At 36.1% G+C, this 144,179-nt stretch overlaps 1 protein-coding gene across 6 annotated transcripts; it reads left to right on the top strand.

Annotated features, from left to right (window-relative positions):
* Nucleotides 1-47,722: 47,722 nt before the first annotated feature.
* Nucleotides 47,723-123,458, top strand: RB1CC1 (RB1 inducible coiled-coil 1). Of its 6 annotated transcripts, none has more exons than XM_041412513.1 (24): nt 47,723-47,785; nt 60,416-60,521; nt 62,597-62,724; nt 65,107-65,233; nt 65,489-65,659; nt 75,811-76,013; nt 77,132-77,567; nt 80,954-81,124; nt 82,917-83,101; nt 84,069-84,255; nt 84,338-84,419; nt 85,249-85,310; nt 86,314-86,417; nt 88,824-88,950; nt 94,057-95,972; nt 99,785-99,944; nt 102,242-102,350; nt 102,470-102,710; nt 104,262-104,313; nt 105,389-105,436; nt 108,415-108,473; nt 110,218-110,345; nt 111,913-111,983; nt 112,323-113,944. In XM_041412513.1, exons 3-24 carry the CDS (start codon nt 62,654-62,656, stop codon nt 112,398-112,400), a joined length of 4,788 nt encoding a protein of 1,595 aa, XP_041268447.1. In that variant the 5' UTR covers nt 47,723-47,785; nt 60,416-60,521; nt 62,597-62,653; the 3' UTR covers nt 112,401-113,944. The 6 variants fall into 6 exon arrangements, 5 of the variants coding, with proteins under 5 accessions (XP_041268447.1, XP_041268446.1, XP_041268445.1 ...); XM_041412512.1 differs by having other exon boundaries at nt 110,218-110,354; XM_041412511.1 differs by having other exon boundaries at nt 104,262-104,337.
* Nucleotides 123,459-144,179: the final 20,721 nt, after the last annotated feature.

Below are 144,179 nucleotides of genomic sequence, written 5' to 3'. Positions count from 1 at the left end.
ATGGAGGGATCAGCTTGTGAGTGTATGGAGTGGCTACTAAAAAAAGCAGTCAAATGTAACACTAATATTTGCTAGAGGTGAAATTCTATCTGAGAGTCATCTGCTTGAACTCAGGGAATGACATTCTGGTAGTGTAGATCCTCAGGTTAAGACCCTCAAAAACAAAAAACAGGCAAAAAACCCCAAACAAACAACAACAAAAACAACAACAATCCCCACAACCAAAACCAAAACCAACCCAAACCAAACCAACCAACCAACCAAAAAAAAACCCAACAAACAAAGAACTCCCCCCCAAAAAACAAAACCAAAAGGAAAAACAACAACAACAACAAAAAAGAAATTTCAGCTGGCATTAACAGAGAGAAAAATTTCCTGTTCCCATGAGCACCAAGACCTCACAAGTCAAGCTGTTCAGATACCAGAAAAAGAGAAACATTAATTGAACAGAGTCAAATGTTCTGTTACCATCAATGTTTCAGACTTGCTTTCTCACTTTAGGTACAGCAGCTTCAAACACAGAGCCACTGCAACAGAGAGATATCACTGGAGTGTAATCAGATCGCCTGGTAATGTCACAGGCTTTTACTAGGAAGTCACCCGGGTTATGCTGAGATTTTGCGAATCACACTGCAAGAATGTATTTTTAGTAAACACCTGCAAACTAATAGGAATGATAACTTCAGCTAATGGAAATTTTTAATCTCAAAAAAAGTCAAATGATTGAAAAACCTTGAATTTCTACCCACCCACCCCATGCATTTGAGAGTTTTGCCACTCAGCATGTTGTGAAAAATAATTTATTCTTGGTTTCTTGAGGCTTAGGGAGATGTAAAAATTTTGGGTTTTTTTCCCCCAAAGAACAGTATCTTATCAGATAACTTACACTTTTTCCTCAAACTAAGTATCGTAAAAGTACCTGTATTATGAAAGGAGCAGGTATACATGGTGATCAGCAATTTACCATCTTTTGTTCTCAGTTATCACTTCAAACAAAGTCAAATAGTGACTCACTATTTGGCCTAATGGCTAATTTTTTCATAAGAGAATATAAAATGTAAAGTGTTGGAGCAGGGATATAAATTACTTGCTAAATTACCTAAACTCATCTCTTTCAAACATATATCTTCAATAAAATCATGCTATCAATAATATATTTTCATTCTATATGAAAGCAAGAATTTTTTTGTTTAAGTGAAGAAATGAAAAATTAAAAATTAAGAGGTCTGCCAACACTGAATTTCACAACCTGCACTGGATTAAGGAATAGCCACATGAATATCTATAGTTTCCTCCTTTTAGCTTCAGAGTGGTTGCAAATTCTGAATTTGACAGAGTTGAATCCTTCTTTCAAGTCCACATTAATGTTGTTGCCCTACCAGAATTATATTACTGAAAATATTATTTTAAACATTTTTTTTTCCTTGAATGAGGACCACAAGATCTCATTTTCCTACTATAACTTTTATTTATCATCTTAACTCTCACACACAGTATTAAAAGACAGAGAAGATGTTCAGCAGCTAAAACCTTGATGGCTTTCCTCCATGTCGCATTAGAACGTACAGAGAACTTTTTAGGCTTGATTAGTGAAATAAAGGGGGGAAAAGGGAAAACCCTTTTTGCTGTAGTGAATTGTGTGGGGCTGAAAGAGCTGTGCCACTTGGCACAAACAATGAAGCCTACTGAGTTAGATGGTTAGATTGAGGTGGATTGAGGAGGGTGAGTTTACCTGAACTGTGAGGAGAGGGTAAACTCAACAGGATGTGCTGAATGGACTTGAGGGAGTTGTTCACTTGTCTGCCTCTCCTGCTAAAGAGGTTAGCCCTCTAATTTCTAGCTAGGAACTACAGCTAGACCTCATGCCTGTGGCCGTGGCTGACACAGGCTGAATGGGTCTCTGGCCACACCCAAACCTAGCTGCTTTTACCCCTCCTTGTTTCTTAAATATTCAGATATGCAAATTAACATATCTTCAGCAAAGCAACGGACATGAGGTATGCTTCAGAATTATATAACCCTATTCATGTTTTATTCATTCATCATAGATTGATGTTTAGCTATGGGTTAGTAGCATGAAGATCTAAAAAAGATGATGCTGGTTCTGAAGTTTATGTATTTACAAGGAAAGCAAAACTTCTATCTTTTCCATTCTCTCACTCTTTATTACGCAATCAAAAATAAGATGGACATTAGATAGAAAATAAGATAGAGATTAGAATTTGAGTAGAAGAAAGTATTTCATGTTGAAATGTTGAAGAATTCTAAAACGGGGAATTTAGAATAGATCACACTGTTATTATTATTATTATTATTATTATTATTATTATTATTATTATTATTATTACCAAAAAGAGATCAGTACTGATACCACTTAATGAGAAATTGTCAGTTTTATATCAGTGGATATAGAGAAGATAAAGATATGGCTATACTTTTTTGCTATTTTATTCTCCCAAAACTACAGAAGATGTTGCAAGTGAAACAGTGCAGATTTCTATAGCAATTTAAAATGTACTTTTATTTGATTTATTAATCCAGAATTTAAAGAAATTTTTCTGTAAACTGAAAATGTGAAGAAAAAATACTGCTCCCCTTGATGAAGCCTAGACATAAGACTGTGTTTTTGAGTCCTATTAGTCTTGCAGTCTTGCAGTCTGACCACTCCAAATTAGTCAGCCTCCTAAGTACAAAGGTAGATTGCTGGCAAGCAAAGGCTATTAAGTCTGTACTGTCTGGCTTGCAACTCTAAATTCAATATCTGCTTTTAGATAAATGGGGCTATCAGAACTTGACAAATTTGTTACCACCCAGAGACATATGTTTCTATCAAAACATATTGTTAAATAAAGCCTTTTCAAATTGCTTCTCAAATCAAATTAATACTTTTCTATCTCTAAAACAAAGATAAAAAGAGAAAGATTGGTAAAAGTTCAGACACCAGCCTTTTAGTGTACAGTCTCTCTGTCTGCACTTAGATTACTTTTTTTCCCAGCCTTTTGTTAGAGGATATTTTAGTGTGGTTTTGATTAAAAGTAATTTGCTTCCTTGCTCATTCTATCTGTGCAGCAAATGAATGGTCTTCTGAATCTTTTCATATGCTTTACAGCACAGTATTTTGCAGATATTCTCATATTCCTACAATAGCTCTCAAACAAGCTTTTCATGGAGAAGTTGTGATGCTGGAGATGCCCAAAAAGGCAGCTGAGTAACAACGATTCTTCAGACTTTCAACTTTTTTCTCTCAAAGTGATATTCTCCAGTACAACTACAAATTATTTTCCAAAACATCATTTGTCACAGTTGTGTTTCCTGGCATTACTTATAGCTGGATTTTACTCATGGCATATGAAAAATGAGGAAAGCAAAGCCTTGCTTGGATGTTCTTTTTAATGCCAATAGGGGTTCCACTGATGTCAACACCACTGTGGAGCCACAGGGGAAACCAAACCCCTCTCACCCATAAGCCACAGAGAACAACTGCCCAGCAATAAACTGTGGATAGTAAATATTTAAAATTGAAACCTTGTAAGTAAAAGGGAGTCTGCTCTATGGTTAAAAATAAAGGCTGCCTTTTCCTTTCAGGCTATTATGCTGTGATACAACTTAAACCAAGAGCACTTTATACAAGGTGTCATCATCTCAGTTTGGTTTTCTCTTTTCCAGACATGCAAAATGTCCTGAATCCAACAGCAGGGGTTGCTGGAGGAAGCTTTTCTTCCACATCCTTACCTGCACTCTGATGCAATGTCTAGGAATTTAAGTGATGCTGGAGCCCACTCTAGACTGCTTGCCCAAAACTTTAAACAGTGTACTCATCCTTCCTTTCCCTCTTCATGGTCTCAGAGGGAAATAAATAAATAAAATAAAATAAAAAAAACCAAAAGAGTGTTAATGAAATCACTAAAAGACTTTTTTCCCAAAGTATATTGACAAAGAAAATAAGTCTTTTATTTGGTTTGATGCTTCAGGGAAGACTGTTGGGATGTCTATAGGGAATGAATGGCATATTTTTTGTCCTTAGGCTTCAGAACCAAAATAATAAAACAGTGACTAATTTTTAGAATAACAACTTGTCAGATCTAGCCTTCCTATTGTTGAAACAAAATACTGTTTTTTTATATAATGAAAAATTGAGACCCAGAAAAGAATATTAGTTTATCATACTAAATATCAGAGCTTTAGAATAAGAAATTGTTCTGAGCCCAGTGCTGCTGGTTTTAAGCTGGGATAGTTCATTGACATCTTCCTGGATGTCCTGAATTCTCAGCCAGTATCCATCACCAAAGCAGGGGTTCCTCTGAATGTTAAAACTACTTTTCTCAAGGGATCACCAGAGCTTTTCAGGATAAAATACCTGCAGTATTTTTGGCTGTGGCAAGAATATAACATCATAATTTACTCAGATACATATTGGTATAGTACTACATTTGTGTGTCTATCTATTCTATTTATGGTTCATCTATATACCTTTGTATTTACACTTTGTATAAAAAATTAAATTTAAAGGGACTTCCTGTGAAACAGAACACCTCACTGTAGGTGGGGTTTTCACAGACATTCTGCTCTTGCTGTGGAACAATTCCTATAAACAGATTTTTCAATATGACTTGCAGGAACAGGTTGGACTATATTGTTTCAGGAAAACATAAATTCTCTAATTAGAAACCAAAGTACTTCATGGGATTAATTTAAAGGTTCTGGTGAAAAGCATCATTGGGTGCTGTGCTGAGATCTATTGCACTCAGCTAACCTGGAAGATATTGTGAAATGCTCATCTCAGCTCTCAGAGCTCAGGCACCAAACCACAATTTGGTTTTATTTCACCAGAGCCCCTATCCATCACAGCCCATGGTAAGGATGCACAGCACAGCCACACCATCTCTATAGGTCAATAAAGTTACTGCCTCCAGGCAGTGATGTACCACGTTGTTATCCTTCAGTAATTTAAAAGATTCAGTCATGTTTTCAAAGGCAAACAGAATTATTACCAGAGTTTGATATTGTTTTCTAAACCCTGTGCCCTTGCAAAGTATAAACTCAGCTCAACTTTAAATATTTACGCTTCAAGCTTTTCTCCCTTCTGGGACTGGAGTGACACTGGGGAGAGACTTGCACAGTTTTGAAATGGCAGCATGATATAAATTGGCATAAATTGAGCTGGTGACTTGAAAGAAGTGTTTGTGAATAATGCAGCATATTTTTCTCAGTATTTTGAAAGTTCTGGAGTGTTTCTTATTCTGAAACAAGAAATAGAAGTAGATACATAATTTTCATGAGCCTCATGAAGCTTAGGGAGCATTGTTGTGGGCGTAGTGGCATTAGAAAAACACATTGAGAAATAACTTGTTCATTATATGTCAATATTAAAATGAAAGAATAAGAATTACAAGGAATATAATGGGACAAATGTTTGAATAGCTTTCTTATTATTTCTAATATTTTTTTCCAATTTAGTCAAAATTAAAATACAATAAATCTGTAGAACCCACGCTAATATAATTTTCATTTTCTTACAGTATTATGCCTATCTTGTAGTCATACATAACACAATAAACACTTTGAGACTGTATATTACAGGTGATCTTTTGATATAAGCTGTAGATACAAAATAGCTTTATTGTCCATTTCCTTAAAATCTGAAATTTTGAATGTCTGTTAACTTGCATATTTGCTAGGCATATATCCCAAATTTCTTGGCACTTGATTTCTATGTCTGGACATCAGGAGCCAAGAACTACTTCTCACTAATCTATGCTGCATCATTTGTTGTACTCTAGTCTGTGAAATCAGTGTCACAGCAAAAAACTCTTTTACTAAAAGATTTACTTCACCGTGTTAAAACTTAGGGAGGTTAGAGGGGCATCTCAGGACCTTGTCTACTTCTAGCTCCACAGTCTGCTGAAGTTGACAAAATGCCATGGTAAATAGATAACATAATCTCCCTGGAGTCAAACAGTGAACAATTGAAAAGCCTATTTCAACTCACATCTCTCTTGCTGGTAGCTACCCAATTGTGTTTGTATGATCCCACCAGGGAGCAGAAGAGGAAACGTGCATTTATCATCTGTGCCCTCTAACCAGTTCTCTGGCTCTTTTCTCTCAGTTTTTGTTAAAACCTTTCTCAGCTGTTATGAAAGGTTTAGCAGCAGTAGAGCAGAGTGCCCTGAAGGATTTTTGAAGCTGGGCCATCAGGAATTTCAGTGTCTTCAGTCACCATTTTCAGCCACGAAAATTTCTGATGTGTGCAAGAAAAATATTTTGGCAATGAGAGAGGTAAATCACTGGAACAGGTAACCAGACAGGCTGTACAACCTTCATCCATTGGGATGCTCAAATTTGGTTGGACATGGCCCTGAGCAACTTGATACAAATTGGAGGTTTGATTTTGTTATCACTGTTTCAAATGGGGAGTTCTAGTGAAATCCTCATTTTTCTTTAAAGAGGTGGTCAACTTCTGCAGTTCTCTCACAGTTCTGCAGCAAGTTTAGAAGAAAAAAATAAGTTATTGAGAAGCTTTGTAGAAAATGGCATGCTCCTTTAGGTGTCTTTATGTATTTATATGGTATGTTTAGAAACATTTTAAGTTTTTGGTGCATCCCAGTTCCCACATAGAGGAGTAAACAGTGGTAAATTTTCCTGTTATCCTTTTCAAGAAAACCACAATATAAGGTTCAACTTTTTCATGAATGCAGTGTCTGGAAAATTCTGGGTGTCCACAAGGACAAAGTTAATTCCTGTACCTAATAACTGGGTCAGAGTTCTGTGAGATATCAGATGATTATGTCTGCCTGCTCTGAAATTCACAAGGTCTGGTTTGCTTTCTGTTTTCCTCTGGGTTGATTTAATCACAGTGAAAATTCACTTACATGTATGGCAGCCCAAAACCAAAACCAGAATTTAAAAAACAGACCTTAAATACTGATTCTTACTCCCACAACACTATTCAAGCATATAACTCACCCTTCTTTCAGTAACAGTTGAGAATCTTCACTGCATTTTGTTTGTGGAAAAATTATAGTGTGAAGACAGAATCAGCAACATAACTGAAAATGGAAAATATGCATTAAGCATATACATATATATATATATATATATAGTATACTCTATATATGTACGAAGTATGCTAGAAAAGACAGGGTTCTCACAAGTTCTCACAAGATCTCACAAGTTTTTTTGGTCAGTTTTGTGTGTTTTTTTTTTCTTTTTTTTTTTAATAATAATAAATATAATACTTGATAAATGCAATGCACTAATCTGGAGACTGTGAGAACTGCAGACACACTCAGACAAAATGATAATGGCAAATAGACTTGGCCATCTCTTGTGGCTCAAGCTGGAATATGTAAAGACCTAATAGATAGCAAGAAGTTGCTAATTAGTTTTCTTTAGTTTTGACTGTAACTTTGCAGCAAAGTATATCCCTGGAGTCTTTACAAAGTTCTTTAGCTTCCAAAAAGGCCACTGGAGAGCCCACAGGAAGAATATTGTATCTACATTATAACAAGCATTGATGAAAGCCTTGAATTAAGATAATTGACAGCAAAACCAGCATAATTGGCTTTGAATAATCTTTTTTTCTGATAGAGGGTAATAACTTTTATGCAGTTTCCTTACAGATTGAAACTCCATAAACTAGAGAAGACTCCATGGTAAAAACAAGCAGGACTGCAGCTCATCTACTATTTGGGGAACCACTGTAGAATAGAAAAAATAATTCATTTCAGTGCTTTGGCCCAGGGATAATTAGCATAAACAAATTTTAAAAATGAAAAATATAAGAATGTATTGAGGAAAAAAGTACAGATCCTATGACCTGTCATGTTATTAAATAGCTGGCCTTATAATTCAGCTTCGTAAGCTGCAGGTGCCACAGCAACAATGCCAGTATACCAATAGCATTGAATTCATAGAGGCAGATTAATGAGGCCAAGCTTTATTATGTTGATTATAAAATGGCTTCTGAGTTCTGTTCCTGGTCCTGGGAGAGCAATTTTCTGCATCTGAACAAACTGCAAAACTATTCATTATTGATTTTGCCCCTCTCTTTTTTTCTTCCCCCACGTAAGAGGAAGGTACACAGTGCAGAATAAAATGTGAGCCTTTCATTTTCCTCTTGTGTAATCCAGCTGTTCAGGCAATCATCGTGGTCTGAGCCTCAGAGCAGGACCATATCCAGGGAGAAGGATTATTCCCAGGAGAAGTAGGGATAATGGTACTTTAGAAGGCTAATCAAACACAATTTGAATGGACAGAGTTTGGAAGGAGAAATGGTAAGAAAAATCTGGAATACACAAAATATTGTCCAGTCTGTATGAAGTGAGGTTTTGAGAGCTTCTCCTAGGAGTGTGAGAAGAAGAACTGGTTAAAAAAGAGACTCAGTGTAAAAGGAACCATTGAATTTTGTGACTGCCACCCCACCACCCTACCAATAAATAAAAAAATCCCTCAGAAAAATCCAGCTTTAATTTGCTTGTGATTCTATTTTCTTTTCCAGCTTAATCCTACTCAGTGGTGGCTGAACTGGAATTTTTTCCTCAGAAGTGTTTCCAAAGTTTTTCTGGGAGTATGTATTACAAATAGTATTTTTAATATATTAGTTCCTCACTCTGCATTTGACATTTTTATTTCTCATCATTTGGCCACAAAAATTATGAGAGTTTTTGTGGCTTTTAATAGGTGTCATTGTATTTTAAAATTTCAATTAATTCAATAATTTGAATGTATGTGATCTCACTGTATATGACAATTTGAATGCACATAACATGTTGAACTTCATGAGTCTCTGATTCTTCAAAAGAAACTGGGAACAACATCTGTCTTTTTTCACAGCTTGATCATAATACTGACTCGTGGTTGGAAATTACCTGCCATATCCAGGTCATTCTCAGTTACCTCAAACTTGTGTCCATTTATAGTAGTAACAAAAATCTAATTAAGTATCCAGTGCCCTTAATTTTTCCTACAGAATATTTATATTTCTACTGACAGTGCTCCTAGCATAGGTTTATCAGCAAATTTAACTGATATCAAAATAACATGGTGCATTCCCTATAAAAAAAAACCCAAAAAACCAAAAAAAAAAAAAAAAAACCCCAAAACAAACAAACAAACAAAAACTAAAAAACAAAGACATTAAAATAGTCAGATCCATTTCACAATTCCCACTCTTCAGGAATTCTGGTAGGGAAGTCTCTATGGGCAAATATTTTTCTTTCCAGTGTTCTCCTTCATCCCATCAAATAACTAATTTTTAGTTACCAGCCATTACCAATACATATTTTGCTGGTTTCCTACAAATTTTATTTTTCTTCCACATTTTATTATCTTTCTGTTTCTTTAGGAAATCCATCTTAACCCTTTGAATCCAGCTTAAATGAGAGAAGTCTTACATTCATTTTGAGTCCAAAGATAAATATTACTCTTTCATTTTTTTAGCATATGTTTATTTTGGTTAGTAAACTATGTCAAAGATTTTGAGCTAGTAAACATTCTGTCTCTGTTTCCAGAAAAATTAAGTAAATACTGGTGTAAATACTGGAAAGCTTGAATGGTATCACAGGTAAATATTGACAAAATAAAATAAGTTACTTAGTGAAAAGTGGCATAATTCTGTAATCTGAAAATGGAGAGGTGGTTAAGAGGCCTGCTTGATGGAAAACAAATGTTCAGAAATTCTAATGGGAAGACTCATCTGCTTATAGATGAACTTCCCTCTCAATATCTGAATACATTTAATATCTGAAGGACAACATTTGTTTTATACTTTGAAGCACAGAATCAAGTTAAAAGGTTTGAGTTTAAGAAATGTGTAGTGTAGTCAGCTTCATCTTGAAGGAAATAATTTTCAGATACAACTGTGTGGGAGATATAGATGTCTACAGGACAGATGGAGAGATATTGCAGTTTGTCATTCTTAGATGAAGGAATGTGTTCAAATATTTTATTCTAATTGTATTTTTATACTTGCTACAGTAGATCACTTATAAAGGCACTATCTTTAATTTGTCAGTCTAGCACAGCTTGCTTTTACTGAGAAGACTAGAGAAGGCACGAAGAAAGCTGTGATATCCTTTAATATTTGTTGAATAAAGTGCCAGAAGGAAGATTTAACATTTTTCCATGTGTCTGTTTAAAAATACGAAATCATTTTGCTAGACATTGATTTCCAGAGGAATTAAGAAGCTTGATTAAAGAATAGGAGGTTATTTACTGAAAGTAGAATGAGATGTGAAAGTAAGAATGCAATAGGATAAAGATACACATGATTTGAAGTTTTGACTGGAATGTCTGTGCCAGGCTGTCTCTGACTATGTGATAATAAAATTCTGGCTTACAGGCAAAAAAACCAGATCTATTTTTTACTTCAATCACCTCTTTTCTGACCTCTCAGTTGCATATCTAATTTTTTTTTCTTCTAAGATTGTTGTGAAGTTGTCAAATGACTATTGCAGCTGTGGCACACCAGAGTGATTCCATATTGATCACAAACTTTGAGGTGGATCAAGATTTTGGATACACTTGGTTCCAAATATGGATCACTTGGCTTTCTTTTTTTTTAAGAGGTGGTGAGATGACATCTACTACAACTGCTGTCAATGTGAGAACGGAATTTCAGGACTGCGTTTTGAAGGAAACTTAGAGAAATCTTTTTCTTTTATTTGCAGGATTTTTGTAAAATTTTATCTAGAACAGAATTCTCTTAGCAGCTCCTAAGACCTCCAGCTTCTCTGGATTTTAAAGGCAAGTAAAGAATTCTTAAGCTTCATTCCCTAAAATCTACAAGATGGATGGGATTTCTTCATCAGAGGAGTGTCTTTCAAATGGAAAACTGTGTTGTGTGTACACATTTCAGGTCATACTCATCTAATTTTTCACTTCATTGAATAATGAGTGAGCATTATTGGGACCCTTTCTTGTGAGGGATAATTACCCTCTATTACTAAAATTACTATTTTACTCCACTGCCTTGATAGTATGGTTGCTCCTTAGATGCTGACTTGCTAGAAATGGCTCGTCTGGAAATCCAATTTGATTTTGGCTACAGCTCAGAAAAAAATTTCAGCACTCATTAAAGTGACTAATGATGAAGTTTTGATTTTATAAATTTCTCAATACTCTCTTATTGGATGGAAGTGCCATTTTTCTGGCATAAAATACTTCATATCATCTTGTAGGTGATTTCAGCCTATAGGCTCACTGCTTTCTGGATAGATGAGATTTATTACCCTCTGAGGCTCTTAGGAAACAGACAAAAAATAATTTATTGAGTTGCCTATTAATGATGCTTTTTTAATGTGTTCTTAAGTTTCTGCTTTCTCTTTGTCTTGCAAATCCTAGTATAGTTTTTTCATAATTCTATCTGTGGTGTATAAAGGGAGCCTGTTAAAAATATTTTTTTTCTTTTTATTCTTTTTAAGTGATTTAACATTCTGCGATGTTTGAGGGATTTCCTTTATCATTCTCAATGTGAATATTTCAACAAATAAAATGGTTATTGTTGTCTTTTATAACACTTCATACTATAGTGTTTTGCTTCAGTTAAGCATATCAACTCCAAAGATTTCATGAGTTTTAAGTAGCACCTAATATTAAAAACTATCCATTAAATTCAGAATATAATTACAGATATGCACAATGCAGGTCTGAGGCCTGATTAAATTGATGTTGAATCTTTAATTGTTTAGGCTTAAAGCATTTGGACTGTCAATTAAATTACACTAATTATATTGCCTAAAGTAGTTTTTCCCCAGCTATTGTGAGTGTTAAAGTCATAAAACCTAACTGTTGGATAGCAATCATTATTTTCAGACCAGGCTAATGGAGTATCAGTAGCAGCATTAGATACAAAACTTAAATCTGCTTCAGGACTCCAAGATGGAAAACTGCTGTAAGCAGCAGCAGTTCATCAGGGACTTCCAAACCTGATAAATGGGATAGAAGCTGATAAATGTGGCACTTCAGCCCTCTCTTCTGCATGGTGTCCACCTTATTCTCCTCATCTTCCCTGCTTGGTTCACCTTCATACAACTACAAGATAAAACTCCTGCAGACTTGATCCCAAAATGAGCCACTATGAATTAGCTCCCATGATTTAAAAGCAGTTCCTGAACATTTTCGTATTGAGAATGAATATTATGATGGAAGATTTGGTTCAATAATTACAGCCTTTTGAAGTCAGTGGGATTACTGATGGAGCAAAATCTTACTGAGCATTATGCAAATGAGCCCAAATCATTATACAGTTATTAAATGATTGCGTGCACCAGGAAGGAAGAAAAACAGTTGGTGGCTATAAATGCTTATAATTAAAACTGATGGAAAGTAATGGAGCAAAGGGAAATCTAGGCTGAATGCTAGAAAAAACATGTAATGGTAAGGTCTATCAAACTCTATAAAAGTTCACTGACTAATGGAAGCAATTTTCAGTTATTACACTGAACTGGACAAAGAACTGAAATGTATTCTAGGAACGTTTTCTGACGTAGTGAGCTGAATAGTGACTTTTCAGAATATGTGAATAATTATTTTCTCTAAAACTCTTGTTAGTCAGGCTGTAGGTTTGATCAGTAACTTCCTTTCTGCTTAAAGGTTTTGTATTTTGAGTTGCAGGTGTAGGGATACACATAACTTTCAAAATATAATTCTGGTTGTGTGACAGGTACAAATTTCCCAGTTGCTTTTAGCAAACAAAACCAAGGGGAGTTCAGGACTTTGAGGAGAAATGCTTTGTGCAGAATTGAGAAATGGGAGAATGACCACAGGCTAGACAAAATTGTATTTAATTCTTTAATGCTTCCCACAGTCACAGAATGGTTGAGATTGGAAGGGACCTGTAGAGAGCATCTGGTCCAATCTTTGACTCAAGCAGGGTGACCTAGAAGTAGGACTGTGTCCAGTCAGCTTTTGATTCTCTCCAGGGATGGACTCTCCAAAACCTCCCTGAACAACCTGTGATTCTCCTTGGTCATCCTCACAGTCAAAAATTGGTTTTTGTTGCTCAGAAGGAACCTTCCAAGTTTCAGTTTGTGTCCATTGCCTCTAGACCCACCACTAGGAAAGCAAATTACCTGGTAATAGCCAGTGTAAGTTTTTGGCTTTTGGATGCTATTTACTAAAATGGCCAAAACCTACCCCCGCTATTTTTTTCTCTTTATTTAAGTCCAATTCCATTTTACAGCAGAGAACTCATTAAAAAGAGACTTAACTCTGTAGCAGTGTTTTCAAACTGTAATTAATCGTCTGATTTGTCAGAAATTAAAAAATGTAAATTGTGCATGGATTTCATATCATCCCTGTGAGGTGATGCAGTGAAGCTCGAGAAGGATTCTGAAAAAGCTGAATTTGTAGGCCTGGAGTCTAGATTGTTCAACCACGTGTTGTTCAGTCCTTAAGAAGCTGCAAAATACAATTCACCCCACCTTAAAAAATAGACTGGTAATACCTGTACCTTCTGCTTTTATGATTAATACTTAAATTGGAAGCATCCAACATTCCTCTTTTAGATGGTGACAAAAAAAACAAGAGGTTCGGATAAGAAATCTGCCACTACCCTAAGAAAATGAATCTTAGAAGAAGGTTTTACATGACACTGTTGTTAGTATAGACCTGGCAACAGCTTATCTTAAGTTTTTACATCTACATAGACATGTTTGTGTGCAAGAGGCTTTACATATACACTTTATCTTTACCATAATTATCAAGAGAAAAATTGCTACAGAAATACCCTGAGAAATTCAGTAAGCAATAATTTCATAGCAAGCATTTTATATTTATTCACACTTATTTGTGAATTAATATACAGAAACAATTCCGTACAAGCTGATTTTTTATTCATAACAGATAAAACGACTTGACAGTAATTCAAACACAGATAAATACAGAATAACTTTTTTTCAATATCAGTGACAGATTATTTTCATCTTTAGATGATATAAAATATTGGAACATGACTTTGGTACCCAGCATATAGCTGCTAAGATTTAGTGTTGCTGAACAGCTTGCTTGGATGCCTTTCCAATGATTTGCAAAGTTCTGATGATTTCACAGTGATTAACTCTACCATATGTTTTTTTTCAAAGGCCAATTTTGCCAGGCCATCAGTTTACATGCAGATTAAACTAGCAAGTGAGACCAAGCTTTTAGAATCAAGTAAAGTAAATGTTAATTGCTTGTAACTACTTTTAGTTTTCTTATTGCAATTAGAAATTTACAAAATAAAGAAGATATAATAATAAATAATAGTAATAAATGAAATTCCCGTTTGGAATGACAGCTGGAGTAGCAGAAAATTCTCCTGTAGTCATGGGCTATAGCAATCAGTTACTTTACATATAAATCATTTTACTCACCTCTGGTTGGCACCAGGATTTCTTGGCACCACCAATATTTACAGTGGCTGATCCTCTTAGAGAAGGCTGAGAAATATTTTCCTTCCTCGCTGCTTATGTATGACTTGTATTTGGTATCAGAAAGAAGGCAGATTTCTAAGTCCACAGAGGTTTTAGGCCCTGGAAATGGACAGAAACAGGCAGGCATGAATAAGTACACCATGAGATTAACTCAGTTGGTTAGATCACAGAAATAACACCAGGATCATGGGTTTCATCCCTGTATGGGCCTATCACTTAGGAATAGGACATAATGATCCTTGCAGATCCCTTCCATCTTGAATATTCTGTGATTTAACTAGCAAGGAATGTTAGAGAAATCCTCCTTCTGCAGCACTCCATTGTACAATGAGAGGATAATAAGTGTTTCTTCTCTGGCCATAGACAATAAAGTGAAACAGAATGGATACTGGTTTGTAAGAAAATGTGAGGCATCTGCCATAGTAGGCTTAAAACCAGGGTCAGGAATTCAGTAATCAAAAAATGCACTTTATTACTATTAAAAAGTGTACACATAACCTCTCTCTATCTCTCTTTCTATATATATGTGTGTGTGTGTGTGTGTGTGTGTGTGTGCATGTAACATAGACTTACAATTTATAAATAGGTTGGTGGATAATCTCCTGCTTTTGTCTTGAGACCTCAATCTCTTTCTGCCAGGAGGAAAAGATTTTGCTCTTAGAAAACTGATGAACTGCTTATATCTGGTTATGGATGGCTTCACTTAGACAATAATGTTTTCTTACTTTATAAGTATGTGAGGAAGTTTTCCCGAGGAAAAAGCTAAATTCAAAGTCTTGACTGGTTTCTCCTCTCAGAATTCTTGACGCTATGAAAAGGGACATGTCTGGAAAAAAAAATGCAAGGAGAGATTTAGGTTTAGAATTTACCTGTGTCCTTGGATTGCAGAACACTTCTAGTGGGCCAGTCCTAAGGTTTATGTAAGAGCAAACACACAGCTGAGCTTGTGGTTAGATGACAAGGGAGATAACTGCTGGGTGACAAGAAAGGGGAGATCTGACACTGATACTCATGAAAGCCTGCAGCTTATTTTATTTCTGTGAACATATTCATTAAACCTTTGTAACTTCATTGTCTAATTCTAGACATGGAAATTAATTACTAATATTCGCTTATCCTATGTTCTTTGCAAACGCTAAAGCATGTAGATAATTACTTAATAAAACTTCTAAGGGTCATAAGGGAGAACAGGGGCATGTTCTTGTTTAGAGGAGCTAAAATATCCTGTATTTGTAATACAGCTTCTCTGTGGTGGGACTACTTTCATGTGAAAAGACTCTACAGAGATGATGAGAGAAGCCACCAGGAATCCAAGGGTTTACAGTACGTTTGTAGATAGATTCCTGCTCCTTTAGACTGGAGACACCTGGAAGAGGTACTGAAAGCAAGATACTGAAAGCATGATTTACATTAGTAGATCCTGGCACTAACTTTTATGTTCTAGGAAAAGGTTTCTATGCTCAACAGGTAATGAACATGCAAAATTAGGGGAATAATAATTTTATGGCCCTCAACAATATTAGTAAATACCATGGTGAAAAAAGTTAGCAGGTACAACAGGTATTCAGAAGGTGAAGTTTTTTCTGCAGGGGAGAGGTGGCAAGATCAAAGACTAAAATAGATATCATAGCTTAGAGGGGTCAAAAATTTAAATTAGGGGAGCAAATGAACACAGAATAAGAAAGAGGAAATGAAGACCACAATTTAGTGGATTGCAAGGAAATGGAAATATTAGCTATAATTAAACACTTGTCAGGGGAGACAGAAAATTAAGAAAGGAAAAGGTGAGGAAATAATTTATTTACTAATCAAATCGTCTAGGAGAAATCAATAAATGCATCAAGGTGGCACATCCTTGAAAGAAGAAACTGCACCACCATGAATATAAATGACTCAATAAAAAAGAAGAGTATGCATAAATATTGAGAGTCTAAATAAACAGGAGGTAAATTATATCTCATTAAAGGGCAGGTGTAGGAGTACTTGGAAATATTGATCATTTGAGACAATATACACTTCCCATGACACTGGTAAACAAAATCCATTAAGGAATGAAATTGGACATAGGGATGAACATTTCTCAAATTTTAAACCAGGTTAAATAATAAAATTAGAATAAGTTAGATGTCCGGCCACATCTAGAGGTACATGTCTTAAAGAGGTAATTAATTTAGTTAAAAGCTGTAAACTTTGTTTTGTCTTAAGAAAATATACTGTATATTGTAAGAATTTGCCACACCTCAAGAACCTTTAAAGGACTGCCATTTTTATTTTTAAAGGTATTTTTTTTGAGACCAATTCTAGGAAAAAAAAATAGGTTTAGTAGACCAAAATAGATTATTAATAAATAATAAGAATAGAATTAAAGGAATAAAATATGTCAGCAATTATTTATTTGTTGGACCACAGAAGCTTTCTTGGGGTGACCAGAAGGTGGAGGGGGAAGATCACTAACTCTGAAGAAACCTTTATTGTATGAAGGAATTGACCAACAGAGAAGGAAAGTTTCCCAAAGTTCTTTTGTGGAGACAATCTAGAAGATAACATGAGGGAAGTGGGAAACTGAATTGCTGACCTCAAGATTTCCATTTTACTTGTGATATCTGTCAAGGAAAACGGAAAAGTTTGAAATCCTTTAGAAAGTTTTTTCCTTCCCACTATGTGTACACCTGTACACAAAGAGAAGATGTGACACTTGGAAAGACAGCAGCAAGGAAAAAAAGGAGGAAATAGAAATAAAATGGCAATAAAGAAGAAAAACATATGTAACAAAATGCCAAGGCTCATGGACATACTTAAGGAAATTGAATTGTATTTCATCAGTACCATAATGTTAGCCCTTGTGTTAGAAAAATCTGTTTCAATGAGTGTACTGAATGATACTGCCTTTATTTTTGGCTGCCATCTTCAGAATAAGAGTTGCAAAAGTCTCTTTTTTCCCCCTCTCTCTCTGCCCCGCACATGAAAGGCAACATGAAAGCACAAGTTAATGCTTACTGTGTCCTTGTAAGGGGATACACAGGAGAAAATCTTCCATTCACACTGACACCCACTTTGTTGGAAAATGAGTCATGAATATAGAGCCTAGTGTAGCCCACACTAAATTTATCCTCTGCATGGTGTTGCAAATTAATCTTAAACTAATCAGTTGGCATCTTGAAAAAGTGAATGTATCTGACATAAAATTAATGTAACACCTTGATTGTAGACTAAATAACAGGAAGTCATTTACAGAGCCAAACACAAATGGTTAGATGAAAGGTATCTATTTTCAGGCTAACCCTATGAAGACAAGACAGGTGAGATTGCTACAAAAAAAGAAAAAAAGAAAAAAAGAAAGATTTTGATGTACTTTAACCTTGACCCTGAAGAGTTTAGTGATCTGGAGGTATATATATGAACAAGCCTCCTCACGATTTTTGATACCATGGCATGGCAGGTGAGTCTTGATGTAGAAGCTAAAATCATATCCTCCTACTGCAAAACATGGAGATAATCTTCAAACCAGAAGCATGAATCTAGGTCTCCTCTCTTTTGCAAGCCCCAAATGGCTGAGGTTGGAAGGCAGTTCTGAAAACAGTCCAGCCCCCAGTTCAAAGCCAGGCCAGCCAGGGTAGGATGCTCAGTGCTACAGGTGGATGGATCCCTAAACCCAGAAGTTATAAAGAATGTTCAATTTCTTTCTTCAAAGCTTCACAGCTGGAGAAAGAGTAGTGATATTTTTAGTTGTTTTTAGAGAAACAACATATCATGTAACCACTTTGTTTGTGTGAGTGCTGGGAATCCAGGAGGCATAACAGTGATCAAGCAGAGGAGATAAATAGATATTTTTTGGATTAGTGCTCCAACAAATCTGTTACAGCTTGAGGGAGGCTATTCTAAACAGAACCCTTCTGGGAGAGAAAAGATCCCTTTGTGGCTCTCCAACTTGTTTAAATATGCTAGTTATTTCTTCAGCAATGTTATTGGTGGGTAATTCTGCACATATAGCAGAGAGGTATTTGCTGAACTTAGAAGGCAGATCCCCTCCCCCACTTCCAGCTTATTTTTATGGAATCAGAGATTCCCCAGGGTGAGAGAGCAGCTGGATGGAGGTTTCTGGGGTTGTTTTGGATTCAGGGAGAATGTTAAGTCACTCCCTCTCACTTCTAGTGCATTTTTAGTTTGAGCTGGTTGCTGAAATACAGTCAGGTAGATGGCAACATAATAATCTGTAAAGTTGTTCTTTTCTGTCCTTTATGAGGAAATTGAAAATAGCAGATAAAATGAATTAATAAGTAATTAGAATGAGCTGTTAATTGCCACAGTGCAGCTTGCCACTCCCGCTGATTTGCACAGGATTTGCTCAGAGACTATCTTCTGAGGTTTTCTAGGGGCCCTGGGGAATGTGTGGCTGAGCACCCAGCTGACCTCCCTGCTGCCCTGGGTAAACTGCAGGTTGCCTGAGCGATTTGTGATCCCACCTCTCATGGCACCATTTAAACACCTGCTCAATTAGACTGGCCACTGGTGAGGGTGAATGAAATGAAACTGCTGAGCCATCAACAGAGACGCAAGGTAGAAGCATATGTTCCCACTTCTTGTCTCACTATAAGGGTATTTCCTCAGGGATAGGACAGAGAGAATTATTGTCACTTTTGAGTTGCTGAAGGATATCTTGAATCACATATATGTGTGCAGAGTAAGAACAAGAATCAACTAGTAAAAATTTTACCTGTCTCTCTTAGAAGTAAAGGGACTGAAATACTGAAAGAAGGAATGGAGTCTTCCTGTTACTGTATCAGGTCTGAAACAGAAAGATTCAGAAGCGTGAGTCCTTTCCTGCTGTTTTCTACACAGGGTTAGGAGCCTGTGTTAGGGAAGAGGATGTGACCACCTGCAGATTCCTGCAGACCAAAGTGATAGGTGACAATCACACAGAGGTCAAAGAAAGTGAAGGATCAGGGTGAGATCTGTTCACAGCCTGGGTGCGGACTGTGATAGCTCAGTAACAGTGAGTGGTGCCTTTTGTTATGCACTATCCTATCAGGGAATGGGCTGGAGGTGAGCTGATTGATATGATCGTCCTGAAATCTCAGTGTGTGGGGGAGGAAATACATAAAATATTCCTCTTGTCAAGTATTCTTCTTTACTCAAAGTAGAAGAGTAGATAATATAAATGGAATATATATTTTCTTCTACTTTACCACTGTTATAGGATGAAAAGGATGGAAGCTGTTGAGCAGCAGTCAAGTAGAAAGTATGGAAATAGTGCAAGGATGGAATAATTTTAACTGCAAAGAGGAGAGATTTAGATTAGATGTTAGGAAGAAATTCTTTACTGTGAGGGTGGTGAAACACTGGCACAGGTTGCTCAGGGAAGTTGTGGATGCCCCAGCCCTGGAAGTGTTCAAGGCCAGTTTGGATGGGGCTTTAGGCAACCTGGTCTAGTGGCATCATTGCCCATAGCAGGGGAGGTGGAACTGGATGATCATTCATGTCCCTTCCAACACAAACCAATCATTACAACGATTTTATGAAATATTTTGATTCAGTCTGAAAAGAAGTTTCAAAATAATTTGGGAGGAGGGAGGAAGGAAAAGAAAATCATTGATTTTGGATAAATTTTGGTTTGGTTTAGATATATTTGATAGAATTTGCTGTCTTTTTAACTTGATAATTTGAAAATTAATTTTGAAAAGATTTTCCAATTTGGAAAACAACTTCCAAACCCACTTTCAAACAGCATTTTCAGAAAAGCAGATTTCCAGTTTAATGAAAAAGTGATGTTCCAACTCTTGGTTTTCTTCCACAAGAAGAAAAGTAAAATCAAGAACAAACTTTATTCAAAAGCAGCCAAAAGCCTGTTATTTAGACATAGGTTAAGATCCCAAGCCTCTCTTGCTCTCAAATACTGCATTCTGAACCACAGAAAACTTCTTTCACTGCTGTTATTATTTCAATGATAGACTTCCACGATAAGTCTTTTTAGAAATTTGATTCTTTCAATTACTCACACATACATCAAATAAGTGCCTCTGCAATACAGCATATGTTTTACTGGAAATCCTGCTTATACCAGATATTTATGGAAACTAAATTTCCTGTTTTATTAGTCTATTTCTTACACACATACATAACATATTTCAGAGCACAGCAGGACTGCATAAAAGGATGGGTACTGGTTAATATGAAAGGGTATCATTAGTGAAAATTAAATTAATTGTATTATGCCTTATGTGCTATTGGTTTTTAATGAAAATACTAGAACAAAACAGCAGGATTTCTTGAGAAGGGAGAAATTCTGTAAACAAAACATCAAATACCTCACCAGGAAGCATTCAATTTCTGGAAACTATTAAGAAATCAACCATAATTTCTAACCTATTGGAGAAGTTAGAAACACAGTCTCTAAAATATTGCCTGCACTTTCAATTCACATCAACGATTTTGCTTAGTCTTTTTAACCCATTGCTGGTAAATTCAGGTAGTCTTCAGAGTAACTTGTTTCATGCCACAGAAAGATTCTTCAAACTCTGGTCAACTAGATAGGACTGGATCATATTTAAACTATGTCCATATTTGTCATCTACTTCATTCTGCTTGAGAAATTCTTGAAATAAACTTTTAAAATTTTCCTTTTTGTCTCTGTGTGTGTAATTTTGTATCGATCACAGATATATCAAATTGATCCATGGACTTTTAGCAAGATAATTGCTGCAATATCTAGACTGTCCATTAAATAAACAGAGGTTAGTAAAACTTGATGTTATCCACAAAAATATCCACAGACCCTGAATCATATCCCACTTGGGTTTTTCAGTGCAAGGGCATAGATTTTGTGGATTAAATTTGTGCTGTGCCAAAGTGGACCTATTAAAAGTCTTTTAAATTCCTCACAAGACCTGTTCTAATCTGGAGCTGAAAGCTGCATACACCATCAATCTCTCCTGAGTATTTACAAAAAAGTCACCAGGAGGAAAATTACCCCATCTGAACACTTTTCCAAATACAAGAGAGCCTGAAGCATCTCTTAAAATTTATAATTTTTTGGTGAAATATTAAATCCAATATTGATACTTAATATTCACTAAAATGTGAAAGTGTAAATACCTAGGCTGTAAACAATGAGGTGTTAAAATAAAATGAAATCAAATAAAAGAAAATTATAGTACTGCATTACTGTAGTAATCTGTAACTGTTGTTTGCTTGCTTAGCTAATTTCCTTTTTCTTTACAGGTGAAAATTTACATAAACCATAAATTTTATTTTTGCAATTTTTTCTCAGGTATTTCATTTTGTGCTTCACTATATTAGCTCTTCAACTGCAAATTGCACTGATCAGTATGACAGGAAACAATATATTTTAATGGAATAAGAAGATGATCAAGAGTTGTTTAAATGGAAAACCAAGAAATTACCTGGAGCAGAAACAGAGAAGGACTCTGAGGTGTGATGCAGACAGAAAACAGGAATCTGTAAAACAAACCTTTGGACTTGCATCTGTGGAGTGAACTTGCAGTAAGAGTGCTATCCAAGACACACCGCCTACCATGATGAAAAGTAGGACAGCTGGCCAAGAGCTTAGCTTCATGTGGGAACTGGTATTTCAAAGAAAATTAAAATAAAAGAGAAAAAGAGCCTTTTATAAAAACAGCCAAATCAATGACAAAGTGAAGTTAGAAAGCTTTAAATCCTACAGAATTTGATGAAATGGTTTGATTTCTTCTTTTTTCTTCTTTTTTCCTTTTTTTTTCTTTTTTTTTTTTTTTTTTTCCTCCCAAGTGGCTAAACTGGAATGACAAAAAGTAAAATGAAAAATATTTCTTTTCTGGAATTGATGATCAGCAAAAAAGGTGTAACATAAAATATTTTTTAAAGTTTTTTAAGACTATTAGGTCTCTGGTGTTTGTGGGAATGCTATTAAAACTGTTCTGAGGCTGTTCTATCAGTGACTAACACAGAAAAGTGGAGATGGGATGCTGTGTCACATGGTTTTTAGAGATATCACATTTGAATATAGGAAAAAATACAAAATCTGACAAATCTTATATATTTTTTCTGGGTCTTTCTAGGGGAAAAAAATTATTCAAACTAAATAATTCAATTCCTGCAATATCTGTTTCCTTTTTTTTCCTTGGATTTTTTTGCTTAGGATAAAGATTTTTTTTTTTTCTTTTAGGCCACTGTTAATAAAAACTTAAGAGGTGATTTGAGATATGTAGGTTTAAATCAGACTTCAAAAGCTGCATTTATGCATTTGCTATTATTTCCAATACAGTGCATCATATGGTAACAAACCTTTAAAAATGTGGTAGGCAGTGCTATGCACAGCTTAGCAGGACTGGCTTAAAGAGTATCCAAAGCATCAGACTTACCTGAAGATAAGCCAGAACTTTGACTTTTTCTTTTACTTCAGTAGGTGTTAAAGAAGGATTAGTTAGGAGAGTCCTCATATAATGACCCTTAATTTTAAAGTTAAAGCAATGCTGTAATGTCTCAGGTCTATAAATGTGCATTTAAGTGGTGGCTCTGACTTTCTCATTGGCAGGGAACACAGGAAGTGTTGTGCCTAAATGCTCTCTGTAAACCGCCAGCCAACCTGCCTAGAGATGGCATCTGAGTGAAGCAGATGAGTAACAAATATCCTCTTCAAGGCTCAGAATTAAAACTGGTCTGCGAGAAGGGAACTGCTGGGGCATTTTCAACATTTTCATAGGAACAGTTGGATAGAGTAACACCACTTCAGTAATATTAGTTCACACCCAGTGGGACCATTCCTTGTGGCAGATGGTAGGACTCTCTTGTGTGCAGAAGCATGGACCCCTCAGACTTTAGTAATTTTCACTCCATTTCTTACTATTGTAACTCTGATATTTTTTCAGTATCTCTTAGCCTATGTTGAATTTCATTAAGTTTTTGCCTTCACTGTCATTTGTGACAGTTAATGACAGCATACAGGACATTTGCTTACTCTGTGAAAATTACTGCTTCTGCTGTGAAATATAGATTTGGTGCTTCTGGATTCATGCACTGGCTAGGGACTCTCTCCTTGGCATTTCAGGCTTATCTAGCTTTCTTTAGCTGTGTTCAAAACCTCAATGTATATGGTTTTATAACTACCCCACATACAAGCAAAGTTTGTTTATCTATACTGCCTTTGACAACTAACTTGATGGGCATCCCTAATTTGCTCCCTCTAGAGGGATTTAGTTCACAATGCCTTTGCAAGAAAGAGATAAGTTTCATTGAAACACTGCATGTGCTTAGGTATATTGGATCCATGCCTAACTCAAATAATAAAAAGCAGTGGCACTGTCTTGGAAAATGCTAATGGACAAGGATTGTTAAAGAAGGCAACAGTCACACAAAGGTAATTGTCACAGTACTCGTCTATTGCATTTCCATGCCTACAGAAAGGTAATTTTATGAAAAAAATTAGTCACATTGAAGTATAATTTCATTTTGAAATTACATCTTCATTTGATTTTAATTCATGAAAATACAAATGCATGTACAGTCAGTATCCTTTATTATTTTTTGTGTAGATCAGAAAAGCTGACTTGCCATTCCTTGCTTTTTGAGGCTGACTCTCTCCTCATGCTCATGGTGACAGCACTGCACTTTTTCACAGATATAATAATACTTAAGCAGATGGATGAAAACAGATGGGCTGGTTTTATTTCTTCTTTTTTTTCCCCCTCCCTTTTAGTCTCTAAATAAGGCTAAATTTCTTGCACCTAGTAAATTGCCCCTACTTTTGTATGGGAAAAAATAATTGTGTCTTTCATAAAGTAATTATTTAGCCATAATTAGCAATTCATACCTGAAAATGTAAAAAAAGGATGTTCATTAAAAATTATGAAAAATCCACAAGACAATACAATTCCTCCACTGAACTGTAAGAAATTATTCAAATGCAAATTCTTTTATTATTAACCTTTTATTTAAACTTATGGCTTATAGTATCACTGATGCATTTAAGAAATTCAATGAGTATTCAATTTTATTAATTCCTCTTAACAATTCCCTTTTATTTAAACTTATGGCTTATAGTATCACTGATGCATTTAAGAAATTCAAATGAGTACTCAATTTTATTAATTCCGCTTAACAATTTTGTTTAAAAAGTAGGTTGTACAAAACTCTGTGAAACCTAGCACTTTTGTTGTCTTTAAATCAGGTTTGTGCCTATGAAATTCTTCCTTGGTCCACATTTTATTCCTCCGGGAGAAAATAAAATCAATAACTCCTTCATCAAAGACATTTCATGCACTAATGAAGAGCTAACCGGGTATGTATAGTTTCAGACATTTTTGCTGTCTGCTTCACAAGAAGCAGCATGTTCTAAAGAGAAATAGGACCAGTTGTCTGCTCCAGCCAGCCCTGACAACTGATGTGATGTGCTTGGTACAGGGAAGATGTGGGCAGAGCTGCAAGGAAAGCAGCCACCGCCACAGGCTGCCTCTGCCGTGGTCTCCCCGTGTGAAAATACAATTCAGCTTCTTGTGGAACAAGACAGCTGAGCCTGAAAGAGCTGTGACCTCGGATAAGATCTGCCTAAGGAAACAACTACACACGCAAAAAGGAGCTTTTAATAAGGAGATTGAAGGTAAACACAAATTGGTTCTACAGGATTCTTTATTGGTGTCCCCCATGTCTCATCTAATTTCCTTGCTCCAACACACAGACACCCACCACTGAAGTTAATGGCGTCTATATTATTTTACAGAGCTATTCTAACAAAGTTAAATTAACAGGAACATTTTATTCAGTGTTTGCAGTGGATAGTCCCTTGCCAGTCCCAGGGACATTAAAGCTTGGTTCACACAGAGTGGTTGAACCCATCCACGCACTGATATGTGCTTGACTCACCTCATGAACACAGACAATCTGGCTGAATTGTATCACATGATCAGAGATCCAAGAAGCTTGAGTTAATGGCAACATTATCTTTCTTGCTAATCTCAGTCTGCAGAACGAAATAACAACTGGAGTATTTGGAAAAACATGTATATTATTAACCTTTGGAAACTTTGGAATTGACCACTGGTAAAGCTAAGGTTGAAATCATGATGGTTTCTTTAGGGTCTAGAAAGCAACCCTTATGAGCAACAGCTCAGGGAACTGGGGTTCTTTAGTCTGGAGAAGCAAAAGCTCAGGAGTGACCTCATTACTCTCTACAATCACCTGAAAGGAGATTGCAGTGAGGTGGGGGTCAGTCTACTTTACCATGTCTCAAATGAAAGGATGACAGGAAATGGCCTCAAATTGTCCCAGGGGAGGTTCAGATTGCATATTAGAGAAAAAAATAAAAATCACTGAAATAGTCATCAGGCATTGGAATAAATTGCCCAGGGCAGTGGTGGAGTCAGTATCTCTGCAGGCATCTGTGTGTGGCACTTGGGCATATAGTTTTGGGGTGATTATGATGATGCTGGGTTGACAGCTGGATTAGATGATCTTGAAGGTCTCTTTCAACCTTGATGATTCTGTGATTCTGGGGTTTTTGCCTTGGTGTACTTTCTCCGGCATGGAGGTGTAGTTTAATTCTCAATTGCACATTGTGAAACATTTGATGTTTATTTTTTTGGTAATTTTTAGGAATGATACTTCAATCAAACATCTAATTTTAATGTTCACCTGTTCAGTAGGAGCATTCTTGTGAGACCTTTTGTATTTTCCTGTATCACCTCCCATCAAAGATGAAGCAGAAAAGATACAACAGCATCCCTTCCTGAAAATAAAATTGACTTAAGCCAGCTCAGTTTGAAGTCTTAAGTTATTAACAAATATCACTATATATCTAACAACATGCAAGTCTGTTTTGGTCCTCTGGAAATAACAGAATTACTATTTGCTACATATTCCTAGACTTCTTCAAAAATTGCACTATCATCAAAAATAACAAGAAATGTGATTGCATTACACGTGTTCAAAGACTACATTTTCACACCAGCCACCTAGAAAAAAAAGTTCTTTACTTTCACAGATAATACCCAAGATACCATCCCAAGAAGGCAGAGACTGGTTTTTCATAGTGGAGCAGGAGGAGTATGAGAGAGCACAGGCACAACATGAAACAAGAGAGGTGCTGCCTGGATATGCAGAAGAACTTTTCCCCATGAAGACATTGTCAGTCACTTGGATCTGGTAAAGCACATCCTGTTCAGCTCCACCATGTGAACTAACAAAGCCTTGCATATATGGTTTATAGACATAAAATCAGGATAGGTGAAAATTCAAGCTGTCCATTGGAGGGTGTCAGCTCTTCCTGAAGAATTCTGAATGATTTTTAAGAAAAGTAGTTCAAACTCAAAAGCACCTTAGTGATGCTTTAGACAGCTAAAGAAGATGGAAGAGCCTGTGTGTGAACATTTTATTTAGGCATTCCAAAAGGCATCAAAACCCCCCTAGTTTATTGCTCTATACTGATCATCTAAAAAGAAGACAGAGAATTTCACCTCTCTTCTGTAAGATCTCAGGTAATTTCTCTACTTAATACTCTCTCCTCTTCATTAATAAAAGCAATAGGGTTTCATAGGGAAAAAAAATCCTGGGAGAAGTACTTCAGCTTTAAGTGTTGCATAGTACTGACCCAAAATGTAGTTTGAATTTTGTATTTTATCAATATGAATCAATATATTTAAGTCACTTGCCGTTGTATTTCATGAAAATTATTGTTCATTCACACTTTCAGTCTCCAAGAGATCAACTTATCTCAGCTTGCCAAGTATCTAACACAGCTCCTCAGTGTACCATGACCTTTTCCTTCTGGGTGAGCTAGGGGAGGATTTTATGTGGAATTAAAGTAAAAATAATTAATTTTGGAATTTTCTGTAGGATGTGATTTCTGTTTTTCAGTTCCTTTTAAACCCAGTCATTGTCTCCTCCATAATCCTTCCTGGTCATGTTCTGAGAGGGTAAATAACGTGATCAAGTTGCAGAAACAGATCTGAAGGGATAAAAAGTACTAGTAGAGAAAACTAGCAACCTGAAAACATTTTAGCCAGGTTCCTAAGAAGAAGAATTGAAGCTGTGTTTCAAACAGGAATTTCCAAGTCTTGTACATTCCAGATGCCAAATTGTGGCAAACCTCCAAGTAGAGTTACCAGCATATTAAGTTATTTCTTACAATAAAAGAATAGACTGCTTCCAGCCCCAATCCCTGCTTCTGTCCCAATGTCTTATTAATACATTGTGATCAACTGGAAACACATTGTGATCAACTGGAAGGGGAAATTCATGGATGAAAATTAAGCCAGTAGTTAAAATAGGCTATTTTTAACTTGTTCCTGTTCCTTACCTATCCAACAGCTCCACAATCACATCCACAGTGATGCAATGAAGCAATGAACTGGAGCAATAGCTGACATGACTATTCTAAGAAATACAAGTATAAATTCATGATTTTCCTTCGTCATGATTAGCTGGGTATAAGTGCTTGTGAGTCTTCTTTCCCCTTATAAAATTATCCTTTGAGAGCTGTGAACTATTTTTAATGAAATACCAACTCTGAAATTTAAAGATGTTAAGGTTCATACTTTGTCACATTGCTTTGTCACTGATCATCCTAGCAGAAACAGCCAGCTAATGGGACCCTCTCCTGATTCTGCATTTCCATTTCAAATATTTGGAACTCATATGTACATAAAACCCTCAGCAAAATTACCAAGAAATTCTTAGGTTCCTGTTCCCTCACTCAATTTCTTTCCAGACTTTATGGATGTATTTGTTACTGAAAAACTGGAACTATGACTCTCCTAAATACACATATATAGTGAAATGGATATTAGTATTGGTTCATGCTGTCTTCTTCCCTGAGCATATTTTTGCACAAAGATTAATATTGAGTAGATACTGTGCCATCTTTCCTTTTCAGAACTAACTCCTAGCAGCATTCTTTTCTCCTGCTTAAAGATTTTCTTTGATTTAGTCTCCTCAGCTTTTCTACACGTTTCATTTTTCCTGCTGCTTGATGTGATTATTGAATTGTCTTGAAGACTGAATATCTCAAAATAGCAGCAATCTCTTGGCAAAAAAGCAAAAGACAGACAAACAAAACATGGTGAGGTTTTTAACTCTTTTAGATCAAATGCATGCAGAAGTAGGACCACAGATTTTGAATTGGTTTTGATTGACTAATTAGTTTAGAGGGAAAGAGGCCTGCTTTGCTCATACAAATTGTATGTGACCATAAACCTGTATTTAGTGATGCCTTGTGAAAGTAGTGCATACTCAGTTTATATTTCAGCCACAGCTGTACAGAGTAGTGTTGTTTCTGCACATTTGTCATTCCTGTTTGTGCTCCTTTCTGCAAACTCTGTGTTGCTACACTATATTCCCCTTATTTCTCAAAAATTAACTTCAATTTAAGTGTTTGTTTTGTTTTGCTTTTAAAGAACGGGTTTTAAAGTACTGTTTCAGAGCATTTCTTTAAGCCTGGAATTTCACTGAGTATAATTACAGTTTTCAGTCATTTATCTTTACTAACTAGAGATATCTAACTAAATATTTGTAAGTATACCTTCTAATAAATCCCTGAAGAAATTTGGAAAAAGAAGCCATGCAAACAATTTTATCTATTAGAATTATCAAAGAAAGATTTTGTAAAAATTCATTTTCCCCCTTTAATTTTTTTTTTGTCTGTATCCCATCTGATTCACATTATGTACATGGGAAGACAAAATTTTTTTAGACAACTATTTCTCAGATACTCCTTCTTTTGACATCTATAAATCAACTTGAGCATGACTTTCCATACTAAGAAGTTATTTTTCACTGAGTTGAACTTCATTCACCTTTACTAGCAGCAGGGTGAATTTCTGCAGGGGAGGAAAAACATACTTTTAAACAGATTTTGTACTGAGGGTTGGAAAAATGAAGATAAGTTGTCACAGTTACAGTACAACATTTTCATATCATGATATGGCTTCTTTTGAACCTGCAGGTTAGCTTTAGGTACTTCCATGCAGGCATCAATTTGGAAATAATTAGCTATGGGCTTGAGTGACTTTATTGACCTGATATCACTAGGAAGAATTTCTAGTGAATTTGCTCTAGTACCAAAACTGTTGCTGTTCCTTGTTGAAATTGTAGGTGTTTCAGTAACACAAGCAAATTTTTCAACTTTCACACATTTTGCTAAGTCAAAAGTATGGATCTAATCAGCGGAAGTTTCTTTCCTTTATATATGAACATTACATTATTTGGTTTTCCATTACCATGGTCTCATCTCCTGCAGAAAAGCAGCTTTTTTCTCACTGACACAGTTCCAAGGTGCTGCTTTTTGAAGGAAGATTATTCAGGTTCCCAAACACTTGTTGCTATACCAACCCAACTGATGGCACAGCCTTGTTGCTGAGCAGCTGGCTTGATACAAATTGAGGTTTTACAAGCTAAATCACAAACACATGGCTTTGTTCCAATAAATGTTTTACAAGACAATCTACAGCTCCTGAAATCTGCCTTAACACATTTGCTGAACTAAAACGTTTTCATTTAAATAGTGCAATTTCTATTCTCAGGAAAAATAAGCTATATTTATGAAATCTAGTTAACAAAATATAACTGTTCTGTAACAAAACTTCCTACTGTCATTGATCTTCATGATCTTCATGATCTGTCAAGACGCTGAAATTAAAATTAGAGAATTTTCATATCTATAATCTGGAGAAAAATCTAATTTGCTCTTGCAAAATTCTCTGCTCTTTTATCACCCAGGAAATTATTTGATAAAGTCTCAGCACAAGAATGAGGTAGTATTTCAGAATCTCAGTTAGAGCTGACTTACTTAAACACATATAATTTTTTTATTATCTTATTTCTTAATTAACTAGTGTGCTTTATTACCTCTGTGTAATAAAGGATGTGCAGTCCCAAATAAGTCAGGAGTAGAGGTCTGGCTCTGGCTGACTGGGGATTAGCCCTGCAGAAAATAGCCTGGGATGATGGTAGATGAGAATTTAGGTGAGGTTGCAGTGTTCCCTTGTAGTGATGGTGTGGCTGCATTAGCAAGAATGCATCAAGTCAAGGGAAGTGATTATTCCTTTCTAGTCAGTATTTGCCAGAGTTCTCCTCCTGCCCAGCACAAAATACAGTCTGACACCAGAAAAAGTCCAGCAAAAAGATTCTAACGTGGCTGGGGTGCTGTAGTTTAACATATGAGGAGACACTAAAGAAGGTGGCTTATTTCAGGCTGGAGAAGACTAAAAATGTAACTACTCTTCAGCTACATAAATGCAGGCCATAGGAGACTCTGACTCCAGCTTCTTTACAGCGCATAGAATGACAGGCAGTACCCTCAAGTAGTAGCAGAGGAAATGCTGACAGGTACAAGGAAAAACAAAAAATAGAAATGAAAGTGGTTAAGCCCTGGAATATGTTAAACGAAGATGTGAATTCTCCATCCTTGCAGATATCTAAAAGATGACTGGACTAGCCAAGAAATCCCTTCTGAACTAAAATATTTTGTGATTCTAAGGTCAACTTAAGCAGAGAGGATATAAATTCTTTCCCAGGAAAGTAATAAATGGCTACATTTAATCACTCTGATAAGGTCAGTGAAAGCAATAAATGCCTCCCTAGAACTACTGAAAATGGATTAAACACTGCCTTCAGCTAACCCAACATTAGAGCTATCACAATCTGTCTACTCTTTGTGACTCATTGTCCAGTGACACATTTTGGCAGTGATGATTTATCAGATAAATGTATCAACTGCAGAGGTGAAACTCACTTCGTTTAGTGAAACTTCCCCGAACATCTTTATCATCTCATTGGCTCTCCACGTACTATGCTTACAATTAGTCTGCCTCAGAGATGAAGGGGTTTGTGTATCTTCTATCTTTTTAAAACCATGACACAGACATTACTGTACTGCATTACACTGATATTTATGAATATATGTCTTCATAACAATGTAATCTTGACCTTATCGAAACGAGAGGTTAATCCCCACTAATTGTAGTAAGGAATGCATGCCGGTTCCTCTTCATGAAAATGGTGGATGGGGAAGAGTCTGGAGAGAAACACCCAATTATTTCCAACACCTGAAATAAGGAATGAGCTTTTCCAAGTAATTTATTCAAGATTAGTATTAGCAGCAGTTTTATAAATCAGACTCAGAAAGTCTCTCTGAGAATATATGTCATAAAAAATGCCACAGGAGACTGCGCTATTAACCCCAAATATATAGAAATGAAAAGTTGTATGTCCATGCCATAACAAGTTTTCTGTTCAGTCAAAATATACTTTATGCCTTAAAAAGGTTGCACAAAAAAAAAAAAAAAGAGTTTAGCATTATTTATGCATTATCTATGAACCATTTTTTTTCTGTGTCTAACTTACTTCTAAACCTACAACAGCATTATGTCAGCAATGCCTTCAATTTGAATATTTTCCAAATGATGACACAAACCAGCTGGACTGTATTTTCATTTCCCAGGAATACTTCCTGACTCTGTTTAACAGTTTTAGCTTTTATAATTTGGTGAAATAAAACTTGAGCGAAAGGTTAAAAAAAATTATTCCCAGGCAAAAATCCCTGACACATATTATTTGCTGTCCAGACAGTGATTGTGGCTCTCTGTATCCCTGGAGCAAGAACATTTCACCATTTTCAGGTTACCTCTGAACACACAAAGACTTTTGGCATTCCTTAAGTGGACTTCTGTAAGGACTCCTCACTGAGCTGCAAAACAGTATGTGGATTGGAAAGATATCTCTGTGTTTAGTTTCACTTACTTTTCAGAGAGAAAAAGGTGGGGCAGCACTGGTTTAGCATATTTCATTCTGTCTTAAAGTTTCCTTGATGGAAAATAACCAGTCACCTCTTCAGTTTTTTTTAGCTGCCTTTTTAAATCAGCATTTTTATCAGCATTTACCATTCACCTTACATGAGTGTGACAGTAATGAAGCAATTCACCCATCACTTTCGGATTATTTGTTGTGCTACAGTACGAACTGCTTGCTGGATATGAGGAGCTCTTTGTACTATCAAGACAACCCATACTGCTCTATTGTACTCAATATACTATTCCACTCTCCTGAAACCAATTAAATCATGTGGTATGTTAAAAAAAAAAGACATGCTTTCATTCACATGTTGATTTAGACTCACTGAAGAAATCTAAGATAATTCTGTTTGCCATTTGCTCTATATCATGGTTCATAAACACCTCAATATTCTTGAAATGCATCTTGGGTGTAAATTTGTCACTTTTTAATAAGACTGGAAATAGTCTTTTCTAGTTTCCCCTCTACAGTTTAGATCTGCCTCTTCAGATCTCATAACAAAACACTCCAAATTCTTCTGAGACCTGGAAAAGGAGTTGTGATCCAACATCTGGAGAAGGCTCCCTTTTTCGGTGCCAACTATATGTTTGTAACAAAGATTGTTAACTAGTATTCAATTTAACTTTCCAAAACATATTATCTCCATTTACCAAAAGGCATCATGATTTTTAAAATTAAGTTCTGGTAGGCTATCTCATCCATCTAAAATGCAGTGTCCCATTCTTAGGGATTTATATAACTTTTGCATTTTTATTGTAAACAGCATATTTCTTTTATGTCTGCCCTACTACTTTATCTTGTTTTCCTTTGAAACAGACATATGTTGCCAGTTTCTTGGATTTGTCACGTGTTTAACTATTCTGACTGTTTTTATTTTGCTCCTTCCAAAGATGCTCATTAAAAAGTATGCTTTTATTAATCTATTATTACACTGGATTTATTATTGATAGCAGGTATAGCTCAAGGCAAGGAAAAATCAGATGAATGCCTTTTCAGACTGCAGAGTTTCTGTTGCATTTGAATTCATAGATAAAGTACCCGTTTTAATCTAGTTTTCCAAGTCCTTAATGATGAGACTGTCAGTGATGCAAAATTTTGTTTTCCTTCCTTACATACACAATGCAACATTTTTTTGACCAAATAAAGAATTCAAAAGCAGACCTTTTACCAGAGTATACTTTACGTTTATCTGGCTCTTTTAACTCTGGCTGTGAGCTGGATGCAGGAAAAAGGAAATTGGAAATGATGGAATAGTATCCTAACAAGAGTTGATGTAGACATTCAACATCTACGATTTTGGATACTAGATTAATTTTCAGAGGTGGACATCGAGTTTTAAAATGACCATGAGCCAAAGCACAAGCTCACTTCACCCAGAAGCTGTGATTTTCAGAAATAGTAATGGAATAGATGAAATTATCTTTGGCATTACCAAGATATGGTAATTAGAAATAAAAATAATGTTTCTTTAGTGTCCATACAATTAATTTTATTTTTTTTTTCAGTTATCAACCTCTTCTTTCAAGTCTAATATGAAATGAAAATGCAGTATGGGTCCTGTCCTTCTGTTGTACAAGTTTAGCTATTAGCTGTGTCACAAAACCAGTAATCACATTTATCTTCTAATTAAACATGCCATAACTTTCTAAGAAAAGAAATAAAATTAGGTCATTAACATTCAAAATACTGAAACAAAAACATATTTAAGCAAAACTGACAACATCAATAATATTCCTTTTTATATGCAAAATATCTAACACCATGAATAAGACCAGCGATCATAATAGATAACCTTACAGAATGTGTTTCCAATTATCAATTATCAAAATCTTGTTTGTAATTACTATCTATCACTGTCATCTAGTGTACAAAAATACTTTCTGCAAGTGCTTGGTGAAGAAGAAGAAGAATGCAAGAATGCACGGAAGAATGAAACACTAATTTTTCCCATTAACATTTTTTCCCATTAAAACTTTTAATCAGAAAGTAATTTCTAAGGTTTACTTCTGTCCATTTAGTTACTCAATCTTGAAAAGGCTGTATTGCTGAACATGCATGGCCAGCAAGGAAATATGAAATAGAGACAAAATACAGAGTTTTAAAGACAAATACCATTACAAACATAGTGGAGCAGGGATTTCAGTCTCAGTTGCATCAGGGCTTTAAGGGCTACAGGAAAGTACAATCAAAATATGTCTGTCAATTTGAACAGAAAAAAATAAGTTCCTAATGAAGAAATCCATTAGAATATATTGCTAAATAAAACCCTCAAGCTCCCCCCCACCAACAACTAAAAATTTAATTGCCCAAACAAGAACATGCATTAAATATATTTCATATGTTACTATGAATTCTTCATCTTTTCTACATAAAATAGCAAGAAAGTAAACATAGCAGGTTTGAGTCAAGCTCCCAGGCATTTGTGAGATATTTCAGTGAGGAGTGCTTCAGTTTGCACAATGAAGAACAGAGCCATACTCATAGCTTATATGTTTGAGCCTTACCCTTCACAAACACCCATGTTTATAATTTTAATTAGCAATATTGCCCTGAAAGTATCTGATCATCTTTAAAAGGAAATATTTATTAATTTTCAAAATGAAAGATCATATGAAACTATTGTTTCTACATACATGTTCTTGCCACAGCCACATGATCAAATTCAATTTTCACTTCATAACATTCAAATACTGCACAAGTTGTTCTGAGTAAATTGAGGACTATATTCACACATCCAAAAGGAAACAGGATTCAAAAATAAATGTGAATAACCTGAGATGATTGACTAAATAGATGTTAATCTATTTAGTCCTGGTAAAATTGGCCTCAAGGAACCATGGCTGCAAATACTTAAAACTACAAATAATGCAGAGCATTAATATCTGTTCTTAACTGCAAGTTTGATGCCAAATCTTCATTACCTGTTCACTTCATAAATGTTACTCAAAGGGCAAAAGACAGTATAGTGAAGCTAATTAACCCAAAATTACATAAGGGCAATTTATTAACATGAAAAACATTTATAAAAGGATGATTTTTTAAAAATCATACCTCAAGAAATTGCCTTTGCAGCAAAAAACCCAACCCAAAAAATCACAAAACAACAAAACCTCAACAGCTATTATTTGAGAAATAATAATGATAATTTGATAATGATAATGAAATAATAATAATAATGATAATTGAAGAAGAGTTGCACTGATTTAAAATTGTACAAAGAATAGATTAATATTCATCTTCACATCCTTGCAAAGGGGCAGAAGTATTATTGCAGGTTCAGCTGAAGGACTCTGGATTGGTGTCCATACAATTTAAGATTGAAGAAAAAATAGTCTTACAAAAATTTCATTTTAAAATCATAATTTTGCAGTTAGTGTAAGAGTAATGTAAACCCAACAGTCTTGATTAAAGTAGATATTGAACTTAAAATGGTAAGGAAAAGTTTCAGCCTACTTAATATTACTTTTCTTATTTTTTCCTGTATTTACTATATTTAGAAATAACCAATGACATCACTGTTTTCAGTGAGCAAGAAAACACTGTTCCTATTTCTTAACTTAGTAACAAACAAAATTTCATTAGTTCAAGGTTCTGAAAGCATTTTAACTCATTTTCTGTGAAGAAAACAATTTTTTTCTACAATTTGAAGTGTCACTTCCTTGCATTTTTTTTTGCTATGGTTATCTGTGAATTATGAACATGGTAATTTTCAATTGGAACGTAACTTGGAATCCATTAAGCAGTTCAAACTACTTCAATCCTTTGTGAAATTAAGTACATGTATCTAGTAAAATATCTCTGTATCAGTACTTGAACATTTGATGTCACACTGCACTGGACCTCTAAATTTCTGCTTGCTGTTGTTTAGTGCATTAGAAATATTCAGAGATATAACTTTTGTGAATAGTTAAAAAAAATCAGACAACTTTGCAATCATTTGACCATAAAAGAAATAGAATAGAGTTAAAATAACTTTCTGAAGACTCTCCTAGCCTCACAAAGGAGCCTACATATGATATTCTCCAACAGAAAAGAAATAGAATAAAGTTAACTTTCTGAAAACACTCCTAGCCTCACAAAGGAGTCTACATATGATACTCTGCATTGGAATTCAGTAGATATTACTAATATTGTCCTTAAATAAAAAATATCAAAAACTAAATCCATCCTTGCTAAATGAGTTTGGAGAAATACTTAAGAATAAATTAGAGAGAAATAAATAAATTGCACAGGAACTGGCATGCAGGTTGCTAAGACCATTATGCTTTTTAATGTATATATTTTCTTGTCTCTTCTGGAATGGCTATCTTACTCCTAAAAAATCCAAAAAAAAAAAAAAAAAAACAGGAACTATTTAAAAATATTTCTCAAAAAATCCAAAAAGAAGTGTGAAAACTTATGAAACCATACATCAAGACTGGATATTGATATCAGACGTACTCCACACATTCATGTTTAGAGAATTTTAAAAAGCAATTCCTGTCACCAAACTGAGAGCTCCCAACATTTGCTTTCAGACAGAATAAAAATGTAAAGACTAGCAATGACCTCTAGTGTTGTGGTTTCAGTACTGCAAAATACTCTTGCTAGCAACAAACCACAGCATCCATGGAGCATCCAGGGAATTTTAGACTATATTATTCAGTTACTAGTGCAGCACACAAGAAACTCCTCTAAAAAAGAGAAAATGTTTTGCCTGTTACCTAAAGCTAACAGCAGCAGAAATACTTTGTTATTTCTTCAGTTAAAAAAAAAAAAAAGTAGTTTATTGTTTGAGTTGAGAGTGTCTGCATTTGATGATATAATGGGTAACTTTCTGTACTCTTCTTTGCACCTGTTTCAAGAAGAAGGATTATGTATCAGCTGAAAAGCCACTCTGGCTGGGCATTATAAGCCCAGGGCAAATAGGACAAGGGGAGCAGGAGGTAGTGAATGAAATTTCAAGAGGAAAAGTAAGTAAGAAGGCATTATATTTCATACTATTGCTGAACACACATATTTTGGACCATTTGCAGAGAAGAGACAAAGCAGTGTTGCTTTCTAAGATGACCTTCATGCCATTACTGTCTCCTCCACAAGCAAATGTCCATGCTGCTGTGTATTGGTTTTATTAGCCATGAGAGGGATCAGAAAAAGCCTCGATACGCAAATGTTGTTATAAAATGACAAAATGCCAGTACTGGGGCCTAAACCAATTGACCATTGAGGCTTGAGAGGAAATGCACTACTTGTCTTTGGTAACACCACAGAATTATTGGCCTTACTATTACAGCTCAGACCTGGCTTTCAGATCTTTTTTTGCACTTATTTAAGAAGCAGGATATTTTTTTTTTCTCTACTATATATTGAACGAAAAACTCCACAGCTTCAGTGAAATATGAAAAATTGTCTTTAGGGACAAATTGCTACAGCAGAATGGTTAAAAAGATCATATGAAACTTGTTGCGAAATCCTTGTGTGCGTTACCTGATGATTGAGGGGTACTTCCCAAACACAGCTGAACTGAAATTACAAAGTGATCTTCCAAAGTTTTCCAGGGCTTCCTCTCATCACCAAGCACTGAAGAGAGTAATGTTTCTGTGTTTAATTCCACTTTTGGATCTTGCTCACTCTCACTTGTGCCTCATTTTTGTCCTTCTTAATATTTCCTTCTTTTTTTCTAACAACAATGTTAAACATACTGCTGAGTTGTTCCTGACAGTAAGAGTTTTCATTTGCTCTTTATCACTGGTTTTGTTTAAATGCCTCAGTGTAGATATGTTTTTTTCAGAGTACACCTGTTCAATACTCTAGCCAATCTTTATCTGTGATTTGAGATTATTTTTATCACAGGCATTCAGAAATGTCATCCTGTAGTTAGACACCATAAAACCTCCTGCCACAGGTTTGACTCTGCTAGCTGTAAATTGATAGCAGCACCGTGGTGCCACAGCTGCAAGAACACGGCGATCAGGTTGGGTTGGCCATTTGTAGATTTCCCCTTTGCTGGCTCTGCAGCCTTGCCTGAGCCACACGATGTTTCCTACACTTGTGTAAAGCAAGTTCCCCTCTGCTTTGATGGTCTGAAATCCCATATAGAGCATTAGTAGTGTGTGCTCATCCTTAGACTGGCTGCCTGCAGTAAAATCACAAAACATGCCCTTCATGCTAGAATATATGTCACAAAAAAGTTAATAGGCACAATGACCTTAAGGCGGGGGGGAAAAAGGCTTTTTGAGATGGTAGTCTGGAGAATTTCTGAATTACAGATAATTGCATGAAATCCTTGAATTTCTATATGGCATTGGAGAGCACAAAGGAAACCCAAACTTAGGCAGGCTCAGATTATAGGAAGCATTAGGGACAGACCAAGGTTTCTCTTCTGCATCCTAAGCAAACTCACAAATTGAGTTAGCATGTAGAGAAATAATAAACAAAAATTTTTATGACAGTTTCTCCGGAATTGTATCTAAAAAACCAGCCTCATAATTAATGTGGAAAAAACCCCACCAACAGTTTCTTCTTTAGATAAATCCAGATTAACTGAGTGACTGTTCAGTGATCACCAATAGTTTTTATATTATTTTCAAAAACGATATTAAGGGACATATGTAAATTTGGCAATTACTTTTGACTAACTTTCCAGAGATCAAAGTACTGAGAAAAATTAATTGAAAACACACATACAAATTAAAATGTAGATGAAAATTGAGTATCTTAAAAAGGATTTAATAAGCAGAAAGCCCCCCCAAATTTCACAATCTAGAGAGAGCTACTGCTAAGATCTTTTCCAAATTCACCACTTATATAAAAATACAGTTAGAAATTAAACAACGGCAGTAACAAATCTGATCAGTATTATGTAACAAAATAGAGGAAAAGAGAAACTGATAGGAGTAATGTGAACTTGAAGCTATAAAACATGGTCCATAGCCAGCCAAGGCAGGGGTAAATTGTTCTTTTTTCCCCCCAGAGTCCTAGAAATAAACATTGAGCCTACAAAAAAGTGCTGAAACTATTAATAACAAGAAAATTATCTGCTGCTAATTAAGAAAGTGACTGGACAGAGATGGAATTTAAGGAAATTGAGCTAACTTGGCTGTGGTCCACTAAAGGATAAAAATATTAATAAAAATGTGAAAATCAGGGAAACTTCAGAAAACTGCAAGTATTAATGTTAGGGAAGTGTTCAAAAGGGGCATATAGATAAAACCAATTAATTTATAGTCTGATGTCTACAACACACTTTTTCTTTATGATGCCAATGTTAATACAGACAGAAGGATTAAGAACAGTAAATGTTGCTCAGAAAGGTTTTGTGAAAATGGACTCCAACCAGTAAATTTTAACTGACTGCAATTATGTATTTGAGTAAAGCACATACTGCTTACTGAAGTTAATTTCTTCCTCGTTAAATAAGAAACAATGCTAAGCATTGTGCACAAATCTGATTTTGTACCTAGAGTGTTTAAAAAAAAAGAAAATCAAAAGTCCAAACAAGTCTTCAAGAAAGCAGGAATATTGTGCCAGGAGTGGGGATTTTGGGCATCTCTAGCTGAAACCTCAAGACACAAGCCAGCCAATATTACAGTAGTCAGCCTGGAAATGTACATCAGCAGGCCCTCCAGTGGGCCAGATTTGCTTCTAAAGTTTTGATGCATTTCTTTCTTTCCTGTGCTCAAATAACTAGGCAGGTATTGATCTCTATTACCTCTAACTTATTTCAGTAGAGGAGAGTAATTTGTAATTACTAGAGATTTGATGTGTCAGTTTCTATTTGTTGTCCTTCATACACTGGCATAGAAATGCACTAAATGAGATAATTTTAGAAATTTATTTTAGAAAGACATTAATTTAAGAGCCTTGGTATTTCTAACGGCAAAAGGGCCTACCACAATCTCCGTCTATCTAAATAATTCCCTGTCTACACAGAGCTGAACAATTTATACATGCTTTTAAAATGCATAGGAAACATAAATGATGCAATCAAACCAGCAGCCATCTGAGCTGCTGTATTGGAAAGCTCAAGTGAAGAGCAAATTCCAAAGCTGCAAAGCTCTGAAAGAGGACTCCACCAGCACCCACGCCTGAGCTCATCAATGAATATAAAAAAGCTCTTAAGAATGAGTAATGAATGCAAATGCACTCAGAAGAGTCAGTTTTCTTTTTTTTTCTTTGTTTTTGAAAATGATTTAAAACCTAGTTTAAATTAGTCTACTCCTACAGTATCTTTTAAAATAATGTAGCTAGGTATTTAGGAATATTTGAAAGGTATAGTCTCTTCTGGAAATGCAAAGAATCACCATTTCAGTGTACTTAGTTCATCATTTCAGTTTACTCTGTTAATTGAGGTCAGTGACTAATTCTTTGAATTGAGACCCTGGGAGCTGCAAAAAAAGGAAGACGATTTTTGTTTCTATTCCATTCAGAAATAAAAGTGAAGGAAAAAGGACTGAGTAGTATAAGTTAGCAGAACAAAGGAGAAATAGTATTCAATATGCTAACAGATTATATTTTCAGTTAGCAATTCATCTTTATGTAAGTACAAAGTGGGTTTTATTTATTTGGTTTAAGGCTCTGTATTTTATTTAAATATGTCAATAAAACATATTAAACAAAGAGTTTTGGTATCATGAATTTCTAGTTTATATTACTAGAAAGGTTGGGAAGGAGGAGGAATTTAGATGCTTATGTAAAAAAGGCAATTAGTACTTATTAAAAAAAATGTAAAAAACCCCAAATGCTAAATTAGAGACTCAGATTAAATATAACCATCCTTTTCTAGCCTCTAAAAATAGACTGCACATTAAAAGCTAAATATAGAAGGACTGGACACAGTCTAGAAGCATTTGAGTTTAACTCTCTGGAGTGCTTGATGATGTACATTTCCAGGCCAGCTGCTGTGATGCTGCCTGGCTTGTGGCCTGTGTTTTCAGCTGGAGATGCCTAAAACCCCTGATCCTGGCCCAGCGCTGCCATTTGGATCTGGATTCCCATACTGTTCCACGGGTTATAAGCCATGAGAGACAAGTCCACTGGAAGCAGGGTTAAGGGAGAAGCTGAAGCTTCTATCCCTTGGTTTAGACATTCTGTCTTTATGGTTACCAAACCAGGAGAGTGAGGAATGTGAATGATGAAAGGATCACAGTATGTCATCTGTGAACAGAGAGATCATTAGAATGCTATTTTGTAAATGGGGACAGTATATTTTTTACATGAAAGTAAAAAGAAAAGTACATCAAGTTTATAGCAGTACAGGCCAAACAAATTCCTGGTTATATATAACTGAAATATCTGCATATGTAGTAATTTTTTGTTAGCAGGAATTAAACTTAAATTTTAAGAGTGCAATTTTATAGGTGAACAAGGAGACCTGCATGGACTAACAAGGAGCTCCTGGACAGAAACAGAAAAGGGAAGCCAACAGAGGGTGGAAGTGAGGAACCTGAGAGGAATACTGGCAAATTGTCTCAGCAACCAGGGATAAGGTTAGGACAACTAAAACCCTGAAAGATCCTGCCTAGGGATGTCAAGGACAACAGTAAAAGCTTCTGTAGGTGCATAAGTAGTAAAACGAAGACTAAGGAAAATGTGGGTCCTCTCCAGAAGGGAATGGGAGAGCTGGTTACCCAAGATTTGGAGAAGGTTGAGATGCTCAGTGACTTTTTTTTGCCTCAGTCTTCACTGGCAAGTGCTCCAGCCACACCATCTGAGTTGCAGAAGGTAAAGGCAGGGACTGGAAGAATGAAGAACTGCCTGCCAGCTGTAGCAGAACAACAGGTTTGAGACCATCTAAGGAACCTGAAGGTACACAAATCCATGGGACCTGATAAGTTGCATCCATGAGTCTTGAGGGAACTAGCACAGAAAGTGGCTAAGTTACTTTCCATCATATTTGAGAAGTCATGGCAGTGCAGTGAAGTTCCCACTGACTGGGAAAGAATGAGCAAATCCCTTTGAAAGAGGAAAAATGGAATACTGGCCTATAACTAATACCGATTTGCTCATTAGTGTCTCCCCAACTCCAGTCCTTATTAAAGCTCTAAGATATAAGAAAGAAGTTTTTTACAACAAAGGTTTTAAAATGATGGAATAGCCTTCCTGAGAGGTGGTGGATGCCCCATGCCTGGAAACATTCAGGGCCAGGTTGAATGGAGCTCTGAGTAACCTGGTCAGGTTGAAGGTGTCCCTACCCACAACAGGAGGGTTGGAAGTAGATGATCTTTAAGGTCTCTTCCAATCCAAACCATTCTATGATTCTATGAACATGACTTCAGTGCTTTGATATTAAAAAAACAAAGCTGATAGACAGTAAAGAATGGGAATTCAATTCTCAGTAACACTAAATATTCAGTAATGCTTACACAGCTATAACGTTCTATAAATATTTCTAACAATATTACTCTTGTTCTATGTAGTCTGCACTGTAGTCTGCAATTGCTTGACCTTGTTGTACTCATTACCATCTGAGTGCTGAGGAGAAGTGGTGGTATTGGAAGGTGCCTTACACAAATGGAACCTCATAAATGAAAATGCACAACAAGGGATCTTTACAGGATTATTCAGGCTGCATGTTTTTCCTTGAGAGCTTTTGTCCTTAACCACTTCTGAGGGTATGTCCATTCTGACTTTTTAATCTGAGATTTAAATGCTCGTTGCATATTTCTGTACAGGACCAAGAACTGATCTCATGACCTAGATGTTAAATTGAACCTAACTATTCCCTTCCTGCAAGGAGCTTTCACAGCAAACAAGAAAAATCACTTATGAATTCAAAACTTGTGTAGTCAGAACTACTGAAACATTGGGAAGCCACATGATGTTAAAATCACTGGTTAGGAATGATCCATAACGAGGTCAGAGGGAGTGGCATGCTTTCAAAATGGCATCAGCTGTTCTTGAGTCACTAACCATTCAAAAACAAATTAGTGATTGCTTATGGACCAGTCAGTGCCCTCAAAAAGAAGCAAAAGATGAGACAGGACTTGGTGTTTGCCATGGACTGCCAGGCTACATTAAAGGATAATCGAGGTTCTTGAAGTTCTCTCTCAAAACACGGAGAAGCCCTGGTGATGTTGGAGACTGCTGTTCACTTTGCGTATTTCAGGTCAGAACAGTACTTTGTCCTTTAAAAAATATTGGTTTCTGAAGTGGTTGTTTAGCTGGAGGGAGACTTAAATTGAAAACAAATACTTGTTGAAGATTACTTTGCAAGATGTCACAAAGCATCAACAGAGAAGGAAGGAACTTGGGTTTAAAGCATCAGCCTGACCTAGCAGAGGAATGAATATAGCTGTTTCCAGTATTTGAAAAAGGAGAAAAAGAAAAAACAAACAAAAAAACCACCCAAAGAAACAAAAAATCAAGGGAAATTTATGAAGATAGCAATGTGTTTGTTTTTGACTGGGGCAGAGTTAATTTTCCTCTTAGTATCTGGAATAGTGCTGTGTTTTTTTAATTTAGTGTGAGAATAATGTTGATAACACACTGATGGTTTAGTTGTTGCTAAGCAAGGCTTATCCCAAGTCAAGGACTTTCCAATTTCCCATGCTCTGGCAGTGAGCAGGTGCACAAGAAGCCAGGAGGGAGAATGGCTGGGACAGCTGACCTGAATAGACTAAAGGGATGTTCTATATCATAGAATGTCATGCTTGGTATATAAACTTGGGGGAGTTGAGGCTGGGAGGGGCTGATCACTGCTCAAGGCAGGGCTGTGCATTTGTCAGTGGGTGGTGAGCAACTGATTTAGGCATCACTTGTCTGTTTCAGGTTTTATTTTTTTCTCTTTTTGTTGTGTCTATTATTGTATTTATTTGAATTATTAAAGTGTTTCTGTCTCAACTCATGTGTTTTACAATTATTTCCTGCTTCTCCTCCACATCTCACTGTGAGAGGAGGGGAACTGTGTGAGCAAGCAGCTTTGTGGTACTTGGTGGCTGGCTGGGGTTAAACCAAGACACAGCAGTACGGGAAGCAGAAGTACACAGGGTAAATTTCTGGCAAGCAGAGCTAAAGAAAATAGGAAGATGTGGGTTTTGAAGTACATTTGCAACTAAATAAATACTGACAGTATCAGTCCCTTACTGGCATGCGGATAACAATTGTACAGAAAAACAGTCACCAGACCTCACTGATATTGTGGGACTGTTCCCCTTGTCCGTGACAGTGCCCCTTGATGCCAGCCTTGGCTCCCAGTTTGCTTTCCCTTAAAGAGCAGCCTGCTTTTTTTGCTCTCTGACTACAGCTGCATAAATATGTAGTTTAAGAGACACATTCTTTGGTATGCCAAATTTAGCACCCAAAATTAAAAGCACACAGTGAAAAACCCCTTCAACTTTCTTGGTTATTTTACAGAATAAGAAAAAAAAGTATAGGTGGATCCTAAACAGTACCTTGAAAGAATAATAACATACATTTCGTACAGCACTTTGAAAATGTGAAGAATTCTCAGTAACCCTGATTCAATGCTTTGTTTCCGTATATCCTAGAGCAAAAACTTCTTCATAAAATGCTAATGAAACAACATAATGCTAAATTTTAGGTTTTGTTCAGACAGGCTCATGAAAAAAACCTGTAATTAGACCTGTAATTAGTTGCTTGGCATGAAGTGACTCTGGAACACTTTGAGAGGAAGCAACATAATGAAATGTTATAAGAACAAGCCAGAACAACCTGCTCTGCTAGCAGCACTTTGCCTACTCCCCAGAACTGAAGTTCCTGCTTCAGTCCTGCCTGAGCTGCCTCACAAATCAGTCAAGAGCTGTCCCACACGTGCTGTAAAAACCAGAACCACGCTTAAGTGCCTGAAGCCTCACTTTATGGAATTGTTGGAAGCCTGACTGGCAGAGGCGCTTTGCCAGAAAACTACAAGCCCTGGCGGCACTGCCGCTCCAGTTCGAAGAGATGCTGCTGCTTCTCTTGCCAATGTCTCAGCTTCTCAACCTTCAGGAGGTCACTCTCAGTAGTTTCTCCTGAAGAGAATTTTAATGATACTTATTTGTGCTTCAGGCTTACCAAAACTCAAAGTTTTGGATTTTTTTTCTTGACTTCTGACAATAGCATGCATGCCACTTGTTCTGTATTATACTTTCCATTACATTACATCTGTTTGAGTACTGATGTCTTCCCTGCTCCATTTATTGCTGTAGTCTGAAGTGTCAAAGGCGTCTTTCAGAATTTGGATGCATCTCCCAACAAGCTGCAGAGTTGGGGAGTACTTTTTTATGGGGTGCCACAAGGTGGCAACTGAGTTTGTTTTTTTTTTAAAGGCCAAGAAGTTTCTGTCTGGACAGGCTGTGACTATTCAACATAGCTTTTAATGTGTCAGGAAGGCAGGAAACTCCTCAACATAGCAGAGGTGGCTACTACAAGTTTACTGTGAAAACCATAAGCCTGGTCCAGCTTGTGAGAAGTACCTTAAGGTATGGAAGGCCACAATTAGGTCACCCCAAAGCCTTTTCTTTTCCGGGATGAACAAAGCAAATTCTCGCAGCTTTTCTTCATAGGAGAGATCCTCCATCCCTCTACACAACCTGATGGCCTCCTCTGGACTCTTTCTAGCATGCTGATGTCCTTCCTGTGCTTGGGACATGCTTGCACTTGTTTTTGTAATCCTCCTCCTATGTGCAGAGAATATTCTATATCTGAATATACCCTGGCCACAACATTATGCTTTGCCATGACCTGCTGCCTGTGGTGCATGTTACGGAAGGAGACGTGAAGGTAGGCAGCAGAGAAAGTACAATCCAGCTGTATGGTGTTCTCAAGGGATCTTGGCTAGAGGATGTCCTTGATGAAAGCATTGTGATCCTCTCCTGCATCTCTGAGTCAAACAAGCCTCTTGCTTGTATTCCTCTCAAATTCACTCTTGTCTAATTTATATGGAAATGTTCTCATCCCAAAGAAAAGTTCAGTGGGCTAAGCCTCTAAAGAAACTTTAAACAGAAACCAAAAGTGATGTGTGTGATGTTTACTTTTGTTTTCTTGACAGGAGTAAGAGGTCAGTTCCCACCCTGGGAACTGACCTCCTGGGCTGCTTTATGTCAAAAGCTCTCCGAGGGCCCATGGGGGATGGGAGTCCGGCCTGGACAGTGAGTGCACCTGGGGCCACCCTCACTTGCTGGCACAGGGATGAACTGAACATTTGCTAAATTCTGCCTAGCATCTGGAAATGCAAACAGCCATCATCTTAAACGCTGAAATAATAGTCAACACCTATGACAGGAAAAAGAATATAGTGACAGAGAGCCCTTGATTCCCATGCTATGAATCCTTCTCTTTTTATTTCTTTCCAGTTTATCCTTGCTAGCAGGTGTCAATTTCTGGTCTTAAAAAACTTCCTGTGTGTTTAGGAAATAGACACATCCTTTGGCTGGACTGGCCATGGTGATCTCACTTTCTTTAAGTGACAGGTGATACCTGGAAGTTTGGTAGGAACTGGTATCCCTGTAGGTGTAAGTTACATTTCATGGCAAAAGTGTTTGGTAAGTTTCTCTAGAAGTTGACATTTTTCTGTTTGAGCAGAGCATAAGAAAGTGTCATCTAAAACCATCTTTTTTTAAGATTTATTTTTATAATTCCAAATGTCAGTGAAGCATGTAAATTATTTCAGTATAGTTCTTTACAACAAAACTCAAAACATATAGGACAGATATTTAAACCTCTCTGTAGATTTCCTAAACTTTTGACCTCTTGTCATCTCAGATGAAAATGAAATTGAATAAACCTCTCACTCGGGTAAGGCCATGGGCCTGACTTCCAAACGCTGATCATGTCCTGGGTTGAATCAAAAGCAGTGCAGCAGGCAGGGCAAGGGAGGGGATTCTGCCCTTCTGCCCTGGTAAGATCCCACCTGCATCCAGCTCCGGGGTCCCACCTGGGCGGAAATGAATCCAGAGGAGGCCTTCAAAATTGATCAGAGAGATTGAGCACCGCTCCCGTGAGGAAAGGCTGAAAGAATTGGGATTGTTCAGCCAGGGAAAGAGAAGGCTTCGGGGTGACCAGATTGTGGCCTCCCAGTTTCTTAAGGGAAGGCAGGAAGGAGAAAAATTGGGGCAAGACTATTTAAAAGGGCATGCAGGGACAGGGTGAATGTGTTTAAATTGAAAAAGAGTAGGTTTAGATTAGACACTAGGAGAAAATTCTTTAGTGTGAAGAAGATGGTGAAGAAATGCAACTGGCTGCCTAGAGGTAAGGTGGGAAGATCTTGAACACATCCCTGGAAGTACGCAGGGCCGGGGTGGATCGAGCTCTGAGCAGCCTGCTCTAGCGGACGGTGTCGCTCCCGTGGGCCGAGGGGGCTGGGACGTGAGGAAAGGCTGAAAGAATTGGGACGGAGCCCTTCAGGGCCCCTCCACGCCGGAGCCCGGGCACGGCACAGCCCATCCCACCCCGGCCCACTCCCGGATTGCGTCCGCCCGGGCCCGCGCGCCACCGCCGCTTCCGCCGCGCGGTCCCTCCCGCGCGCCGCCCCCTCCCGGCAGCCCTCGCGCCGGAAGCGGCTGACGACAACAACAAACACCGGCGGCGGCGGCGGCCGCGCCAGGCAGGGCTCCCCCCGCGGGGGGGAACGCGCCGCCACCGCCGCAGGATGAGCGGCGCTGCCCGCGCGGGACCCGGGGGTGAGTGCCGAGCGCTGCCCGGGGACGTGCGGGCTCCCCCCGCCGCCCCGCTCAGCCCCTCCCAGCCGCGGGGAAGGCGGGGACTCCGGTACCGGGAGGGCGGCCTTGGCGAGGGGCGGCGGTCCCGGCGCTGGGCGCAGGGCTGTACCCGCGGGGCGGGCGGGCGACAAAGAACTGGGAGGCGGCGGAGCGGGGGTTGAGGAGGACCGGGATCCCGCGGCTGGAGCCGGTCCCGGGGCGGCGGAGTGACCCCAGCGCAGCTGCTGGGAGAGGGGAGGGCGGTGGCTGCCAGGCGTCAGAGGGGAGCAGCGCCGGGCGGGCCGGGGTGCTCCCTGCCTGCCCAGGGCTCCGCTGCCAGGGCGAGGGATTCGCGGTGAAGTTACTACAAGGAATGACTCAGCCTGGCAGCGCCTCCGTGCTCGCCGTCGGCGGCGGTCGGGCGAGCACCGTGCAGAAGCGTTGTGTGTTTACAAACGTTGTTCTGCCTCTCCCTCCGTTGTTTACTTGGTCCTGCTCCCGAGGAAGCATGTGTCCTGTAATGAATTTTCCCTTCGGGTTTTTTCTTACGGCTCTTTAGTAGGCTTTCAGGATGTTCTTTGGATCAGTGCTCGCTTTTCTTTCTCACTGACTCCCAAAAGTACTGGCTGACAGTGATCCAGAGGTAGAAATACTAATATAAATGCTGTGAGAATTAAATGAGCCGACCTTTGTAATGCTCGTGTTTCTTACTTAGCATCATCTAGACATGAAATAAAAAATCTTGTCTGGTCCCAAGAAACACAGAAATGTTAGTTTAGACCTCATATAACCATAGCTTTTTTTTCCTCTTGTGTAATTTCTTTTTGTCTGAAGTATGATCTGGCTATGAGCCATTTCTTGTGGTTCATATTTTAAGCTTTCACCTTTACTTCTTTGTGAGGAGCTTGAGGTTTGGTTCTTTTTCCTTGTATTCACATATATGTGTGTCAGAAGTAGTTTGTGCTGTTTGGTTTATGGAAAGACTTGTGCTTCTGGAGGTGTGGGTTTAACTGCATGGTAAAAGGTACCTCAGCAATACTGGGGAAATGACAAGAATGGAAAAACATGTTTCAGACAGTTGAATTTTATACAGCTAAGAAGTGCTGTGAGGAATAACACTATAAATGGAATCAGAATTATAGAATGGCCTGAGTTGGAAGGCACTTTAAAGATCATTTAGTTCCAACCTCCCTGCCATGGGAGCAGGGACACCCTCTGCTAGACCTGGTTGCTCAAAACCCCATCCAACCTGTCCCTGAAGACTTCCAGGCATGGGACATCCACAGCTTCTCTGGGTAGCCTGTTGTAGTGTCTCACCATCTTCACAGTAAGGAATTTCTTCCTTATATCCAATCTAAAATTATACTCTTTCAGTTTAAAGCTATTGCTCCTTCTCCCATACATACCCTTCTAAAAAGTTCATGTCCATACATCGTGGAAGTACTACATAATAATAGTGATAATGAAAATGTGCACTGTTATGGTATATTTAAATTGTGAATTTCAAGAATATTTAAAATGTAGTGCCTTGGAAAATTTTTAAAAGATGAAGCACATAAAGAAATTACCTTACTCTTATCTTGTGGTCTAAGACAAACTTTTGTGCCAAGAAGCAAATATTAACAAGAAAGGATTTAGATATTCTAGCATCATTAAGTTTAGATTAAAGTATGTAGAGGATATATTTGTACTTACTCTAAATGCTGCCTGAAACTTAAAATGGCTTTATTTTATTATGTTGAGAGTAGTAAAGAAAATTACTTGCTGAAAAACACATAGTAAGGGACTTCAGCTATGCCAGTTTTAGAGCTGGAAATGCAAACGGGATCTGTTGGGATAGTGGATTATTATAAGATAGACCTAATTGTGCTTTGGAAGTCCATTATTGTTGTCCACTCTGTACAAGTAGCTCTGTATTTTGTGGATTGTAAAATCTATCTTAGCAGCAATTGTGTTGCTCTAGGTTTATGCTCAGCACAGATTTGGGTTAGTAGTTTCTGAGATCGTGTCCAAGGGGCTGGCTCTCTCCCCATGTCAGGTTACTATATTTATAATTAGAAGTGTATGCAGCAGACTTGTGCTCTGCCTGGAGAAGAGGGCAAGGGTTATTTTGAGGTCTTTTGTGGTGTCTCTTTAAAAAACGGAGTGTCCCTGCAAGTTGTGTGAACACAGCTGTTACATGGCCTTGCAGAAACTAAGGTGGAAAACAATTTCTAAACTGAACTTCAGTTATTTTGGTTAAATAGGGTGTATGTTAGGGATAAGGGAGTAGCACAAGTTGATTTGTTTTTGATAAGAGTGGCAGTTACTGTGGAATCACTGGAAAGATTTTTTTTGTATGTTATCAGTGTGTCCTTAAGTCTTTATTTGCTTTTAAACTAGCAGTTCCTTTCTGTGAAAAAGTGGTGAGAGGATCTTGGGGCGTAAATTGCACAGGATGGGTTCATTATCATGTTGAGGTAAAGTGGAAACAAGTTAAAATGAAAAACTATAGTGTGTGTACCCAGTTATTACTTTACAGAACTACTTCAGCCATTTGGAAAGTGCCCAAGCAGTCATGTGTCTCTTTCTGCATTTGCAATATTGCTCAAGAAAGTTGTGCTCCTGATTTTTGGTCCACAGCTCAATGACATTATATATGAACGGTTTCTGAAGATGAGGAGGGGAAAAAACAAATAATACCTTACTACTTTCAAGGAGCCAATTAACAGGTAGCATTCTGGTGCAAAGTTGTTAATCAGTATTACTGAGTAGCAAACACTTGATTACAAGATGCCAGCTTACATAATAATATTGTATTATACTGCAGGATGTGATTGAATGCAGTGATACCAAACAGGCCAAAAAAAATCATTAATATGTAAATTACTAATCCAATTGCAAGAATTACAGTGTCTGTTTTCTAGCTGATGTGCCAGACTAATGTTTTTGTTGTACAAGTTGAAAGATCTTCACATGAATTGCAAGTCGTAAAAGCCTATAGCACAATTAATGGTAATAAAGAAATTGCTAGCAATTATTTTTGTGAGCTAATTAACATTCTGTGGTTACTGAGACAGTCACTTGTCTGTTTATGAGTTAAGTCATAGTGCTGATCCACTCTTTATTTAGTTTTAATTTAAATTTTAGTTTTTTGATGTAGTTCAGTTGAAAGGCAAGTTGGAAGACATCATAGCCATGTACCAGCTCTTCCTATTTCTTCTGTTTGTGAGCAGGGTTGGAAGTGGATACGCTTTGTGTTTTCTAATAGGATTCAAGCATGACTATATTGTTAATAATGCATGAATAATTTTTCAATACTAGTTATTGGAAGTTGTCAATAGAAGTGTCTAAACAAATTTATTGATACCACATTTATGCCACAGATTGAGACAGTGCTGGTCAGGAAAACACCAGAGCTGTCAGGGCAGTTCTTGCTAGTCTTCTGTCCCTCTCCAGGTGTGTATTTTCCTTTTGTTGTTCAGGCTTGCGGTCCATGGTTCAGAAGGCTTCTGAGCTCAAGCAACAGCTCAGTGTAGCTTTTTATGGCCATCCAAGATGTTGACAGTTTCTGTTGGAAAGAGATTTTGCAGCTGGGCCTGCTGTCTTTATCGTATCAAGGTGAAACGATTACGGTGTGCTATATATAAAGCTCTAGTAGTTTGTGCATCTAGAAAATAAACTGTGGTAGAATGTGTTGTACTGTTTTCTATGAGTTAGTACAAATAAGTACAAAAAAGGCTTGTTTGAGTGCTGTATGAATTTCTTTCTGACCTGTGTTAATTACTTGTTAATGGAAAGTAAAATGTGAAACTGCTTTGTTGACTAGTTGGGTTCCAACTGTCCTGCATCTGTCTTGCTGTGTAATGATGTAGGATCAATGAGAAGAATGGTGTGTGAATATCTGAGAGCAGCTCTGCCTAAGTCATGTTCTGAGGGGTTTTTGACCGACTTCAGAACATGGATGTATTTTCTCTTTATGAAATAACTCATGTTTTCTTACCTCTTGAGACTTTCTTTTGAAACAGAATTTTTGCTTTTTCAGGAGAATAGGAAAGCTGTGGTGGTGATAGTGAAATAGTGTATTCAGTATTTTGATTGCCTGTGGCTTTCATTTGGAGGGATTAGGTGGAATTAGTGTCTGTATGATACATCAATCATCATTATTTTTCTTGAAGATGTTTGACAGGCTAGTATGCTGTTTTCATTTTGAACAGATTGAAAATGATATGTATTTTAGAGGTAGAATGCAGTGTTGAAGAACCAGTTATAGGGAGAGTTTTACTGACATCGTGGATTCAAAAAATCATATCATCCTTAGCAAAGCAAAAATATAAATTCTGTAAGAATTGCACTTTGCTGAGGTCTGATTTTCGAATGTTTGAGCTATCTGTTCTTAAGTTTCCAACTTCTATTTTGATTTAGTTCCATGACTGAACATGTTATGCTCTTTTGTGTTGTAGTTATAGCTGCAGTACTTTTTGCTCTTTATCACTTGAGTAGTGTTTTTTTCCCTGATATTGCAGGGACTTTCAATGTCAATGGTTTATCTCAGACTTTGTTGAGGCCAAGTAGCTGTGCTGGTACCTCAAAAGTGTGAAAATTGGACCCTTATTTATTGTAGTTGGCTTAGGATAAACAGTTCATACTGACAAAATGGTGCTTTTGTTTATCCAGTTATTCTTCCATCCTCCAGAGTGTGTATTTTTATTAAATTCAGATGAAGGGAAGATTCTTACATAAGAATATATTGTGTAACAGGACTAGAAGCTGTCTTCTAATACGTTGTGCTTATGCTATATTGTAAGTGTTCTACTAGTAAATTCAAGCTGACTTCTCTCTTTAAAAATATTCTTCACAAGTACTTGTGTTGTCTGCTGATTGAAAGAAACTTGATTCTCACCCAGTGAATGGATTGAAAATATGACTCAAAATTCTCCGTTCTTTCTGAATGGGGGGGAGGGGTAGTGTGTAAACTTTCCTTTTTGAATGAGAGGCTTGATGGTAAAATACCTATACATTTCAAAAAGCAGTGTATTGTAACATTTTCACATGCATGTTATGACTCTAAACAGCACAACCAGAGTTCAATAAGGCAGGAATATAATTGTAATACCTCAGTCATTGTAAATTGTGTTTTTCTCTGGTTTTCTTGGGGTTTCTTTGGTGATTGTATAGTTCTTATGGTAAAACTGCATAAAATAATTTATCGGTGCACGTTGTTAGCTGTTATAAGCTACCAAAGATTTATATTCCAGAAAGGTAAAGAAGGGCAGATGAAGATTAGAAAACACCTTCTTGAGATTAGAGACAATTTAATATTCTGCAAACTACCCTGCAGCTTTTCTCATTTCTCATTACATTGCTGTTGTCTTCTTTTGCACTGTTGCCAGTAGAGATCTGAAGGTGATTTTTAAATGTGTGATATTTAAAAAGAGTTAATAAATTGATCTGAGAAGAATCTAGACATTTCTGAATATGTATACCTAGGGAGGCAGAGGCTTATATCAACTCTGTGTCTTGCTGATGGTCATTTACTTCCAGATACCACTGAAAATAAAAGGAGGTTGATGAATAGGAGGAGATTGGTGGGTGACAGATGAGTTATAAGTGACTTAAAAAAGAGAAATTTGATAAATTCTGTCTTTAGATCTTGAAAGTTCAAATACTGATGTTATAATTAATGTAGGATAAGAAAAATTTGAAACAAGTTTGCAACTTTCAAAGCAATTAAACATTTTACTAAGATTGTAGTGGATTTCCTTATTACTAGATAACTTTAATGGTTTTTTAAAAATCTGATTGCTTATGAATACCAATTAAGGAAGAACCTATGACTTTTATGTAGGCAGTCAGACTAAATCACAAGGATCTTTACTTGCCTTACATTTCATTGTTGTCAATCTTGGACTTTCTTTTCCATCTGTAGTTTTTTCATTCCTGTGAAGTAAATGCTCTTTAATCAGTCTTATGTTCGGTATTTTTGTCTTTTAAATAGTTCTGGCCAAGATTTTTCTCTTTTCCAAAACAAAAACAAAACAAAAAAAAAACAAACCAAAACAAAAAAGTTGTGGCATTAAGATGTTGTATCTGAAGAGGGAGGAACAGGGGAAATGGCACCCTAGACTAAATTTTTAGAAACTCTGTCCTTGGTTGCATCTGTAGTAATTGCAAATTTTTAAGTAATCTTAGCCTGCTTCTTAAGAGGGTACTGGTTTGGGCTTTTGTACTAGGTTTCTAAGTGTTCTATTCGTGACTGAGGATGGAAGGGCAGTTAGAAATATGAATGATGCCTTCTGAAAATTTTCACTTGTTTTCTTGAATGATGGTTCTGATGTTGAGTATCATCTGTATTCATTGGCTTCTCTCCAGCCTTAGCTGAAGTATAGTTTGTGGAGTTATGTAATGAACCAGATCATGGAACCCATTTGAGCTATCAGTATTCTGGAGAAGTATGGTGTTTCTAACTTATTGCAGCAAAGTCATCTGCTTTATTCCACAGAAACAGGTAGTTGCACCACTGAAAGTTGATGCAGGGAAAGGAGCAGAAGAAGAACTGGCTGAGGAAAGGGATTCACAAGTCTGGTGCTCTTTCTGTTTGTGTTCCAGAGTTTGTGTTCTTGGTTGATCAGAGAGAGTGTTAGTGGAAGAAGCACTGGTGCTGACTTGTCTGAGTTGGGTATAAGAAAGAATGAAATTGTTGTTGTCTGTTTCTTGCAGAATTGTTTGCAAACACTGGAAGATTTTACATGCTAATTATTTTAAAGAGTATGTACCTACAGGAAGAACCTTCCCAACCACTGTGGAGTCAGTCAGTAGCTTGAATAAAACCACCTGAAGCTCCATGTACCTGAGAGTACCAATCTTTGCAAAGAGAATGTATTAATCTCTGTAATTCAAGGGAGGCTTGTACTCCACAAATGCTTTGAAATGGCAAAATTATACATTAAAAAAAGAAAACTCTGACAAAACCTTCAGTTAAAGTAAGGTGCAGACGGCTGTGGAAAGACTTGTTTCCATCAATTAAAAAGAAAAAAGGAACTAAAGAAAAGGGATACTTCTGCAGGTTGTGGGCTGTTTCCTAGCAATAAGATTGTCAGAAATCCTAGGTTTGTTTTGTCTTGTACCTGTTAACTGAGGCATAGAAGTTTCACTTTTTATCATGTAAGAGATGTGAGGTTTTGAAAAATGGGGTAAAACTGTATTTACTATTGGAAGAGGAGAACTTTTGTCTGATGTATTATATGGATTGTGTTTTGGCAACTCCTCAAATCAGTGAAAACAGCAGTGTAAATAGCTGCTAACCATCAGATTTGAAACTTTATAATCTTGTCCATATGTAATCATGACACAGTGCCTGATAATGTGCTTGTTGCCTTATGGACATGTTTGAAACTATGGTGTTCCTAAAATTCACAGTGTAAGTTTTGTCTGAACTTGTGAGAAGCTGCATTGTTTTGGCCCATGCCAATTTCAAAGCACTATTTAATGCACAGTGTTTTCTTACCTGCCCAGATTTGCTTTTGATCTACTCTTTCACCCTTGAGGACCTCTGAAGGCATTGCAGCACCTGAATGAGGAGCTGCCATGTAATTCAGGGTTGTAGGAGCAACTCTGAATATGTAACTGAAGTATTAGGTTAGTAAGATATAAAATTATTCATCTTAAAGGAGGGAAGGAGGGAATAAACCTCTTAGACTATGAAATACTGAATTACTGATTTTTGAATTTCCTCTTTACAGAATTGGGAGGTAGGGGTTTAGGAATGTGTCCTGGCTGCTCTGCAGGATTGCAGCTTGGCTCTTGGTTTGAGTAGAAAAGACTTGCTGTGCTGACCAGCAGCTGAGTTTGAGAGCTGTTAAGAACACAGTGACTGTTGGAGATGCTGTAATTAAGTAACCGCCTCTGTGCCTGATGCACATCTCAACATATAAATAGAGCTCCAGATGGCTGCAACCTTACAGATGTCAGGGATTGACAGCCTTTCTTTAAGACTACTGTATGGCTTGGACATGAGGTTTATAGGCTTTCATACAAGGTAGCGGTGGGAGATAGGATCTCCACCTTCAGTAATATATATCTCAGTGATTAAATGTGGTCTTCTCATTAAGAAGGAGTAGGAGAACTAAATTATTCTCTGCACCTTGTTCAGAAGGAGCCCTACTACTTATTCGTCACACAACTTAGGGGTGTTTTATTTTTTTTTTAGTTTTTCTTTTAAGATTTTTTAGTGCCTTTTAAAGCATATTTCCTTTCAACAGTAGGCTATCCAGAAAATGATACGCATTTGCACTGTATTTTAGAAACATAGCCATTTCTGTTGCATAAAGCATTACTAAAGAATGCATGCCCTCACAATGAGGTCATACTTTCTAGTCTTCTGGTGGTGGTAGTAGTAATGTTCTGCAAAATTAAGGTATTTCTGGTTAGATGCATTAGGTTGCAGTATTGAAGAAGGTTCCTTGAAGCCTACTTTTAGAGAGGATCTTACAAGTGACATTAAGAAAGGTGTTAGTTGCATTAAATTTAGCTTCAGTTTCTATTTTCATTTTCCTTTGATTTATGTGCTATAAAATACTGTTCTGCTGGGGTCTGCAAGTTGAAGCAAGAGAGCATTTCTTAAGAGGGGCACTTGAAAAAAACAAAGGAAGTGGAGGTAGAAGTCAGGTTTCTAGACGAAAACAAAATTAATTTTAAGGAATATTCTGCACTGGGCTTGTACCTTTGTCTATTATAGAGTTGCTCAAGTCGAGGTGAAGCAGGAAATCCTGCTCTGAAAAGTGAAATCACAGGAACTGTAGCATCTGAGAGGCAAACCTTAAGATTTGTGGTATGGAAATGAAGCACAATTTAATTACATGCTAATGTGCTGTAAAGTTGACTCCATCTTAAGCGGTAATAAAGGTATATTGGCCTTGAGGGGAGATGTTTCCCAGATAAGACATTTATTGAATGAGGAATAGCACTTGAGTCTTTTTAAGCATGTCAGCCTTTGCCTCACATGAATTGCTGTTTCAACAGGCAGAAATTCTGTGGTGGTGTCCTGTGAGACTCCTGACGCTGGTAATTGGGGGTAACATTTATGACTCATCTAGGAGACACTGCTACCTGTAGTGCAGCCTCGGCGCTTCTGCAGTAAGGGAACTGAAACTTCTTTATCAGCAGCGCACAGATGGTGATCACATAGAAGCATGTGGTTGTCTAGTAGCAGTGTGGAAATGCAGGCATGGTCTTGCCTTGATCAGGTGATTCAGCTACTTCTGTTTGCTTTCAGGCTTGAGCCCATTTTGACCTGGAGATATACACAAGGGGGAAGGAGTTTGGGCCTCTTAGTTCTATCTGACCTGGCAGGTGAAGCATTGATAAGTACAACACTTAGCATATAGATGTGGAGCAGCGCTTCCCTGCTCTTCCCTGGGAGCAAAAAGCAAGATACCATGTACTGCTTGTGTGTTGCTGTTGTGGATGGAATTTGACACCACTGGGTTTAAAGGAAAGCCATTACTTTGTCATAGTTCAGTTTAAATTTTATGGTGTTAAGGAAAAAGTTATCTCTGTTTGCTCAAGTTTAGTTTGTAATCCAGATTATAAAGGAAGTATGGAAAATGAGATGTCAGAAGCATGAGTGTGAACAATTAAGATAATACAGGGAACTTAATGACTCAAAGTGAAGTTGATTAATGTCCCATTAAACCCAGACAGCATAAATGTTGATTTCATTGTCCCGCTCTGAATGCCATAATTCAGTGTTTGACTTTGTGAAGTTGGAAAGAATTGTACCATGAAACAATGGAACAGTCAGCATTAGGTAATTAGAAGCAGGGTTTCTGCATTTAAGGGCAGAAATGGATGGTTAATATAGCTATAGGGTTATTTGTAGGGTGCTGTGAAACCTGTGATGCTTGTGCAAGAAGAGTCTGAAAGCAGACATTAATTTCCTTTTAGAGATGTAACAATGAGCAAGTTCTGAACTGAGATGTATCTCAGTACTTGTAAACAGCACATGTTGAAAGTATTGATCAACACTGACTTCAAAAGTAGTTGGCTGTTGAGGAGTTTATATTATACAAGAAAAGATTGCAGTAATTGCATTGCAATGTAGTGTGTAGAGCAGTGAAATATGTTGCAACCAGCACAGTGTATTCATGGCTGGTTTTGGTGTTTTATAACCTAATGTGACACTATACATATTTTCAATTAATTATGGAAACATTTTATACTTTGTGCCATTCTTACATTTTTTTAATCTGATTTATTTTTTTCTTTTATTTATGCTTACCATATTCTGTCTGATCTGGCAGCTATTTTTTTAATGATATTACTGATAATTCATGACAGTTGGTCATACAGACTTCTGTCTCAGTGTAAAGATTCTAGTTTATATGATAGCATGAATCTAATGCTGCAAGTCACACAGTTTAAACAAATAATCTGGGTGGATTAACTGTTTGTGGTTTTGTTTGATTACATAGGTAGCAGCTGTGTCTTCAGTAGCTGTCAAATTGTATAGTTGTTGAGTTTAAAGCTAAAAGTGAATAAACAAAGCCTGATACTGTCCTAATGGCCCGTTGTGGTAATACAAACAGAACAAGAACAAAACCTGTATGGATATATTTTGTTGAAGCTTGATGGTGTGACTTTCACTCCAAGGTTATGTTAAGAACTTGTTACTGCTGGATGATGATAATATTCTGGAATATTGGGAACAAACTTAAAGGCTAATTTGTGATATGTAGCTGACCTTGCCTGTAACAGTCTGCAATAACCTGACCTTTGAAAGAAAAGAAACTTAGTCAACTCTGGTAGGTTTTCATGCATACCCCCTGTAACTTTGAACACAGGCAGATGTTGTCCAGAGATGCAAGACTAGGGAGAGCTCTCAAAATTAATTTTTCTTCCAATGCTGTGAAGACAGGCAGCTGGAGAGAGGCAGTTGACATTGTTCCTGCTGAAGGGAGGAAGGACATGCTACAGCATGTCTTTGTTGGACATCAGTGAATCTGCAGGAGAGGTTGCTGTTTAAGGCATGTATTCTCTGGAACCTTGCTTTACATCATTCCCCTCTTCTTGAAGTGTTCACTGAAATTTGTAACAGCCTTGAGAGTAGGTAAATTTAGTGGAATTTTGTGAATTCTATGTTTTTTTTTTTGTTTGTTTGTTTGTTTTTTTTTTAAGAGTAATTTAATACAAATTTGTCCTCCTGCATCGTGTAGTTCTTTTACCCCAACATCACTTGATGAGATGTTGAGTGAAGAAACAGCACCTCTTTTTTCTTAGTGGTTGCAAAGCAGTTATAAGGCAGGAGATTATTGCATTTTGTTCCTAGTTGGTGGCAGAAGTATTTCTGCAGTTTTGTGTTAATGTGCATTATGTTGACCTAAGGCAAGTATTCATAAATTAATTTTGCACAAGTACAGCTGCTGACTGCTGATAGCTAAACAGGAGGAGGATGATTCAATTACAATTTTTTTTTTAATGGTACCACTTAAGCACACTGGTTATTTCCCTTCTATTGGACCTTTGCTTCTGATAAAATGTCATGTATGCATTTTGCGTGGGTTTAATGAGGGAGTGGACAAAAGGGAGGAAGATAATTCTTCTGTTCCATGACAAGTAAATATTTTTTTTCATTTATTAAGGTTTTAGAATGTAGGGTGAGGGTTTTTGATTTATCTATAGTAACATAGGTTGTATAAAATTGTTTACATGTTCTAATGGTTTTCAGGCTTCAGCAAGCCTATTTTTAGTAATGGATTATCACCCTTTATAGTGCCTGATCATCTTCTCAGAAAGCTTGCTAGGGCATTAACATGATAGAAATAATGTTTGTTTGCAGTCTGGAGTTAGTGCACTTGTTTCACTGCCCTGAGCCCAACAGGTCATCCACATGTTCTTTGCCAAGGCTCCTTCTCCTTTGGCACTGCTACTTAACTGAATGCAGCTAAAATGAACTAGGGTAGCCTAAAAAAGGTCACCTTTCCTGATCTGGCTCATTTTGTAGTTTAAGAAGCAGTTCTGGTAGAGGAACTCCCTGGCCAAGATGTAGTGACAATCTGGGAGTGGTAACATCTTCAGTTTATTTAAAAAATAGAATAAATAAACCTAACAATTGCTTTGAAAGTAGGTGAATGGCTTAGCAAAATAGGTTACCTTTCAGATAAGGAAGGTGATACTGATTCCTGAAGGAATCTGTGTGAGGCAGCTGCTGGATAAGACTATTCATTCAACAGCAGTAGCATGTATACCTTTTAATGCTGGATTTTCTTAGATAAATTGCATTGTTAAGACTCAGTGTCAATTTCAACAGCATTCTGCACGAGTGCCGAAAAATAATATCTGTTAATGAAAAAGCAAGCAGTTCTTTATAGTGAACTAAATTTCTCTCCTTGTGAATACTCAAAAGTATGATTAACAGTTATTTTAAACAAAAATGATGAGCAGAAGTATTCAGATATGTGGCCGATCTGGGCAGACTTGTGTCTGGATAGCATTGTTAATTAACAAAACGCCAAACAACTACCACGTAATTATTCTTCTGGCATTAACATACACTGATTTCTCTATTAAATGCAATTATGATCATAAAATCCTGACATTTTAGTAATAATTGCATTCTGAATCTTTTCTTTGCAGATCATCTCTGGCTTTGAACAGCCATGCTACTCTGTTGCCAAAAATCAAGTAAAGTGAATGTGTGCTTGAATTTGAAGAAGGCGGTAGCTCTGTATAATGCCTGAAGGTAATTCTTTCTTTGTCAGAACTTAAAATGTTAGAGACTCCTGATGTATGGCAGATGCTGTCATAAATAGTGTTGATCTTAATAATGTTTCTTCTTTCTATGTTTTAGTTAGGTTTAATGTTATGGTGTGGATGGGTAAATCCTTGATTAAAATTTTGCTTTGTGTGTGTCTTGGACACGTTCTCTCTTAAATATTGCTGTAGCTTGGGTAGTAATGTTCATATGAAAACTAGCTACTATACAAGCCTTTTACTATGCTTAGATGGAAAAGCATTTCCTTTTTTTTTTTTTTTTTTTTGTCATGTGGTCTGTGCTTGGAACATTCTATTATTTAATCCTTGTTTCTAATTCTACCTGGATCACAGTTGTGAATACCCTTTGGGAAAAGAAAAGTGTGTGCATGAGGCTGATCAATTCTGAAACATGGTCCAAAGGATTTATTAATAAAGTAAAGAACTTTTACCTTATTCTTGATGTTCAGCAGTTTTTACCTGTCGAATAACTTAGTTTATAGAGTATGTTCTTTTTCTGATTCAAAATGAAGCTGGTGCAACTGAGTACAATAGAGTTCAGGTGCAAGGATAACAAAACTCTCTTCATACCAAATTATTTAACTGGACCTTTTTTATTTGATGTGCTTCTGTTTCTGAAATTTTTTTGAAAGGATGCATGTTTTAACTAGGTCTGTAGTTAAACTAGGTCTATTACTAGGCCTGTAGTTAAAGCTTGAAGAGCATGAGGATGGCTGCACTCTTGTAAGCGAACTCTTATGACTTTCTGGAATAAATATTCTGATAAAAACTCTCCCTCCTCCTCATATTAATGGCACTTTTGTTATTTTTCTCCGTGATTTGTTAATTTTTCTGTGTGTAGACAAAGCGATAATGCGCATTCAGACTAATTTTCGAGTAATATGGTTAGCTGCGTGGACACTGCATGTGTGTCCTATTAATATTTCAAGGAAAAAGGGACGACTTGTGTAGTAATTTAATCCAAAAAGTTATTTTTATAATGATATAAAAATATTGCTTAGTGGCTGAAACTTACAGCTTAACTTTCTGTAATTCCTTCCACACAAAAATCTCAGGCCATTAGTAACTGTAGTGCTTGTCTTTCTGCAGCAGCTTGGTAGTGTGGTGGAAATTACTCATAAGCTTCCTAGCTCCTAAGGAAAAGAGAAAAAGGCTCACAAGTGTGAAGTACTTCAGTAATAGAATCTCAAATTAAAGTTCAGTGTTCTGTGAGGCAGGTTAAAGTTTTTCATCTGCCACATAAACTGAAAACACATGCATAGAGTTACTCATCCAGGTTCTTGTAGGGCACAGGACTGAAAATGTGTCTTGACCTTCTTGCTTGAATGCTTCATGTTTGCCATCAGTAACAAATAAAGAAGCTACAGATTTAGCTAATGCTGGTAATAGAAGAAAATAATTTTTAAACCTATTACTTATTGTAGAGAAATGCAAAAAGGAATTTTACCTTTTTTCTTTTTCTGTCCTGTAATAGAAGAAAATAATTTTTAAACCTATTACTTATTGTAGAGAAATGCAAAAAGGAATTTTGCCTTTTTTGTTTTTCTGTCCTTTTTTTTTTTTTGCCAGTGTTTCAATTTCTGAGGGAAAAAGTATGGGTAGGAATAGCAGTGAGCAGATAGCAGCTGTAAATTAGAGGAATTATTAGGTTGTGCTGCTGTTTGTAAAATCTAAAAAAGATGTCTGGAATTTACTATCTGGGGCTTTAAGAAGATATTTCATAATAGAGAAAAGCCAGGTAATGATCTGGGATGATGGCTTCTGCAATTGAAAGTCATATTTTATTTTTTTCTAATTTAGTTTCTTTTATTCTTCTCAGTGTGTATTCTCATGTGTTCTCCTAACTGTCTGTATGTGCAGAGGCTTACCTTGCCTCTGTTTCCGGCTAGAGGAACAAAAACTCTGGTTTTGGTAATGAATAAAGAACTGTGGCATGTGAGCACTGATGTATTCACACACTCTATATCTGAAAAAGTGTTTTTGAAAATGTGTCTGTTTTTTTCATAACTTCTGTGAAACTAACACTTGACATTTTTGTTTCAGTTTCTAAATGATTTTAGCGGTGGAAGTTACAAACTTCAGAGACCTAAAGAAATCATCATGAAGCTATATGTATTTTTGGTCAACACTGGAACTACCCTTACATTTGATACTGAACTTGCTGTACAAAAGTAAGAGAGTAAATTAATTGTGTATTGTTTGTTTTAAATGAAAAAGTGTCTGTACTTTTATATACTAAGTATTTGACAGATGAAGATTAGGTTTGGTTTTTTTTGTCATTGTCATTTTCCTCTGGATTTTCTGGTATTTGAGTGAATTTTGGTGTTTTTTCCTTCATGTTTTTTTAATGATTAGCATGTTCATTGCCTTGCAGGTGATTGTGTGTGTGATTTCGTGAAAGAGTAGAGAAGTTACGTACTTTCTGGGATAGTGGCAGAGGCTGACCTGATACTCACTGAGTGTGGTGTTGTGTTTGATGGTTTTTGAAAAGTACAGAATTGTCAGAATTACTTCTGATCTTTTGTGCCCTTTTTTGGAATAGTATTTTTATTTGGGATTTCTGTAGAAAAGGCTTATTTTTACTGTCTGGCATCATAGAGGGAGTTCTGCAAGTTGTTCTTTCTCTTGTCAGTACACTCATCCTGAAGAAAATGTGTGCTCTGGAATGTTTTTGGATGCTAAAGAATTGGCATGAAGGTTTTTGTCTCATGGCTAGATGGGTAAAAATTGATTTTGTGCTATGTTGTAAGGCTCCAAACTATTTTACATGATTGTATATGTAAACAATGAATTTCTGAATGCTCAACTGCCTGAAGCATGATCAGTATTAGAGGATCATGGTCAAGTCCCAACAAATTTACTGTTTCTATTTTTTTTTTTTCACTGCATGCTAAAAGTATCTTGCAAATGTATAGATGCTTTTTAGAAAGGTGTGTATTGCATCATTTTTCATTGCTCTCATGTGCAAGACACCTTGGGGGTAGCAAGAGCCAAGCTCATCTGCTATCTTCATGTAGTTTGTTAATGATGAATGTGTTGCAAGTAATTGGGTAAGAAAGATTTCTTCTATTTTTTTTTTCTAATTTGTTGTTTCCTTTCTCCTGAATTCATATTTGTAATTTTCATGACTGAAAAAAGACTGTCCAGACTGTTTTTGTGTGCTCTTTAAAGCCAACTGACAGGCTGTTAATGAGCATGAAATAGTGTTTCATCCGTTCTGTTTCTGCTGGATCATTTACAGATGTGCCCGCACCCCTGTAAGTTGTCCAATACATTTAGACATTACGTTTCTAAATAATGGTGATTGAGGTGCAGCATCTATGCTGACGTGCCAGGCTCTTAATAATTTGCTATGGGCCCATTTTTTGCTTTTGAATGTTCTTTGAAAAAGCTTTCCAGCAACTGAACCACACAAAATCAAAGACTCTTCAATTGAGCAGTGTAACTGCTTATTCTGTATATCTGCATGTATAGACTTGCATTTTCTAGTAAGACCAACTTTATTGGGTTTTTCACCTGTCTCCTTGTACATGGACAGGCCAAGTTATCTTCCTAAAGCGAAGGGAGGTGATAGGTGAATAGTTACTGTAACACGGCTAGCAAGTACAAGCTTGCACTCCTGAGACCTTTGTAATGAATTTGTGATGTCATGCTGAATCATGGTTGTTTTAAATAACAGATCTTTATGATCTTTTTCAAGTAACAGTAACACTTTTGTGTTTCCTGCCAGTAATGTCAAAACTATTCTTGCTTATATTATATTATGCTTATACTATTCACTTCATACTCTGAAGCTTTTTTATACCTTTGCAGGTGTTGCCACAGTGTGTTATGTTAGCTGGGGTCAGTAACTGTATCAGATTAGTGAATTCTTGTTTACTTTGCTGTTTACAAGTGTCTTAATTACAAAGTCTAGAACTGTCTAAAATATGCAGTAATGTTAAAATGTCATCAGCTAGAATTAAAAGTGTGAAGCTGGTGAATTAAAACCAGGAATGTTCTGTTGATATACTGTTTCTATGTTAAAATCTGTGGTGTTTATATTAATTTGTTGTATTGATTGTTGAATTTCCTGTTATTGTTAAGTGCTTTATGGTACTTCATGTACAGTAAATCAGTCAGAGTTTATTAAGTGGAATTGTGGTTATGTTGTGAATAATGAAGTGTTTATAATCTTGACTTCTGGGACCTTAGCAAGTCAGCTGTTTGGTCATAAAGTATAAATTCAAGGAACACAATATGACTTTTACAGTTGCTATCCTAAATGCTTGGTGTGACTCAATCCAAAATTTCAGCATGCTAACAGATATTGGAAAAGATATTGCTGGTGACTTATCAGCAATGCAGAGACCGTTTTCTTTTAGCTAATAGCATATTAATTGCATTTCCAGAATGCAACACATCACAGCACTTAGAAAATTTAGAAATATGTCATTGTGCAGAATAAAATATGCTTAGACACAGACAAGTCACCTGTGTCTCTTACAGAAATATGTAAAATTTGAGACATGAGTAATCTGATAACATCAACTTCTCTTCCCATTTTTTTTCAGTGTGGCTGATCTGAAACATGCAATTCAAACAAAGTATAAGATTGCCATTCAACACCAAGTACTGGTTGTCAATGGAGGAGAGTGTATGGCACCAGACAGAAGAGTGTGTAGTTACAGTGCTGGAACAGTAAGTGCATGCTGCATTCTTGGTCTAAACTTTCATTTACAGGGGAAGAAAAAGATTAATTGGTAAGGGATTTGTAATTTTTTCCATAGTTTGCTGTATTTCTTTCATTTGAGAAGCAGGTGTTTATGTATTCAGCTTCTAAGTGTAGATTTTAACTTGTTCTCAAGACATGTTACCCATATGAGGAAATAATTGATAATTCACCAGGAAGTTGCCTTTACTCAATGTTTGGTTTTGTTTCCTTTTTGAGTGTAGGACACCAACCCAATTTTTTTATTCAACAAAGAAATGATATTGTGTGAACGTCCACCAGCTATCCCCAAAACCACGTTTTCAGCAGAGAATGAGATGGAATTGAAAGTAGAAGAATCTCTTATGATGCCTGCAGTGTTTCATACAGTAGCATCACGAACACAGCTTGCTGTGGTAAGTAGATTGTTACTGGATTTGCAGACCAAAGGAGAATATGTCAGAGAGAAAGCTTGATGTATGAAATAGTTTCTTCAAAAGGCAGTAAAAATGCTGTATTAGTGATGATGTACTCTTCAGAGCCTGTCTCAGAGCTTCAAGGTAAGTTTTGAGAAATGGGCTTGCTTCTTTAGCATGTTCAGAGCTTCTTTCAAAACTAGTGTAAGGCACCTTTTGGATGTTTATGTTTGCAGTATTTACAAAACAAAAGCGATCAGGTTGCTTTGGACCATGCCTTAATGCACTCCCTTATTTTCAGTGTCCTCAGTCTGCCTCAGCCTGAAATGAAAAAAGTAACTTTGGAAGCGATGTTAACTCAAGCAGAAAATTAACACTAATTTTTAAAAGCATCTTGCCAAGCTTCTGTTTTATGCTTGTTTTATGTCTAAACAACTGGTGAGGAATTAATAAAACTAAGCTTTTCCCCAAAATTCAGGTTGCTTATTATTGAGTTCTGCCTCTTACTTGCATATTGCGTATATTTACTTGCAAAGTGGTCAGAAGTCCAATTTGATTATTTCTGTGTTGTTTTGGTAGGGAAGTCGCTTGCTGCAACATGGTCAGTAAGATACCAAGTGTGCATGCAGTGAAAACCAGCTGCATGCTCAAGACACTGACACAATGCCTTCAGTACCTGGACTGTTATGTTTTATTGTTACAGATTATGTTTCTGTATTAAAAACTGATCTCATTTTCTTTACAAATTTTACATTTAAATGGTTTAAGTGTTTTTCATATCTCTAAAGATTATTCCAGTGGTTGGCAGCAGGAGAATAGTTCTGTGGAGCAGTTCACACAAAATGAATATGTTTTTTGTCTTGGTAATAAAATTTCTTAGTTTCAGTGACGACTTTAATGCAGTTGAGAAGAATATGTAGCATTTGAGGTGGCTGGGGTTTAGTACTACACAGCAGAATTTAGAGAATAGTGTTAACTGTTGTATATAGAAAAGGGATTTTGGTTTCCCCCTTGGCATCCTGGACTGTCAGGAGGTGGAAGGTTCTCCTGAATAATGTGAAAGAATGTGACCTTGACATACTGTCTGATTTAAGGCAAGGATTGAGGCCAGTAGACTCTTTCTCTCTCCCCCACCTGTTGACAGTTAGAGCTGACTTTTTAAGTAGGACCTTGAGTTATTAGGTGTCTGTGAGTCATATGACTGTCATAGGCAAGAGTAGATATCAGTGTGAGTTTAGCTAAGGAGTAGGAGGTTTTCTGTTGTGCTCTGTGAAGAGTGAGGGTTCTGGTTTTACCAGCTGAAACTGAAAGTGCTTTAAAACAATTCTTTATGAAGTATTAAAAGGAAGTTATAAAAGTAAGCAAGACTGATAGCTTCTAAACACTTAACATTGATTTGATGTGAAGAGGGGGCTGTAGTAATTGCTGCAGTCTTCGTGTTTTGTTGAGGGTAATGGAAGTGAAAGGTAGTGATACTCAGTCTCATGTTTCTCTGTTTGTGCCCTGTTGTCTACTCTTAGATTCTTAATTTGGCTTTCAGTTTGGTAAAATTACTGTACAACAATGAAACACATTTAGTCCCTCTGGAGTAAGCTTTTTTATTCCAAGGTTTTATAAAAAATACTCTTATTTAGACTTGAAAAGAATTGTTGGTAGTGCCTAATCTTCCCCCTTTGGTTCTGAAGATTGTATTAATACGCAGTGCATGCAAGTTTATTTCAGTGTTGATGCCATTAAATAAGTTATTTAGATATTTCTAAAGATTTAAATCACGTATTTATAGTTATTTCCACATTCTGGTAGCGGGCCTATAATACTATTAAATTTAGCTACAGATTGGAAACTTTATACAGAGAGAGTGATCATGAGTTGATTTGCAAGGAGAAAATGAATCTTTCCATACTTAGTGTCACCTATTACTAGTATTGCAGGACTGGGGAAAGCAGGGGCAGGAATTGTCTTTAAACATGGATCCAAGTAGAATGCAGGTGTTATTTTTAGCTTGCATATTTAATTCAGGAAGATTATTATTTGTTCCCCACTTCTGATAGTTCTTCCCTGCTTATAAAATGATTATAGTGATGGTATTTGTTTTCTCATGAAAAACTTGGATATCTATTTAAAGATTAAATAGGTAATAATAGTCTTAAATCTGATTCACCTTTATATCCACATTTAATTTTATCCAAAATTTTAAATGTTCTAAAGCCACAGGCTCTGTGTTAGGCTGTGAAAATGAATTGAGTACTTCTCTGGGGTATCAGGGGACTGACAAATCTGTCATATGTAATAGAGGATTAGTAAATAGTCTGTTGTGATTTTTAGATGTACCTAGGTGTGAAAATGGCATAAAGAAATATTTTAGTATTGTACTGAAGTAGTTTTTCGTGATGCCTGGTTGAAGAATATTGAGCAGGAATTCAGAAGAAACTGAGGGAGGACTGGGAATGTGGTTAGAGCATTTATCTTCTCCAAGGTTCACCATAAGCCTCTTGCCTGAGGAAGAAAGAACATGGGATATTAATCCTTCTCAAAATTGATTAAGATCTGGGGAGAGCTAGGAAGGCTCTGAACCTCTGTGGTTGTGTGATTGATGCACCCAAAGCCACACTGAGAGTACTGTATGGGAGAGTTCCTGCAAAATAATCCAAGCTTTGTCTTTTTATTAATTCTAGAGAAGTGGTAACCTGCTTTACCAGAAAAGCAGAATGGCAGTACTTGATGATGGAGAAGTTTTTGCTTGTTGTAATTATTTAGAGCATTTTAATTAATTAAATTTGATTAATTAATATTTACTACTAATACGAGTGCTATTATATGATAATGTAGTATATAGTAGGAAAATAAAGATTGCATTCTAAATTATTGCTCGTGAAAAAGTCTTACCAAGTTCTTGTCAACAACAAGAAGCAGTGATGTGTAAATATTAGAAGAAGGGAAGAATATTTGATAGCTACTTGTTTCTATTTAATCTGGTATCTGCTCTGCCCAGAGACTATAGGATATGATCTTTAAAATCAGGCTTGATAGCAAGTTGCAAACATACAGTGATATATGGCCTCTAATTTTTTTTCCTCTCAGTAAAAGTAGTTCTAGAATCTCCTTTAACAAGTATTTTTATGAATCCATGAATTATGGCCTCTCCATCATTTTTTCTATGTCTGTTATTGAACTAAATTATGCTTTTGCATTCTGCTTTTTTTTTTTTTTTTAATAATCTGTTGTTACTACTCAGGTATGGAAGTCGTATTTTAGTTCATAATGGAGCTCCTGGCATTCTTACGGCCTGTTGCATTTATATTTGTAGGATACAAGTGTATGTGAAAGCAGCCATTGCCCCCCGCCCCCCCAATTAACACTAATTTCTTTGAGTTACATAAAAAGTAAAATAAGTTACATTTAAAAAGTTCAAACCTTTTTTTTTTTTATTTCATAACTCCTAACCAAAAATTATTCCTGTGCAGAATGTATCTTGCATTTGGTTTTCCATGGTATTGTGTTTGTCATACATCCATTTTCTGTTTCTTTCTGTTTTCATGATTTTAGCATCTATTATGGATTTTCTTAAGTTCCTGTTCACCTCCCATGATCTCATTATGTAGAATTCACAGCATAAAGATTAGGTAGCTTTAAAGAAGCTACATCTGTTTCCTTAACTCATTCCTTTACCATTTAAACTGAAATTCTTGCCACAGGTTTTGTCATTTGCAATATGATGTCTTTGTTCATATGTTTTTTTTAAAAAGCTCAGTTAAGTCAACTCTGTAAGCCTGTTTTCATTTTATGTCTTGGCATTCTGGTTTCTCTTGGGCTAAAAGCTTACACATTTGAGATGTCTCTGCCTGAAGGGTTCCAGGTTGTCTTTTTTGCACTAGTCCGGTCTTCCACCTTTCTTGCCGTTGAGCAGTTCTTGCAGTGAGCTGCAGTATGTGGACAATGAGGTGCACACAGTTTACAAAAAGTTACGGGCACACCAGCTGAGAAAACAAGCTGTCCTCTACACAGTATGTTGTGCAATAGGCTGTGTTGTGTCAATCTTATGGTCTTTTAATGCCACTACTTAAAATAATTTCTAGTAGCTTAGCCTTTACGAAAGGATTTATTTTTTTTTTTTAGGTGATCTAGCTGAAGTTCCCATGTCATTTGTCTGGGAAGGATATTGAACTTTTTGGGAGTGGGTATGTTTCACACTTCATGGGATGCTGCTGCTATCATGATCAAACTGTCAATTCCTGTCAGTTCTTCTTTGAGAAGTGGAAAAGAGGATGAGAAAGTGTGTGGTCATTTTATTTGGTTGTGTAAAACCATGACTGTAGTCACAGTACATAGTCATAGATCATTCTCGGTTTAGTTTCAAACACTTCGGATATTTAAGCCAAGAAGTATAGTCATACTTCCTGAAAGCTGTGGATCTACTATTTAGAGAAATGTTCTTTTCTACTAGAAAGTTGCTCTGAGACTCTCTGGAAAGAATTATTTGAAAATATTAATGTTCTTCAAGATCTGTAGTGTTTGAAATAATTGTGTGGCCAAATTACTTTTGGCTAAATTATTTATCTAACAGTCAGACACATTCTGGCTCCTCCTAAGAAGTCCAGATTTCTCTGTAACTCAGATCAGTCTCAATTTTTTAAAGTAATTGAGCAGCATGAGGTAAACTGGGTTTTAGTTTATCCCAAGGTATAATGAAAGATTTACTCCAAGGTAGATCTTTCTAAATGCTAGTCTAGCATTTTTTTTCCATTTGTAACCAAAACTTTAGATCAAGCTTTTAAAAAGTTGATCAGAAGGAAAAAAGTTGTGTGACTTGGAATCAAGCTAGTGGAAGCCAACACTTACCTTATACCATGGTTTGACTCTCGGATGTGGTTATGTCATTTCTCAGTTTGTTTTTTGATGGGAAGTTCTGTCACTAGACTTCTCCAAACATGCTTATAATATCAGAGAGAACTAGTAAAAGCATTACTGAAGAAAATAAATAATCTGTGACTTAAATAACTTCTATTGTACTATGCTGGTGAAATAAGTACTTTCTGAGTAGGAAATAAGTCATGAACTGTGTGGACAAATGTCCAAAGGACACAGTCACCAAAAATAACCAGTATTAAAGGAGAATGGAATAAATAGCTGTCTACTGAAAGGACAGAAGTTGCCATGAAATATCAGTCTCCCTCACAGTGAAGTTAGCTGCTCTAATTACAGGTTTTAGCAACTTAAATGTTGAAGTGTATCTTAATTTAGTAGGTTCATGTTATATGAATGTATACATATATATGTATGTATTGGAGATATTGGTCTTAGTTACTAATTTTGGTAAATAAGGTAACAGTTCCTTGTGAAAGCATTTATCTGCTGTTGTAGTGTGTAAGTTTGTGGAATTTTACTTTCAAGGATCATCTTGATTGGTCTGAAGTTGATTTTTATGGTGATTGAAACTTGTAAGGAGTCCCTTTTACAGGGTTTCAGACACATGGCAATAGAGAACTTTGATTTATTTCCTTCTACCACAGGGTTTTAGAGAATGGAAAGAACCCTGCATTTCCTGAGAACTTTTGTTCTTTAGAGGTAAGTCCAAAGACCACTTAGGCCAAACAGGCCTTTGTCAGATTTTGCTCATTCAGATGAGCAGAATTATGACAGAAGGATGCAGAGACAGTCTTGAAATGAATCCTAAATACTTCACCAGTTAATTTCTGCTTTAACTAAAACATACTTTGTTGCTTCTACTGATTTTTGATTGAAACCTGGAAAACAATTCATTATAAGAAGATTCTTCATCAGAAGAATTACCTAAATTTAAATTGCGATTCTCAAAGGAAATAATTCAGCTACACACTCTGTTACGACACCCAGCCAAAGATTAAATGCATTCTGGTGGCCCTGTAGATTTCTTGAAAAATTGGGTGGTGAAGATGTCATTATTTACTATTCAACGTAACAGCACGTGGGGATTAGTCAGGGTCTCGGTACTCATGTTCTGGCAGTGCTGCTCTTTTAGGCCCTCATTCCAGTGGTGCAGTGAGGCAGTTGGTGTTCTAGGTATGCTGCTGTACCTCTGTGGGATGAATGTAGCCCTACAAGGCAACTGAAGTTAACTTTTGTTCTCTGTGAACCATTGGGTGTCTGCCAGTAAGACTTGAGTGTGTCTGTGAAGAGTCAATGACAAAAGCAAGCCTGTTGTTAGGCAGGCTTCCTTTTCTGTGCTGGAGCTGGCAACCTTACTGAGAAACATTAAAACATATGTTGGATTGCAGGCCTTTACTTCTGTGCTTGATATAATTCAGGTTTTAGACTTCATTTAGCAGAGAGCTGCTTAATTCTTTCTTGTATAGAGCCATACAGTTATATAAAACAAATTGATGTAGTTCCTTCTAAAGTAGCTTGAGATCTCTCACAAAAATGTTGTCTATGGAAGTAGACAGCATGTAGGAAGAACAAGCCACATCGCCTGAAGCTTTATTTCAGAAGTGATGGCAAGATAAGAAAGATACATTTGTGTAGCTTTTAATTAAATAACTTTAAAGAAAATAGTTAAAGTTGAGTTACATACATACTCCAAATGATGCAAAACAAATTCTCTGTTGTGTTTTTTTGCTGTGTGCTTTCACATTTTGAAAGCAGGATGACTAAAACAATACAAATGAAATATTGGTTTAATGTGGTGTTCTTCTTGTATGCACTAGTGTCTGCTTAGTGTCATCAAAATCTGAAACAAGTTTTGGCATGTGCACAAATAGTTCCTCCGTGTAGTGTGACCTTCATTAGAACCGTCTGTTTGGAACCTCCTGAATTCAGAGTAATATTTTTTACTATTTAATGTAATGAGCTTATTTTATGATATGGCTGAAGAAACCAGCATCAAAAGCACTGCTGTGTTTATGTGGACTCTAGTTGCATGCCATGCTGACATAATTCTACTGTTTGCCTCCTACCACCTAGACAGAATTTCTTTGGCACATGTGAAAATAACTTTGAGAGGATGTTAATATAGGATGCTGTTGTAATACCTTGCATATGTGCCCTGAAACATGTCTGTTCATTTGTACAATCTGATTTGTAGTCTATTAGCATATGGATAAGTTACTTGAAAGAGACTTAGCTAATGAATTTTGATCTCAGAGTTAGCTCAGGAAAAAAAATATTTTGCCTCTGAGAGACATAGTATGTTTCAATGCTTATGACTGAGATTACTTATGAGCAATATTAATGATGGCTTTCATAAGGGGATTTTTATTTTAATGTCTGCATCTTCTATGTATACATTAAGCTGCAGCTCATCTGACAATGAATACTTGGTTGCATACTTAGATGACCTGGGGATATTTTTATATAATAGTTCCTTTGGGCGTGTATCTGTTTATATGGGAGATTCTGACACTTAGTAGAATGTCCTTCTGTTACAAAGTTTCTGAAAAATTAACAAATAATAATTTGCTACTCTGGGAAATACTGTTCACCCTTGCTTTTCTAGGAGCCAGACTGCTGGGATAGGAGCTCCTGTTATGGTTAAATTTGAGTAAATTGCCACAGGTTAGACTCTTAAGATACAGTGTCAGCACTGGTTTTCAGTTGTGTAAGAAGTGATCTCAATTGGGAGGATGTTTTTATTTCTACTTGTAACTTCTGTTTTTCTTCTGGGAAAACAAGCTTGTTAAAATGAAAATCTTAAATTAGCAACACTTAGGTTCTGAAACAAGTGTCAAAAATGACATATAATAAAGCTTCATAGGGCAGTTCTAGCTTGTAACATTTGACTTCTGTTGTGAACACAATAAATGGATCTAGCTGAAAAAGCAAACATTGCCCACTAGTTAAGAATATGTCTCAGCGTGGAAAGGTGGGTTATATGAAGCCTAGTGCATACTTTAACGTGTTAAACACATGAGCTGAACTGTGCTAAGTGAGCTTGTCCAAAGGAAAATAGAACTGGCAAAAACCTCTACTCAGGGCATTTAACGAAACAGCTGAGTCCGGTCTTGATTGTGTCTGGTTGATAATCATTTGGAGGAGCTGCATAAAAATACTATGATTAGTTTTGATTTTGTAGGTGGCTTATGTTGTTTTAAACTGTTTGAAACAAATGTGTGTTTTTGTATATTCTCTTACTTCTGGAATTATGGCTTGTAGTGGTTTGGAGTGGTATGGCTCCTCATTTGGCGGAAGGTTGACTTTGAGAGAGAATAATTTTTGTGAGCTAAAAGTAAATTGTTTGTGTACATTTCCAGGATGTTTGTTAGGATGCAGCAGAGACATTTTATTACCTTTTCAGCTTCATATTCTTGGTATTCTTTTTTTGTATATCTTAGGGTAAAACAGCCTGTTCTTTTGGTTCTTAATATGATAACTGAGGAAGCAGTAATTCTGCTTTTTTTTATATGCGGTGCAATTTGCCTTTGAATAACTTGTATACGAAGCCAATTTAAGACAATTAAAAAAATGTTCAGATGTTCAAGTCTATATTGCATTAGTCAGTTTATGTACATTTAAATTGTACAGCCAAACTGGGGATAGTCTGAAGAAAATTACTTGCAGATTTCAGCAATGTCTGGATACCATTCCGTTTGTGTTATTGGTTGATTTTTGACTTAGGAAGCAAGAGTTCCTGGAGCAATTAAAATAACCATTCTCTTCAAACCGGAAGTCATCATTCTCGCATGCACAGGAAGCTGCCAAAGTTCAGAAAACAAAAAAAGAAATACCACCTTTACTACAAAGTGATAGGAATTTGTATTAACAACCTAGGATTTCGTTGCAGTTGCTGATATAACTTTATAGAATATTCATTGTTTATCTGCTGATATCTTAGCTGTCAGTGAATTGAAGGATAGTAGTATTTTGTCATGCTGCTTGAAACAAGACTTGGACTTCTGAAACAGGGAGGGTGATCATAACTTTCAGTATGAATTGTGAAATGTTTGTTTAAAATGCCATGCAGTTTCGTGGTTTATTTCAGAATGTAAGTGTTGGTCCCTAAATTTTTTTTGAGTGTGCATGTGTGCTGCTAACCATGTGTTCAGCAGCAAATGCATTCTGAAATATACGGATGGTTAGGTTTTTAACACTGCTTTCTCACTGTATTTTGTATAACTTGTTTTTCCATGCATGATTTTCTCACATGTATGATGGCACAGGGCAGTTGTGTTTCAGTCCTGGTTTAACAGCATGCTCAACCTGCAAAAAGTGGAAATACCTTTTTCTTATAGGTTAGATAGATACTAAAACCTGAAGTACAGGTGTGCACAGGAAAGTATTTTCCAAGGAGTCTGTAACTGGTAATGTTCTGAGCTGAGGGATTGATTGTATGCCTTTTTATTACTTTTTGATTTTCTGATAGGCTCTTTGAGGGGAACAGGCTTTTTCTTATATTGCTAAACTTAAAATAGTTTCTCTTCCTACTAGTTGAAACTTTGGAATTGATTATAATGGGCACTGCTGTTAGTACATGATTATAAAGATCTGGTAATTGCCGTATGTAGACCTCTGTTTTAATTTTGCCATGTGGGGCAGTAAATTCTCACCCTATTATGGCATTAAAATGCCTCTCTGTCATCCAGTACTTTAACAGAAAACTTAATTTCCACACTGGTTTGCACATGCCAAGTTTCAGGGTATGTTCCAGAGTTTTGTGTACTGTACTGCTGCTTGTCATGTTGCATCTGGTTTATTAATCAATGAAAGACTTAAAGTATTTGCCCTGCTCTTTGTTCATGCATCTCTTCTTGCACCTGATCCACCTGTGCTTTTTGCTGACTGATTGTGCATTTTGTTGTCTTGTTCTGAGCTTCTGCTTGGCTCATCAAAAATGTACTCCTTAGTGGACCTTGATTGCCAGTTTTTCTATCATATTATTAATATGAGGGTTGTTATTTGTGCGTGTGTGTGTACCCTGAATATTTTATATTATCAGCATTTAATTAATTTTATAAGGTGGTTTTGGAACTACAGTTTTCACCTCTCTGTTATGAAGAGTTCTCAGTAAATAGTACATATTTTTTTGTAATCTAATTAACTTCCTTTTTTCTTAAAAAAAAAGTTATTTTTATGAAGTTTTAAGGTGTACAACTTTCTAGCTGTCTAAATTGTTGATACTAACATAAAAGATGAAAGTTGCAACAACAGCCTGATTAGTATTTTCTTGATTGTTTTTTCAGGAAATGTATGAGGTTGCCAAGAAGCTTTGCTCCTTTTGTGAAGGTCTTGTACATGATGAACATCTTCAGCATCAAGGCTGGGCTGCCATCATGGCCAACTTGGAAGATTGTACATACTCTTACCAAAAGCTGCTTTACAAGTTTGAAAATGTGTATTCAAGCTATTTGCAGTCCATAGATGATATCAAATTGAAACTTACACAGTAGGTTTGCTGTTAAATTCATTCTCCCTCTCCATATTTACTTGATTTTCAACTTAGTTTTTAAAGTGTTTTATGTCTAGTGCTTATTCTGATTAATCACGCATGTCTTTGATTATGTGTCATGGAGAACATTCTTTTTGTTCTATGCTAGTGACTTTTTTTAAACTGACATTTTTCCTTGTATTTGTCAGCACAAAGAAACCTGTATTGAATTATGTGGAAGATAAGCTCGTTAATGAACAGCTGCTTAAGAGCTGGAGTCATTCCAAATGTGCACTACAAAAAGCTGGATAACAAATTTAGATGTTAACATTTTTAAATACCTATTTACACTTTTGAATTAATTGTTTTTTAATAACTCGAACTGATATTTAGAATTAAAATCTGTGTTGAAAGTATGAAGTCATAGCACAAACTTTGAGTGAATTTATATACCTTTGAAAGGGATGGGGGACATTTATGTTGATAGAGAAATATATATATATAGTGTATGTGTATTGAGTCTGCAAACTCTGGATGTTACTTCAAAGAAAATCTTTTACATCTTTGTAGCCACTTTAGTATTATGGCATTTCTATGAGTGCTTTGCTTAATAGAATATAAATGGATATTGGATCCTTAAAAAAATAAACTATAAATATGTTTTGTTGTTAAAAATAAAAGTTTAGCTTCATAGCTTTTACCAAATATAGAAGCTATTCAAACTCTGCAGAAGTAGTCAGACAGAGAACACTCAAAGCTCTGATAAGAAGTGTTGATATCCATGAAAATAGTAAACATAAGTCCCAGTTGTGCATTTAAACAAAGAAGTAAGTGGGTGTCTCTGTTTATCACTTTTTTCATTCAATATAAGCTTGGAGGTGTGTAGGATGCCATATTCAGCAAAATATGTAGAAGATACCACATTCAGGGCAAAAACTTTGGCTTCTTTAGCTGTCCTTCCATGATGCTGATATTCAGCACAGAAATTTTAAAGGGTAGTAGCAAAGTAATTTCAAAATCTGCCTCAATTCTAAAGTGAATAGCAGTTCATATTGTTGGTAATTTTTATCTAAGATTTTGCATCATGTTGGCTTCTGGGTACTGATGGGTTTTTTCTTTTCACTTTTTGAAAAAAGCTTGGGTTCTGCTGTTTCTATCATGGCCAAGATACCACTGCTGGAGTGCCTAACAAGACATAGTTACAGAGAGTGTTTAGGAAGACTGGAGTCTTCACCTGAACATGGAGGAGCAGAAAGTGAAGAAACTGAGGATGGGAAATCTCCTGAATTGGTGCTTTATCCTGATGTATCTAAAGTGAACAGTAAATCAATGTTAGCATCGTTTTGCAAGTCAGTTGAACATTCAACTTTGGAAGGCACAGATCCTGAAAATGTAAAAGATGATAAGGAATCTGGTCAAAATGCTACTGTCCAGGACAATGAAATGTCAGTAGAACTGAAAGATGATGATCAGCCTTCCTTCAATGTGTCTTTGTTAGACTGGATAAATGTTCAAGATAGACCTAATGATGTTGAATCCCTGGTCAGAAAATGTTTTGATTCCATGAGCAGGGTAAGTTAATGATTTTTTGTAAAATCAAATTGCATTACAGTGAAGCCTGCAGCTTTTTTTTTTTTCCACATGCAGGTGTTTTGAAGTGACTGACTCAACTCTTTTGTGGTTTGTTTCTCGGATAACTTTGTGAATGAAAGCCAGAGCAGAGACTGGGGAGGGATAAGCGTGGGGAATGTGTTTTATGAGTTTGAATGTTAAGAATTTGATCTTTAGGAAGATATATCATTTTACATGGATTATATGAATGCATGTTATCTTGCTTTTTCAAATAGCCATTTCTTTTGGAAAGCCAAAAGCTTCTTGTAGTGTATAAGCAAAGTTACATTACTATGATTTCTTTGCCTTTTTCATAGAAACTACATTTACAATAAAAACAAAACTTTTTCTGGACCAAAATCAATGTTCTTTGAGCTCAAAATAGTTAAGCCTTTATTAAAATATAGAAAAAATTATATGGTTAATTGGGATAAATTTATAAATCTATGTCTCAGCCTTCTTTATTAGCTGATACAGAGGTGCTCAGAAGGGCCCAGTCGGTCAGTTTTATTTCTGCTGCTGGAAGAATACAATAGTGCTCACTTTACTTTCAAAATTAATATTTTAATCAGTGAGCATTATAACCTTTTAAAATTCTTTTGCCTATAATTTTCCTTCTCTCTTTGCTTTCACTGTAGGTGATATTTCTTACATTGTCTAGCCTTGTTTGCACAGATATAATTCTACTATTACAACACAACATTCATTGAGCAAAGAAAACAATTTCTGTTGTCTTTGACACTTTATTTCCCCTGTAAAGGAGGACTGGAAGACTGAATCAGTGATTTCTAAAACCCATCTGTTGTAGGGAACATCATGGTATGGTTGGTTCTGTACATTGATATTTTGATTCTGTCTTAAAATTAATTGGAGAATTTGACTTAATTTTAAGGGATATCTAAGATTTTAGCAGTGCAGAAAAGGCTAAGGAAAAGATTGGACATTACAAGTTTGTTGTTTTCTTTAGCAAAAGCAAGAATTGATTTTGTGTGCTAAAGACTTCCTATCTGCTGAAGTCTGAGCCAGTCCTCCATCCTGTTTTTTCAGTAATGCTATAAGATACTTTCTACTGTTGTAAAACAAGAGCAACAGAATCCACTACATGGGTTGAGAGATGATAAATTCAATTTCTGTATAATATTAACAGAACACAGATGTGTTCTAAAAATTCTAAAAATCAGTATTTGAAGATATGGTTATTAAACAATTGCTTCCAGATAAATTACAATGTTCCAAAAGACACAAAAATGCTAAGAATACTTTCGCTGAGTATATACTCTATCTTTTTTGATCAGCATGTAGTCTTAGCTGACATATATCACATGTTTTAGAGGCGCTGTCTTGTTCTTGTCTTTTCTATCCTTGCCTTATCTAAGATTAGGCAGAAATCCTTTATTTTGATTATTGTAATTGTTTTGTAACTGCAGTCAGTTTTTATGGGAAAAAAATTATGCTTGAATCTGCAAAAAATGCAGTTCCTTTTTGTATTTGTGGCATAAGCAGAATTGGCAGGTAGGGAGGAAGCTTCAGTCTGAGTATTTTGGCCACCATCAGAGCAGTTGTGATTGATCACTCCTGATCCATTTTGGTTCACAAAAAACCCCCAGAGTTTTGAAGTAATGTGTTCCTGATTCTCCTTAGGAAAACATTGATTTACTCTGTTTTGATAGCAACACAGACAAAGCATTGAATCTTTGCTTACCATGGATTGAGGATTAGTTGAAAACAGAAGTGGCCTGCAGCTGAAAAGGAAAAGAAAACCCTAAATAAATATCTTGCCACATAATTTTTCTTCTAATATTCATTTGAGATGACCCTTTAATATAAAAAAATAGAATAATAGAATAAAGTGGTGCTAACTTTTTAAATTGTTTTGCCTGCATTGTTCCCATGCCTTTCCTTCTTGGAAATATGAACCATACAAAAGGTTTGTGATTGAAATTCTTATTTCAAAAACTGAATTGAGGTAAGATTTTCCCAAAAGCTTAAAGCACAAGAGTAAGGGTTTAGACATTTGGTACTGGTAGTCTTGAGATAATTGGTGTGTTGCACAGAGTGCTGCTAAGTTTCTGATGGTTCTAGCCTCTAGATGTTTTTACAAAATGGCACTTCTAATTACAGAAACTTTGGCTGCAGTAAAAGCACTGGGTAAGTAGGAGCTAATCAGATGTTTTTGTCAAGGGCTGTTGTAGCCACTTAAGTAAGAGGCTAGAAATGGAAGATACTTTTAAGTGATGACAAGAGCAGTAGTATTTACCACTGAAAGTGGAGATGGATCCTACAGAGGCAGTTAGGATAAAGATGGGATGAAAAAAGTGGATGGAGGAAATAGGTAAGAAAAGAATGAGAGGAATAGCCATTCTTTGTAAAAAAATATAAAGCAACATTAGTTTAAGAACATGAAAAAAAAAACCACTATATTGTTCTTTAGTATTTTGTTTTTTAAGAAACTCTTGTGGATGCTGCAGTGGACTAATTGAGGATCTCTTAGGGAGTAATCCTGAATAGGATGGCAGTGGAGATGATCCTGTAAAATCAATCTGGTTAAATACTTCTGTTACTGTTTCTTGAAAATGGACAAGTGACTTGAGAAAAGAGAAAGATTCAAAGGACATCACATATGAAAAATTAACTTTTGTTTTCAGAGAGTTTGGATGTATTTTGTCACATTAATAACTTATTGTTTATTCTTAGGAGTTCTGGGCTTTTACTAGGTTTTGGTAATTTCCCATGAAGTTCTTGCTTGGCTGGAAATACTTCTTTTTTTCTCGGATATTATGAAACAACTTCAAAAATGTGTTTCTGTTAGGAAAAAAACCCTCTAGCTAAAAGTATGACAAATATGCTGTTTTTCCATGGGGTCTGTTCCAGTTGTTTAGAAATTATCTGCTTTTTTAAGTAGTCAATTAAAACACTCATTTAGTGGGGAAAGATTTGCAGTTCTTGCATCTTTTTGTGACTACCCTCCCTTCTGCACTTTCCATTGAGCCACATTCATGATTGGTTTTTATTGTAGCTGTAAGGGCTTTGTCGCAGGTCAGACTGTCCATTAGCTACAGCTAAGCACCTCTTCCTCCTGCAGCTCGCCTTGTCCCATCGACCAGTGTCCCTTCCCTTTATAAGGATCCAGATTGCTCTGATGGTCTGGTTGCAATACTTCAGAAAAAATCATGCTGTGATATAGAATGCACAGACTCATTTACTCTGAATTCTGAAACAGATGATAGATGTAGTCATACATTAGATTTAAAAAAAAAAAAGGAAAATATATGAGGTTAAAAAACTTCATTTAACTAACTTAAATCACCTTTCAGTGTGCTAAATACTAATGAATTTCTTTTTTTTAGCTTGATCCAAGGATCATCCAACCCTTTCTGGCAGAATGTCGCCAAACTATCGCCAAACTAGATAATCAGAACATGAAGGCTATTAAAGGTCTTGAGGATAGACTCTATGCATTGGACCAGATGATAGCAAGCTGTAGCAGACTGGTGAATGAACAGAAAGAACTTGCTCAGGTAATACACAGTTGTGTGTGCAACATGGAAAGGTGGTAGGCTTTTGATATGTGTATGCTATTAAAGTTACTATGAATCAATTGCATGTCTTTATGCAAGATAGTTTTCAACATATCACACTGGGGTTAGTCAATAAAATACTATTTCATAATAATTTGACATTTAAATATTAGCAGTTTTTACATCTTGTTGTCATGTTTTCATGTGGTTTAAAGCAACAGCTAAAAAAACAAACTTTAATTAGAGATACGTAATAAGAGTTAAGTAGATCAGTTTTAATTTTGAAGGGAGATATTGAATCCTTGGTAATTTATCACTCAGTGATACAGGATCAGGGAATAGGTTAAGGATTGATCATCAGTATTGTAGTAAGGAGAAAAAGTACTATGCCTTCACTGGACAGTGTCATTTTAAGTTATAAGAAATTTAGTTAAATACTATTTTAAATATAAAATATGTAGCTCCTATTTTTAACAAACAGTTCACTATCGTATGAAAGTTACTTTATTAAATACAGTTTCTTTAAAGAGCATCAGTTAACTTGGTAATTAGGATTGTCCTTTAATATCTTGTTTGCTGCTGAAAGTAAATAAAAGTCTATTTGGCAATACATGACGATGTTCAGACTTTCACCATGACCTTGGAGTTGCAACTCTGAAAAAAGGCATGAGTTTCTTACTCCTGCTTACACACTGATACAGTATTAGTAGGGATAAATGAACAATCTTGCCTCCCTTTTTTGAGGGAGGTTAGAGGCCCCTTTTGAGGAGGGCTGTGCTGGGCTGAAAGTTGCATAGGACCATGTTCCCTGTTGCCTCTTTGGTCTGGTATGTGAAGGTGGATACAACAAGTACTTCTGGCATCATTATTTAAAAGTGGAGCCTGTCTCCAAATAAGTTCAATGAGTAAGTTTAGAAGCAAATGCTAAATCTCAGTCTTGTGGTCTTTATATTGTAGGCCAGTGCTAAACTTAAGTGAATTTAGCATGATGGCTAAGCTAGTCTTCCCATCCCTGTGCTTAGTTGCCCTGTATTGTGCGTGGTGCTTTTAGCTGTTTTTTCCTTCTTCACTTGGATGAAGAGCCTACCTCAAGTTTATGAATCTCACTTTGGAGTAAGAAGCATTACAGTCAGCTGGAAAGAGATTTTGTCACCTTGTTTAAATGCTACTGTAAATTTAGAATGTATTCTTTTTTAAGACTTGGCAGAGACTTCAGCTTTCAAACCTTCATCCTTGCCATTTCCTTTTATAACCTGTCTATTCCTTTACTTATGATGTAAGTGTACACTTTGCATGGAAATAAGATGTGTGGCTCTCAATACTGGCTCTTGAGAAGAATTAGCTTCATGCGGGAATTTCTTTATGCAAGAAATATAAATTCTTTAGCCCACAGTAGTACTGAACATGCTTTAAGTTGATGTTTAATCTTTCAAATGCCAGAAGTTGGGAAGAAGGTTGTTAGAATGATGGTTGATCCCCTCCATCCTCGTAGCTATGTTTCTGCTGATTAAGTTTTGTGGTCTTTCACTGGTGGGTGTTGGTTGTGTGAAGTTCTGTTAGGGTTGTGTCGGTAGCTATTTGGTAGGGAAATATGGAATAAAATTAATTTGGACTGGATTATGGGACTGAAAGAAAGCAGCTCTGACACTTGCTTTTTCATCTATCATTCTGTTGTACTTCTCAATGGTTACAGTAAGTTTGTTAAAATTCTTTCATTCTTAGAGAAGATGTGTCACTTTTACACTTTTTGATTGTCACAAAGCTTGTGTAACAAATGTCTCTCTTCCTCTAGGGATTTTTGGCTAATCAGAAGAGAGCTGAGAACTTGAAAGATCCTTCTGTGCTGCCCGATTTGTGTTTGAGTCATGCAAATCAGCTGATGATTATGTTAACTAATCACAGAAAACTGTTAGATATTAAACAGAAATGTACCACTGCCAAACAGGAGCTTGCAAATAATCTGCAAGTCAGACTGAAGTAAGTTAAAGCTTCACAACTTTATAGTACTTCCATTTGCAGCAAGGCTGTTCAAGGAATGTGTGTCAGAAGGAAATCATTACTATGAAAAGATCAAGAGTGCAAATGTTGTAGTGTCTTTGTTAGTATATATTCCTAATTGCTTTCTGTTAGTATATATTCCTGATTGCTTGATGTTGAGTTGTTTGTATTTGTTATTTCACTTTTGCTTCAATTCTGATAATAAAAGCAGTTTTATATGTTTTTTCTTACTTGTGGGATATACCTCCACCACTTAAGTGTTTTCTGGTGGCGAAGTTGCTGTAATGTTTATCCTCAAGCACACTAGTTGATCACCTTCCCATTAGTTATCCCGTGGTTTAATTATATTGGTGTCTGTGCTTGAAATTTTTCTACTGATTGTATGATTAAGGGAATTGGAGGTGTGGTTAGAAGATGTGAGAATTTGTTACAGGAGCTGTTGCTTGTAGTGCATGAGTACATTGTGTGGGCTTTCCAAACTGTTGTGTTCTTATTTCTTTGACAGCATTCTAACCTTTAATAGCTGTTGCTAAAGCTTTTCAATAAGTATTTTTAAGATCTATAAACAAAAAGTAGTCTTTTTTTTTCTCAGTATATATCAGCTTTTTTAAATTCTACTGGAGAATGTTGCATTAGTACTACTCCTAAGGTTATTTATGCTAATAACTTGAATGTCTTACCAAGACATTCAAAACCAATGACTTAACTCAAATGGTGGTAGATGTCCATTTTTGATCACTGATATGGATATTCTGTTGTGAGAAATTAATAGGAAACTGCAAGGTGACCACTGAATTTTGAACAGCTTGGTACTTTCGGTTAGCCTGTTGTTGTTCCATGTGAAATGATGTCATTGCTCCTTTCATCCAGACATGTTGCTAATCTAATTTAAATGAAAAAAATATTGCCAAGATGTGATCTTCTAAAGTGTAATTTGCTTTTGTAGGTGGTGTTGTTTTGTAATGCTTCATGCTGACCAAGATGGAGAGAAACTACAAGCACTGCTTCGTCTTGTAACAGAGCTTCTAGAAAGGGTCAAAGTTGTTGAGGCTCTCAGCACTGTTCCTCAGATGTACTGTTTAGCTGTTGTTGAAGTTGTGAGGAGAAAAATGTTCATAAAACACTACAGGGAGGTAAGTAAAAAAAAACTTTGAGACCAAACCTTTCTATCAGCATATAAATTAACAAGTAACTGCGTATTTTTCCTTTTCACAGTGGGCGGGTGCTTTAATAAAAGATGGGAAACATCTATATGAAGCTGAAAAGGCAAAAAGGGAATCTTTTGGTAAACTCTTTAGTAAGTACTTTCTCTTCTGTGAAGTTAAATTGTGTTAAAGTATATCTCTTGTCTTTGTAATTAAAATAATTTTAATTATATTTTAATTTCAAGACCTGAAAATTTTCTTTTACTTAAATAGGAAGTGCATGCTGGTCCTATTACAAAGAAAATATTTTTCCATTGATCAAAACAATTAACTATTTCATATAGATTATCCAGAATAATGTGAAAGCTGTGAAATGCTTGTAAAATATACAGTTTCTCATTATCACACTTAAATGCAGTTTGTGCTTAAAACATGCCTTGTGAGCTTTATTTTTCTTTTAAATAACACTTCTAAAACCGTTACTGAGTACTTGAGTACTGCTATGACTTCCTCTATACTACTCCAGAAAAATCTAAGAACTAAGACCCATATCCAAAGACCTTCTCCAGAAGTTTTAAAAACAAAATTAAAAATAAAGATTCTACTAAAATAATTTTGATAACTTTTTCTGCAAAGTCTGCCACTTGTGTTCTGAATGGACAGCTAAAATTAAAAAATTGAGTGAAAGTTATCAAATTTTTCTGGAACGGAGATGAGGAAGATTACTGAAAATTTCAAAAATAAGTTGAGGCTTTTGCCTGTGTGTACATTAAGCAAAAAGAGACTTCTGTGAAGGGAGCTCTGCTTGAATGGTGGGTTTTGTCTGATGTTCTGTGGTCATTTGCAATTTTATGTAGACATCAGTATAAGTAGCAATGCTTCCAAATGTATTTTATCTATTAAACTGCAGTAACTTCAGTTGATTTCTTTTGAGATGTTGCATTTCTTCCTTTAAATAAGGTGTTTGGATTTTTTCTTCAGGGAAGTCCTTTCTAAGGAATCGTTTGTTTAGAGGACTTGACTCCTGGCCTCCATCCTTTTGTGTATGTACTCATATCTTTGGTTTTATTTAATTTCTATGTAGTTTCATAAATTAAAAACCTGGGCTATTCATTGAAGCTATATGTCTTTTGCATTGCTGTGGCACATGAAGAAGCTGGGAGCTAGTGTTCTCTGCCATTTCAAGTGACCTATATTAACATTGGTTTGTAACTTAGAGTGCAGTGGGAGATGAAATGTCAGCTCTCCTTTTTAGCAGGGCAGTCCTTTTTTAGTCTGTGGTATTGAAAAAAAAATCATCTTAATGATCAGAAAAAAGAAGCCAGGAGGAATAATTTGATCATCTAATTGTCTTTTGAATAATAGAGCAATAAAATTAATTGGATGGTAAAAACAAGTAAAAGTTTTCCATGTAATCACTGGAGGAGTGGAAAAGAATTTTTGCCTCTTAATTGGCTGATAACATGAGTGCCTTGTAATTAAGCATTGTCTGTTAACTTTGATTTCATACAGCTTGGTTAATTGAAGTAACCTAACTCCCTGATTCTAATGTTGCCATCTCACTTTGCCTGTTTAAGCTTTTCAGCTTCTCCTTTTCAGCTTTTTTTTTGTTTAAAGGATACTTGGAAAATAAGAATGCTACTCGCTTCAATGTTTCAAATACTGAACTGAATTAATATTTGCATGTGTAGCAGCACAATAAATAAAACTCAATGCCATCTCTTATCCCTTAATTTCTAAACACATCCATAATGTTTTTGAAGCTTGGTAATAGGGAGGAATTTGGACTAGATGGTCATTGTAGTTCCTTTGCAACTGGAATACTCCATTCTGCTGCTGCCCAAGCACTGTGGATAGTTAATCATTACAAGTGTAATGGTTGTATTTTAGGGGCAAAGGACTAGATGTGGTTTCTTAAAAATTAAAAATCTTTTGAGTAAGAGATCAGTTTACTGCTAACTTTTCCATGTTATTTATTAAGCTCTTCTTAATCCTTTAGTCATCTGATACTTGACAGCAATGTGTAAATTAATGTATTCTTTACAGACACGAAAACCTCGCAGATTTGACAGTGAGCTTCCAGATATCTCGTTGAGTGACTTGCAATTTTTGCAGTCTTTCTGTCCTTCAGAAGTACAGCCATTACTCAGGTAAGGTACCTTTTTACACTTCGTGTGTTACAGAAATAGCTTTCCGGGGAGTCCCATCCCCATCAGTTTTCCACCCCCTTAGGTAATTTTCCATAAAGAACAAACAAGGATATTTTCTGATCTAATTGCCATTCTTAAGCTATGGGCTTCACTGATTTAATGCAGATACACATATGTATTCAAGCTCTGATGGTTTGAACATACCTATTCTGTATCGAAAAAGAAAGATCTGCCTCAGAGCTAAAAAGCAAAAAAAATGCCATCAGTTCTATACTGAAATAAACTCATAACTATGTTTTGTCAGATCAGAATGAGATTTGATACATTTTTCTTTTGCTCTTTGTTGTGTGGTATTCTGTAGGAAATAAATGTCTTTAGCTCAGTATGAGATCACAGAGATCTCCTATATTCAATTACTACTTTTTCTCCAATTTTATTAAACTGATTTTGCTAAAAAGTGTATTCTCTTAAGTGCCTCTGCTGTCAATGGAAATCCATCATTTTGAGTAGAAGCTCTATTTCTATGTTTCTTACTTCCCAACAGCGAGGCAACATGCATATGTAGACAGGAAAGCTACTGGTTTGTCTCACAAGCAATTTATGGGATTAGTTCCTGATCTAGAAGTTGGAGATATCTTAGTGAAAAAGATGGCTGTTAGTGTGAGCTTCCAAACTCAGAGAAGTGAAGGTGGAGAAATGCCAACCAAGATAATGGGCCAGAAATTGGTAGTAGGAAGTTGTACGTAAGGTTCTGCCTAGGAGGAGATCTATCAGTATGACCACATTCTTATGTTGCATGTATCATCATCCTCTTCCTAAAAGAGATCTGCAGTTAGAGATTTGAGATTTGCTGTGATTCCTCTTTTTTGGGATTTTTGTTTTTGTTTGCTTGTTTTTGGGGTTTTTTTAAGCCCCGAAGCCAACAGTCCCACGAAGTTGGGGTTGCATATACAAAGGTAAATGTAAGATGAGGATGCTTCACTGCCATCTGTCAGGTCCACCAACAGTGTCAACCTAATACCTGTTATTGGTGCATAAGGCAGGAGCTGGATTGATTGCTTTTATTCACCTGTATTTTGGACTGACATTCTTTTTGATTCAGAATTCCTGGCTATCTTTATGGTAATGTTGGTGGAGTTAACAAATGTAGTGAGCTTAGTGGATTTGTTGTAGGTAATTTTTTAGCTGATGTACCCTTTTAATTTCTCTTGTTCTGCTCTTTGGCTTGCTCCTCATCAATTTTCTGGGGAAAAAAGTGCAATTATATGATCTTATTCCTAATGTTTGTCTGATGTTTTAAATTTGTGAGACTTTTACAATCTTCCTGGAGGTTTATACTGAGTTCAGGAAGAATTTTGCCCTGCTATTTGTCAGAAAACCAATCATTGACTTAAGATGTTTTATTTTGTTTGAATTGTAGTGACATAGCTTTCCACTTGATGGCAATAGAGGTGGGATTATGTCATTCCTCCTGGTTTTTGGGTTCAGGGCTGAATTTGCTGAAAAATACAGAGGATAGTGGTGAACTTGCAACTCATGTGGGCAAAAGCTGTCACACACCTTGGGTAGATGCTGATCTTCAGAAGAAACTAGAGAGCAGTACTTTGTTTGATGTTTTCATTTAACATGGAAAGAGCAAGCAACAAGCACAAAGATGCAGCACAAAGTCCTTTTCTATCAGCCCTGAACCTCTCAGCTGCATAATTAATATGACCTTTTTTTTTTTACTTACAGTGGTGCTGTCTTCTGAAATTTTGTTTGAGCAATTATTGAAATCTTAATTCTGCAAAAATACACTTAATGCCACTTGCCCTATATATTGAGCAGAGAATGCAGAATACATTGAAGTGTAATATGCTTTTGCTGTATTGTTAGTCTGGATGAACTCTTGCTCCGTGTTTTCAGCTTATCTTGCCACACTTGATATGTGATCAGGACACATTAATCAGTTGTTTAATTTAGGTTACCTATCAAGAAAATAAAACAGTAGAGAATTAATTGCTTCTTCAGAGGAAGAGCTGGATTGGAGAGGATCCAACTGGAGACAAAATATAGCCATTTGCAAACACAAGTACTTCAATTAGAGATCCTATCACTTCTGTTAATGTCATTGGAACTCTAGGTACTACTGGCAAATGCTTTCCTTGGGAGGAAAGACTGGGATTACTTGCTCATCACTGTGTTTATTGTTGCAGACTCCTTAAAGGTGCTCAAGTTTTTAATGTTAAACAAAAATACCAGGGAGTCTTTGTAGACTTTTTTTTCCATATAAATAGATGAAATTAAGAACGCATAGACCTTACACAGAGGCAAGCTTAGTGTTGTTGAAACATACACATAATAATTTAACAGATGGGAGTATTAAACTAACAGTATGGAAAAAAGTAATCCTGTACTGTTTTTAAGGGTTCCCATACTTTGTGACTTTGAACCTCTTCACCAGCATGTACGTGCTCTACATAACCTGGTCAAGGCAGCACAGAGTTTGGATGAAATGTCACAAACTATTACAGACCTGCTGAATGAGCAAAAGGTATTTTTGCTTTTTTTATCAATAAAAAAGAGATGATATTTAAAACTGTAGAATATTTTCGTAACATTGTTCTGTCAAACACTTTAGAATGCATCTTTGTTTCTCCTGATATTAACTGTGGAAGTTTTCTTTATAATCATGAGCTAGTAAATATTCTGAGAATATTTAACAGATGTTTGTACTCCACTGATGTTGTAGAAGTAGAGTTGCACTGTTTATATTTTTGTTTTCTGTCACTTTCAAATCTTCTGTCTGAAAATGAGTGCATTCTGCCTTTATTGCTTTAGATTGTATTCAGTGAATTTGTAACTTCTCTGGATTTCTGCTTTGTTTCTTAGGTCCTTTTGGTACAAGGAGTTAAGGAGATTTTAGGGCTTTGGTTGGCTGTTGTGCAGTCTTTTCCTTTGAGTACAGAAAGAACAGATGGTAAAGAGATCCCTTCCTAGGTTCACTCTGCCTGTCAAACAGATTCCTTCCCCTAGAAACTGTTTCTACCAATCACTTTTGCTTCTGTGCATGCAGCCTCTAAATTCCATAGTACACCCAACAGGTTCCTTTTAGCTTCTGACTGGCCTCTCTCAGGGAAACAGTGGGTGAATTTCAGCAGTGCTTAAGATTTTTTGTGAAGCTGACTGCTTCAAACTGGGTTTCTTTTGCTGTAGAAAATCAGTGGGTTTTTCCAGGGGCTGTGTTATTGTCTGCAGTGTAAATTGTTGTATGCACTTGGCTGACTAGGAAGCATCTTATATAACAGATAAAGCTATGAACGTGTTTAATTTTGAATAGCAATTTCCTGTTTCAACCAAGTGACATGAAGTTCTCTATCTTTTGATTTCTATGGGATTTGAACAGATTTGTTGGAAGTCTTTTATTTGTGTAAAATATGAAATCTGGGCTGTTCTTTGTTCTGTAATATAGAAAAAGGTGCATTAGTTAAGTATTATTTCCCAGATATTTTCTCTCTTTATGAATATTGTTTTTCAAATGAACAGCCATTAAGAATGTTAGGGCCTGAACACTGTAAGAGCCATTGAAATTGCTGGAAGAGAAATTCTGTGAAATTTTGGTGTTTATTGAACATGCCCTTACAACAGACCTTGCTCTAAAATACAGGCATTCGCTCCCAACATGGAGTCCCAAATCCTGAAATCTATCTCATAAGAGACTAGGATAGTGACAGTTGTTCTAATAAATTAATTTTTTCATGAAGCCTTGCCGTGTCAGAAGAATGTGAAATTTAGGTTTTAATTCAAAATACGCGTAATAACAGTAGAAAGATAAGCAGAAAATGTACCTGAATTTGTGAAGTCTTTGTAATTTCCCTTTCTTTCTTCAGACATGCTTATCTGGAAAAAATTTATATGTATCTGGTTGTACTGAAAAAGATGTTTGCCAAATCAGGAAAATACATTCTTTTCTTTTGCTTTTGTTTGACTAATTTGGATTCTTTGCTCACACAGAAATGTCAGGTGCTTAGACAGATTTGGATAATTATATCTTTCCTTAGAGCAAATTGCATTGCACAATCAGAGCTGGGCCATTCATGATGTCATCTTGAAAATGCCCATCTCTATGTGTTATTTCAGTGATTCATTTGAACTCTTTTTGGAGTTGAAGCAAACAGATTTGTCAGAGATTTTTTTTCTTTTCAAAGGTAATGTTTTTTTTACTACTTGATGAAAGACACAAGGTCTTTGTGTTGTTTTGCTCTGCAGCTAATATAGAAGTGTATTTTAATTATACTACTTTTGCCTGTGTAGAATTACTGAAGTAATTTTTAAAATGTTTCTTTTTATATCAATATTGCTGGGAATTCACAATAAATAATTAGAAGAATGAATAAACATTTAATAATTGTCATGGAGATGCCTACATCTTTATGCATCCACTTTTTCTGGTGGTGAACTGTCCCAGCTTGGTGCAGAGTTTCCTGTGCAGGTGTTGAGTGTTGCCCATATTATTATTCTCATACTCTACCAAGGAGACACATTCGACCCCGGCATTTCCCTTTCCATATTAGTGGCAGGAGAAACCTGGTTCTTCAAATTTGACTGGGATAGTTTCCCTGGGGTGTTGGTAGTGCAGCAGTTGAATTCTGTATGGGTTAAGTGGAAGTTCATCCTACTGCATCAGCCACAGCAACTGTGCTTTAATAGTTGCTTTAGGCAGGAGGGAAAAGTTGTGACTGCAGACAAGTGAGCAAAGAGCGAGTCAGAGGAGATTGAATAACTTACTGCCTGTTGAGAGTTTTTATTTTCAAGTGTCTCCATAACTCTTACTATTTCAACTTCCATAGAACATAAGTGATAATTTTCTCCTTTAGAATTACATTGGAGTAGTTAAAGAAAATTTTTGTGGATATTTGTTTAATTTGTTAATACTTTGAAATCTGTTTTCATTTTTAAGACCTTCTGCTTATTATTTGTAACTTAATAGTCTCAAGCATGTTGCTGTGCCCTCTTAATTTCTGTAATACAAAGTTTAAGCAGGTCAGCAATTGTGTTAAAAATGTCCAGGAAAAGCTAAGGTGCCCGTGGGTAAGATGAGTAAGGTGTCTTCTCGGTGGTCAGTAGATAACATACACAATCCTTTGGTATTAAAAGTTTTTTTTATAAGGGAAGCTGGCTTTTAAAATCAAATCATAAATCTACCGTTTCTTCTAGTTTAGTTTGAAATTGAAACACTGCTTGTAATCTTCCTGAGAATTGCAGCATCCCTGATTTTTTTTTTTTTGTAGTAACATAATTAGAGCAGTGCACATAGTCTTGCAATACCTGAGAACTTTGAAATTAATTCTGTTTTTCTATTTTTTTTATTGTTTGCTCTTGACTCCTCTTCCTTTGTCATTAGAAAAATTAGTGTATGACGTGCATGCATTGCTGCCTGTAGATAGTAAACTGACTACATGGCAGGCACAGGCTTCTCCGTAAACAAAGTCTTCGTATATAACAGCAACTGGTCCCACCGTTTTTTTTTCTCTGTAACCTTAAATAAAAATAGGTATCTTTTTATTCATAACAGTATAGTTTCAGCCACTCAAAATGTGAGGTTTAACTCTTCTCTAAGCAGTAATCTGGTGCTTTCATTAGACTCCCAACTCACAGAAGCCACTGCTGAGGCATGTAGTGTGCTGCAGCCCCAAGTCATGAGGAAACAGAGTTCATTATTGTTATACAGAGTGACTATTTCTTTTTTTTTCTTCTTTATGCTGAATCCTTAGTCTTTATCTTCTAGGATGATTCTGCAGGGTTGCCAAAAGTAGATAGTATCATTCCTTTGCATGTGGGTTTCTTCTGTAGGACTTCCCCATATTCAGAGTCTTTGAATTGCTTTTTTTAGTGTGTGGTTGATATCTGTGATGGTAGTTTTTGTTACTGTTTCTTATTACTAGTATATTAATGGTAGATGTTCGTCACTTAAAGCATGCTTTGAACTTAGGCATGTATCAGCACACACAGTACCCTTCAACATCTAGTTTTGTAAGTTTTTCTTAGATAAACAACAAGCTGAAATTAAGTCCAAGGGAAATGCTTAAACCTGGGCTAATAGAACCATTTAGAAAGGAGCATTTCCTTTTCATTTGTTCTCATGTCCTGTTCACTTTTCGTGTATACAGTATTCTCTATGCAATGATCACAAGGTTTTTTTACAATGTATTTAAAAATCATTGTATGATTTAGATTTATAAAGATGCAAAAGCTAAGAGAGCTGAGGTGCAAATGCAACTCTGCTAAATAGATGAGCGTTGAAACTGGAAATAGATTCTTCTTAAATGATAGCTGAGAATTGTTAAACACGCTATATCTCCTTTAAGGAATATTTCCTTGGTGCAGAGGAGGGTAAGGTCCCTTTTTGAGTAACAATCATTTGTACAAAATGGAGACGGCAAAAAATGGCTACTTATATGACAGCAGATCAATGTCTGTCACTTCTGGGATTTTTGCTGTTGCTGAACATTTATTGCCAAGCTCCACTAACTGTTGCCAGTCAAGTAGCTGAATTCAATGGATGGCAGAATTTTCTTCAATAATAGCTAACATAGTAAAGAACACCAGACATGCATTCTAGTTGCTTTGAGGCAGTGTGGATGGTTTGGGAAAGAGGCATGAGCAAGGTCACAGAATTATCAGCTGGTGGCAATGTTGGCTTTTTGAAGAGCACCACCAGATTTCCAGCACTTTGAGACTGAACGTTTTATGGAAATTTTCTACTGGAAAAATTCCCATGCATTTTTCTTCAGGAACTATTTCTTTTCAATTCCTTATATGAATAAAATCAAACAAGTTCTTAGTGATGAAGGAGCAAGTTAATAGTTGAGCTATGGTGTTACAGAGAATGCATCTGTGATCTTTCAGAGCACTCATATGTTCAGAAAACTTTGCATCTCTTCCAGTTTGTGATCCTGATGATCCTGTGCATACCCCTTAACTGTGTGTCACAGCTGCTTGCCTTATGTATTTTAACTGTGTGTGTTTCACTGTAATTTTCCTAGGAAAAATTGCTTTGCTGTCAGTCCTATTACAAACTTTTTCAGGATTGTGTCCTTGGTAGATACTCAGGCTGTACATTGCTTTTTGGCTTACACTGGAAAGTGTTCTGCACTCGCTAAAGCTTAAGGTTTATATTTATGTCTTAAGAATCTATAGATATATTGTTGGCATTAGGGCTTCCATATTCCCTGTTGTATATGGTAGATAATAGCATAAGGTACTAAAGGAGTTTTTAATGACAATATTGGCAATAATAGAAAAAAAGATATTTTAGCAATGAAATTATTAGAAAAACTGAAGTAAGTAGGCTGTAAAGAACCAAAGCCTGTTTCTGACTGGTAAGATACAGTTGGCTATGCTCTACACAGGACTTCTGGCTAGGTGAACATTTAATATTTATGTGCTTACAAGTGATGCTTTTCTGAAACTTAATGGAAAATCATCTTGATTTTCTGCAAATTTTGCTTAAGTTTTAGTAGTACATATTTTGGATTGTTACAAATAATAAGGCTGATTTTTTTCAAGTTCTTGTTTCGCCTGGAGGTTTAGAATGAATTTTCAATATTAACAGTTCTGCTTATCACTTTGTGTCTGTTTCTTGTTTTATAACGTGTAGGCCTCCAATAGTCAAGCATCGCCACAATCTGCTACCACACCAAGGATGGAAAGTACTACAGGAACCGCAATTGCTACCTCTTCAAGAACTCCTCCATCACTCAGTCTTCAGGGTCCCCTGTGTCCTCCTGTGTGTCCCCCAGCTCCATTAGAAGAATTGTCCCCGGACAGCATTGATGCTCACACATTCGATTTTGAAACTATTGCCCATCCGAACTTGGAGCAAGCTCTTAAGCAAGGATCATTAGACTTGGATTCATTGGCAGAGAGTCCAGAATCTGACTTTATGTCAGCAGTAAATGAATTTGTAATAGAAGAAAATCCAGTGTCTCCTAATGTAATAAGTGACCCACAAAGCCCAGAAATGATGGTGGAATCTCTTTATTCTTCAGTTATCAATGCAATAGACAGTAGGCGTATGCAAGATACAAGTTCTTGTGTAAAGGATGTTTCTGTAGAAAATGCTTCTCTCAGTGTTTGTGTGGAGAAGTGTAGGGTTATTGCTCAAGACTCAAAGGTACATTTAAGAGGTATAAAAGAAGATCTTTGCCATTTCAGAACACTTGTACAAAGAGAACAGTGTGACTTTTCTAATTCTTTAAAATGTACTTCCTTAGAAATAGTAAATACAATTGAAAAGGTAAAGCTTTCACTTGAAAAAACACTAAATGATAAACATCAAAATGAATTACAGTCTTTGAAAAGTGAGTATGAAACTAAAATTAATAAATTATTGGAGGATGGTGAAGAAAATAAAAAGAAAATCAAAAAGTTAAAAGGTGACCTGTTAGGTCTTGAGGAAGTTCTTCAGAATAAGAATGATGAATTTGCAATAGTAAAGAATGAGAAAGAAGCTGTAGTTTGCCTTCAGAATGAAAAAGACCAGAAATTACTTGAATTGGAATGCCAAATGGAGACACAAAATTCTGAAATCAAGGAACTGAGGCTGTCACGTGAAATTGTACTTGAAGACTTGAAAAAACTTCATGTTGAAAACAACGAGAAGCTGCAGCTCCTGAGGGCAGAACTTGAGAGTTTAGAGCAAAGCCATTTAAAAGAACTGGAAAGCAACCTACAAGCCAGGCATTTACAGGAATTTGAGAAGGTCCTAGCTGAGCACAAGGACTGTTTGGATAAATTGAAAAAAGAGAACGAGCATAGACTTGAACAAATGCAGGAGTCTCATGAGGTAGTTATGCAAGAGAAACAACAACAAGTAGAAGAGTTACAACTCAAGGTTTCAGATCTGTCTGATTTGAGGTGCAAACTAGAAGTTGAACTTGCCCTGAAAGAGGCAGAAACTGATGAAATGAAGCTTCTTTTGGAAGAAAGCAGAAACCAGCAACAAGAGACCTTAAGATCTCAGGTTGACAAGGAAACTGAAAGCTTAAGAAAGGAAATAGATAAATTAAACAATAAAATACAAATCAGCAGTGATGAATATCAAGTGGGCTTATCAGAACTAAGGACTCTGATGACAATTGAGAAAGATCAGTGTATTTCTGAGCTAATAAATAGGTATGAAGAAGAATCAAATTTGCTTAGAACTGAATTAAATAAAGTAACGCTTCTTCATCAAAAAACTGCTGAGGCAGAAAAAAGACTTTCAGAGCAAATAACAGAACTGCAAAGTAAGTTAGAGTTGGAAATGACTGCCCTAGAGAAGGAAAAAACAGAAAACTTGTCTCTCTGTGAGCAGCAGGAAAAATATGAAGCTATTATCCATAAGCTAAAGGAAGAGCAAGAACTGTTAATATCTAACCAAGAGCAAGACAGGCAGTTGCTCATTCAGAAGCTCAATTGTGAAAAAGAGGATGCAGTGCAAACTGCTTGTAAAGAGTTGGAATTACAGAGGGAAGCTGCTGAAAAAGGGCTTTTGGAAAAAATAATGCAACTTGAGATGCAAGTGAATCAGAGGTACTGTAAGAATTAAGTTACTGTGTTTTCCTAGTATTTAATCAATATGGTATATTCATGACACACTGTGCAGTAACTAAAATTGTTGTATTTGTAATAGTGTTTATTTGTATTGGTTTCTATAGTTGCATTTCAAATTGTTTCCATTTTATAGGCAGTGGTGTTCCCATGTCTGTAGTTAAATCTCAAGGATTGTAAAATATATTATACAGGATTATTTCAAGACAGCAGTGAAGGTTTTATATTTCGGTCATGTTGAAGGAGTATTTCCACAGAAGCAAGTTACTTGAAATTCTGATTTTGTTGGTCTCAGCTGCTCTCTCTTTTCCCATCCTTGCTCTGCTAGCACTGTGGGAGCATGCAGTGGCTGGCTTTTAGGTAGCCTGATAACTTTCTTTATTGGCTGACTGTACACCAAGTTGGTGATAACAGGGCATGAAAACTTGAGTGGGAATTGATACAGTGTTGACTGGGAGCTGTCCCGTGGCCACATGGACTTCCATTGACTTTTGCTGCCCCACTTAACCTATTTCAGGGTCTTCAGTTTGAGCTTCATAATGAAACACAAAGGTGCAACATAATCTTAAAGAATATCCTAACATTACAATTTTTCTTTGTTAATTTCTGCAGAAATTTTACATTTTAAAAATGTTTCTCCCTTGCCAAGAATGCATAGAATTATTCTTTCTGATTTATCGTATCTTATGTACTTATGAGTTTGTAATGCCTGTCAGCAGCCTAGACTGTGTTGTTATAGAATGGAAATAGTAGAATTTTTTCATGTGACTAAGGCTTAGCAATAGTGTTTTTTTAAATGCTAGCATTTTTCATTTATGTTCTTGTGGTGTGTGAACAAGATCAGTGCAGCAGATAGATCTTGTTTGTAAAATGTCTTAATACAGGAATTTTCTTCCCAGGTGTTAAACCAAGTATGTGAAATGGGAAAAGATCAATAAAATGGACAGAATTGACATAAAAGAAAGAACACTGCAAAAAATGAGTACAGACTTAAGTTAGCTTTTACATTTTGAGTATCAATGTACTGTTAAAAAAAAAGGTAGGTGAGGGCAGGTTATGCACATTCCAAAGGAAATGGGAATATCTGCTTCACTGGAATTGTCTGCTACCTCAGGATTTTCACGTGTGAGCAATTCCATTATTACGTGATGTTGTGTTAGTGCCTGTGTTTGCTTGTCAGTGTATAAAGAAATGCATCAAGATAATATTGCTTCCTTGAATTAAGATTGGGATATAATGAAACTTAAGAATAACCCTTCTTAATTGAAGAAAGTATTCTCTTAATGAAATATGGTGTGATGAGAAGAAAAATGATAAATTCTGCATTCTTTTCCTTTTCTGTGTATTAATGAATTGTAGAAATTTGACGAACTTGACTCAACAGGAAAAAGATGTAGCTATGTCATCAGACTTTTTAAAAATCCACCTACACTTAACTTCCAACTTGTGATTACAGCTGTGTGTATTCTTATCCAAACAGGATAAAACAGATAATGTATTTCAAAGAAATAAGATCTGCTTCAATCTAAAGAAGTGCTGTTAGTTTGTTACAAGTTCGTAAAGTAATTTAATTTTTAGTGTGACATTGAAATATATTTTGCCTCCTAAGGATTCTTTTTATGCCCTTATTCTGCTGTTAATTTTTTTTTCTCTAGGAATCAAGATATACTATGCTTTATCTCTAGAGGGCTTATATGTTAAGTAAATCTGTCCTAATATTTCCAAGTCACTATTTAGTTGTTTGATTCTTGAATTCCTAAAACCCCAAGCTATGTCTATAACTCAGGTTCATTTGTTATCCTTACTCATTGTTTAGCAGTTGTAATGGTAGAAAACAACCTTTGTTTGGCATGTGACTATATGTTTGTTGTTTTCTACAAGAGTATTGTAACATTAGCCGTTCAGAAGATGCAGACAGAGAGAGGGATTGTTAAATTTGACCTGAGTATTGCGCTGGTGTCAGGAATTTAGGTTTTGAACTTCCATGAAAACTAACAAAAATGCTAAGAGTCAAAGAAATGTTTTCTATCCATGCATTACCACAGTATAAAAATTAACATGGTTTGGTATGTCTGAAAATCAAATCATTTTGATTAAGAAAGATAATAAAACTGCAAGGCATTTGTAGTTCCATTTACTCTTTCTGCACTATGTAGTAGTGCAGAACAGTAGAGAAAACCACAATATCTTTAATGATTTGTTGTTAAGTGTTTTAAAACGGTTTTCTGGTTAGTTATAATATATATGTACATATAATACTGTAGAGAGTGTTAAAAGTAGAATAGCAATCCCAGCTGCTTTGAAGATGGAATTAGTGCTTTGGTATCTTGCAGTCTTACTATTGTCCAGCCACTTCTGCCAGACCACCATAAGTAGTGGAGCTTCTCCACAGAGCACATGTCCTCTCTTAGCTAGGCTTCATTTAGAAATAAACTGAAATTTAATCAAGCACAAAAATGTTTTCTCAGTGGGACAAATGAAGATTCACCTGAGTCTTTCATGACTTTCTTTTCTCTGCTTATTTTACTTCTGACTTCTAGAATGTCAGAGTCTGTTTAGCCACTCAGAACTTCAGTCGGCTTTCAGAGCTCTTATTTAGAGGTTCTTATGGGCTTTCTGAATGCTCAGCTGCTGCATGATAGTTTGTATATTCAGAATATGCCCATGTGGTAGAACAGTAGCAGTATTGTTAAGCACATCCTTTGTCATCTTAGAGCAGTGCAAGTGTTTGCAAAGAAACCCCAATCTGAAGAAATGTGCTTTTGGTATCTTGAAAACAATAAAGTTAGGCATTGTCACTGTTGCTGTAGTTGTTAAGACCTTTTCAGATTAAATACTTAAACCTGCTGCCTGGTACAGTGATGAGGTATAAAAACTGGTAATGTGCTAGCATCCTTTGCAGAACCACAATATCCTTTACTTGGCTGTCATTTGCAAGCAGTAGTCCAGGCAATCCATCTGAGAGGCAGATGATTCCTGCTTTGGTTTAGTTCAGCTAAGAGCTTTGGGTTTAAATATGATTAATTTTAATATCAATATTGTTTTAAATACAATTCTGGTGCAGATGAATAATAGACAGTTTAAAATAATACAGTTTTTCACAATTGTTGCCCATCAAAGGGGTTTCTCTATTCTAAAGTTCTTTAGGGGCCTTCTTAGTAACTCCAGCCAAAACACAGAAGAGTGTAGTTAGTTTTCGCTTCAGTGGTGAAAAATACTTGGCCTATGTAACATTGTTTCAAAAGCCATTAAGGTAATTATCCTGCCTTTGTGACTGTTCATGGTTTCCTTCCTTTATGATCATCACTGCTGTCCTCCAGATTCTGCAATACAGAGTTTTGAATTTCACATCTGGATTCCTTAGCATCAGATTTCTGCTGAATTGTTTTCCTTATGTGATATTTCTGAAGGCTTTGCATTTTGACATACAAAATATCTTTGTGAAGTTGGTAGTTGGGTTTTTTTTACCACTTTCCGTGCCTTCTGTTACATTAGTAAAAGTATAAACAAAAGTCCTCCCTCACAACAAAACTTCAAAGTTAGAGCCAGCATGCTATGCCAAAAACACAGAATGCCCAAGAGTAAGAATTGGTGATATGCGTATGATTAAAAAGTAGAATTGAAGTTAATAATGACTTAATTAATATAATATATTAAATATTTAATATAATATATTAAATATTTCAGGAATAATGTCTCAAAATGAACATCTGACTTTTTGTGTGTGTGTTTATTTCATGCATGTGGGGCTTGGTTTACACTGCGCATTTAAAGCCTAAACATTTTCTTTTAAGTCCTCCTGCTGAATCATCTGCTGAATCAAACTTAGTCGCTGAACTTCAGGAGAAGCTTCAGGAAGAAAAAATGAAGTTCTTAGAGCAACTTGAAGAACAAGAGAAAAGAAAGAATGAGGAAATGCAGAACATCAGAACATCACTCACTGCAGAGCAGCAGGTAATGCTGATTTTTTTAAAAATTATTTTTGCTTCCATGACAGTTGTGTTCTTTTGCTGCTTTGAAGTTAAGAGTATGGTATTCTCTTTTTCTCTGTAACACTTCCACATTCTAAACTTGTGTGATTATCTGAAGCCAGGATATGATGTGTTATTGTAATCAAACATTTAAGCATTAAGAGAAAAAAACGCAACAAAGAAACAAACAAAAATACTCCACTGGGAAAAAAAAAACCAAAAACCAAACAAAACAAAACAAAAAAAAACACCAAAAACAAAACAAAAGACAAAACCAATTACCAAACAACTGGCAATCCAGATTCAGTTTTTGTGACTTCTTTTGCTTAAGTGCTTGGCATCTTTATTAGTTATTATAATATTTATTATGACATTAATTATAATAATAATTATTTATTATCATTGTAAATGGATTAATTTTTCATTAATCTTTTCAACTGCAGAAAGATACCAGGTATTATAAAATTTGTGGACAACACTAAATTAATTATTTGAAATACTAATTGATCTGGAATCAATTAGCATTTCACTGGCTTTTAAAGTTTATTACCATGGACAGGTAGGGTTTTGAGGTTCAAAGCATAAACGTATTCTATTTTGAGGTTCAAACAATGTATGTTGCATTTTATGTAATAAACTTAAAGCCACTGTGTAGTTCTTATATTGATGAAAAATCATGTTGCACTGGATTATTATTTTACATCTGTAGCCACACATTTTTTCCTTTCAAAACATCTTGAGCCTCTTAGTTTCTATAGAGTCTCGAGTTCTTAAATTAAATATGTTAGTTACAGCTATTATCTGCAGCTTTGTTGCATTGAAACACTGAGAAAGGATTTTCTTTTTTAAGCACTTCTCCTCACTGTAGCTGTGGTAGGATCAAATAAGGACAAAGAGACAAGGGTGGTGATCAGCCAGCTTGGTGAATGAATGATATGAATCACTTGATGCAGGGAGTAGGGAACACAGAATTGCAGATGGCTGTAAAGAAAGGAGTGTTACTGCAATTGGGCTGCAAGCATTAATACTGAAGTTAGCCTTACATAGTAAATTTAATAGGAAATTTTTTCCTAGATTGGTAATAATTCGTTTCATTTTTGCAATATTCCTTAGTATTCCATTTGCCTCCATATCTAATAGTATTCTTCTTTTCTGCAGCAGAGCGTGGAAGGGAAGGTTCTGAGGCATTGACAGCAAATTCCAGGGAAAGCTCTAACTTTTTTAAAAAACAACAAACAATGAACAATCCCAAAAAAGACCCCAACCAAAGCAAACAAATACCACAAACCCAGAAAAAGGGTGTATCAGTCAGTGCTGACAGTTTACTTCACTGGCTCTGCTGATTACTGAATATTTTGGGTATTCATCCTTGCCTTTGTCTTTTTTGGTTTTGGCTTTTTTCCCTCTGTGAAGTTTCCTTAGAGGTGTCACTTTTGTTATGCAGACATATAACAAAGGCTGCTGTGCCCTATGTAAGTTGTGTAGCCCACCAAATAGTTTGTATTTTAAGAGTTGATAGGCATATATCAGGAGAATCTTCAAAGTCACAGAAAAATTAGAAGTAGTTTGAAATATCCTTTTAATAGATGGTTGTTAGTAGGTTTTGTCTGTCTGTTCAGCAGCACCCTAAGAGTTAAAGGGCACAGTGGTCAATAGAAGGATTGAAGAAGTGGAAATATTTGTTAGATTGGTACTGAAGGCTCTGCTGGTCTCTTTATGTTCACCTATTCAAGCTATTAACCAGGATTCCTGTGTATCTTTTGCAGTAATGAATTGTTCACTCAAGAATTAATGCATTACTTGAAATCTATTTTTAATTCAGTTTATAGTGTACTGGTAATGGTATTTTTCTTTTTCATTTTATGTAGCATATCTGGATGCAGTTTAGCTTTATCTTAATAATTTGAACCATTCAAGTAACTGTTTTAAATATAGAATGTTCAACTATTTTACATTAACTGGAATAAAAAGTATTAATTTTAAAGAAAAATCAACAACTTCTCTTTTTTAAAATTATTTCTTATTGTACTACTTGTATGTATCAGGCTTGAGGGAATGAGAGGATTAAAAATAAAATAAATTACAAAAAAATTTTAAAGACAAACTTGAAAATAAAATGTACTGGCATTTTATCTCTTCACCAAAGCAGTAAGTAAAAAAGTTTTAATTACTTCTTTAATTATATTGTAGAAAACTGAAATGCATGCTGTCTTTTATACTATTTTGCGTTATGTTTTTACAATACTTTCCTTATTTCAGTAATACTTTGTCTGTTTTCAGACCAACTTTAACACTGTTCTGGCAAGAGAGAAAATGAAAAAAGAAAACATAATTAATGATCTTAGTGACAAATTAAAAGTGCTTACACAACAGCAAGAAAAAGATAAGGGTAAGCAAAGTTCTAAAGAAGTTTCGTCTTTTATAATAGGACTGTTCCATTTTTTGCAGGTTGTTTTTGATCCTTAGTACTGCTGGAATTAAAAGAAATTCTGTTTGTTTATGTCATAGATTTGATTGAAACACTTTCTGAAGATAGAGCTCGCTTACTTGAAGAGAAGAAGAAACTTGAAGAAGAAGTTAGTAAACTGAGAAGTAGTAATTTTTCTCCATCAACCTACTTGGCAGCAGCATCAGAAGCCTGTGGGGCCTGTGCAGCTGATGTGCCCACAGACACAGAGAGATTGGTTGCTGACTTTGGGGCTGAGGGGAGAATGGATTCCACGATGGAAACCAGTATGATGGCTGTGCAGTAAGTAGGGGGCATTAGAGTAGAAACAAAGCATGCTCTCATTCTGGAAATGTGTGCTCTTGGGCAGTGTGAAATGCAGATGAGCGTGTTTAACTCTCCTCCTGCTTTTGATGCTCTTCCTGAAAATACTCTTTTAAACATACATGTGCATACAATTGTGGTGTCACAATCATTCGGAATGTGTAGGTTTGATGACTTTGAAATATGCAGCTTCAAGGTGATTTGCCCTGCAAACATGACATAAAAGAATATACCTAAGTATGCGAAGCATCTGTCAAACAGAAGGAAAACCAATGGTGAATGAACTGGGAGGCTGCATGTTACTGACACATGTTTTGAACAGTGTCTCACTTTCATGCCACTAGCGTTTTAAAGAACCCCAGGCTTCTCTCCATACCTTTCACAGAAGTAAGAAACCTGACTGGCAGCCACACAAGAGGAGCAAGGTTTTTATCAGAGGAACAAGAGCAAAATTGTTAAATATGCTTACATTGACTTTAGTCAGTGTGCATCACAACTGATGCTGCCTTACCCAGAGCACTAAATGGCTTTGTAGAAGTGAAGACAGTTTGTCCTCACCAGACTAAACTTGCACTGATAAAAAAACAAGGAAGTACCCCATCTTTAAAAAAAGAGCTGTTTCTTATAGTAATCATTCCAGTCCTGCACTCTCAAAACAGGTGTACAAAAAAAAAAATTAAGGTGAGCTTGTGAACAAAAAAATTATGACCCAGTGTATGATTAGACAAGTTTTCACAGGTTTCTGTTGACTGCTTCCTATTACATTAGAGCTAAACAGCCTTTTAATGGAAATGAAGTAATGATTAGTACAGTTTAATTATAATCAGTTAGCTTTTCTGATTATTTTGATTGGATCGGTAGCATGTTTCATCCCAAAACTTGTTTGTTTTCTCAACCAAATCAGTTTGGACTAGAAAATACATTTTTTCTTCCCTATTTAAACTGCTTCTAAAGTATGTTATAACTGTTTTAGGAATTACTGTTTATGTTCTTAAGCAATTACTTGGGATGTTAGCATTTATTTTATCATGCCCCAGTACTCAGTTTATCCCACAGATGAACGGCAACAAGTAGCGAGTTCACGTTAGTGTCTCTACCATGGGCACGTCGGACCAGTAGCCTTTGAGCTGCAGACCAGGACAATGGGGCATAATAGAGCTGAATTGCACTCTCAGAGGTTAACTGTCAAAGCATGTGGGGCTGTGTCTTTCATCCTGGTGTCTTGAAAACAATGCAGAATACCAAGAAATGCCCTGATGTAGTTTGATAAACTAATCAATGGCTGAAAATCCACTGGCTTGTTGCGACAAAGAACGTCCTTGGTTTAAAGCAAAGGAAAAAAAATCCAAAACACCAGCAACAAATATCGATGCTGATTCCTAAAATGTCTTTCTATGCTGTTTCCTGTGTGCTAGCAAATATATATAACACTCTTCACTGAGTGAAGATAACACGTGGGTGTGGAAAGGACCATTTTTCATTATTAAAAAAATGTTAGTTTTTAACCTGTCAATTCTCTTTCTCTTTTAGTGAAAATGTTCATATGTCTGAAGAAAAGCAGAGGATAATGTTGCTAGAAAGAGTGAGTAGATTGTTTGTTTGTGAGGTAAAGTACTTATGACTAAGTACTTAAAAGTATGTACATGTGAAGTTGTGCTGTGGTCAGTTGTATGCTCTGATGCAATATAGTGTCTGCAGGGATTATACATATGATTTCAGAGAATGTTTTTTCATTGTACTTTTGGATCACTGTAATTCACTGATAACTATTCAAGGTAACTGTAATTCAAGATAACTGTTAAAACATTACTCTTGGCCTATCCTTGTTATGTTTATGTGGGCTTTAGTACGAGTGACTGCTCTGTCACTCTTTTTAGGAGTGACAGATCACTGATACAGTGAATGTCTATAGAAAAAAAAGTTAGAATTTCTTTTTCTAATTAAGAAAAAAAAACAGCTGGAGATTTAAGATTGATTTGCCAGTTTCTCATAAAAATAGGTAATTTCTCCTCATAGGCTGTATTCTTGGTAAAATGTGAGATTAAACTCTAGCAGTTACACTGGAGTATTTCAGATTCTAGTAATTTTTAAGTGGCCAGTGATATCTAACTTCATCTCGGCTGTCTTTTTGAAGTCGACTTTAAAAAAAAATAAAAAAATAAAAAGGTGTCATTAGCTTCCAGCTTTCTAGGATCACTTGGACTAAAATCTGGGACCAAATAAAGAACAGGAATGCTTTCTGTTAATGGATTGTGACACTGTATGAAGCAACTGCCTGGATGTTTCTGACTATGAGCGCATACATGCTTTTTTATGTCGTCTGATCACAAAGATTTGTCACGGGTAGAAGCTATAACATAGTAATATATTACATTTCTTTTGCTGTTCTATCATTTGCATGTTTTTCTAACTGAAAGAGAAGTATGAGTATGGAGGTGAAATCTTAGCATGGGGGTTTGTAGCACTAGGATAATTTCCTAGGCTTCAAGAGTTTTTTTCCATGTCTTTGTTCAAAAGATGTTTTGATAATTGTTGTAGAACTGAAGGATGTAGTATTGTACAAGTAGCTGGGCTCTAGTCCTATCAGAACTTTTTTAAAAAAGTTTGTACTGTATAAAGTATAATATCCAGTTAATCAGATTAGGATTTTCTTTTAGACTTTGCAGTTGAAAGAAGAGGAAAATAAGAGATTAAATCAAAGATTGGTAAGTATTTGTGCAGTCCATTTTTTAAGCCTCATGAGAAAATAAGAAAAGTTTAAAAATGTTAAGTTTGTTAAAATCTAAGAATGTTTTTTTATTAATTTAAAAAATATTTTGAGTGTTAGGGCAAGTGGTGAATAGGTAACCTGATAACCTTCCAAAGGTACATGAGCTTAGTGTTCTCATGGAAAAAGATTCACAGGACTGAAGAGTGATTTCTTCCCAAAGAAAACAGACCATCCAGAGTTGGGGTAACAGGGTGTTAATTTCTAGGGCACCATGCCTCAGTTTTCAGCAGCAGTACATTAAATGCCAGTTTACAAGAATACAAATATGCATGCACTTTAAGCATAATTGGAAGTGTTAACAATAACATACAGATTGTTTTGGGAAAACTGCACCTGCCACCTTGTGAGGTGTGAAACTGTAATTCTGTCTCGTATCTGGAAATGCAGGCAGGCAGCCACCTTACGAAATGCCTACAGTAAATGTCTGTGGAAGGAACAATAATTCAGTGACAGAGTGCCCTTGATTCCTGTAGTATAAATTCTTCTCCTTTTGTTTCTTCACTTTATCTGTGCTAGGAGGTCTCAATTTGAGGTCTTAAAATTAATTTGTGTGTCTGTAGGCACATTGTTTGGATGGACTGGCCATGGAGATTACACTTTCTTTAAGTGACAGGTGATACCTACAAGTTTGGTAGGAACTGATACCTCTGTAGTGGGAAGTCAGACTTCATACCAGGAGTAAGAAAGGATTCCAAAACATCTAAAAGTATAATTTTTCAAGGATTATTTTTAATTCAGAATGTCAGTGAAGTACACAGAATTTGAGTGTAGTTTTTACACTAAAAATTCAAAATACACCCAGGCAGTTTTCTAAATCTCTCTGTAGATTTCCTGAATCAAACTCTTGATCTCTTGTCATATTAGAGTAAAATAGAATGAAAGAAACACTGTCTATGAGACAAATAGAGGATTATTCTTGTTACTAGTTACTAAACTATTAATACAAAGCCATGTAGGAGACATTGGCAATTCTTTGGTGTCTAAAGCAATTCAAATTTGATTTCTGAATGGAACTTCATATCTTTTAAATTCCTTACTTATAAAGTGAGTTTTTACGTAGATAATTTTATTATTTGTCTCTTCATCCTTCTTTCCCTGTCCCCCTCCTTTTAAATGCACTTCTAAAATTGATGTATACATCAACACTTCAATACCCGTGTTTATTTCTGTTGAGGTGCTTCGGATAGGGAGCTCAGAAGGCATTATGTGGGAAAAAGAAAATCTTCATAGCTCATTGGCTTTTGCAGAAGAACTTGTGGGTTACTTCTACAAGGAACAAAAAGGAGCTCCTTTTAATACTTGGAATGTTATTACAGGATTTTTGTTACAGTAAATAAGTTATTGGAAAAGGGAACAATTTTTTCTGTATAAAGGCTACTACAATTGTAGTAATAAAACATTCCTTACTAGGTTTCAATATAATTATTCTCAACATTCTAGTTTGTTCTGTTTTTCTTGAAGTTGGCAGTTTAGGAAAATTACAGAAATCAAGCTATTTTGTGCTTTCATTTAACACTTATTCCGGTTTGAAAAAATAGCAAGAAAATATCTGGTCTTTATATCTGAGGAGAACCCTCAAACACTTTTGTGAGCAGTCTAAACAAATTTGACAAATTTCACACTAGCTGCAACTTTTTCAAGGAAGAAAGGTAGCCTCTAAAAAAATTTTAAAAATAATAAAAAATAAAAATTAAGAAAAAAATCTGAAGTTAGATCCTATCAAGAAAACTGCTGAAGGTGTCATCAGAATTTGAGAGCATTCTGTGATGTACTGCATTCAATTTGGACTCATTCTTTGAAGAAATGAAGAAAATGAGCTGTGAATAGGCTTCAGGCTCAAAAAACAAAAACAGGCTGGTTCTGCCCCTGGGGAAGGCAGAGGGCAAGATTGACAATAGGAAGGAAATTTGCTGTAGGGTACGATACCTGAGTTACAGCTGAAAAATCACGTTAAACTTCAAGTGTGAGCAATCTGGATTTGAATAGCATATATAAATGGTCCAGGAAGTAGGAATGGATGGAAAAACTGCAGGACCTCTAGACAGGGTTTCTGTGGAGCAATTATCAATTGTCTGTTGTAAGGAGGTTACCAGAGGATGATGGAACTGATACATTATCATCTGGACAGCTTTCCCAGCTACTTGTCTGCATGTGGGATAGGTATTCCTTTGGAGATAGAAGTAGCATTAATTACCCATTGTCATTTCTTGATATCACAGCTCTTGCAGAAACTTTGTATGCACTTATGTTTATTTTTAGGCCTAGTTTGTCCTATTGAAGTTGTTCCATGTGCTAGTATTTTATTAATTTAAATAGAATTAAGAGAAATATACATATAGAAGATAATTCTTATGTCCGAAACCTTACAGAATTGAATCTTTAGTTGGTCTTAGTAAATCTGACTCCGGTTTTGTTTCAGGGAGTGCTGCCCTGTTGATTACAATAAACTTGAGATTTTGTGACAGTTCGTAGAAAAACTGAGAGACTATCTTGAGCTCAACATCTAGAGTTTAATTGTAATAAACATGTTTAATCTCTGGTATTCTACCATCAGCCTTTTCTAGTGCCAGTGACTTCTTTGTTAGAATGGACAGTTTTATCGTAGGTGTTGTGTATGCCCAGAATAAGTCCTTCCCGGTTTTAAACAATGAGGGAGAAGTTATGCAGGAACTTTTGTAATCAAAGGTAGCTATTAAAAAAAAGTACAATAACAAAAAACCAAAACTGAACCACAAGCAACCAAACCCACTACAGAACAGGATCACAGAAGTATGGTGGGTTTCTGAGTGAATATAAAATCTGCAAGACTAGGCACTGGTTGAAATCAATGAAAAATCATCTTGTCATATTTTCACCTGCAATGTACATTTCATCATAGCTTGCCAGTACTTTATAGCTTTTCTTTTTTTATAGATGTCCCAAAGTATGTCATCAGTATCCTCAAGACATTCTGAAAAAATAGCAATTAGAGAGTAAGTACATGTTAATTTTAATATAAACAGATGGATATGCTTGCAATAAGATAATTGTATAGTTAATGTTAAAATTCTTCTGTTCTTGCTCTGTGGTGAAAGGTGCATAGATCACTATAATTTAACCATCAGCTATTGAACAGTCCCAGCTGAGCATAAATCAAATTTTATAAAACCTTCTTATAAACAATGAAATGGCCTTTTTGAATTCTCTGTCAGTGACTTTCTTGAATTCCTTACTTCATAGGACTTCTAGAATTCTCTGAGGCTCTTTTTAGGTTACTTTTTTGTTTACCTGTAACCTTGAAGCCTAAGAAAAAGAAAATCTATTCATCCAGAATATACATAGTGCTGTATTATATTTCAAGAGAAGTCTTACCTTCCTGAAGTCCTCCAAGTTCTTGTCTTGCCCTAACCAGACGAAATAAAACTAACTGAAATATTTTGTTAGGTATTATCAATCTCTTAGCAGCTGCAAGTAGAATTGTTGCTGGAAAAAGAAGTATTATAAAATTTAAAAGCTACAGACAGCTTCTTCATAAATATTAGGCTTATATATTACTTGAGTAATATAAAAAGTCTTTTGAGAAAGAAAACCTGCACAGATTTTTCTATTAATGTTTTCTGAATTACACCAGTATTCATTTTTGCTGTGACAAGATCAGGAGGTGAAGAATAATTTTTTTCCCTTAGCATCTGAAAATTTTCACAAGTGTCTTGGTAGTTTTTGAGGAAGAAAATAGTAGGAAAGAAGAATTCATCTGTCCAGTAGAGATGTTTTTAAGTCAATATAGCCTGTCTTCATAGTAAGTCCAGGCAGAAAAGTTTGGAGTGTTGTTTATTTAATCCAAAAATGAACTTTAAAGACGATGACCAAATTTTTTCTAGATTAACTCAGTTGACTGTCTGTGTATCTGTAGTCTCCTATGGAGAAGTTTTTCGCTTTCTTTGCACGTCCCCCCTCATCCCCAGAGGAGTAGTAATATTTATTCCTACAGCTCCCTTGTGATCTGATGCTTAATTTGTAGTTATTTTAGACTTCATTTCATTAATGGGTAAATAATTTTCTCACAACACTTGGCACCGTGAAAGAAGAAGTTTGGAGACAGAAGTTGCTCTCTGAATTCTGTAGTTGAAACTTCGCATGAGAACTTGTTTTTTTGTGTTAACCTGGTGTCAGAAAAGCAGAGTTTGAAAAGGTTTTACGTACAGTTGCCACAGTGTTTCTTCGACGTTTCATCATTTGATCAAAGATAAACACTTCATCCCTTCTTTGTCTTGTGTGATTAAAATTTTAAGATTGGAAATTGCATAAATGTTTTTGTTATATTTTTCTGTGTTCAATTTTGCTTCAGTTTAAAACAACAAAAAGATGTTTATAAACACCACTACAGTGATGGTTACCTTAAGTATTGGTGAATAGAAATAATGCAAAATTGAAATACTAGCATATAGTTAGGTATTTCTGATTATGTTTCAAAGAAAAAAGGACAGTTCTTTTGAGAAAAAGAACTTGAGCTAATGGGTGTAGAACATTTCAAAAACACTTCTTAGAGGTAACATGCTTTTGTTGTCTTCAGAAAATAGGAAATGCATACATAGCATATGGAAGTGTCTGCTGCTCTTCAGCTTAGTCTGTCTCATGTAATACATGGGGGAAAAATATAGTGTAATTAATATAGTTTTAAGCTTCTGTGCTTTTTTTTTAAGTTAAGTTTTGTGATTTTATTTTTTTTTTCCCTAGTTTTCAGGTTGGCGATTTAGTACTCATTATCTTGGATGAAAGGCATGACAACTACGTGTTGTTTACTGTTAGTCCAACCTTGTATTTCTTGCACTCAGAGTCCCTTGCTGCACTGGACCTCAAACCAGGTGAGTGTGGTAAGTGTCAGATTTTTTTCTAATTATTATCTCCTCTTACAACTAACAGTCTTAACTTTCTAACACTAGGTGATTTTTATCATTATATATATGATAAATACAAGAAGCAGGTAATAGTTGTCAGCTATCTTTGTAGCTTTTGCTATTTGTTCGGATGCAAAATATTTTTCAAAGCAAAACATTTTAAATTAAAAATTTATGTAGCTGTTAATAACTTGGAAAACTGGGGAAAAGAATCTGCATCTTCAAAGTAAGGTGTAAAAAAAAAAAGAGGGAGAATATGCCTATTTGGTACTCACACGGAGTATGTTAACATTCCCATCAGGCTGCTTTAACTACTCAGCATAAATAGTAAATTAAAAAAATGTAGACAACAGTGTATGAGAGTTTGCAAACAATATTTTTGCTTATAGTTTTTCCACCAAATTGAAATCGTATTTATTATAAATTTTCAGAGAAGACTTCCTGCATTTCTTTGTTTATGTTCAAGTTGATGGCAGATTTACTTTTTTTGTTCCTTAATTTTCAAGGCTTTTTGTTGGCTTTTTTTTTGGCAGCTATCTAAACTTAGCTGAATTGAAATCTTTTTAAATGAGGAAAAATAACAATGCTTTGCACTAAACCATGAGCTCTACATGAAGTAGATTAACGGAAATGTTTTTAAACTATCATGTTTTTTTGCAAATCCACCTGTGCTCCCAACTTTGTAAAAACTTGTAGGAATATGCATCAAAATAAAATTTATATTAATTCTAACTTACCAGTGAAAGTTTCTATGTTATTACATATGACAAGCTGTCAAATAATTTTCCTGAGCAGACTCACTGTAGATTGCAGTTATGATGGAAGATGATAGATCTTGAAAAATTGTGTGTTCTCCAGAAGACCACCAAGCCCTAACTTGATTGTGAGTCTGCTAAAGGATCTGTGACATGTGTCATCTGTGAAACCTAAGGGCAAAACACTTGTCTTACTTGCAGATGTAATATATTCTTACCTATGGCATTAGTAGTGCATACATAGCTGTGTGAAATATGGTAGACTTTTCTTACTGTTTTTTTAGGTTTTATAGGGTAAAAGCCATGTCAGTTTGTATGTTACTGTGAGTACTTAATTCACTGACCTGTTTTCAGATGGACTTAGCTTGCTCTGGTCCTTACCAATTGCTGAATAGAGTTAATCTCAAATCTAAGAAAATTGCAAATAAAACAAATATCAAGACTTAACAACTGCCTGAGGAACACATTTGTCTCTGTCTCACTGCTCCAGGAAACTATATCTTGATTCTATTCCTGCATAAGGGAGGTGTGGAAAGTGAAAGTGAAATTCAGAACACTAGTTGTATTTGTAATAGGTTAAAATTGGTGTTGGCTGAGGTACTGCAAATTGTTGTTCTAAGGGCCACCAGAACGTTGCATTTAAATCTGACCTTCCTTAATGTTTGTTTGTTTGTTTATTTAAACTGTTTAAAAAAAATTTCTGCTTTTCATGAAAATACCAGTAATATTCTGGTACCTATAACTGCTTATTCAAAATATTGCATACATTTTCTCTTTAGCATCGGGTGCATCTAGGAGACCGTGGGTGCTAGGAAAAGTGATGGAAAAGGAGTATTGCCAGGCAAAAAAGGTAAGAAAATAGTAATGAGAAATCATCTATGATTAATAGAGAAGAAAGTCTATTTTAGTATTTTTAACAATTGTGACAAATTCTCTCTGCATAAAAAGTTAGATGAAAATGCCTTTCTTTTAAGTCAGTGAATAGCAAGAGTAGGGGAGCTAGAAGAGTTGAGCGAGTGGTGGGTTGGGTATTTGCATCCACATTGTCCAGACTCCTGCCAGACTTCTAAGGGTCTCCTGAATACTGAGTAGTGGGAATCAGTTTGAGCTTAAAAGTACAAAAATCAGTAGAATAATTCCACATTTTAATGGTTGTGGTTTTTTTTTTTTTTTTTTTTTTTTTTTGTAGGCACAAAACAGATTCAAAGTTCCTTTGGGTACAAAATTCTACAGAGTGAAAGCAGTACCATGGAACAAGAAAGTATAACACAACAAAGTTTTAGTTCATTCTGTCTCCATTCTTTTTTGACTTGTCCTTCAGTGCTCGTTCATCGCTCCAAATACCAGGCCATCTTTTTATACTGAGGTCATGTGACAAGATACGTCATTGATGTACTGCTTTTACTTTTTAACAGGTGACACTTTAGAAATTCATCAAAAACTCTGGCCCTAACTGCTTCAATTTTTTTACCCAGATAACTTTAAGAGTGTGGACCAAATGAGTTCATTTTCTCTAAGGGCAACCACATGAAACATGGTTTGTTTGCCGTGTTAATTGCCTGTTAAATATACATTAGCTTGTATTTAGATGTTAAATGTTAGTTACCATTATTACCAGCATATGTCCTTTTGTGAAATCATTATCAAAGTACTTGCACTCTTTAACAGATTCTTTATATGTGTAAAATTCATCAACTATTTAAAGAGGGTGTTCATTGCATGCAGATAATCATATAATTTTTCTTCAACGTGAGTTTGCCTCAGTAGATGAATAAAAATAACTACTGCAGCTTGTTTCATTACATGAAAATGCTCTTTAATGTTAAAAAACCCTTGTAATTTGATGGACTGATTTTGAAAATCAGTCACAGCTAGATCTGCAATCTTCAAAAGCACTTTCGATGGATTGATGACACAGATTCTGAAGGGAAGACACCTGTGCTGTTTATTCAAGGTGAAGCACTTGTTCTTCCCAACAAAACAGAAGTCTTGTATTAATCTATTTAGAAAAATCATATTGATGAAATTGTATTTCATGGTTGAGTTTCAGGAAAAAACTCATTGTACATTAACCATACAAGAGTCATTTAAGTAACAAATTATTGTAATTGTAAAAGACATGTAGAATTTTAAAACAATAAAGATTTGAAACTGTATGTGTTTGAAGTATTTGTGTGCCTTTTAAATACCATCTCTAATATTTATTTCCTGTTAATCTGTTGCATCTTTATGATTTCTCCAGCGGTTTCATTACATAGAAATATCCAAATTTTCTATGAGAGGTAGTAATTTTGAAAAGCATTTGGGAATTACAAGAATTACCTTGTAATCTTCAAAATGAATTTAAATAGACAGAAATTTTAATTTTGTCAGCATATTAAATGCATAAGTGACATGTTTTAGTAGTTATACTGCCTACATTTTTAAAATGTAGTCTTATTTATTTTATTTTTAATAACAGTATAAAAGGGATGTACTATAAATATGTAACCAATGGAAAGTGAATTTATGAGTTCAGCTATGAGCTTATGCCTCAGATTCAATTCATAGAGTTATTCAGCTGTGATTTGTCTTCAGGTGTGGAGTGGAAGAGGAGGAGGTAAAGAATCAGCCACATGAAAATCTCAGTGCTTCTGCTCATACGTTTCAAATAATATTTCTCTAGACTAACCAGTCCAGTTGAATAGCCAGAAACATCTGTATATGCTTTATTTAAAATTTTGTTCCATAAAAATTTTAAGTTTGGATTTTTATGAAATGCATGGGCTTGTAACTGTATCATATCTTTGATTAAATAAATCTAAGACAATTGATCTGTGGAAAACAGAATGTCATTTCATCAAGTTGCGTTCTTACCTGGTTGTTAAATTTACTAGTTGATGTACTGACTTTCTAAAATTAGTTTTCTAATGTGCCTTGTTCTTCAAGAATAGTATTACCATAGTTGAGTACAGCCCAGTGTCAAATGTCTAAATAACAGATCTGTAGGACAGGTTTAATGCATAAAAATGGCAAGCCAGTGAAACAACCCATGATGCAATGGTTTTTTTAATCATTGGATTTTTCACCTTCAGCTAAATGGGAATTCAGTTCTGTCTGCAATTTGGTGCAGTCTTGTTTCTTAAGTCAACTTAGTCACAAGTGGTTTAAGAAGTTGCACACATAGTGTGACTAATTTCTTTTAATATGCCAAATGTTTAGAAGCCTTGATGTCTTTTACCCATTGACAAAACTTTCCCAGCCTCAGATACTACTGCTGTGAATATTATAAGTCTTCCAGGGATTAATTATTTCTTGGAAGCCATCAGGCTTTGCTAAGAAGCCCTGAATCCTTCAATTTCTGGGAGGGCAGGTATTCCTTGAGTAGCAACAATGAATCTGTGTAGCAAGGGGCAATCCAGTGCTATAACATAAGACCCCGCTCTTTTGTTATTGAATAATTACTTCAAAGATAAGTAAAATGTTGCCTAGAGTTTTCTCCATGGAGGAAAGGATGTGTTGTCGATCAAATTCTTCCAAGTTGGATAAAACTGCTAATTTGATGATGGCTCTACATGACAGAGTACTTACAATTGGCACTTCTTTTAGGACATAAAAAAATACACATTTTTATTACACTGTGAATCATTAATCACTAAGGTTTGTGTGTCTTTCTGCTTTGTGTTGATGACATACCATGAAGTTCATTTGTTGTAGGCTCTGAGATAGTGCCCTGAGTGCTAAAGTGAGGTGAGTACAGAACTCATGCTGAGAATTAACTTCCTTGCCAAAAAACAAAAAAAAAACTCAGAAATTCCTTATCTTTGTCTATCAAAACATCTAAACTTTCTAGTCTCATTTTACTGTTGCCTAGATTAAAAATGCATACTTTTAAGCTTATATATGGACAGTAGCAGCGATGATTTATGATACTATGAGAATTGGCTTGATTTCTAGTTTAAGATAAAAAGACATGACTGAGGTTTATATAACTCAGAAACACATGAACAATATATGAAAGTGAACTTGGGAAGCACCTAAATAAATTGATTAAAATAAATTGCTGTAATGCAAACTATGAAGGAAGAAAAACTTCTTCCCTGCTGATATCTGCCACTTAATAGAATGCCAGGATGTATCTGTTATTGTTACATGACATAATATTTTAAAAATATCAATAAACAGCAGTGCCTTTGGGTTTCAGGAATATTTGTCATGTGTTTCATTTTATAATCTTTATGTATATTCAAAATGGAAATTCTGTCAAACAAACTCCTAACGTATTCAGTAATGATTCTGAACAGTCATTGAGAAAAATGTAGTTTACATATTTTTTGTATGTCACAGCCTTACTAGTTCTTGAAAGTATGTTTGTTATGTACCACCTATGTGCTTAATCTTGCGCCGTAATAAAACTTTGTGTATAGCTATATAATTTGGATGAGGAGCATGGTCAGGAGGGAGGGGGGAGAAGTTGGAGGATAAATTTGATGATCTCGAATTTCCCTAATTCTTTTGTGGAGCAGTATGTTGGAAACCTAGCAAATACTAAAAATAAAAGCCTCTTGTGCTACTGCTAATACATGTTTATTCTAAAGTCTGGCTTTAGAGAGAAGAAATTTATTTTTCTGAACTGCAGAAAGGAAAAGGAATGGTAGAAAAAGTTGATTGAAAGCACATGCTGTCCTGCAGACTTAACACAGAAGGGATGTGATAATTTAAAAGGGATTTTTTCCAGTGTTCTTGGAAAGCTATATCCATTTGAATACTCTGAGAAGCATGTCAATTTTTGCACTGCTCTGCAGTCATTCTCCTGTCAGGAGCTTGTGCTGTTTAGAATTCAGCATTTGTTGCATTTGAATCTTAAGATGGTCTGAGTAGGACCATCTTTACACTGAAGTATACACTTTTCCCTAAGTTACCTACGTTGTATAGTAGAACTGGGAAGACTGCCCTCTGCAGAATTATTCTGTGCCTTTTTGCACCACTAGTTTTCTTTGTGACCTGCATTGCAGCCTTATTTTGTGAAGTTTGGCTAGAAGGCAGATTGGCTGTGAGCAGCTATGGCAAAAATTGATTAATACTTTGGAGTGCTGTTTCATTCCTAAAATTTTGAATTAATAAATTGTCATTTAATTATTATTTTAATTATATTATAATAATAATATTGTCATAAATTATTGTTTATTAGTTTTTAAAATTAATACAGGCAATTACTGCTTAGTGCCAAATTAATAATTCAGAAATAGAGCATTCTCCGTATAAGAACTCCTTTTCCTTCTCAAGCCTTTTAAACTTCTGTGATCTATCTCAGTGCTGCATTTTAAGGTCACCGATTTCTTTATCTATCTTTACAAGCCATTCTGCAGTCCTGAAGCAGCGATGATAAATGAGAGAGGGTAAACAGTTACTTCCTTTAGCATTCGCTCTATTAACACTCACTCATATTAACAACATCCACATAAAATACTGAGGAGCATGGGAAAGTCCCCAAATACTCCAAATACTGGCTAAGAATTGAGTTCAATGTTGATGCTCTCAAGCAGCATCAGATTTAGAGAACAGTTGAGGTTGTAAGGAACCTCCTGAGGTTGTCTTGCCCAACTCTCTGCAGGTGGAATCCTGTGATATTTTTAATAAGGGTCTTCAGTTTGCAACTGATTTGGCAATTTAATGTTTTCAACATTCAACTTAGTCCTTTGTTTTGAAGCCTGGATTGAAACTGTTACTGTAATTTGAGTAATTTTTAAATTCTCCCTTATTTCTCGTTCAAGGTTCTGAAATTAATCATAGGTGGCATCCTTGCTTTCCTTTTCCTGACTTTTGCTTCTTTGGACTTAAATTCACTGTGGCTTTGACTTTTTAGGCAAAATTATTTAGCAAGTAGCAGATTTTTTTTCTGCAGTGAGAACTATTTTCTTACCTCCTAGTCAAAAATGTGTCCTGTTTGCAAAAGGGTGTTAATGAAGAACTTTTTTTTCACCTCGCTCCTCTGTTGCTGCCGCAGATCTCTGTATGAGATCTACCTGTTCTGAACACAGGGATGCATGCCTTTGCACACAGCTTTAGCAAATATGGCAACAAGCAGCAGCTTTGGGCCTGTTCACCTGTGCTGGGAGTGTTAAAGGTTCAGAAAAAAATTGATAAGTAATGCCTCATTTTTATTTTTTAATAAAGATTAGCTACAGAGCTATGAGTTACGTATAACCAAAACATTCTGCTGTGTTGGAATTTTACACTTAAGAGTTGACACATTGTATAGTCGTTATCAAGGACATAATAATGTTTATATGTCAGTTATATAGGAGGGACAAAATAATGGCCTGAAGATCCTGGATCCTTAAGGGGTGGCAGTCAGTATTAAGTACCAGTCCATCTCTGAGCCAGTTAATTTAAACAGGTGAAATGTCAGCTCTTAATGTCTAACATAATTAAAGTGCTCATGAGGAGACTGCTAGGCTATGCTTCTTGTGGGGTGCTGGTCAGCATTAATTGTCTGCCATGTCTCTTGTGAATGGTGGGGTATATTTTTAGCAATGATTTAACAATGATTGAAATGGTAGAAAAAGGTTATACTGAATACAGTACAGAATACTGTAAATAACAAGTGATAATTTTGTAGACAATTGATAGCTTTTTAAGCTTCAGAAGAGACATTTTGTGTAACTGTACATAAAAAACCAGGTATTTATTTTCAGTTGAAATCAGCTGACTAAAACCAACTGTCTGCTTTTAGAAGGCTGTAAACTAGAAATAGCCTTTTTTGGTATAAACCAAGATTTCTTGAATTAGGCTGAAGTAATTTTTCAGAGACTGTATTTTTTAAAATCAACAAAACAGCTAAGAAGTAAAATATTTTATTTTAATTTTAGACCATGTAATACTAATAATATTTCTATTCCTTATGTTTGTAGCTCTTACTTATAAGTGAATTTTTGGAAGCTCAAAATAATTTGCCCCAGATGTGATACATGCAGTTAAATATGCTTCTGTTGACTTTATAACAGTACATTGTAGAGCTTGAAAAAAAATTCCAAATTACCAGTAGAATGTAAGTATATATACAGTATTGTTGCTACTCTGGAACACCAGCGTTCCAGTAGATATTTTGAATGTAGGGATGGGATAGGATAGGGTGACTGGTAATGGTTTTAAACTAAAAGAGGGTAGATTCAAACCAGAGAAAACAAATTTTTTATTATGAGGGTGGTGGAACACTGGGACAGGTTGCCCAGGGAGGTGGTGTGTGCCTAACCCCTGGAAACATTCAGTGTCAGACTGGATGGGGCTCTGAGCAGTTTGATCTAGTTGAAGATGTCCACTCACATTAGTGGGAGTTGGATTAGACATCCTTTAGAAAGGCCCTGCCAATCCAGAATATTCCACAATTCTATGTATGATTACAGAATGTGTTTATATCCTGTGATGGCATATGCTTCTATTTTGGCAGTTTTAAAGCACTAAAAAATTGAGATATGTCAGCTTAGGACTGCTTGTCAAACTTGGATTTTATATGCCTGAGGATGCGTTTTTCAATTAGCTAATTAGGTGCTCTTTTCCTGTGCTTGTGCTTCCACATCTGTTCTCAGTTATTCATAAAAACCTTGCCTTGAACATATGATTACATTCTTGTCCTTTTTATGGTGGCAATTTCTGAGCAGAATGCTTGCTATGTATCTCTTACGTAAGACCTGAGTTTCTCCAGCTGATTTACTTATTTTTGGTACCTGACAACCAGGGCGACCAATTTGAGATAGTTGGGCAGCTCTTTCATACCATAGCAGTCTTATATCTTCAAATCATGTGCTCTAGCCATTTTGTTCTCTCTATTATGTAAGCAAGAAGGTAAAGCAGTGTGTTCAAAGGCATGTGGCACTTCAAGTAAAACTTAAAGCCTTGCTTCTCTGCCCTGTTTGGTACTTGTGATTCTCAGGCATCTCTGGAAATTGTTGTTATACATGTGGGTCAGTTCTTACTCTGTAAACCAGTTTTCCATATTAATACAAGATGCACTGTTGCAATGTGCCGTGTGTGTTAAATCACATACTTAGTATTTTTCTTTGGCTGAGACCTAATACACCAAAAAATCAGTTTTTTACAATTTTTAACCTGAAAATATTATTTTCAGTGGGCTTCTGTAGGTTTTGATTTCTGTCTAGAGATGTTCTGCATTTTTCAGCTTTAAATTAGACTTCCATAATGTATTCAAAAAAAGGAAAAAAATCAATCTTGGCACTTCTCCATCTGCCAAATTATTTCTTTGCCAAGCTCCGAGTGTCATCTTGAACTTTCTAACTTTTTGTTCCTATAGTCACCTAGAAATCATCTTGAGAAATTTTGTTAAATTATGACCCAAGACTGCACAAGAAACAGGATGAGCCATGATTCTTACATGTTTATTTTAATCTTTCTTATACTTTTTTAGTGTCACACATCCTCTTCCCAGCTCTTCAGTTAGTTCAGCAAGAGGAACTTGCCAACTCAAGTCCATTCCCTGTATGGTTAAATGAAGAAAATGTGTTTGTCTCATTGTGTAGATGAATCACATTTTCCATTGCATGCAGGTAATTTAACCTATTCACTGGTGACAAGAAAAAGTTGTGCAGAAGCTTTGATGTGCTGGAGCTGGTTGGTTAGAGTGTAGTACAAAGTTCTTTTTTGGAAAATCTCAATTCTTAGGATCTTGAAAAGTTCCATGGATGTATGTGGAAGCTGCTGTGAGTAGAGATGCCACAGTCTGGTCTGGCATGAAAGGGACTGTGGCTCTTGAGGGAAGACACCTCACTTCTAACTGCTGGGCCACTGATTAAATAGCTTTCTCCAAGGAGTCTTAGTGTTTGGCATTTTTTTTTGTTGGTTTTTTTTTTTTGTTTTTTCTGCTTAACTGCAAGAGTTAAGCATCAAAACTGCAATGCTTTCTCTGCAGAGGAATAGCTGTCTAGTAGCCATCAGTAGCACCAGTCTCCTAACTACAAAATATTTTAATAATCAAGTGTTTTAATGGATGCATTAAGAAACTATGAGAAGGGTAGATGCTAAAATGGTTTTATTTTCTGTAAATATTAAAAAAAAAAGTCTATTTTCAACTTTTTTACTAATTTATTTTGTTGTGTTCCTTTACCCATCAGACAGTGACTTCTTTATTGGTTTCGTGTTTCTCAAGCAACTGAAATCAATGCATCTGTTATCTTTTGTTTTAAACAGCAGGTTTATTCTGCAGGAACATCTTGGGATGTCACGGACTTTCAGCCTAGCTTAGATAATTCTGTAATTTCACTGGCAATCAAATTTTGAGACAAAAATCAACATTTTAGAGATGGCAATGTCTATTCCCTTCTTGCTTCCTATGACAGCTATAAAGGATGAAGTCATAAACCTATTCAGGTCTTCAGTGCATAATTTGATTTTTTCCTAAATATAGAATTTTTTGTTCAAGCATCCTCAATATTGATATAGAAAACCAAAATTATGCTAGGAATTATTATTCTTATAGTAAGGAAAATAAATCTGTGAAGTATGTCTTGTACTTCTAAGCATAAATTAATATAAATAAGAAGAAAATGTAATGAAGGGGTTGTTTAGTCATTGCCCAGTAGATGTTCTTGGAAACTTGATATAGGTGAGAAGAATGACAAATCTGCTGTTGTTGTGCTGATGGCTATATTTCTCATTTGCTGAACTTTGCATGTTGAACAGTGAGAGAAGAATATCCTTAAGAGTTTATGATAACCATCTTCACTGGTGACATTTTGCCTTCTCCTTGCCACAGAATTTAGATCATCTTCAATAAATACTCCTCCCCTGCCCTTCATGTTTTCAGTTGCTCCAAATTTGTTATGTTTAACTTGTCAAATTGTTTCCCTGGGTTGGTGGGATTTATTTTTTTCACCTTGTGAGATTTCTGCAGAAACTTGAGTTGTTTTGCAATGGGCTGGATGTTGTTTTCCTTTATGGCTGTACTTTGCATGTTCAGGAAATGTGGTACAAGGGAGGGAGTGGATGTTGGGTGTGTGCTCAGGAGCAGTGGACTTCAGTGGGATCAGAGCTCTGATGCTGGCAGTGGCCTGAGATCATACAGCACAGGGTCACCGGCAGGTTCTTCAGGATGCTGATTTGCTGCAGGTCTTTTCTTGCATTGCATTGATCCAGGCTTCTGTGGCTGTTCTGACCCTGCATGCAGGGGTCAGGAAGACGACAGCAGGAAGAGGAGGAGGGTTTTGAAACAGCTGTACCAGAGGCTTCCTGTGATTCCTCTTAACATTAATCCCAGAAATTGGTGCCAAGAGAGAAAAAACATTTTAGCGCAGGTTTAGTTCCCCTTGGCCAAGTGAACTAAAAGTAATTTCTGAAACTGTCCTTGAAGTTTAACCCTGAAGCATGTCCTCTGCAGGATCACTGGTAAAGCAGTTCTGCATGTGCTCTGAAAGAAAGCAAACTGTTTAAAGCTCACCCCTTTTTATACAGTGTGATGCTGCAAGAGGTAGAGATTTATGAGCCCCCTCAAAAATGTGGTTGGCTTTTCTACAAGCTCTGACGTTTCCCAATCACAAATATTCAGTTTCAATGACTTGCTGGTTGTGGCATTTCCCTCCTTAACAGACCTCCAGAAGGTACAGTCTCCACATTTTTAGCTTCCTAAAATAGATAGTTTCAACAGGATGATGTCTGTCACTGTTGCCAGTAACCTCTGTTGCGTTCTTTCCAAGAGAATATTTTTTTAAATCTATGAGCACAGTTATTAGATAAATGACAGAAGAATAGTAGCCCTTCCATTTCTGCATGCTTAGTTGCTCCTTTTTAAACAAGAATGTGATTATGTTTCCACATGAAAGTGGAAGGAGTTGATTTAGTAGCTATTTTCCTTTGAAAGCCTTTCTAGATGTGGAAAAAAAAAAAAAAAAAAAAAAAAAAAAAGGAAATTCCAATTCAGGGATGGTCTTTTATTAAGTTTTTGAATGTATAAAATGAATTGTGGTAAGTTACTATTTTAAATGTGTCCCAGGAATCCAGAAGTCTTTTTATAATACAAAGTCTGTGGGTTACTTCAATAAAAAGCAAAAAAAAAAGCATACTATTATTCTCATGCAATTCTTTGACATAGGTAATGTTTAAATTTATTTTTAAATATATAGAATTATGTGTTTTCTTATTTTAAAACAAGATTTAAAAAATAAAATTCTCTTTTATTGAACTGCATCCAATTATATAAACAGTAATTTTATGGGTTTGAGACAATTTCTGGTTGTTTCTGGTGATCAGTAAAAGTAGAGAAAAAATGTGGAAACCCCTTCAATGGAATTCCCTGTTTCTGTGCTTCGTCCTTTGACTAAGGCAATATGCCTGAGCTGTGAATTCAACATATGTTTGTGTATATATATGTTGTGTATCCCTGTTTCTGTGCTTCGTCCTTTGACTAAGGCAATATGCCTGAGCTGTGAATGTTTGTGTATATATATGTTGTGTGTCATGAAAACAGCATTACTGTTACTGTGTGATACTGATGAACAGCTGTGTTACTCTCTGATATTTTGAATGTCCTTAATGTTAAGCTGATAATTCCCTTTGTCTGTTTCTGTCTGACTTGAGATTAGTCCTTTCATTAGACCAACTTCCTCTAGGCTTGCTTTTAAAAGTTGCATGCATTGAAGATGGACATGAAAAAAGAGTAATTTCCTGCAAGGAATTAGTTTAGCCTCTGTTTCCTCTCTTTCCACCAAGTTCTAATTTTGACTTTTGAGTGAAAATATATTCTATTTAAAAAGTTATATGAAAAGAATTATAAGGGAAGAATAGGTCTACACAGTCTTCGTGCTTTGTAAGAAGCAAAACCCACAGCTTTTTGAGAAATATGAGTTTTGGAGACAGATAATGGATAAAGTAAGGTCCTGACTATCGACTAGAAAATACTTTCCTAAGAATACTTAACAATATGTTGTTATACTTAAAGGATACTTTCTTAAGGATAAGTAACACTGTTTTACTATACTGTAGTTTCACTTCTTAAGAGCTGTTACTCATAATTCCAGTCACTTCACTGTATCACTTTTTGGTAAGTGGAAATAAGGGTCTCAATTGAGTTGCTTCTCCAGGTCCCTGTTTCATATAAACCAGGCCTTACAAGTCTGCAACTGCTCAGCATGTTTTTCCTATTCTCCAGTTTGAGATTTTTTCCCACCTTCTCAGCCTTCATTTTTTCCCCTTGTCTCCTGATTTCTAATCTCTATTATTTGATTCTGTGAGAGAATAGATATTGATTTTTTTTTTTTTTTTGTCTTGAAGAAATTGTATCCCTTGCTACTCTGAAGTGCTGAACTGTGAAAGAAGAAAAACAAGCAGTGCCCTGGCAGGCAGCTAAGGTCATCTTGCTGATGGTTTGCTTCTGACCTGAAGACTACACACTTTGAGTGACTCTTTGATAGTAAATTAAAAGAGAAAAGGCCTGCATGCATTTCAGGAAGGTTTTGAAGTTATGAAGAGGCGGGAAAAAAATTTGTTGTCTTCAGAGTAAAAGTGAAAATTGATTAATTGTGTCATTAGCTACTTGGAAAAGCTGCAGTATTTGTAAGGAATACCAGAATGGAAATGATGCTGTTCAGGTTTGAGGTAAACATTAACAATATGATACAGATTGTAGAGTGGTCCTGGAATTTCACAGATTAGATATTTCTGTGACAGAAGTAGCTTTCCACTTTGAAGGAGAAAGGAAGTTTTTTCTGAAGGTTCCCAGGTGTGCTTCACTGTATTCCAATGGGTCCTCATTTTCCCAGTGTCTCTGCTTTTCTGGCATGGAAGAAGGTTCCCATAATCCTCCCTGTTCCTAAGATACAAATGTATGGAGTAGTTAATAGAGACATTTGATCCTGCGTGGGGTGGTATTTCCAGAGCAGAGTGACATTTCCTCACATGTTAAAGAAAGATACTGAAAATTATTATTAAAATAATATGTGGAAGTCTCTGACCATTTCAGAGGTTCGAGAAGCCCTTTCTAAATACAGCTTTGGCTAGAAACCCTGAAGAAATGCTCAAGGTTCTGCTGTACGTGTTAAAAATAAAGATCAAGACAAGCAAGAAAACCCCAGGCTGGTGGCTTAGGAAAGATCAATGTTATGCTGACTGGTTTGTGGGGAAAAATAGACCCTTGCCTTCCACTTTGACCCTTGAGTTCTTGTACCATTACCCTTGTTTAGGCTTTGGTGCAACGTTACCTACTACAGAAAAACCTCAGAAGGACTTCAGATGAAGGACAGTCTAATGTTTGCAGTGAGTCACAGTTTGAGCATGAAGTGCAGGACTTTGCAGAGAAGTTCAGGCTTAGATACATGATTCCTTTGGGATTCCTCATCCCAAAGCAATGGGAGGGAAGAAAATTTCCATAGCGTTCAAAGATCCAGGATCTGTACCCTCAAGTGGGTTGGTTTTTTGGGGTTTTTTTTTGCCATTTTCTGATTTGTTAAAAGGAAAACCCAGAGTAAAAATGTTAGAAACCTACCCATCTGCAGTTCATCTCACACTGAAGTATCAAAACATGCAGTGGTTAAAAACTTTTTAAAAAAAGGGACCAATCAATCCTTGGTTTTTTAGGGTGCCAGCAGCTGACACTGTGGCAGTAGAATGAGGGATGCAGAGAGAAAGGTGGTGCTTTCTGATATCAATGTTTACAAATAAGTTACCTTCATTTTCTTACAAGATTATCTTCTGAGAAGGGCAAATAAGGAATTAAATTACTTCAAGACACACAAGAAAGTGAATTAAAAATGCCAGTTCTTTCTATCCTGCTGAAGGAAAGCATCTCTCTTGCTTTGAGGCCCAGTGATGCCAAATGAAATTAATGTAATGTCTCCTGATGGCAGAGCAGTACTATTTAAAGAAAGACCCACAAATCCAAGCAACAGCAAAACATCACCTATAAACTGAATTTAGAAGAATGAGCCTGACAATCCAGAGTTTGGAATATTTTTTGTCAGTTTTTAGGAGACATGGATTTCTCTTCTTTTTTTTTTCTTTTGGTCTCTTTTTGCCTATAGTAAGAATTTTTAAGTTTACACAACTGTTTCTTTATTAATGGGAGAAAGGGGTAGAGATTATTCTTTGGGAAAACAGTCACAACTGGATGGGCATCTGTGAGAAAAAACAAGTTGTTTTTTATGCTTTATAGGTCTGAATATCACAACCACAATAGTGGGAAATTCCCATGAAGTTATGAAACTAATAAAAAACTGCTGTTGCTTTGAAATATTGTTTTCCAGATTAGGGAAAAGTGGCCTGTGACAGGAAATATGAGTCAAAAGACAACTGATTAAATTGACTTTGGTTTTTTTTTTTTCATTATTCATGAGAAGCCTTATCTTTAGTAAGAATGGTTTCTATTAGTGTCTTGCTGAGATGAGCCTTTGACTGCTCTAACATCTGAAATGCCATGTCTGTTAACTGATATGGAGTGTTCTGCAAGAATTCAAGCAATCCTGGATATTAAACACGCCATGGGATATGTTGCAAGATCATGCAACTTGGTCAGAAAAAAGGTGCTGCAACCTTTCTCCAACATCTTTAAAGTAATGAGGAAATCAACAACCTTCCACAAAGAAATAGATGCACCAAAATAAAAATACATTTGGTGAGAAAGGCTGCCTTTTGGAACTTTATTAAAGCTGTCTATCTGTTTTACCTAATTTAATGTTTGGTTTTTCAAAAGAAAAAAAAAATCTCATCTCTGAAAAAGAATTTTAAATTTGCTCCAAATGTGTTCTTAAAAATCATCCTGCACATCTGATACTTGAAGAAAGGTATTGAGGAGGGAAAAAAAAAATAGAAAGAGAGAGAAAAAAGCTGATGATAATTTATCTTGGGAAAAATAAAACAGTCATGTAAAAATCTCTTGGCGATATGTTCTGAGACTAAACAAGTGTGCATTCATTTTAATGATCTTAAACATCTAGATAACTATTTTGGAAGCTGACCCTTTAGAGCAGTCTTCCACTACAAGATAATTAGATCAAGTGCCTTCAGAAACAAAAACAGCCATTGAGTAGAGAACATTAGCTAGAATTTATGTTCTTGGATTAGTCTTTGTGCTGACAAAGTGTCTCAATTAAGGATAAATATGAATTTATTTTTAGTAATTCAGTAGAAGACCTTGTGTTAAAAAGTTAATAATGAAAAACATTAATAATGGTTTTTCTTTAGATGGATCTGCTTTTATAGTGTTAAAGAAAGGCTTTAGAATAACTATCTTCAGCCAGCATGAGGAATACTTCCATCTGACAGAAATAAAATGGGATTACTTCTCTTGCTGCTGTTCTAATGAGTTATTTAATAATTATTATGTATTTTTAATTTTATACCATGTCAGTCAGAAAACTGATTAGATCACTTAATTTGGCCTTAGTTTGGCACTCTACAGGCCATTATATTTTTTTCTCTATGAGGACAGAACTGAACTCCACTTGCCAAAATAAAAATAGCTTAAAACATGAGTCTGTCTTCCACAAGGACACTCAGTCTTGATGTCAAGGCTCCCACTAATTCATAAGTATTTGTAACAGTGGTTAATCCTACCTTCTAAAAATAAGAACAAGAAAAAAAAAAAAAAGGGCCTGATTTCTAAATCCAATGCACGTGGCTTATTTTCCAGCTCATGTTGTAGTTTTGTTCATTGCTGCCCAGGATACTTTAGAGAGGGTCTGGAGGGTGTGTTGTGCTCAAAAAATGGTTGAGTGATCCTGTGTCTGCTGGCCTAGGTAGAGCAGGAAAACATCTTCTCTTCCTGAAGGTCTTTGTGTCTTATTCCTCTTTTTTGATTGGTTTACACAGATTGATCTCTAGAAGTATGTAAGATGTTGGTGGTTTATATTTGTTTGGGGTTTGTTTTTTTTTTTCTGTTTGTGGAAATCTAAGGTACATTCACAAAACTCTACCAGCTAGACCATTACTCTAACTAGATGCACCTCCAAGGGCAGAGATGCCCCATCTCTCAGGAGGGACACGGGGCCCAGTCCCTGTGTCTGCTCTGTGTCTTTGCCCATGCTCCTTTGGTGTTTGTACAATCTCCAGCTCTGTGACTAGAAGCCCCAGAGCTGACTGCCAATCCTGAGGGTGGATTTCAAACTATCTCTAGGGCAGATCTGCATTGGCTCAGTGCTCTGTTGCCAGGGGAGAAAACAGCTGAAGGTGCTCTCATTGTGTTGAATGTGTAGTCATCATACTGAAGTATTTATTTAGAAATTTTAGAAATTAGGATATTTTTAAAGTTAGTCTCTATTATATTCAAAAGCAGTAACCAGAACTAATGTGTTGAGCAAGTTGAATACTGACAAAAGCTGACTCTAAGTGTCAGTGCTCGTGTGACTGACATACCTCCCAGGAGATGACTCCCCCACAAGTCCCATTAGATGTGTGGCAAAATAATTTTTCAGTCTCCTCATGTGTGGCCTTCTTGAAATATGGTGAACTTGCTAAGTTGGGTTTATTATTTGGGTTTCCTTCCCTTTAACTATGTTTAACTATATTTAGCCTTTTGATCTTTCTCTGATTGGTTTTGTCAAGTAAAATAATTGCCTAATTATTGTGGTAGTATAGGTAACATTCAGGAGTAATTTAAACACAGATGATGGGCTTCTCGACAGCAAATGAATGGCACAGCTTCCCACACCTAGGGCTTTGAGTCTTTGTGGAACACAGTGCCAATTCTAGGAAGGAGCAGTTGAGCGGGAGGTAGTATGCTCCAACTCTGTGAGCATCGTTGCGGCTGCTGTAGATTCCAGATGTGCTGAGGTCTCCAAACAGGCTACATCTCCTGTGACACTCATGCTGAAGGAGGTGGAAAACATCCAGTACAGAGGTGTGAGAGGTTCCTAGAAGCCATGAGAGATAATAAATATACCTTTAAAAAAGAACAAAGAAAAGAAAAGGAAAGGAAAAAATGTTTTCTCAGATATTAATCCATCCAGAGAATTTGTCACTGGGACAGCAACAACCCTATTTAGCAAGATATAAATTTCCCTTTTTCCTAAACATCACGGGCGTTATGGAATTTGCAGCTTAAACAGCTGAAAGGAGCAGCTGAGGTATTTGAGGAACTGCATTGCATAGACAAGTAGGGTCATAACTTATTAAAACATTTGCAAAACACATTCCAGTGAGATGAAGTTGAACAGTTAGAGCATCTTCCCACGTAAGAAAGACATTGCGGACCAGAACGGGTCATCATGGAAATAGGCTGCTCAGACACATTCCTTGGATTGTTGAACTCACTTTGGATACCTCTGAGCTCACTATCACTGGCTTTTAGGGCAAATTCAATTGGTATTACAGGAAGCGATGCTGGAGCTTATGTAAGAAATTTTTTTCCTCCTATCACACTATTTCTAAGCTGTATATGATTGTAGGCTGCCTTGAAAGCACATGTTTTGGTCAGAAATAGAGCAGTGTGCAACATACACTTCCTGAACATCCTGCATATAAATAGCACAGGTGGGAAAGATGAACTCAGTTGTCCTCTAGTTCAGTGGCAGCTTGAAAACTGGTCTGGCTGTCCTAGTGCAGTGATGTAATATTGGCAGTGGCAAGCAGAAGTAGAGCCAGAGATTTCAAGCAGTTCCAAGGCTGCTTCCCTGTGCCCCATCCAATGCACAATCAGTGCAGCAGCAGGTCATGGCTCTCTCCCCTTCCATCCCTGTTAGCTACGGCATTTTGAAGGGCTAGAGCACTGGACGGTGTATCCTCCAAAGAAGAGGCAGAATCGGTGGGAAGATTCTCTCCATCACTTCCTAAGTAAACAATGCTGCTGCCTGTAGTGAAAGTGCCTGCCCTGAAACAGCAAATGTAATGCTCACAGTGGTGCAGAAATGTGTCCTGCTGGTGAAGATGAAAGTGAGAATTTCTCTCTGCAGTCTCAGAGCTGTTTGGTGAGCTGGAAGCACAAATCTCTTCAGAAAGCTGCCGGCACTGTTCTGAGGGCATGTTAGATAGATTTTGTTTTTTGTCTTGTGTCACAAAGTTCTGAATATTAAATGAAAATCACTGTCATACACAGAATATATTCAGATTCTACACTCTTCACAATTAGCCATTTAACCACATTAAATTTATTTAATCACCTCACTTCCTAACTGCAAAATTCAAGTGCATCCTCATCACTTGAATGCTCAGTTGAATAATGCTTGTACACAATAATGAGTAAAACCTGCAAATAAATCAGTGAATATTGTGACTGAAAGTGAACAAAAAAGCAGAGATCCTGGTTGTCATTGGCCAGTTCCTTAAGATGTGCAGAGTTAGGATTAGTTACTCTTAAATCAGCAATACGCTTTCTGCAAGGCTGGGTGCTGATAAGCGTCACATGCTGTTGTATTAAGTGTAAAAAATTGATTGTTTTTCTGGCTGTAAGGCTAATTGCTATTAGGCCAAATGAGCTATCAAGGTGATAAGATAAAGGCCCTGTTGAATATTTATACAGAATTAAATTAAATACGCATGTGCCACTAGCTCTACAAAGAGTACACGGGAAAATATGACTAATACAGAGGAGCAAAGATTAGTTTACTTGTCAGTTTGTGATCATGATATAGATGGAATTTCCTTCCATAAAAACAGCATGACAAAGAGTTCATGAATATTTTCATCAGTAGCTAATGTTTCCATTTCCAGAGGAGAGCTTCAGACCCACAAACAAGAAAGGCTGCTGCATTTAAAATCAAGGGAATGTCATCAGAAAATTTAAACTCTCTGTAAGAAACTTCCAGCTTTGATAGTTTTACCTCATTAGAGACAAGTGCATCCCAGATGTGAAGTGCTTCATAGCACAGGCTTGACCCGTATGTATAAAGATCTTTGGCTAATACAGCCTTTTGTTATATTGGAAATCTAAGCTGTGCTCCACTGGGAGCAAGGAGAGTTTGTAGGTGGGGGCAGTATTTTGTTTCCATTTTGTTATCATTTTCCCGTGAAAGGTGCAGCTTCTACACTGCTACAAGTGTGAGGACATATTTTCAGAGAAAGGCATAATGAACTTTTATGCATTTACTGTCTGACATTTAGGTTTTTTCATAAATGTAAGAAATTTAATTGTAGGACAGTACGTAACATGTAGGTGCAACATATATATGTTTTGATTTTGGCTGTGTCATAAAAATAATTGACCTGGTTTAGTAGTTTGAAATAATTCTTTCCTAGAATAATGATAGTTCTCATAAGTAAATATGAATTAGTTAATTAATTAGTTACAATTTGACTTTGGAGCCTTGTGTAAACTGTTTAGGCACTGAGCTGGTTTGAAATAGCATTATCAAGTATCTGGAACTCTGTTAGCTTCTGCCAAAACTATACCTGTGTATTATTTTGATTATTCTTGTGTACTTTTCTCAGGATTTTTATCCCTTCCCCTTCAAACTGGGAGGGATAGGCCAATAAAATTGGAAAGAATTTACCCAAATATGGGTAATAAATAGTGCTGCAGTAGATCTGCAGAAACTAGCACATAAGTGAGAGCAGCCCTAATAGTAAGTGAAAGAGAAGGGTATGGATAAAGTTGGAATAATATTCTTAAAAGTGGATGCTTAACAGAATGAGTTCGAGATGATATAGGTGGGGGGAATAATTTTACAAAATGTATTATGAGAAAAGGCTGGCAGTCTTCAAAATGTGATAATGAGAAAATCAGCAAGTTTCTATAAAGGGAAAACATCCACAACCATCTAGAAATATTTTTATTTTCAGTTGAGTGCTGTGACATCTTTTCCACAGAAGAAGTATAGAAATTGAGGAAGTTCTTATAATAACTGCTGAGCAAATCCAAATGGGCAAACACTTAGTTTTTTCCAAATACATGCAAGCTCTCTGCAAAATTCTAAGAAAATTAGACAATTAAGTTACGGGATCACAGATATTTAGTTCTCAGGCAGTCTTATAGAGCATTGTGCTGCATTTCCATTGTTTATATTATTTCAATATCTCTACTGAAGAGACAGCTGGCCTGTGTCTGTAGACCATGTTAATACATAGTCTCTTACTACTCCGTTTCACGTGCAGTGTGGTTGCAGAAGCAGCCAGGATGTATCGGGAGTGGGACACAGAGTGGTGTATCCAGAAAAAGCAGGGGGTCTCTGGGCTCCCCTGCTGATGCTCTGTGCTGAGAGGACACTTGGAGGCAGCTCCTGCACTGTGTCACAGGGTGAGCCCATGGTCCCAGGTATGTACAGGCTGTGCAGTGCACGGTGGATGGGCGTTCGTGCCCCTGATGCCCACTGGAAATCTGTCCTGCCAGTTTCTCCTGCCTATTGCCCAGGATTCCCAAAGTTCATGAAAATAACAGTCATGATGGGAAATAACAACCATGAGCAGAATGATAATCTCTGGGCTCTGCTGTCTGGGTTGCTAGATGCCACTTGAAAACTATTTTCTCTGTCTCGGTTTGGAAATATTTTGTTGCTAGATGTTGCACTGTGTTAGTGAGCAAAAGACCCAGAAGCAGAGTATGAAGGAATACAGCGGAATCACATTAATACAATTACTCTTCATTAATATATCCTACATTATTTTCTTGCTTAATATCAAATAATTATAGTGGATTTAATTGCATGAGATTAATAGCCACTTGAGGGCTAAAGCATTTTTTTTTTTTTAATATATGAGAAAGATGCTGCTTTTTGCCCTCTTGAGCAGCAAGAATTATCTAGGTCCATTTCAGTTTGGTTTGCTTTGTAAACCCTGGGCACATGCACGGGAAATACACTTTCTTTGCAGAATCTATATTTTTGAAGCATCTTCTGAGAAAAACCAGAAACCAGCTCTAAATGCTTTTTCTGCACTTCATAGCCTAAACATACAGACTGTTGTCTTCGTTGAGCACCAACATCTGTTACTCTGGGATAACAGATGTGTGAAGTATATTAGCAGTTGGGAAGTATCAAAAAAAAGGTGAAGATAAGGCTTCAGCAGCTTCAGGAGCAGCAAAGAAACTGGGGCAGATGAACAAGGCATGAAAAAGAGAAAAAGTACTGTGTGAATTTGTTAATTTTGAATGAGAAAGGAAAGATCTAGGAAGAAAAGCATATGTTTTGTTATCTTCAGTCACATTCCTTATTTCTAACAGGGTTGATGACATAGAGTTTCCCAGGAATCCTTTCACAGTTCTGGATGCTGATTTATGCTGAATCTCAAGGGTTTGCTATGAAGGGGATGTTGGATTAGATGAACAATAGCTAAGTATAATTCTTGGCCATGTTATAACAATTCATGAGATGAAAGTCTGGCTCCAGGAGATCAAATAGTAGGTTTTTATTTGCTATCAGGACTTTGCTCTTTTTCATTTTTTTTTTTCACAGCTTGATCAGAGAAGAGGAAGAAAGAAAAAAAAGTGCTGGTATGCTGAATGCTTGTAGTGTTATTAGAACTGAGAACTGCCAGCCCTTGTAATCTTGTGATTACTTTAAACAAAAAATATATCCCTTGAACCATGGAATTTAATGCTTTGTGGGTATTTGTACACCTGGAAAATTACCTTGACCAAGTGTCTTAATTTCAGATTAGTAGATTTAAATTTAATTATTAAGAAAAAAATTATTACACTTTTAAGTGTATGAAGGGATGCTGACCCATAGTACTGGAATTCTTGGAAATGACAGTCTTGGATCTCCCCAGGCTTCTCAAATCCAGATGTCTTTCAAAACAGCTTTTTTGGTGGTACAAAATTTGGCTAGAGGTCTTTGCCCTTTCTATCCAAATCCAGCATGAAAAACTCAGAGTTCAGAAAAAAATATTAAATCAGTAAGTATAGTTCAGACAGCATATTTGGACTTCTAAAAGTTTTGATCTGTTCTCTGTTTTCCCTGAATATTTTCTTCTCCCTTTGCAGTTCCTAAAAATATGAAAACTGGGAGATATTTTGATACATTTCTTCCTCGGGTTAAGGATTCCTGACTCTTACATGACGCACTGGTTCTTTGTGTGTCTTCAAGACTATTTTAGTCTCAAGGCTGCAGTTAAAACAAATGCTGGCAATAGTTGCTCTGCTTATGGGCACCCTGGAGGGGGTTGGCAGAAAAGCTAAATGTAGAATTGAGCTGGCATAGAGGAAATACATCTTGGATTAGGTCCAAACCTCACCTAATCCTGTACCATGTCTCCAGCAATGATTAGTGTCATTTACATCATTTGAAAATGGGATTACGTGGTCTTGGCTAATACACAGACATTTGAAGGCTTATTCTGAGTTGTAATCATTTGAAATTTACTTAAATCCTGAAGGCTGTGGTTTAATGTCTCTTGCACTGAATCAGTTGTAATGAGTGAAACTGTGGAAGTTCCTGTCATCTGCAGAAATGACCACTCTCTTGAAACTTTGTTGATGTCTTGACCCTAAGAGTTTTTCATTGCATCCATACCCTAATTGCACTTGGGGTGAAAACAGTTTTGGGAGTCTGCTTTGTCCTGTATTAACTTTGAGGGAGCAGAGAAACTTCTTGACTACATTCTCTAGAGCACTGGTTATTTCTGCGATGGTTAGTTTTTATGCTGTTATAATGGCACCATATTTTCCTCCTGTTTTCAGAGTATTTTTGGTCTGTTGAGCTTATCTATGCTAAATTGCCTAAAAGGGTTTGCATTGAAATACAAACAGCAGTTAACTGAAACTATTTCCAGACACAGTCAAACCTCTGTTGCCTGTTTTTCGTATAATAGTTGCAGCTAAGGGCTGTTTTTGTTTGTGGCAATGTTTCAGCCTCTTTCAAAGAATCACACGTGGGTGCCTGGGATATCTGAAATTGGTTTTTAGACCATGCATAGTTGTTTGAATGATTCCTTTACTCTTTCACAGTGGGAGAATGCTATTCTCAGCAATCCATGTGCTGTGCCCAAAATACTTGTCAGGCCTGTCACATGAGGGTCACTGCAATGCTCCTTGCTTTGCAAAGCACTGTTACCAGCCAGATGGGTGACCTTACTGGCCAGCCTTGTGATGCTGTGATGCACCTGAGGGTAGCAGAAACCTGTCTCTGAGGCTGCCGTAGAGCTACACACAGGCAACAATTCACTGGGCTTCTTGATACTGAAAGGGAGGGCAACCAGATGCAATTAGTAGGCAGCAAACATAAAGCAAAAGCAAGTATGTTTTTTTTGAAACAAAGCCTAGTAAAATTGTGTTGCTTACTGCAGTAAGATATGTCTGTACATAAAGGTGTCAATACAACTGCTCCTTGGGGTGCTGGAAACTGGGCAGAGACAGTGTTCATACTTAAATTCCTTCTCTTCTCTTGTGTTAGTGGCCATCATGAGAACATGATGGGCAAAGCAGCTGAGCTAAGGACCTTTGTCTGGACCTTATGGTCACTCCAAGTTTCTTAGCTTGAGGAGGTGGAACATTGCAGGAGTTTAATTATTTCACACACAATCATTTAAGAATAACAATTGGCTTCTCTGTTTTTTTAACAAGTGCTTCAGCAGATGAATTCTTCTGATTCTGTATGATGAAGTATGTTAAATTAAATGAAACCGAAGCAACCAATCAACCCCCTTCCCCAAAGTACCCTCCAAACCTGTGGTTGCAACTTTACATTAATTATCTTCTCATTTGTGTTGTAGTGATGTTATGGGCACCCGATCACCTCACAGTTCAGGTTCCAACAGTGTTTTCAAAGTATCAAAGCACCGACAAATAAAAGAGGTAAAAACTGCCTACCTAAAGAGTGTAATTTTTCTAGGTACCCAGAGAGGTGCCATGCTTTATCTGGAAGCAATTCAATACTAAGCATTTTAAAGAGGAAACTTTTTCTCATTTCAGTATCCTTTCCAAAAAAAAAAAAAAAAAAAAAAAAAAGGAAAAATTTTTAAAACAGTAAATGAAAATAGAGTGTTGTGGGTTTTTTCTCTGATCTATTGCTCTCACTGCATTTTTCAGATGCTTCTCAGTGTGAAAATTACTGCACCCATATGCTTATCAAATGTTTTGCTCTGACTTCAGTGTCAGTCCTGGGGCAGACAGAACACTCTGTAAGGCTCCAGGCAGCAACGAGATGGACTGAGTTTATGTCTGTCCAGTGAAACCAGTCTAAGGCAAAGGTTCTCAGACATCACCTGAGAAATCCTTGAAGTTCCCATTGCATGTGACTGTTTTCCATAAATCTTTAAGGAAAAGCAGTCACATTAGCAATGACTAAAACATAATCAGCCCTGTTAAGAGATGGGTCTGTGTTAGTGACCTGGTTTCTCTGCAGGTGCTGCTAAACTTAATTCTGGACCACAAGGGGCCTATGAGGAAAAGGCATTTGAATAGGCTTTCCTAGCTTTGGTTTATGTGTGTGTTTCTATCTAGATTATGGACCAGTTTATGCAAATAAAATAAACTGAGAAATCAATATGTGCAGGAGACGATTAAAATCTCAAGGACTCAGTGATATCTGTAAGAATGCTCACATTTTTATACTGTGTTGCCAGTATTATAAACCTAAATTTTGTGGTAACTTGATAAAACCAAGCTCTGTCTTTTCTAAGTCACTTCCAGGCTTTAACACAGAGCAAAATGTTCCCACTGAGTGAGCCCAACTTTTTTTAAAAAAATCAACACAAATGGAAGTAACTGTAATTGTGTGAGATCTAAAATACACCTTGTTTGATAAAGTGTTCAATATCCTTCCTTAGCTGGTTGCTTGTTTATTTGCTGTGATACTGCATCTTCTGTGGGGCTGTTAAAGCTCTAAAACACAATTCCAATCCTACACACAGTTCTAAATCTAATAAACACAATTTAGATCCAGTGCTTAAGCCTTAAGGTTTATGGATGGACTGGTGAAATGAGAAGTAGAAACCTATTACCTTCTGGGCATTGCAGGTGCGATTTCAGAAGCTTGTAGGCTTGGTGCTCACCCAAGGTGGCGACTTTAAAACTTTATATTTGTACAAAAGTAAAAATTCAACCTCTGCCACTTCAAAACTTTGAAGTGTTTTTCAGCTGTAATAGGAACAGGCAGATCAGGTTAAAACTCTGCTGCATAATCGGAATTGAATTAAAAATCACTTTTCCAATTTCAATGGATATTTTGGTGCTGTAGAAATCATCTCCCTTCTAACCACCTTTAACTCCTCTAAAAAAATTCAAATATTCACTGACATTTTTAACAGAAATTGCTATAATTAAATTGGGAGGAGCAAAATTCTTTAAAATATTGGTTTGCTTTATGTACAAGTTATAATAACATTCAAACAGAAACTTAAAATTTAGAGAAAAAATAGTAAATTGTGAATGATTAAAGGAGATTTAGTAGAAGTGATTCCTGCTGAGCTTTGTGTTCTTGCACTTCATTAAAAAGACCTCCTTTCCTAGGCAATCCTTCACTATTTCAATTCTTTTATGTGTCTTATAAATCATAATGAACTAGGTAATTTCCTGCCCTGGTCTTAGTTGGTATGAACTTCTGATTTCTCTAACTGTTAACTGAAGCAATTACACACTTCAAATTAATGGCTGAATGACTAAATTGACATGTAGAAAAAAAGTCTGTCTTTTCATAGGGGAGGCATTTAATGATTTATCACAAGGATTAAATTTGTGTTTCTTTGAAGACATTTAAAATATTACAAGAAGAGAAAAATAGAATATACTGCATTTTTCAGTATAGGAAAAAATTTCACTTTCCACATGCAAATTAAAAGGAGGGTTCTTCATTGCTGTCCATAGTGTTATTTGGCTTGGTACTACAGAAATCTATTTACTGTATCTAATGTATTCTTGTTCTAAAACTACCATATTCAATTCAAAATTCAAATATTCTTTGACAAGCACAACAATTTTTTTGGCAAAAAAAATTTGGCCTCTTCATCAGGAAATAAGATTTTATTCACACCACTTTTATTTTAACTTTTTGTCGCCTTTTGGATGGCTATGGATAGTGTGAGTTTGGAAACAAGAGACTGCAAAGTTTAACATTTGAGCTATTTGATATATAAGTCAGAGGTATTTGTAGGCTACATTCTGCCTTAATTACAAAGATGGTAAAAGGTAATTATTACTTGCCCTGATAGCTCTAAATTCCATAAGAAACTGTTTACAGGCTTCTGACCTTTTTCTTTTTTCTTTACTATTGTGGATAAGCTGGGATGTAGCCAAATGTCTGAACTTCAGTTTTTTGAAGGCGACCCAGCCTCTGGAAAGAGTCCACAGCCTGCCCTGCTCCCTGTTTCCAATGTAAAAACATACATTAGTCCTGCTGGAAAAATAACAAAAAGGAACTTCTGAATTCTGAAAGCTGCAGTCTATTTAAGGAGCAGGTATAACATGGAAGAGTTTTGCAGACTTCCTCCAGATTATCTTTAGAGTGTGGCTCATACCCTTGTAATGCAGTCAGTGCTTGGCCTCCAAGGATTCAGGGGTTCCATTTCCTCTTGGACTGTCCATCCTGTGTGGCAAAAATTATGTCACTATTCTGCCTTATCACTTGAAAATTTAACTAATCACCAAATTCCCCAACTTTTATGGGTTTTGGACATTAAAAGTATGAATTTAATTAACTCTGTCTGTACATATATATCCTCATATGCTGGTTTAAAACTGATTGTTCCATTTCCAAAAGTCTTTTTCAAAACTCTACCTGATGACACCACTTTAAAGGCATTTTTTCTTTAAGCTCAAACTTCCTCTCAAAGAAGTTCTAAAATTTATGCCAGTGCCTTGCTGCTGAAGGCCCCCATTAAGCCAAAGCATTTGCTGATTGTAGAGAGCATGAGTAGCTCCAGCACAGGCAGCAGCACTGTGAATTTTCAGGGCATTTTGTGCTTTGAAGGCTGGAGTAGTTTGCTGGCACTAATGCACATTGATGTGTCTGACTTTAAAGACTTTGCAGTTCCATTTGACAATGAGGCAGAGAAAATTTAGGGTTCCTAAACTTGTTTTCTCTCTTCTCAATTCAATTGTGCTGATTCCTTTTCCTCCAATTGTCTTAGACCAGAACGGGTAACCATCAACTCACCAGGCAGGTCTGAGTTACTCCTGCTTTGTATTTTTGTAATCCCTCCTGAATTCAGTTGCTGCTGGACTGGTCTTTTTCACACTAATTCAACAAATAGCATTGCAAAACAACAACAACAACAAATTCTTTTATTTCAAAGGACATGATTGTTAAAGTCAACGAGGGATTGTGGTTCGGATGCTCACTAACAAGGACTGCTCTTCCAAGGTAAATGAAAATTTTGTTTTTGAAGTTTAGCTATCTTTTATTGGTTTTTTACTCCATACTCATACTGTGGTAAAAGTAAACAAAGTCAATTTCTGGGGAATGAGAAGTCCTTTAGAAAACTTATCTTCTAGAAAAAAAAGTCTATTAGAAAAACAAAACCCAAATGAAGCTATTAGTAGTTCTCTATTTGTAAGACCAATCATGGTACCAGATGAGAAAGAACAAATGATGATGCTTTATTTTTATTGTTGCAAAAACTGAAATAGAATAGGGTGCTATCCTCTCTACTTACCCCTAGAAAAATTTCTGGTGCTTTTCTGATTAAAATTTTCTGTTGATCTGAGCCCTGTACTGAAAAGGAGAAGTGTGCTCAGTTGAAGAGTCTAAAAGAAACTGAATGGACTTCTAGCTGTGAGTGGCTGTGCACTTTCTTTTGGAGAATGTCTTTGTAGTGTCACTCTCAGAGGAACCAGGAGGAGCTGCTGGGATGCTTTCAGTAACAGGACCAGGCCACTTGGTTTATTGGCTTGATGTAAGGAAGCATTTACTCTTATTGCTCTGATATAGAAACAGAAGAAGGTAAAGAAGAGAAGCAAAAGACAGTTTGACCTACGTATGAGAAATAACTAGAAGTTCTATAGATTATGAGTCTGTGAAGATTCCATGGTGTTTTATGAGATTCAGGCCCAGAAAAAAATGCCTTTTCCACAAAACGTGTGTTTTGTTACATTTATTTTCAGTAGCTTCTAATCAGACTAAGGATTATTTTTAAACCAAAGTGATGTGGTTTCAACAATGAAAACATCACACATTTTGAGCTATTTTGCCATAACTTTCTGTCCAACAGAACATTTTGCAAGGAAGTTTGCAGTGTGATGAACTCTGAGGAATTTTTCTATCTGTTCATTTGCAGGTGTCTGCCACAGAAAGAATGAGGGCATTTCCCAGAGGATGCTCTTCAGACATGTTATCCACAGATCTGAGTAAAACTGCCATGTAAAAAGTTCCACGTGAAGGAAAAGAGATCAGACCAAAGTGTCAGTACTTGAATAGTCAGCTAAGTAATCAGGAAGTTTGCTCTTCTGTCAAATATTTTCTCATGTGAGATGGGAAAATGTTAATAAGAACAGAAAGAAAAAAATTTAGATGTATCCCCTCACAACAAAAATTGGCCTATCTTTACAAAACAAGAATTTGAAAAATGTATATGTATTTTGCCTTAACAACATAGGTACTCTAGGACTGTTAAAAGCTGTGAAAAAAAGTTGATCTATTTTAAAGATCTGAATTTTATTTATCAGCACTGGAAACAGCATGCTACTTTGTTATGATCAAGAGTTTGCATATAAAGATTATAATGATAAAAAAATAGATTAGGCTTGTTATCAGAAAAGTATCACTTTTTGTGATTTTCATGAAGTGGATGGCAGTTAATCTCTAGCAGGCGTAAAGTGTAAGGTATCCTCAGATACTTTACTGTGTAAAGTAGCTGAGGATGCTTTACACATACAAGACTGCTTCTTCAAATGTGAATTCAAAAGTGAGCCTAAATGAGAATTTGGGTACTGAAAATTTAAGAGAGGACTGGCCTATGGCTAAATTTGGGGCACTTTTCCCCCCAGTTCTTGTTTGCTGCTGAGCTCAGCAAACAAATTCTTGGTTTTAATTTGGTTCATGATATTTTTGGCAGTTTTTAAACTTATTAGTAGTTATGGCTGAATCTATATGTAGACACCCAAGTTGCCCGGTACCTGTGTGTGATTTAGGAATTACTTCTCTTTGTCTTAGGTATGGAAATCTCCTCTCCTCTGACACTCCTCTTTCTGGGGATGTTTGTGAGCACCAGGACCTGGGGAATGAAGTCCGTGGCCTCCTGCCCAGGCTCTCAGTAACCCAGAGAAAACTGGGGTGTGACAGAGATATTTCCCATCTTAGCAGTTCTCAGCTCCATGAGGAAATGGTGATACAGACTGGTTTGGGGTTTCACTGACTCCTTATGGAAACTGGGTGCTGCAGGCTCAGGCAGCTCAGGAAAAGCAGGTGTAACTGGCAGATTTCTTGGAGACAAGGGAGGAGATGGGTGGCCATTTCTTCTTCCACTTTTCCCTATCCCAAAGGGAGAGGACAACGAGTGGATTCAAGTGAGCAAACAAGTACAGATATGAACATGTCAGCTGTCACGAATGCCTTGAAATTTTTAGACATGTTTAGAGTCACAGTGGCTAACCAGTGGTAACCCAGACCTTTCAGAGCATTGCCCTCATCCATCAAGGACAACAGAAACACCCTTCAACAAGTGAGCAGCCACTTTCTTCTGGGAAGAATGCCACAAGCAAATTAGGTGTATTGTAAACAAGACTGGGTTTATGTGTTTGACATCAATGCTAATACCCAAAAAAAAGGTTTCCATTTTTTCTACTTAATTTCAGCTGCTTATGTCGTTCTTTCTGTAGTGTGTGGCTGATATATGTATGTTGCTGACAAAACAAACTGAATTTATGTTGCTGAAATCATCACAATGAGTCATTAAAATCATTAAAATGAGTCAATAATATGAGTCATCAAGTGAGAGAGCTACATCTGCAACCAGCTCCTGTCCCTATGTTGTGCAATTAAATTTTTGATGATGGGCTTAAAACTTATGGCTGTCATGTTGAAGTGTTTCTTACCAGCTCATACTGCCACTGGAGTTACAATATTTAGCACTGCTGAATGAGTCTTTGTGATTGAATTAAACTGTTAGTCACAGGAAATAGAACCTGCCACACAAAAGGGAACCTCGATGCTCAAAGAGAAGTGTTCTTTTGAAAAAGTTGTAATAAGCCTATGTTTGGGCAGAGATTATTGGTATATCACAGCTGGCATACAAAACTAGTGTATATTATAAGATATACCCTGATGTATAGATTTTAGTTTATTTACACCTTCATTCTTGCCCTAGTAAACTTTTTTATTTATGTGAATTAAAATGGTTTCACTTTTTTGGGGAGGGAAATGATATTTAATGATATTTGAGAATTATATGTTATATATATTTGTGTTATATGAACTCAGCACTTGAGCTTTTTAAGGAGGGGGACTACACATTATAGGTATCTATAAATTATCTGGCATACCTCTTTCTCACTCTTATAGTTGGTGACTTATTAATTAAAAAATACAAGTATTATGCTTATTTTTATGTGTTTGATATTATTTGCCAAATAATGAAAATTAGAAATTTCAAAACTTTTAATGATTGAAGATGCATCATTCATTTTAACAAAAATTTTTTCTGTGCATTATTGGAGTTTTTTTCTGACCATTAGATCTGATATTTAAAACCTCAAATTTGCAAATTTTCTTATGTAAATGCTGACTTAAATTCTTTTCCTTTTCATAGATTTTTAAAATATTTTGCTTGATTTCAGGGACCTAAACACAGCTTTTGTTATCCACATTTGCAAAGACATTAATGAAAAATTTGGCTTTAGGTATTGTCATCAGGTTTTGGAAAGGTTAAACTAGAAGAAAAAGAACTGTTCAACACCTCTTTTTTATTATTCTAGTAGTCTTTTTCCAGATTTTCCCTGTTAGTACTCTGAGATATAAACAACAAATGTGTTTTTGTAAGAAAAAACACATTTCCAATTCTTAGCTCATGAATAAGAGGAAAATTAAAAATGAAAAAGACAAAAAAGCTCAGTGGATCAACGTGTTCTTTTAAAAGTGTTTGGGCTGTTTCATAAATGGTTTAAGATAGTGGGGAGGGAATCTGCATCTTTCTTGGTTTTGCCCAGTGCTTTTTCTTGAGAGGTTTTAAGAAGTTCACTGAGGAATTAAGGAGCTTTAGCTTTTCCTACAGTTTCTTCAGCAGAAATTTATGCCATGCTACAAAATTTCTAGGCATATTACACATTTGTTCTGTGAGTCTATTTCCTAGTCTGTCAGATCACAGGGAGGTACCAATGGGAACTGCCTTTTCTTCTGTGCTAAGCTTCTATTTGAAAAGTGATTTACAATTCCTAGACAGAAAATCAGAGCAATGGAGCTACAAAATTTATGATTGTGATCATATCACCTTTCTCAGTGGACTTCTGAGTATTTAATAAGTAAAAGAGAGAAAATCAATATTTCATGGGTAGTATATAACCTCCACAGAGATGACAATCTTTCATTTCACTTTGTCTTGCATGAACAGGGAGATACTATTTCTATGGAAAAATCTCTACCAGGTGGTGACATCATTTGGAGCTTTCTAGAGCAAACACTGTTCTTTTAGTTTACCTGTCACATACCATGAAGCAGAATAGTGGTTTGGCCACTGAGTAATGATTTTTTCCTCCACATCTCTTTGCTACTCAAGTACACTGTTTGTAGATGGTCATGTAATGAAAGTCATGCTTCAGATTATCATCTGATACATCTTGGACAGAAGAGGGAAGGAGAAAAAAGGGTATTTTGAGAAAACTAATTTTTGGAGGAACCCTTTCAGTAAGGCTCTTTGTGAAGCTAGAGTCAGATTTGTTAATCTAAGGCAAAGCAACACCAGCAAGAGCCCCAGATCTGTGAAAGTGCTGATACTTTTACATTAAATTCCCTTTCTTTTCTAACTGCTAGTGTCAGAATATTTCAAGTAAATACATCTTCCAAAAATAATGCCTCCAGCTGAATTCTCTGCCTTGCTTTATATTTGCTTTCAAGTTAAATAACGCAAGATGAAAATCAAGAGCACTTTTATTCCTGTGCTTTTCTCAATCTTAATGTTCCAAAAGTCTTAAGAGAAATTCTCAAAGGACTCTAATAGGCAATTTCAGTAATACAGCAATGTTATAGATTCTTGGCTTTTCTGTAAGGTGGACTATGATTTAAGAGACAGATTTTTTTTATTTGCCTTAGTCTTCTATTAAGGGGTTTCTGCTTTCCTGGAAAAATGCTTATTTCTATCATTGATTGATGTCTTCAGTGAATCACAGTTTAAAACCTGGTTCAAGGGTTAGGTAATTCTTAGTGATATGATTTAATATTTCTAGACAGTAACATTTGCCTGTAAAATCTAAAATATTTATATATTTTGGAAGATGGTGCAGACTTTGTTGTTTTACCAGCCATAAAAAGAGCCAAGCTTGCAGCAATAGTCATGAGAACTTTCTTGCAGAAAAACCCCCAAACAATAAAAAGGCAGAAAGCTTTTCCTGGATTCTTATTATGTCAGAAAATAGAAAAACAATCCTGGTCACTTGTCTCCATAAGGATGGTTGTTACTTAAGGGAAGAGAAGATTTGAGGAAGATTTGATAATAGTCTTCAGTTATGTTAAAGGTAGATGTGGAAGAGTAAGCACTCACCCTGTTTTTGTTTGGATTAGTAATAAAATATTTAAATTATAATGTGAGTACATATTATATGGAGTAAAACTTTCTTACAGCATTGAAGTAGTTTGATTTTAGAGATGAGTCTCCCAGCACTGTAGGCTATTCAGAGTAGACTGTGCAAGCATCCATCAAAAATGCCAGTGCTGTGTTTTGGGGAAGGCTGAGGGACCAGATGTTATGTGATAATCACTTCCAGCCCTACTTTCCTATGAGAAGAGGGAGCTCAAGAACTGCATGTGGAAAGAGTAACACTCTTCTAGAAGAGGAGAGTGGAGAGTATGCTTCCCATGGTGCCAATGCTGGACCATCAACCCATAAGGTAAATGGGAGAGCAGCATTGTGACCCACAATGGAAGGATGATGAGGAAGGCAGTGCCATCTCTCTATTGTGCCTGAAAGGCGTAAGCTCCCTCTGCTTTCAGCTGTGCTAATGGAAGAGGATGCATTTGCTAGCTGCAGGCTACCTCCAGAGGAGACACTGACACAATTCCTGTGTCATCCCTGCAGGCATCAGGCTCTGAGAACTCAGCTATTGCTTCTGCTCCCAGCA

The sequence above is a fragment of the Onychostruthus taczanowskii genome, unplaced genomic scaffold, assembly GCF_017590055.1.
Source record: "Onychostruthus taczanowskii isolate IOZ18803 unplaced genomic scaffold, ASM1759005v1 scaffold4, whole genome shotgun sequence".
Classification (NCBI taxonomy): domain Eukaryota; kingdom Metazoa; phylum Chordata; class Aves; order Passeriformes; family Passeridae; genus Onychostruthus; species Onychostruthus taczanowskii.
This window is presented reverse-complemented; position numbering and strand designations above follow the sequence as displayed.

Bases quoted from the DNA above. Each gene is read 5' to 3' on its own strand.
- RB1CC1 (XM_041412509.1), top strand. From the start codon at position 62,654: ATGAAGCTATATGTATTTTTGGTCAACACTGGAACTACCCTTACATTT. The intron at 77,568-80,953 runs GTAAGTTAATGA...TCTTTTTTTTAG, and splicing joins GTTTTGATTCCATGAGCAGG to CTTGATCCAAGGATCATCCA. The intron at 81,125-82,916 runs GTAATACACAGT...CTCTTCCTCTAG, and splicing joins AACAGAAAGAACTTGCTCAG to GGATTTTTGGCTAATCAGAA.